This window comes from Dama dama, chromosome 4 (assembly GCF_033118175.1).
Source record: "Dama dama isolate Ldn47 chromosome 4, ASM3311817v1, whole genome shotgun sequence".
Lineage (NCBI taxonomy): Eukaryota > Metazoa > Chordata > Mammalia > Artiodactyla > Cervidae > Dama > Dama dama.
This window is the reverse complement of record NC_083684.1, coordinates 8,990,802-9,100,749: the sequence shown is the minus strand read 5'-3', so window position 1 is coordinate 9,100,749 and position 109,948 is coordinate 8,990,802. Positions and strand designations below refer to the sequence as shown.

General features: G+C 42.8%; 2 protein-coding genes and 1 non-coding gene across 3 annotated transcripts; 1 reads left to right on the top strand and 2 right to left on the bottom strand.

The window, feature by feature from the left end:
* Nucleotides 1-4,670: 4,670 nt before the first annotated feature.
* LOC133053091 (craniofacial development protein 1) lies at nucleotides 4,671-107,024 on the top strand. Its single transcript, XM_061137913.1, has 7 exons — nucleotides 4,671-4,862; nucleotides 9,279-9,396; nucleotides 11,340-11,559; nucleotides 11,872-11,996; nucleotides 24,202-24,321; nucleotides 94,578-94,736; nucleotides 106,729-107,024. Exons 1-7 carry the CDS (start codon nucleotides 4,799-4,801, stop codon nucleotides 106,817-106,819), a joined length of 897 nt encoding a protein of 298 aa, XP_060993896.1. The 5' UTR covers nucleotides 4,671-4,798; the 3' UTR covers nucleotides 106,820-107,024.
* LOC133055381 (U6 spliceosomal RNA) lies at nucleotides 58,743-58,849 on the bottom strand. Its single transcript, XR_009692657.1, has one exon. It is a non-coding gene; the product is annotated as a U6 spliceosomal RNA (small nuclear RNA).
* Nucleotides 76,855-77,306, bottom strand: LOC133049923 (ubiquitin-like protein FUBI). The gene has a single exon (XM_061133968.1). The coding sequence runs from the start codon at nucleotides 77,304-77,306 to the stop codon at nucleotides 76,899-76,901; it is 408 nt and encodes a 135-aa protein (XP_060989951.1). The 3' UTR covers nucleotides 76,855-76,898.
* Nucleotides 107,025-109,948: the final 2,924 nt, after the last annotated feature.

The window sequence follows — 109,948 nt, the reverse complement described above, 5'->3', positions numbered from 1 at the left end:
AATGGTCAGCTCCCAAATATTGGATCTCAATTTTACATCTGTTTTTCTTCTGTTCTCACATAAGAAAGATTTATTGAAATGGGTCATAGACTTTAAGAACTAAAGCTATAAAACTTAGAAGAATACAGGAATAAGTTTTGTCATCTTGGGTTAGGCAAAGGTACATGAGATACAACCCCCAACACACGAGGGACATTAGAAACCAGGTAGACACTTCATAAAAATTAAAAATTTTTATGCTTAAAAGGATACCATTAATGTGAAAAGACCCCCACAGAATAGGATTACTGCCTCCCAGAGGTGCAGTATAATTTAAATTTTTTAATCTGAGAGAATGAGAAGCATTACATATGGTAGTACTTGCATATGTATTAGCTTGAAGGAAACGTAGTGGATGATGTTTGATTTCTAGAATACAGCTTATCCTTGTAATTATGTCTGTAAGATCACCATACACACACAGTTGACAAAAATACAGGGTTGAGTTCCTGTATGTTTCTGAGAACCTATAGGTTTTTGTCAACTGATGAGTACATAACCTTGTTTTACCTGTGTTTCTGTCCAAAGATACACTTTAATATATCATTTTTATAAATAATGATATATAGTACTTATAATGAAACAATTATTTCAATGAGTATTACTGTTATGAAAAACAGTGAGATTGTGTACCTTAATTCTCCCCTAAGTCATACATAAACACATATTAGTCTGTATAGTCATGCATATAAAGTCCTGGGAAGTGAAAAATTCAGCATTTAAAGTTTTATAAAAGCATTACCTAATATTTTCCTATTGATGGAGCTACAGGCTGTACAGTGATGCAGTGCACACTGTGGTCAAACCTCTCCACCTTGGCTTACCCCACAAAACCAAGGGACAGGTTGGTGGAGCTCATTCTGCAGATGAAGAAGAGGGTTGCAGGTTGACATCTGTCAGTTCAACCTCAGAAGTTTGGCTTCACCACTTGTGGGTGGAGTTGGCACTTTTCCCTCCTAAACTGGCTCCAGAAACTGGATTAGCCCTGTCTGCTTGGTTTTTGCCTCAAATCTTTAGAGCATCTCGGCATAGGTGGCAAAGGCATAGGAAGTTAAGCGCTTAAATTTGAGGCTTTGATCAAGTATTTGCTCACACTCTTCCATGTCACTGATAATTTTTCTTTAAGGCTGAGTTTTTAGCCTGCTGTAACAGGTACAGTTTCGAGACTCAGGCTGTCATCACTATCATCATCACCTTGTTTTGCCATCTTGGCCAGTCTTTGTTGGTGGGTTCTATTGCTTTCTGTGACATAATTTCCTCCACGTCTTACCTCATGTCATCCAAGTCTTCTCCACTTATTTGTCATGTGATATGGATTATGCTTTTGACACTCTTCTTTATACCTTCTGCAACACGTTCAGAGCCTTGGAAATTTTTCACACAGTCTGGTCAAATATTTTTCCAAGTTATTGATAGTTGTCTGCTTGATATTGTTCCAGGCTGTGCCAACATAATCACATTGCGTATAGAGACTGACTTCCAGTAGTCCATCCTAGTAGTTTCCTTATTGGTGTTGAGAGCCTCAAAAGCCTTGCTATAGAGCTCCATAGTATAATGTGCCTTGAATACTTACCCTTGATCCAAGGGCACGCAACCAAGATCGGTACAGTAAAGGACAGAAATGGTATGGACCTAACAGAAGCAGAAGATATTAAGAGGTGGCAACAATACACAGAACTATACAAAAAAGATCATGACCCAGATAACCACGATGGTGTTATCATTCACCTGGAGCCAGACATCCTGAAATGCAAAATCAAGTGGGCCTTAGGAAGCATCACTATGAACAAAGCTAGTGGAGGTGATGGAATTCCAGTTGAGCTATGAAAGTGCTATGGAAAGATGATGCTGTGAAAGGGCTGCACTCAATATGCTAGCAAATTTGGAAAACTCAGCAGTGGCCACAGGACTGGAAAAGGTCAGTTTTCATTCCAACCTCCAAGAAAAGCAGTGCCAAAGAATGTCCAAACTACTGCACAATTGCACTCATCTCACTCGCTAGCAAAGTAATGCTCAAGATTCTCCAAGCTAGGCTTCAACAGTACGTGAACATCTTCCAGATGTTCAAGCTGGATTTACAAAAGGCAGAAGAAGCAGAGATCAAATTGCCAACAACTGTTGGATCATCGAAAAAGCAAGAGAGTGCCAGAAAAACATCGACTTCTGCTTTACTGACTATGCCAAAGCCTTGGACTGTGGGGATCACAACAAACTGGAAAATTCTTCAAGAGATGGGAATACTAGACCACCTGACCTGCCTCCTGAGAAATCTGTATGCAGGTCAGGAAGCAACAGTTAGAACTGGACATGGAACAACGGACTGGTTCCAGATAGGGAAAGAAGTACATTAAGGCTGTATATTGTCACCCTGCTTATTTAACATATGCAGAGTACATCATGAAAAATGCTGGGCTGGAATTAAGATTGGCGGGAGAACCATCAATAACCTCAGATATGCAGATAACAGCACCCTTATGGCAGAAAGCAAAGAAGAACTAAAGAGCCTCTTGATGAAAGTGAAAGAGGAGAGTGAAAAAGCTGGCCTAAAACTCAACATTCAGGAAAGATCATGGCATCTGGTCCCATCACTTCACGGCAAATAGATGGGGAAACAATGGAAACTGAGAGACTATTTTTGGGGGCTCCAAAATTACTGCAGATGGTGACTGCAGCCAAGAAATTAAAAGACACTTGCTCCTTGGAAGAAAAGTTATGACTAACCTAGACAGCATATTAAAAAGCACAGACATTACTTTGCCAACAAAGGTCCGTCTAGTCAAGGCCATGGTTTTCCCAGTACTCATGTATGGATGTGAGAGTTGGACTATAAAGAAAGCTGAGCACCAAAGAATTGATGCTTTTGAACTATGGTGTTGGAGAAGACTCTTGAGAGTCCCTTGGACTGCAAGAGATCCAACCAGTGAATCCTAAAGGAAATCAGTCCTGAATATTCATTGGAAGGACTGATGCTGAAGCTGAAGCTCCAATACTTTGGCCACCTGATGCAAAGAGCTGACTCATTGGAAAAGACCCTGATGCTGGGAAAGATTGAAGGCGCGAGGAGAAGGGGACAACAAAGGATGAAATGGTTGGATGGCATCACGGAATGGATGGACATGAGTTTGAGTAAGCCCTGGGTGTTGGTGATGGACAGGGAAGTCTTGCATGCTGCAATCCATGGGGTTGCAAAGAGTTGGACATGACTGAGTGAGTGAACTCTGATACAAGGGCTGGATGAGAGAGGTAGTATTTGTGGGCATGAAAATAACTTGTACCTTGGCATGGAGATTTTTGAGTGTCCTACAGCAGTGGAGTGGGGCATTATGCAAAATTAACAAAGTCCTGAAGGCAAAGTTTCTGCCCTGGAGATATTCAACTTCTGGTATTGAAACAGCTGTGGAACCAATCAGAGGTCATCCAGGGTTTTTTATTCCACTTCCAAGGGACTTTTATCTAAGATATGGTTCATGGTTTTCCCTCTAAGTAACTGAACTTGAAGCTCTAAACCAGTAGGGGTTTGCACTTAAAGTCGACCTTAGCATTGGTGCACAAAAGTAAGGTTTCATATTCCTGGAGCATTGGAGGCCATTCGCGTTATATAGGTTCTTTTGCCAACGTCCCTGTAAAATAAGCCAGTTTCATAAACATTGAAAACCTGCTCTTTCATATACCCCTCTTCCTGTATAACAATTAGCAAGTATTGGTTGAGTTCTTCCACAGCTTCCAGATCTGCAAAACTTGCCTCACGTGCAAGGTTAACACTACTGATACCACGCTGACTTTTGAAATGTGCAAGCCTTCCAGCACTAGCGGAGAGGTTCTTTGGCTTTTAGCTTCACAACAATGCTGTCCACGAGATTTTTCTTTTTTTTTTAATCAGTTGTCATCTCATGAATCCACAAACTGAGCCGCTTTTCCATCTATTCCATAGCTTCCTCACGCACTATGGATGTCACTTGAGCACTTTACGGAGCAGCTTCACATACGGATCAGCGAACTTCCTTTCATTTTTCTTGATGTACCGGATAGTTGATTGAATAACATTGAACCCAGGGCCAACAGCACTACAACTCATGCCTGAATGAAGGTTATCTAACACACGTATTTTTCTCCATAAGGCACATCACAGCCTTCTTGCGCTTATGAACATTAGGCAGCACCCCAGCACTACGCTCAGGGTCGTTTTAAACAGCGAAATCTCTAAGAGCCCAAAGATGAAAAACCGCGGCAAGTAATAGACTGCGAATACGACACTTATTTACACTTCTAGAGCTGAAGTAATACAGTGGATCATATGCCTCCAATCTCGACGACCCACCAGTGGTGAACTCAAAATTTTCACTCTCTGCTCATGTCCGCAAGTAAACCCAGAAAGCGCCGAAAACATTGATTTTTGGGGTGACATTAAGTTTTCACAAGTAAGCGAGTTCAAAAACGTCAACTACTGAACAAAGATCGGCCGTCTTCCCACGGGCAAACAAAGTTTTGCTTCAAGCACACATCCTCTCAGGCGAAGCGGCGGAGTTCTGAAGACTACTCGTCCCAGCATGCCTCGGCTCAGCAGCGAGCTCGCGTCTGCAAGCCCGAGGCTCTGGTCCGGAAGTGTCGCACTGGGAGCGCGTAGCACGCGTTGCGCATGCTCCACTCTGCGGGGTCCGCCCCAGCCACCGCCTCCTGTCTCGCACCACTACGCTCTATTCCTAGAGCTTTGCCTTTGGGCACAGCTGCGTCGCCCCTGTAGACCCTGCGCGGTAGCGACATGGAGGAATTCGACTCTGAAGACTTCTCCACCTCCGAGGAGGACGAGGACTACGTGCCCTCGGGTGAGAGACTCCGCCTGAGGCGAGAGGCGACTCGCCCCGCCCAGCGGCTCACGTGAGGCGCGCTTTGCCCGTCGTGCATGGGCCCCGTGGCCCGGCAGCGCTCGCCTCAGGCGGCCCCGCCCCGCGCCCTCGCCGGCCGGCCGGCTCCGCGCGTCCCGCGTGGCCCTGGTTGCGTCCGCCGCGGCGTTTTGCGCAGCGGCTCCTGGTGGCCTGGATTGGACCGCCCGCCCCCCCCGCGGGAGGGCGGGAACCTGCAAGTGAACTCAGACGCTGCCGGTGGTTGGGCATCGCGTTTTCTCACCCCCCTGAACTCTTCTGAAAGGCAGACCTTGCGTCCCCAGGGAGTTACTAACTGGCATGTCCCACATATAACCTTTTCACTTTCTGTCCTCAAGTGATCTGGTTGTTAAAAAGTTAACATAATGATGCCCTTTACTTCTTAGCAAAGATTGCACTCATTGCTGCCTTTTCAGACCTTAGTTTTAAAGTTTATGAATAGGCTTCTAAAACCGATTCGGGCTAAAATGTCACGCAGACCTAACTCGTCCGCCATCCTGCGCTTTCCACAGGCTCCCCCATCTCATTAGATGTATCTGCTGGAACAATCGCTCAGGTAAAAGCAAAACCGAAAAACCCGTCGGAGTTGACCTTATTCTCACTCTTTTGATCCTTATGATCATTCAGTTCGTTTGAGTCCACGTGGAAGATTCATTTCTAATCACTCCCTCAGCAGTCTCGCTCTTACTGAGGTTCCTTTATCACTAAGACTCTCCATAGCTTCCCAACTGGGTTACCAGGTTCCATTCTTTTTTTTTCCAGGTTCCATTCTTATCCACCAACATTGGTCTTCTGATATTGGTCAGTGTGATTATTTGAAAACTAGTTTTCAGATTAATCAAAAGTACCGTTTGAGTGTTAGTCTCTCAGTTGTGTCTGCTGGTTTGCGACCCCATGGATTTTAACCCACCAGGCTCCTATGTCCTTGGAATTCCCCAGACAGGAATTCTGAAGTAGGTTGCCATTCCCTTCTCCAGGGTATCAAACCGGGTCTCCTGCTTTGCAGGCAGATTCTTTACCGTCTGAGCCCCGCCCCCTCGCCATGAAGCTAAAAAGGTGGCATAGGTATGCTTAAAAATAGTCCAGTATTTCTGAAATACTTATTTTCAATCTGAACCTTTTCCATCACCTATCATCCCTGTCAGTTCTCTCTAGAAGAAACTGCTTTCTTCTTTTAAAATTTGGTATTTCCATTGTTTGTTGACTTAACTGATCCATGTTAGGTCTTCCTTTAATACCCTCTTGAGTCTTCTCACTGCCAAAACAGACTTTTTCAACTTCAAACCTTTCCCAAATCCCCAGCCTGCCAATGTTCCTATGTCTAATTTGGGTTAGGGTGGTATTGTTTCCTTTTTTTGTAATGACTTTGTGGACACCTGGTTCTTGGCTGAACCATGTGGTATATACAGTTATTGCTTTTCCTAAACTAGGTTTCTCTGGAGTGAATAATTGCCATTTTGTTGTTGCTTAGTCATCTGTATACTTAATACTGATTTGATCCTTAACTCTCAAAATTGTCTGAATCATCTTCCAAGACATTTTGATATATTAAATAATCATTCATTTTTTTGAAGTCCCTCTTTGTCTTCTGATCTGCTCGGATTTGACTTGACTTTACCATTTTTAAACTTAAAATCTTCCGGCCAGACCACCACTCTGGATGTTCCTTTTGTCTCCCTTTTCTTTTGGATTCTTTGTTTCTTGGGTCCTGTGATGTCTTCATTCTTGGTTTGTTCCACCAAAATGAGAATAAATCCTCAAATAGCTTCTTGAAGAAAGATGGATGATAGAAACTTTTTTTGTGTGAGACCATGACTATCTAAAAATAAGCAGGTGACCCTCAGGCATGATTAATAGTTTGGCATGGAGTTCTGTATTCTATAATAGTTTTCTATCTGAATTTTGAAGGTATTTCTCCATTATTTTAAGAAGTCTCTTGTTGCTAGTTTTTACTCATTTACATAAAATTTGTTTGTCTCTGGAAGCTGATAGAATCTTGTCTTCGTTCCTGATATTTTCTGATATTTCACAGTGATATACTGTACCTTAGTATGAGTCTGTTTTCATCCATTGGTCTTGGCCTTATGGAACTTTTTAAATTTGAGAAGGGGAGTTTTCTCCATTTTATTTTTTTGGAATCATTATTTGTATATTTACTCTTACGTTGGGCTTCCCTGGTGGCTCGGCTGGTAAAGAATCTGCCTGCAATGTGGGAGACCTGGGTTCGATCCCTGGGATGGGAAGATCCCCTGGAGAAGGGAAAGGCTACCCACTCCAGTATTCTGGCCTGGAGAATTCCATGAACTGTATAGTCAGTGGGGTCGCAAAGAGTTGGACTCGACTGAGCAACTTTCACTTCTCACTCTTATGTTGCACTTTATGGACTGGCACTCTCTTTTCTTCCATTTTGATCCTCTGTTTTCTAACTCTGATTTTTTTTTCTTTATGTGAATATTTCAGTATTTTAACATCAACCTCTTCTATTGAGTATTTTTCTTTTTACATATTTTTTCTATGTTTTATGGCTTTTATTAACACAAATACAATGTGTACACAAGCTGTCTGTGTGTTTTCTTCTCTGTGTGGCCTGGAATTGGTGACTTGGATGGCCCCGTTGGCTGCTCTTTCCACCATGACACTGGATTTCTTATAGGTGTTGGGTGCAGTCTCAGCACAGTAAGATTTGTTGCACATCAGCAGTACTTCAGGCTCCTTGACATTGTAGACCAGGAACTTCCGAAGCCATGATGTGGCATGTGCTTTATTTTCTTGTTGTCTTCATCACCAGTATTGGGCATCAAGATGTGACCCTTGAATATTTTTAATTTTTAGTAACTCTTGTTGTTGTTTGAAAACTTTTAAATAGCATCATGTTCTTGTTTTGTGAGTGCAAGTATCTTATTACTATATGGATATTAATTATAAAAGTTTTTTTCCCTAGTTTTGTTTCCTTTGAATTCCTTTCTGTTTTCAGTCTTGCCTTTGATATTAGAGACTTTCCTCAGTTGTTTGGCAGTCCTAGTTCATTATGCATTAAACCTTTAATAATTAAGTGGATCTGGAGTAATATTCAAAATACCACTCTTTGTAATGGCTCCAAACCAAATATCCATCAACACGGGAATGGGTAAATAAATTGTGGTATAGTCATATAATGAAATAATATTTAGGGATGACAGTGAAGAAGCTATACCTCCATGCAAAGGGAAATGAAAGAGTTAGTTGCTCAGTCGTGTCTGACTCTTTGCGACCCCATGTACTCTAGCCTCCATCCTTGGAATTCTCCAGGCAAGGTGACTTACAAACAAAGTGTTGAGTGAAAGAAGCTGGATGCAAGAGTTCATATTGTAGGCGTCTGCTTAAGGCTCAAAAACAGATAAAACTAATCTATTTCGTTAGACTTCAGGATAATGGTTCTCTGTGGGATGTGGGATGTGGTTCTCTAGTGTGATTGCAATAGGGCACAAGGGGCTTCTGCAATGCTGTTCATGTTCTGCTTCTTCAGTTGGGTCTAGTTATACAGGAGTGTTCAGTTTGCACAATTTCAGCAACTTGTGCATTAGCTTGTGTGGTTTTTGGTATGTTATACAGAGGATGAGATGGCTGGATGGCATCACCGACTCGATGGACATGAATTTAAGTAAACTCCGGGAGTTGGTGATGGGCAGGGAGGCCTGGTGTGCTGCGATTCATGGGGTCGCAAAGAGTCAGACACGACTGAGTGACTGAATTGAACTGAACTGAACTGAACTTGCAATAAAGCTTATGTGAAATAAAAAAGAAAAAAATTGGTTGAATCTCTGTGTGTACAGAATCTGTTGACTGGTACCCACAGAAAGTGGTCAGACTAGTCATCCAAGGAGCACTTTTGTTGGGGACCCTGAATGTCAGTGTCTGAAGATGGGAAATGGACATATTTGTTTTTCTGTCTAACTTGAAGTTTTTAAGCCTCTTTCTAAACCTCTTTTATTGATAAGAGAAGATCCTTTGGCTTACTTTTGAAAGATATCCATGATGAGGTAAAAACATCGTTTCTTCTTTAAAAAGTGACAGTAATAGATTGAATTTCTGTTCATTCAGCATATAGTTCTAAAGACATGCCGATCCATGTCCTCATGGTGGATGGAGCATAGCAGAAATTGCAAATATAAGTAGAGTGAGTTAATGAACTCTCGTGGAGGCCTGGAGTAGGGGAACTTATCCTAGTCTTCAGGAACAGGGAGGACAGCTAGCCCTCAGAAAATATGTTAGTCTGGTGAAGAACAAAGGAAAGTACTAGTTTTTCATAATGAAAATGTGTCATCTTCATGTGAAAACCTTTATTCCTGTCTGTCTGACCACCGTGTTATGTTATTTCAGGTGGAGAGTATAGTGAAGATGATATAAATGAATTAGTGAAGGAAGATGAAGTGGATGGTGAAGAGGAGACACAGAAAACCAAAGGGACAAAAAGAAAGGCTGAGAGCGTTCTGGCCAGGTGATGCTGCCCTCAAGGCCCTTAGAAGTCAGAGGCTGTTGACACAGCCATCCAGATTGCTGGCATTGGTCTGATGACAGATTTCTTGCTGCCAGTCTCTAACCTTTTTCTCATTGAGGGAAATATTTGGTGACATTTTAGGATTAAATTCTTATTCTCTGGTAAGCTTTAATAATTTTTGAACTTTAATAAAAAAAATTAATAGGTAATATGTGCACCTGATTTAAAATGCAAAACTGGGGTATCCCCTGGTGGTCCAGGGGGTTAGGACTCCATGCATCCAGTGTCAGGGCCTGATTCAGTCCCTGGTTGGGGAACTGAGATTCTACAAGCTGTGTGGTTTGCCAAAAAGAGAAAAGAAAAGCTCAATTACTAGAAAAAATATGTATCCCATTCCTATTTCTTGTTGCTTTGTCTCAGAAGAATTACATTGCCAGAAATAATTCTCTGTGCATGCATGTTCAGTCGCTAAGTCGTGTCCAGCTCCTCGCAGTTGCATGGACTTTAGTCCGCTAGGCTCTTCTGTCTGTGGAGTTTTCCAGGCAAAAATACTGGCGTGGGTTTGCCATTTCCTCCTCCAGGGGAATCTTTATCGACCCAGTGATTGAATTCCAGTCTTCTGTGTCTCTTGCACTGGCAGGTGATTCTTTACCACCGAGCCACCTGGGAAGCCCCTCATTCTGTATATGTATAAGTATGTATTTTGTATTTCCTACTTTTTAAAATTTTTGGCCACACAACTTGTGGGATCTTAGTTCCCTGACCAGGGACTGGATTCATGCTCCCTGCAGTAGAAGCGGGGTGTCCTAACCAGTGACCAGTAGAGAATACCCTGTACCTCCTACTCTAAAAAACGTATGACTAGTAGCGTAGTCTGTGTATCTTTTGTCATTTTCCTTATTTCATACCTTGGAGATGATGCTGCAGCAGTACATTTAGTTGTACCTTTTTCTTTTTGGTAACTGCATTGTGTTGCATTATATGGATAGACTCTACTCTATTTAAACATTCCTTGAGAGACCTTTAGATTGTCCTTATCTTTACTACAGCAAATAAGACTGCAATGAATATTCTTTGTCTTTGTACCCTTGTATATTTATAAATCAGGTCACGGAGAAGTAGAATTGTTTGACCCAGGGTTGTAGGTGGTAAAAAATATATATATATTGGTATAGGCAAATTACCTTCTCTAAGCCTGGTACTAAATTGCACTCCCAACAAAAAAGTATGAAAGTTCTCACAAGTTACTTAACTCAGATAAGGGAGTCTTTCAACAGAAGTCTTTTATTCTCTTTGATTGGTGTTTCTGTCTTCCTGGGCATTGAAGCAAAAAGCAGATTGTAGAAGAATTTTGAGTATTAGATGATTCACTTGAAGTCAGAATAGTCTTAGGAAACAATTTGCTCTTTTAAGTCTTGGCTCAATTCTTTTGTCCTTGAGTTTTTCTGTATTCCAGCTTTCATATCTTCAGAAAGTTGGAAGAAGCATGGATTCTCCACTCCCCACTCTCAGAACTCTAGGAAGAAACATTGTGAATAAATCTGAGGGTCTCTTCACTTTCTCTTTTCCAAATGGAGTGACTTTTAAAAGTATCTGGCATATGTATGTTCTTAGAGCCCTCTTTTTGATTGAGGTGATTTTCGGTGTTTTCTTGGTGAGAATAGCTAGTCCTAATTCAGAAGTAGAAGAGTATATTCTGATTCTAAGTGTTTTTGGAAAATGGTAACTCTAAGAGCTCCGTTCTTTTTTTCTTCCACAAAATCTCAGCTTAACCTCTCCCACTCACCATGTCATATGGTGAGGTAAGTAGTCCTTTAAATCAGTCGTCCCGATTTAAAAGTTTTCTGAAGTTTCCAACATGTTTGGAATTCAGGAAGGAATAACTGAAATTGTTTTGCCTGTTTGTCTTATCTTCCTTCTTCCTTCCTACTGTTGGTGGCTAGGAAGAGAAAACAAGGTGGCCTCTCACTAGAAGAAGAGGATGAAGAGGATGCCAACGAGGAATCTGGAGGAAGTAGTAGTGAGGAGGAAGATGGAGCAACAGGGCAGGAAAAAGGCAATGAGTCAGAGGATGCCAGGAAAAAGAAGGAGGATGAACTATGGGCCAGCTTCCTGAATGATGTAGGCCCGAAATCAAAAGTGCCCCCAAGTACACATGTTAAAGTAAGTTAACAGGTGAACAGGATGAATGCTTCTCGGAAATTTCCAGGATAGATTTTTTTAAATTTGCAAACTGAGATTTGAGGCTTACAGCAGAAATCTGATTAGCTGCTTTTTAATAGTAACTCTAGTAAGTGAAAAGCAAAGCATTCCCTGTGGGAGAAAACATAAGTGTTTCTAATCATATCAATTTTAAGTGAGTATTTAAGTGTTTAGAGATGAAACACATGTTAAGACTAGCCAGAAACAATATATTTGGGTGGATCTTTTAGTTTTTATCCTAATATGAAACTTATTACACTTCTTTTTTCATAGACAGGAGAGGAGACTGAAGAGACAAGTTCAAGTCATTTGGTCAAAGCAGAAAAGCTAGAGAAACCTCAAGAAACAGAAAAAGTTAAAATTACAAAGGTGTTTGATTTTGCTGGTGAAGAAGTCAGGTAAGATGACATTCACAAACTTCAAACTTCGTTCTTTTTTTTTTTCTCCAAAGGTAGTTCTTTTTAAAAGGAACATTTTTCTTTTGATAAATATTTTATTTATTTTTTTGCTGCGCTGGGTCTTCGTTGCTACACGTGAGTTTTCTCTTGTGTGGTGCTCGGGCTCCTCATCGTGGCATCTCTGGTTGCAGAGCACGGGCCCTAGAGTGCAGGCTCATTAGTTGTGATGCATAGGCTTCGCTGCCCCTAGGCATGTGGAATCTTTCTAGATCAGGGATCAGACCGGTGTCCCTTGCATTGCACAGTGATTGTTAACCTCTGGACTACCAGGGAGGCAAGCCCCTAAAAAGGAATATGATGTTTCTAAATGATGTTAGACATCTGTCCTCTTTCCAACCTATCTTAATATTTTGGATGAGTTATATTTGAACTCAAGGAAAACAGTGGCTCCATTAATCATCAGGGAACATGAGAAGTCCTTTCCCATATGATAATGTAGTTTTGGGGTAGTATGAAACGGTTGGCTGAACAGAAACAACAAAATTGTAAGAGTTAACTCTCTGTTTCCACTTACTCGTTGCCATTCTTTGTGTCTAGCTCTTTCTCCTTTAATTACTTTCCCTAACTTTGAAGTATAAGTCCCAATAAAACATTTGAAATCAGGTGACAGTTGAAAGTATTAAGAGAGAAGTTTGATTCTGATTCTGTTTCCTCATCTCAATATTACTTTTTTCAGTTGATTCATAGATTTGTTACTAGTTTAGAAAAACAGTACAGGCTTAATACTCTGGTTGTTTTGGATGAGAGCCACATGCCTAGAATTTCTTCTTTCCCATTTTTAAAAAATTATAATATGAAAACAGTGGATTTGTAACTTAGAGCTAGAGGAGAACAAATGAAATGCCTGCCAATCAGTAATGTTATTTTCCTTAAAGTTGATGTTCTTAAAAACAATTAATATCTAATTTCCAACAGTTGTTTCATCTAGTGAAAATGTATCTTGGAAAAAGTTTTGGCATTGTTTTATAAATGATGTGAAGGAAAACTATTACTGTTTTTTTGTTGGTGGTGGTCTTGGCTCTTTTTTTATTGGAATACAGTTGATTCACAATGTTGTGTTACTTTCTACTACGAAGTAAGTTACACATATATATATTTCCTGGAGAAGGGCAAGGCAGCCCTATCCATTATTTTGACCTGGAGCATCCCATGGACCAGACGATCCTGGCAGGCTGCAGTCCATGGGGTCACAGAGTCAGATGTGACTGAAGCGACAGAGTACTCAGCACACATGCATAGATATTTCCACTCTTTTTGTGTTATTTTTTTTCCTTCTCCCTTTTTCTTCTCAAAAATTTTACACTTACAGAAGTGTTCTAAGAATAGTATTACAATGAATATGCCTGTCATACTGATTCACCTGTAAATGTTTTGCCTCTTTCTCCACCATCTGTATCTGTATTTCTCTCTTTTGGTTTTGGCTGAACCTTTTAAGAATTGTAGGTCTCATGACACTTCACTCTTAAATACTTCATTCCTGTTTCCTAAGAACAAAGATATTTTCCATGGTGACTCAATGTAACTCTCACATCCAGTAGATTTCACATTAATAAAAATTATTCTCTCAACTTGCTCTAGTGAAGGATCCTGATTTTAAATGTTCTGCCTGCTGCAGACCAATACTTTCATAAAACACAACAAAAGGAATTATTAGAAAAGTATGTTAAAAAGATAGAAAATGCAAGCTCACACTTTTAACAATAAGATTTAACATGCAGATATAAAGCTACATTTCAATATATACAATCAAAATGAACATAAATAAGAAAAGGAAAAGAGTTATACAACTATACTCTTTTTTTTTTCCCCTTGGCTGTACCCCGAAAAAACTTGTGAGATCTCAGTTCCCGGACAAGGGGTCGAAACCCCGACCTCGGTGCCGAAAGCGCTGAGTCCTAACCGCTGGACCACCAGGGAATTCCCAGTAACTCTACATGTTGGTCATTGAAAGTGAGAGTGTAAGTGATTGATAAAAGGAATCCACTTTAATTCTATAATTGAAACAAGAAACTAAGAGTAGAGTATCAGTTCCTAATACTTAACATCTAGACACATACTTTGAAAAAGTACTGTTTATATTAATTTTTCTAGTTTTTAATGTGTCAATATGGCTTATTTCTTTCTTGTTAATTATCTAGTCTAAGTGGGATTGGTGACAGCCCTACTCCTAGAGGATAATGTATTTGTAAATTACTGTTTCTGTGTTGGTGTTCTTCCTTGTCTTCTTTTTAATTTTTTAAAAAATAATATTCATCATAATGAAATCCATCTCAAAAGGCTGTATTGTATCTCTTTTAAATTTATTTTTCTAATAATTTCTTTTGATTGTCTTTTACAATAATCCTGTTCTGCAACACGTTGAAAATTTTATGTCAAGGTCCTTCACTGCAGATAATTTAAATAATAATCTGCAATAATGTAAAATTAATGGAGAGGGACGTGTGAATTTTAATGCAGTCTCATTAAGTTCAGGATTTTCATTTTTACTTTTTCCAAACAAAGTCATTAATAACTTTTTTTCTTGCAGTTTTATTGAGGAAATAATTTATATACAGCACTATATAAGTTTAAAGCATAGAGAGTAATGATTTGATTTAGGTTCATCATGAAATGATTAGTAATAACTGTGTTTTCCAATTTCACCTTCCATGCTTCATCAGTAGTCAGTTCCAGTAGTTTATCCTGTCAAGTTATAATTAAATTTAAGTTATATTTCAATGGGAAAAAGGAATTCTGGATGCATGAATTCTCTATGTGTGGATTTTTTTTTTTAACGGAAAGTACAATTCAAAACATGTTAATTTGTAGGAACTGTTCTTCAGGCTTTTATTTTTCACTTTTGCTCTTATTATTTATTTGCTTCCGAAAAATATATTCAGTCTCATCCTTGTGTGAAAGTACTGAGGTTGTTGAAAACACCAAACTGGGAATTCCCTGACGGTCAAGTGGTTAGGACTCTGTTTTCACTGCTGAGGGTCCAGGTTCAATTTCTGGTCAAGAAACTTAAGATCCTTCAAAGTTCCTGCCACAGCCCCCCAACCCTCAAACAAAACAAAACAAAGCCTAAAAAAAACACTGACCAAAGCAGACAGATAAGCATGTTTTACTATCTCATTGAGATCTTCAGAACTGGGGACCATATGGTTAATGTTTCTCTTTTGGAAGCACTACATTTCTCTGTAGTTCATCATTCTTACGGCACTTTCTTCATAACCACTGTACCTCAGCATACATGATAATATATCCACATTTATGATCAGCTTTCAGTTTATCAAATATACTTTTAAATTTAATGCATTAGCTTTATATGATTCACAGGTTTTCCTACTGTGCTCAGAATAGTGGGGTTTTTTGTTTTTGTTTTGTAGTAAGATTTTTCTCAGCAAAGGAAGCAGTATGTTGATTTATGTTCTAGCACAGACTCCTTAATCTAAACTGTTTCCCTGTCCTGCAGCTGTGTCATTGGAACTTAACTCTTCCAAACACTTACACTTCGAATCCTGTCCATTGTCATGTGATCCTACTTTTATTTTAAAAGATCACTGTCAGTTAATGTTAACAAGAAACTGATTTTTAAAAAAAAAAACCTTTTAATATCACCCTCATGTTTAAATCACAAATATTAAAATAATTTTCATATCAGCAGTAATTTGTCATTCTTCAAATTGCATTGAAGAAACACTTAGCTAACTTTGTCATAGTTTATCATAAGCCAGATCCCGAATACTTCAAGCCATGGTGTCATTGGAAAGTTAAACTTGAACTACCTTCCTTGTCACAGATTCACCGAGATTTCCAAGCAAGCATCACTGATGTGGTCTTTTACTAATATCCTGGGGATGATTTATTCTGTTTAGTTCCGCAACTGAAAGTACTTCTTTCTCAAAAGGCCACAATGCCAATGAATGGAATTTTGCATCTGTTTCTATTGACTTTTGAATTCAGTAGTGTTTCTTTCAAATAATTCTTTTGATTTTGTGCTTATTTCTTCATGTTTTATATGTAAATTCTGCAGAAGTTTTTGTGAATTTGTTACTTTAATAGCTAAAACATCTCTGCAAAGAACTCACTGTGGTTTTAGCCCTGTGTAATCGAAAACCAAGCCCAGTGTGTGAGGGCTCATAGAGTAAAATCAGCTTCACCTCAGTTGCCCTTCATTTCTTTGAAGTCACTTCTGTTATCATCATGTGGTTTATTACTTGTTGCATTCAGGAAAGATATTTTTAAAAAAAGAGTGTTTTTTTGCAGAGACATACAGTGTGGGTTTTTTTTTTTGCCATCAGCAATTTAGGATTAAAAAATAATAACAATTTTACTTTCTTAGTATTAACATATAAATTTTAAAGTCATATGATTTAAAAAATGATTATAAAAATAACAATTTGTAAAGAGAAATGGTTGCATTTTATCACATTTTGGGGTTTTAATTGGGAAAATAACCCTAAACTTTCTCACTGTAGTATGGTCTAACTGCACATGACTAATACAGTAATATCACATGTGAGTACTTTGCAATAATTGGTATATGTTCTGTTTAATGCTGTGAGTTCATCATTCGTATCTTGAATATTGTGACATTATCAAATTTCTAGGCGAGTTTTTAAATACTCAAAATTTTTGTACCTATCTTTTGTTAGACCAGTAGCAGGTAGTTTGCAGCTCACATTTTTGGTAGCTCTATGTACAATTCTAGTCAGATCTTTCCATAGTTATTTCAAAATGTTCTTAATATCTGTATTTCTTGTCCAGTCCAAAATCTAGTCCAGGATTACCCCATGCATGTGGTGTTAAGAGCTCATCTGTGTGGCAGAATGTCTCTCAGTTTCGGTTGTTGCATTGTTTCCTCATGGTTAGCTTCATGTTAATCACTTTAGACAAAAATACTGCACTGATGATTTGTTCTCCTCAGCGCATCGTATCATTACCAGCCAGCACTGGTGCTGATGAGTTAGATCGCTTAGGCGATATCTGTTGGGATTCTCCATTACAAAGACAGTCTTTTCCCTTATAATCCATTTCGGGATCCATTAAATAAATCCTGATGATGTGAATTAAGAATGTGTTTTGCTGCCAGAAATCACACTGGGAACTATTGAGTTGTCCAACAGAGAGAGTAGTATACAACACTAAAGGTGAACCTCTAATGGTTTGGAAAAAATACAGAAAGAATTTAATATATCATTAGGAATATAGGTTTTAAATTTTTGGAAATCTTTCTTGGTTTGCATTATTTCCCACATATCATACAGGATATCTGAGAAAGATTTATTATAACTCTACCATTGACTTGACAGAGTAAGAGAAGCTGGTGAATAACTGTTGTTATGAAAAATCATTAAATTTCCTAATCAAATTAAATTTTGTGAATTTATTAATACTTATAAATATAGCTGGCACAAATTTTCTTAAAAAAGTTTTTTTCCCATTTCATCTTTTAAGCAAATGCATCATGATTTTAAATACTGGATGAGTATCCAGGGAGCCTGCTGTTTCTGTCATTTGTCAGAAGAGGGCAGCCCAGTATCTATCAAAGAAACAAATATGAATAAGGGAACACTTTTTTTTCCAATAAATATACACACTCACATATATATATATTTTATATTCAAAGGTAGTATATATGCTTATTTGTCTAAACATATATATTGCAGAGACATATAACATGCTAAGGAAAAGTTCTCTGGGATTTTTTCTTTCTAAACAAAAATTCTGATAATAATTGGCATGTTGGCAGCATTTTTTTTAAACTTAAAGTATTTATAGCTAAATTTATGTATTATAAGGAACATTATGTAAGAATTTGGAGGGCCTGAATTTTAATTGATGTAAACTTGGTAAATGGATTTGAGCTTATCTTTTAATTTCCTGATGTCATTATTCTGCTCTTTCTGTCTTTGTATCAATTAAGAGCATTCCTACATCTTAAAAAAATGAGAAAGAACTATAATGACTGGGAAGAATTTATAAGTATAAGCATAAGGTAGTGTTAGCAAAGATTAATGTTTTAGTTTTTTTCTTAATATGTTTTAAATGCTAAATTTTGAGTTTTTACCATTTTGTTTCAGTTTTTCTCCATTTGAAAAATGTGTAGCTCATTAACATTGGGGAATGAGGAAAAGTAGTCATTTTTTTTTTTACCCTTCCTTATCATATAACCAGCTGAGCCAGTTAGCTCAGACTTTCCTAAATGATTCACCTTTTGGAAGAGGCCAGTCATGGAAAGTTTCTGCTAAATAAAGACTTTTCAGGAAGTTCTGATTAAGTGAAAATGAAGTTAAGATGGAATTTCTGCTGATAGCACTTGAATTAACTGTTGCTAATGGTGGGCCTTTTCCTGACAGGGATCCCTCTTGTGTATTAGAAGTGGTCTATAATTTAACTGTTCTCTTACTTGAAGATATTTTGATAGCTTCCCCCGCCCTTCTTTTTTTTTTCTGGCTGCCCCCATGGATCACGGGCTCTTAGTTTCTCAGACAGGGACTGAACTCAGGCCTTGACAGTGAGAGCACTGAATACTAACCGCTGGACCCCCAGGGAATTCCTGTGAATCTCTTCTCATTGCTTGTTAAAACTGTTCTTCTAGACATAGCCTCAGTGTACAGTATTCTGCTTGTTATTCCTTTGTGTCCTTTACCAGCGTCCCTGAGAGAAATATTCCAGTTAATAGAACTTTTTTCCCTAGTGAATATGAATAAGACTTTGACAGTAATAATTTTTTTTTTTTTTTTACTCAGAGGATTATACAGTTTCACAGTACAGTATTCTGTAGCTCAGGTATGGTGTGTGTGGTTTTTTTTTTTTTTTTTTTCATTTATTTTTATTAGTTGGAGGCTAATTACTTTACAATATTGTAGTGGGTTTTGTCATACATTGACATGAATCAGCCATGGTTTTACACATATTCCCCATCCCGATCCCCCCTCCCACCTCCCTCTCTACCCGCTCCCTCTGGGTCTTCCCAGTGCACCAGGCCCGAGCACTTGTCTCATGCACCCAACCTGGGCTGGTGATCTGTTTCACCCTAGATAACATACATGTTTTGATGCTGTTCTCTCGAAACATCCCACCCTCGCCTTCTCCCACAGAGTCCAAAAGTCTGTTCTGTACATCGACAGTAATAAATTTATAGAGATTCTTTTTCCTTATACTTTTTCCCCCACAGCTTATCCTTTTTTCTTTGCTTGCTTTATGGCACTTACCGTATATCATATTTTGTTATGACTTGTTTTCATGATTGGCTGTCCCAATGGACTGTGAGCCAGTCACGGCAGAGACCATGTTACATCTTTTTCTCTGTCTCACATGTAACACAGTGCCTGCATCTAGGTTGCTTTTTTAGATAATGTCCACTCAATTGTCTTAGATTGCTGGCAGAAACATATTGTTCATATTGTGGTAAAATAAGAAAACAAAGCATACTTTACATAAAGGCTTTTACTTTCCCTGTAATTTGGGGGCACATGATTTGTATCTTCTCAAATCACTAGCCTTCTGAGCTTTAATAATGCTGTGCCTTGATGTCGAACTTTTTACATTGTGGGGTCATGAGAGTTCCCTGGCAGCCTAGTGGTTAGGATTTGAGGCTGTCCCTGCTGTGTCCTGCATTCGATCTCTAGACGGGGAACGAAGGTCCTGTAAGGTGGCTGGTGTGGTCAAAATATTTATTTTAAATAAAGAAATAAAGTAGATTGCTGGGTCAGATGTTCTTCGGAGCAGCCATTTTATGGAAACTTATCCTTCTAGGAAATTTTTCTTTTTGTTGATAACCTCCCATATTTTCTCTTATTCTGAAATTCCTATCAGTTAAATTGATGTAATAGTAAGGCTAGACTTGGCTATGCTGGGGTAACAAATAAACCCAGGATGTCAGTAGCATAACACATGTTTGTTTCTTACTGGTGCGAAGTCCAGTACAGGTTAGGTAGCAACTCCATCTAATAACACATCCATGCAAACACACAGGAAACACATAACCTTCGGGGTTGCTGTGGCACGGGAAATCTGAGTAGATACATTTTCATTTAATTTGTCTGTTTTGAGAATGAGTCTTGAAACTTCAGCCCTGCCCTTTGAGTCTAGAACTTTGGTGGTTTCTCATCTTTCTGCCAAATAATGGATTCTGCTGGATTGGTTGCGGTCAGTAACCTGTGGTACCTGGTGGAGAAGGGAATCTGGGACCTGGGTGCTCCTGATATAAACATTCAGTTGGTTTTAACCCCACTCCCCTCCTCCACCTTCAGAGAATCCTGGTATCTCAATTTCCTTAGCCTTTGTAGGATATGGCTTGTTTATTGACCATTCCACATGGCTACAGCTTGAGAGAGCAGACCAAAGACCTCAATCAAGTGTTAACTTGTCTGTTTGCTTTCTATCTTCAAAAATTTAATTGATATCTTTCTCTTATTATACCTGTTCTTATCTTTTGTGTAGTTCTGCTTTGGTAAATTTATTACAACTATTTGGTAGGATTTTGGTAGGAAGTAGAAAGTAAAGCATGTGTTCAGACCAGCATTTCCAAGCGAAAGATTTCACTTCTCTTCATGAACCATCTTAGGTCTCCCCAGATTCTGCCCAGGGCAAGGAGATTTAAAGCAACTTTCCAGGCCAGTATTCTTGGACTCTGCAAGTCTAAGGTTTAGACATAAGTTTATTTTATTTTTTTTCTATTGCAGTGTAAGGAATCACCCCAAAACTTAGCCACTTAAGACCATTGTTTTATTATAATTTCTCTTCATTGTGGGGTGGCCGGGCTCAGCTGGATGGTTTTTGTGCAGAGCCTGTCTTGCAGTTGTACTTAGTGGCTGGGTCTGGGATCATCTTGATAGTTTATTTACTTCCTTGTCTGGTGTCTGGGCCAGGAAGACTCAAACACTTGGGGTCTGGAACAGGCTCCTTAGATATCTCTCTCTCCCTGTGGTATTCCCGTGTGTTCTCTCCAGCATGGTGGCTTCAAGGCAGACAGGCTTTTTATGTGGTAACGTGATGTTTTAGAGGTGTATTCTGAGAGAGAGAGCCACCTGAAAGCTCTGTATCGCTTTTCTCAGCAAGTCTTAGAACTGCCCTTTCCCCTGAACCTCGTGAGCTGATGCAGACACAAAAGCCCACTCAGTTCCACACTTGATCTTAGCCAAAAGGCTGAGGAGCGATACCCACTCAGTTCCAAGGTGGGGTGATACCCTCTCTTTTCACTGGAGTAGTGTCAGTTCTGGACAGCATGGGAGCTAGGAAATTTATGGCAACCATATTTGGAAAGTAGAGTTAAAAGATTCTCTCTAGCATTGCTGCTTAATCTCTGGATGAGAAAAAGTAACTTAACTCCTTAGATATCAGTGTTCTTACTCATGAATTGTAAATGTGTTAGCTGTTGGTCCAGGAATGCTACCGACCATCCCCCCAAAAGCGGTGTGCAATAATACCCATTTATTTGTTACACATGTGTTTCTCGGTGTCTGGAGTTCACTTCATCTAGGCTGGTGTCCAAGCTGCTGATTGGGTTGAGACTTTCAGCATGTGTCTTTACGCTGTCTTAGACCAGCAACTCCTTGAGGCATATTCTTATGGCTAAAGGGAGGAATTCAAGGGACAAGTGAAAATGCACAAATATATTTAAAGCTTCTTTTCTTCTCAAATCAGTGAACATCTCATTGACCATTGAAGTCATACATCCAAGCTCATCATCTGTGGAGTTTGGGGAATATCTTCTTGGTCAACAGGGAAGGAGTGTTTATTTAGGGGATGATGGTCTAATCTATCATATAGATTCTCCCTCTGTTTTTGACTCTTGACGTATCATGGAGAGATTTTCTTAGGACAGCAGTTGTTATTCAGTTGCTGAATTGAGTCTGATTCTTTTAGACCTCATGAACTATAGCACTCCATGCTTCTCTGTCCCCCGCCATCTCCTGGAGTTTGCTCATATTCATGTCCATTGAGTTGGTGATACTGTTTAAATATCTCATCCTCTGTTGCCCAGTTTTCCTCCTGCCTTCAATCTCTTCCAGCATCAAGGTCTTTTCCAGTGAGTCAGCTCTCTGCATCATGTGGCTAAAGTTTTGGAGCTTCAGCATCAGTCCTTCCAGTGAATATTCATGGTTGACTTCCTTTTGGATTGACTGGTTTGATCTCCTTGCAGTCCAGGGGGCTCTGAAGAGTTTTCTCCAGTATCACAGTTCGAAAGCAGTAATTCTTCTGCACTCAGCCTTCTTAATGAACCAGCTCTCACATCCGTACATGACTATTGGGAAAACCATATGCCTCACTTATACGGATGTTTGTTGGCAAAGTGATGGCTCTGCTTTTGTCCAGGTTTGTCATAGCTTTCTTTCCAAGAAGCAAGCAACTTTTAATTTCATGGCTGCAGTCACCATCTGCAGTGATTTTGGAGCCCAAGAAGATAAAATCTGTCATTGCTTCCACTTTTTCCCTTTCCATTTCCCATGAAGGTATGGGACTAGATACCATGGTCTTAGTTTTCTTAATGTTGAGTTTCAAGCCAGCTTTTTCACTGTACTCTTTCATCCTCATCAAGAGGCTCTTTAGTTCCTCTTCATTTTCCCCCATTAGGGTGGTATCATCTTCATAACTGAGGTTGCTGATATTTCTCCTATCAGTCTTGATTCTCACTTGTGATTCATCCAGCCTGGCATTTCACATGGTGAGATGTGAATTTCACATTTCCCTGGTGGCTCAGATGGTAAAGGATCCGTCTCCAATGTGGGAGACCTGGATTTGATCCCTGGGTTGGGAAGATCCCCTGGAGGAGGGCATGGCAACCCAGTCCAATATTCTTGCCTGGAGAATCCCCACGGATAGAGGAGCCTGGCGGGCAACGTGGGTTGCAAAGGGTCAGACACGACTGAGCACATACACACACTCTGTATATGAGTTAAATAAGCAGGATGATGGTATACAGCTGTGATGTACTCCTTTCCCAGTTTTGAACCAATCCGTTGTTCCATGTTCTAACTGTTGCTTCTTGACCTGCATACAGGTTTCTCAGGAGACAGGTAAGGTGATCTGGTATTCCCGTCTGATAATTTTCCAGTTTGTTGTGATCCACACAGTTGGAGAATGTGAGATCTTTTAGCTGTGTCACGTGGGATCCAGTTCCCTGCCCAGGGATCAAGGTTGAGCCCCCTGCATTGGGAGCATGGAGCCCTAGCCACTGGACCACCAGGGAAGTCCCAACGATTCTTACATGTAAAACTCTCTTTTTGTGCTACTTGTGATGGTGAAATAGTACCAGGTGCAGGAGTAGATAGTTCTTAATATAAAAATTTGGTTCTAGTCCCAAGAAGCCTAGAAGGAAAAAGAAAATTCTGTTCTTTGCAAATCTGGAATATAGGATTTGTCTGTCATTATTGTGAATGACCTGTTCGAACACTCAGAATAACACCATAATCTTGGACCCTCAGACAGACAGATTGGAGTTAAACAAAATTCCTCAGACATTTTTATTCACTTGGGAAACCCAAGGCAGACATAAGGCATTTCCCCTCTTTATCAGAAATTTCTGGCATCAAATTCATATCTTCATTTGATCCTTTAGGACTCAGTTTTATTGAGGCCAGTTTTCTCAGATTTGAAATTGGACAGGGTTCCCAGTCGGGTAGCTTTCTTCACTCCTAAATCATTATCTGTGTAGCTAGTTTTAAGGAATTTTGTTTCATCTTTGGGTTGTTTAAGGTATAGAACTGGAGCCTTCTCTAGAGTGTTCCCAATTGTTTATACTGTTACTTTTCTCCTTGAAACAATGCCAGTGTGTTTCTCCCAACTACTCCACCTCCCTGTTCCCACTTTGACTTAAGCGTGAGCACTAATGTGCACGTGAGGCGCAGTGGGAAAGCCCTTCCAGTCTTCACTTCGGTGATCTCACATGGGCTGTGATTGAGGGTGACGGTCTTGTGACAGAAGTAATGGAGGGGGTTTGAGAGACATCAGACTTCCATCTGCTGTTGTTTCATTGTTAAATTAATAAAGGCTAATGTCTGTCTAGAACTGTTGCAGTAAATTTTAACCATAACGCTCAGCAGCCAGAATTTACAGAGAACCCAGTAGTTTTTTCCTTGGTTCTTTATGCCTTTTTCTTAGATTTTGTTTCTCTCCTTTTCTTCTGCTTGTAAACTTGGTGTGTCTTTCCTTACAGGGTGATTAAGGAAGTGGATGCCACATCTAAAGAAGCCAAATCCTTCTTCAAGCAAAACGAGAAAGAAAAACCCCAGTCTAACATTCCTTCATCTGTGCCGTCACTTCCTGCCGGGTCAGGGTGAGTAGTCTTGTCTGAGGCCGAGGTGTACCTGGCACATTGGAGAAGCTATTTTCACAACAAGGGCGCCCTTACCTATAGCTCTCATGGCTCCTTTCCTGGGAGAAGGAATTCCACTGCAGTTCTGTCTTTGCTGAAATACCTGCCAAAATGGAGGATGCAGGCTTCTTGTTTGATTCTGAGCAAAGTCCTGGTTTACAGTGTTGGCCACAGAGCTGAACATATAGTAGACTTCACATTTTAAAAATGATTTTTGAATATAAATATCAGCAGTTCATCATAACTTGTAATAAAGATTTGAGTTGAATACTTCCTTCCACCCCAAGGATCTCCTAGGAACAAAAAAAGGTCAAGGGTGACTTACAAATAATTTTATTAGCACATTGTCAAGAACTTAACAGTTTTTCTCCCCTCATACTTTCCATAGTACATGAGTTATTTTGAGCTGAAGACTAGAATTCTTTCCTTGGAAGAAGGAAAAATTTCTTCTTAATCTACATGTAGGAAGTAAAGCCAACAGTTAAGTAGGAGGAGTCAGGGCATTCGCCTCGAGAGAGGTGAACATGGGCCACTCACTCCCATCACAGCACTGATCACCTGACTCCTGAGCAGAGCTCTCTCTTCTTGAGGTGTTTGGGGTGGAACAAGTCACCTATAGTTGATTTGCTGACCTTTCAGTTTGTTGCTTCATCCTTTCCCCCTAAAACGGTGAAGTTTTGTTTTGTGTTTTTTTTTTTTTTGTGAAGGCTGAGATAAAAATAGGAGGCTCTAAGCTAAAGCAACATGCTTTTAGCTTTCTAGTTATTATGTTGTCTGAGAGGGATTTTCTGCAGACCAGTGACTTTCAGACATTATTGATTGCCACTCACAATAAGAAATATATCTTATGTTATGACTTAAGTGAAGTGAAAGTCGCTTAGTCGTGTCCGACTCTTTGCGACCCCATGGACTGTAGCCTACCAGGCTCCTCTGTCCATGGTATTTTCCAGGCCAGAATACTGGAGTGGAGTTCTCTTCTGCATTCCCTTCTCCAGTGAATCTTCCCAACCCAGGTATCGAACCCTGGTCTCCCTCATTGCAGGCAGGTTCTTTACCGTCTGAGCTACCAGGGAATCCCTACATTGTGACTTAGTCTACCCATAAATATAGGTATGTATGGTGACTTCTATTTTATGTCTATTATTATGTGTAGTATATGTTTTTTGAAAGAGTGTTATGACCCATTGAATCAATTTCACAATCTCTTACAACCTGTATTTAACTAATACTGCTGTAGACTACATATAGAATTAGCCTTCTGCAGGCATGTCTCTGGGTTAACAGGCTTGTATCTGGTATTATTAAACAATGCCTCTTGCATTTATTGAAAGTGTTACTGTGAAACTTACTGTGGATTAAGTGCTGGATAGAAGTAAAGTCAGAATTTCTTCTGCCTTAGATTTCTAGCCTAGTTAGTTTCAAGTAGCAAAATTTTTATTTCTAGCTTCCTTGGGTGTTTCTTAAAATAGAGATTCTACTTGGAAACAGTGTTTCAGAAAATACTGTTCCATAATTCTGAAGGTAACCGGAGGAGGGAGAAGTGGCATCTTGGCAAGGTCACCTTGTTTAAGTCACTGAGTCAGTCATGAAAATCTCACTGTATTCTGTATTCACGCCTTTCTTTCTTAGAAAGAGCTACTAGCCTTTCAGAGATAAGAAATCTGCTATGTTTTAGTGGGAACCAGAAGGAAACAGATGGCATCCTCAAATTAGGACACCTCTAGGAGATTTTGAGAAGTCACAATGTAATAAAAGACTACACAGATAGTGTGAGTGCGGTATCCCTGGGATTAGTAATAATGAGGCTCCGTCACCACCCCTCGACCTGAGGGGCACGGCAGGGAGTAGCCTGTGGCAGTGAGGATAAGGAGGACCTCCTGTCGGGAGCTGAGAGCTGCGCTTGCGCGATGGATCATCCAGGGGGATAAATAACCAAATATCCCATTCCTCCCTCCGTCCTTTCTCTGCTGGGGACTCCGTTGGCCACTGAGGCTCATGAAAGAAAAAATTATCCTCTACTTGTTAAAATGCAAGGAAGATTTATTCAGGATTATTGCAGTAGGTATTAACAACTGTCACACTAAGGGGAGAAAGATCAGGCTTGACTTTTTAATTTTTAGTTTTTTTGGTGTCCGTTGCGTTACGATGTTGTGTTAGTTTTTGCTGTACGGCAGAGCGAGTCAGTTACGGTATCCATGCCTCCCTCTCTTTTGGGTTTGCTGCCTGCTAGGTCACCACAGAGCGCTGAGCAGAGCGCCTTGTGCTGGAGAGAAGGTTCTCATTATTCCCTGTCTCATGCACAGTGTCACAGTGTAAACATGTCAGTCCCCGTCTCCCAGGTCGTCCTGTCCCCCACCTTCCCCTGGGTATCCATGCCTTTGTTCTCTGCATCTGAGTCTATCTATGCTCTGTAAGTAAGATCATCTATACCAGTTTTTCAGATTTCACACATATGTGTTAATATACGGTATTTGTTTTTCTGACTTAACTTCACTGTGTATGACAGTCTCTAGGTCCATAAACATCTCTACAAAGGACTTGGTTTCATTTTTCTTTTTCTGCCTGAGTAATGTTCCATTGTATAGATGTACCCCATTTTCTTTATCCATTCCTCTATTGACAGACATGTAGGTTGTTTCCATGTCCTGGCTATTGTAAATAATGCCGCAGTGAACAATTGGGGTGCATGTGTCTTTCTGAATTATGGTTTTCTCTGGGTGTATGCTCAGTGGTGGGATTGCTGGGTCACATAGTAGGTCTGTTTTTAGTTTGTTAAGAAAGCTGTATGCTGTTCTCCATAGTGGCTGTATCAGTTTACATTCCTACCAACAGTGCAAGGCGGTTCCCTTTTCTCCACACTCTCCAGCATTTATTGTCTGTCGATTTTGTGATGATGACCATTCTGACTCGTGTGTACCTCATTATAGTTTTCAGGCTTAACTTTGAATACAGCAAAGAGAGCTGGGGATTTATGGCCAGGGAGCAGAATTAGGGGTGGGAGGATGGTCTGTGGATGGACCAGTGCTGAGCGGAGACATCAGAGGTGAGAAGATTCTGGCTCAACTGACCCAACAGGGTTCTTGTTGAAGGCGGGCCAAGGACTTATACATCAAAGGCAGGAAATAAGGAAATTGTTCATACTGAGCGTGGTCAGCTATCAAGGGTGGGCGATTCTGTTTAACCTGATTTAGCAGAATTCTTGCTAAAGTTGAGCTCTGCAAGCCCAACAAGGAGGGGGGCCGAGTTTGAGACCTCATGGAGAAGAGGTTTCAAAGGAGCCTGACTAAAGTTGGATCAAGAAGAGAGTCTGTTGTCAATACACCCATATGGGACAGCATCTGGGGCAAGGAGCAGCATGGAGATGGACACAGGGGCATCCAGATGGGTCAGCCAGTGTGTCCTTCAGCAGATTAAAGAACTCACTGCTTCGTGACAGCGTAAAGTGGAACTTGAGCTTCTTTGAAAGCTATAATGAAACATAACAAGATTACAAGGATATGTCTGGCTGAGTAAAAAAGTCCTCACAGTTTGTACATGAAAACAGGGACACATTTCATTAATGATACATGGACTTTTACTTTCTCAATAAATCCCAGAAGATGACCTTCAAGATTGAGATGATCATTCTTCTGAGATTTCTCTTGAAAAATGTCCACAGTGGTGGTAGTTTGCTTGGGAAAAGACAGGGTCAAAAGGAATCCCGTTGCTCTGAGGTGTCTAGCGGCGTTTTATCAGTGCAGACGTCAGTGTGTGCTGCGGGCTGCACACACACGGCATGGAGCGTCTTCAGGAGAAGCGTCTACAGGAGATAGCAGATGGATTGAATGAGATTTATTTAACGCAGGAAAGTATTTTTTCAGCGTTGGAATTGTTTCAGTTAATAGAGGTTGCCCAGCAGAAACACTTTGTTTGTTTATTTCTCTCCTCTCTAAACAGATTTAAGCAATACAGGAAAACCAGAGCAGGAGAGTAAAACATCCTGTCCCACATCCTTTGCTAGAATCATAGGAGCAAACGTTTGTAACTGAAAATGCATTTCCTCCACATGTTTAAAATAGTACACTGCTTTGGCTTAAAAAATCCAAAGTTTATGCTTCGGGGATAGAGTAAACCAAACATCCAGTTTTCACTGGAGGCAGGAATCAGAGACGACAGTTAACTCTACGGTTGGTAGAAGAAGCACCATACTCATCCTACTGTGTCTGAATTCTCCTAGTCCTGTCACTCTAAGCGCTCTATCCACTTCTCACCCTCCACTCCCCTCCAGCCCTGTCGACCAGTTGGATCCAGCTTCTGTCAGTGTTTGTGGGTGTTTGGCTGGTACATTCACTGCTTGTCTTCAACCCAGCACTTACTACTTATTTTATTCCAACAGTGGGCAGCCGTTAGTCCCATTCGAGTTTATGATCCCAGCCAGAGGCATTAACTGGTTTGGTTAAGGGCTTACTGTTTTAGATTCCTCTTTATAGACTGAGAATGATCTAAAGCAGTGAAACATAAGGGTTCAAGACATCATTTTCCTGTGTAATTTTGTGTTGTCATCTAGATCTGTTGAGGAAGGAGAAAAAGCTTCATTGTTGAGTCTCAGACATCATCATGGGTGGTGTGAGGTTAGCACTGTTTGCCTCCAAAATAGAAGAGAGGATTCCTCACAGTGTCACACTGCTGGTTGAAGACCTGTTGGTATTGAGTGTATTTGAGTTGTCCATCCCCAGGACCTTCACTTCATACAACAGAGTCTGTCTGAGCCATTGATCTCTCCCAAACTCCTTGGACATGAGTTAAAAAAACCTTGTTGACTTTTAAGTTTCAATATATAGTCTTTGATAGAGATCATTGAGCATTTCACTTCAAGCAACAAAAATCAAACATAGCCACAGTACTGGGTTGGAAAAGTTTCTAATTTTTTATTTTAATCTCATTATTAATCATTCAGACTTCTGATGTATGTTGATTTATTTTTTAGGCCATTTTACTTTTAAAGTAGTTACAGTCACATTGAAAGGGGCATCTCAAAGCTAGATACAATTATATTTCAAGTTTTTTGCCTGACAGTGAAGAAAGGACTTCCAAATTATTCACAGAAAATATATTTATATTAATAGCAAAAAAAAAAAAAAGACAGGCTACCTCAGAAATGTGACTTTCCCTCCAGGTTTGATGCTCACTGCCTGATCAGGTGGCATGCGCTGGTGGGCCTGTGAGTAGATATACATGATAAGGTTACTGAATGCCAGAGAAGGGCCATTCCCGGAAGAAGATAATCAGCTTATTTCAAAAGAATAAATATCATGAGTAAGTGCTTATTGGTAATTATTATAATTAAGATCATTTGAAGAAAGTGGGCATTCTAGACATGACCTGTGATATCTTTCAGATTCGTTTTTAAGAGAACAAGTTGTGCAGCACTTCCCCCAAAATGCTGTCTCTCTCCATTTTTATACACCTCTCTCTTCCCCACCACCAGGAAACCACTAATCTATCTCTGTCTAGATTTGCCTGTTGGACATTTCATGTAAATGGAATCATACTGCATTTCTTGTTTTGTGTCTGACTTCTTTGACTAGCATGACGTGTTTCGGTTTTTTGGCTGCACCGTGTAGCACGTGGGATCTTAGTTCCCTATCCAGGGATGGAACCCGTGCCCCCTGCTTCGGGAGCTTGGAGTCTTAACCACTGGACCACCAGGGAAATCCCTAAGCGTAATGTTTTTCAGGCCCATTCTTGTGTCTCTACTTCATTCCTTTTTATGGCCAAATAATATTCCATTGTATGACTGTACCTCTTTTTGTCTGTTCATTAGTTGATGGACATAGGATTGTTTGCTCTTTTTGACCGTTACAAATAATACTTCTCTAAACATTCATGTTCAGGAGACCTGGGTTTGGTCCCTGGATTGGGAAGATCCCCTGGAGGAGGGCATGGCAACCCACTCCAGTATTCTTGCCTGGAGAGTCCCCATGGACAGAGGAGCCTGGTGGGCTACAGTCCCTGGGGTCACAAAGAGTCAGACACGACTGAGTGACTAAGCACACACAAACATTGATGTACAGGTTTTTGTAGGGGTATGTGTGTGAACCTGGGTATGAAATTGCTGGGCCATGTGGTAAGTTGGACACATTCTTGGATAGGACAAGGAGCCATAAGAGGAGAATTCATGTGTTACCAGGAGATTCCTTCCACCGTGATTTTTTTAGAGCATGTGTAGTTCTGTATATAAGCTCTGCTGTAGGAAAAAGAGATCGGTGGGAAGCTGTAATGTCTAGTAACATTATAAAAGAAATGGCTAGATAAAAGATAAGGCAATTTCCTTTTGTCATAGTTCATGTTGGATGTAAGGAGAGAGGTTAAGACTTTTGGTTTGTTCCCACAGCCAGCCCTAAGCTTTCTACTTAGTGACATTTCCTGTTTGATGATAATTTGGGGTTTTACTTCAGTTGACTCAGGGCTGGCCCTGCGCTTATTTTATTACTGTTTGTAAGTAGATGTTCAGGACTTTCTCATTAACATTTGAATGTGACTTTGTTGCTCTTAGCGGATGTGGTTCTGCCAGTAGGAGGTGTTCAGGAACGTGTTGTGAGAGAGAGATTCTGGTGCCACATGACTTGAGACCATTGGTGCTTGGTAAGTGGGGCTCCGGGGTGCTGAATATCCTGTAGTGGAATTTTCTTTTCCAAAATGCCAGTAGTGTCCCCTTCGTGACACAGTTTTAGGGAGCTGGGATCCTTCACTTTCCGGTTTGAGACTCCTCCAGGGTAGACATTCACAAACCGACAGTTGATGAATCAGATCTGTCCTTGGATGTTTTATTTGACCAGTATTTAAAAATCAGGAGAGGGTGGCATAACACTTTGGATTATTGGCTTTTTTTCAGAAATAAGTTGTGCCCCTGTACCACCCACCCCCCCCCCCCCCCCCTTTCCTGACAGCAGGAAGGAACTGGAGCAGAGCTGAGGGGTTGTGCCCATTCCCATTCATGCTCCTCAGTTTTGCTGCCTGCCTGGTTCCTGTAGTCAAATGATTCTCACATGCTTGAACCCCCGTGTTCCTCTTCAATGGTCAAGTTAATTACCTTTTGGAGCCAACTTGTTCTCTAGATTAAGTATCAGGCTTACTGTCTTTTCAGATTGTAGGTTAAATGTTTATCTGCTTTAAAAGAATAAGTGGTTTCTGTTTATTGATAGTTTACCAGATTTAAGATACAGTGCTAAATGTACATGTATTATTCCATTTACTCCCGATGGACACTTGAAGACATAGGTGCTAACTTTGTGCCCGTTTCACAGATCAGGAAACTGAAACTCAGGGAGGTGCTCTTAATTTGTTACAAGTGCATAGTTGATGGATGGTGAAGCCTGGATTCCAGTCTAGTTCTACTTGAGACCAAAGCCTGAGCTCTCAGCCACTGTGCCTTATAACCACTCTTTCTTACTTTCCTAATTGACTTTTTTTGTTAAAAGTATCTCTTCAGCTTTATAACTGATGAAAGCCTCTTTGAAAGCTATTCTGTGTTTTGTTGTTTTTGAAGGGAGTGGGATGACTGATCCCGCTTCCTTTGTAAGCCTTTTCCCGGTTAACCGTGACTAGTCTGGGCTTCCTGTGTTACATTTTACTCTCAGCCTTGTCTCATGAAACTGAAGGAGCTAGCATATTTTAAAAATGAGTTCCAGGTTTGTTTAGAAAGCAGAGATACCACTTTGCCAACAAAGGTCTGTATGGGAAAGGCTATGGTTTTTCCAGTAGTCATGTATAGTTGGGATGTGAGAGTTGGACCATAAAGAAGGCTGAGCGCTGAAGAATTGATACTTTCAAATTGTGATACTGGAGAAGCCTCTTAAGAGTCCCTTGGACAGCAAGGAGATCAAACCAGTCAATCCTAAAGGAAATCAACCCTGAATATTCATTGGAAGGACTGATGCTGAAGCTCCAATACTTCAGGGTTACCTAATGGGAAGAGCTGACTCGTTGGAAAAGAGGCTGATGCTGGAAAAGATTAAGTGCAGGAGGAGAAGGGGGCAACAGAGGATGAGATGGTTGGATGGCATCACCAACTCAATGGGCATGAGTTTGAGCAAGCTCCAGGAGATCTTGAAGGACAGGGAAGTCTGGCGTGCCGCAGTCCATGGGGTCGCAGAGTCGGGTGTGACTTGGCACCTAAACAGCAGCAGCAACGGACTCCTCCTGAGGCCTGAACTCTGCATTGCAGAACGCTTATGTGAGGACCCCCACCCAGCTGCCAGGGCACCCGAGTAGGAGATATCCTTGTCGACTTGTTTTAAGGTCGTTTGTTCTTGCAACCATTTGTTCCAGAATAGGACTATCTAGAAACAGCTTTTAAGAGGAAATGATTGATTCTATCAGCCTCACTGGTACTGCTGTTACTTTACTTATCAGCTCCAGAATGCTCCTTTTTGTTGGGGCAAGAAAACCCTGTACCGACTTTTCACCTTCATGTTCTTCAATGGATGCTTATATTCTGCTTCATTTGGTATTAGCTTATTCTTAAATTTTTTTTTAGGTATATTCTACAGGTGTTGCAGGTATAGGGTAAGTGGATTTGAAATTGAAATTAATTCTTTTAAGATTTCCCCATGAATACTTGGAATATTCTGAATTTATTACAGGTGATCTCACCTCATGCACATTCTTGATTTGAAGAGATTGTTCCAGGCCAAGCTAGTAACTGAAAGAATTATGAATGGAGAGATTAATGATATTCCTTTCACCCCACCCTTCACTTTTTTGGGGAGACTTTTTGACATTTGGATCAAGTAATTCATGCATCTAAATGAGAACCCAAACATAGAAAAGCTGCAAAGTAAGGACATTTTTCCTTTGTAGTCACTCGGATGGGATTGAATGCCTCCAGCAAATACTGTGCCTCTAGAAAATGTCCCTTTTGGTTTCCCAGGTTGCCCAGAGTTGAACAAATTCTAGTGATCTTAGAAAGTCCTATCAAGGAGTTGCTTTATTACACAGAGCAACCTCCTTTTTAAAAACTTTGCCTTTACCCTTGAGTTAAAGTGGCAACAAGTCTAAGAGCCAGGTACCTTTATGTGTTATAAAATTTAAAGTTTTTATTTTTCTGTTTTCCTATACCCTTGATTGTGCCAAGTTTCTCTTGGTGTGAAATAGGAGTCAGGAAGATGCGTTGGGTGCTTCTTGGCGTGTCGGGAAGCGTAGAAAGGGTAGGTAGCTGCGGTTACGACTCTCGTGAAGCCCAGTTGGTGTGATGGTAGGAAGTTGATTTGGAAAAGATACAGAGAGGCCTTCATTTAAGGAGGAGAATTGTGATGCAGTAGGGGTGAAGCGGAAATATTTTGGTTATAACATGGATTTATTTATTTTAGTAGCTTTTTGTGCTTTAGCCTCTTTAAGTATGCACTAGAGGGCAGAGTTCCCCTGAAAAGATAGCTTGTCTTTTCACAGGAGAAGCAAACATTCCTAAAAAGATCGGGTATATGTGTACACTTTTCTCTAATGATATGAGATTATTCTCTTGGTATGAAATATTTTTATGTTTTATATATAGTTTCTACATTTTTATTTTATTAGAGAATTTGTTTTGTTTTCAATTTTACCATTGTGCTTAGAAAGTGGAAAATGATTTTTCCTCTCTTGAGTTCTTTCATTCCCAGTCCCAGAGGCTAATCGTTTTAGCCAGTTATCAGCTATATTCCAATCATTCCCTATATAATGCTAATATATTATAATATATGTACATTAAAACAAAAATGGACTTACTCTTTCTTCATTAATCTGCAACTTGTATTTTTTAACAATCTTATTTTGGGCATCTTTTCAGGTCCAGTATAAACATCTACACTTTTTTATGCCTGCATGATACTCTGTTGTGTGAATATTCTATAATTTGAATAACCAACCATTCCCTTATTGGTGAATAAGTCAGTTTTCCAGATTTTGCACTTAGGAATAGTTCTGTAGTTATCCTTGTAAATACATTTTTTTTTAAAAATGTTCTCATGCTATTATTTCTGGAAGACAGATTTCTTATAAGTGGAATTGCTGAGTCAAATGTGTGCACCTTAAATCCTTATAGATGCTGCCAAATAGGCAACAACAGTTTGAAATCTCCATTGTTATATGAGTTGAAGGGCACATTTCTGCACATCATTACTTTACTAGTATCCAAAGGTTTCTCCACAGTCATGTTAACTGATTCCTCTTAACCTGCTGGTTTGTATTATGGCTTAAAATTCTATCTCCTTTGAAAACTGTTAACAGAAACAGGCTCCCCCCCCCCCCCCCCGCCAGAATTAAACTAGTGCTACATTTTGGTGCATTCGTCAAATGTTAGAGAAAGAATAAATTAAGATTTTGGTGTCACCTATAGATTGTCTCCATGTCATATCAAATCATCAAAGTTAATTAATTCTCAGTCATTTAAGAGTTCAGATAAAAATCTGAGTTTTATGAACGCTGAGAGCAGTTGTAAGCCAATTTAGGGACTGTAGTATATTATAGATTCTTTAAAATGCTATGTGTTACTTCTCTCTTTACATGTCCTTAGTGGTGGAGGTCACTATTCCCAAATGTTTTCATGTCAGTGAAGAATGTCATTTGTCCTAGGAGCTTAGCAGCCAGTGATTCTTACATTCTGATCATGTTGTGATACAGGCATCTTGCTGATGTTTGGTGGGAGGTTATGATTATATATAAAGATGCATATTTGGTGAATATTTTTATTTGGATTGGGGAGTTGTTCTTATGAGAGAGGCTGAGTAGCTTTGTTCTCGTTATTTTGGTCAGAGATTGAAAATCAGGCTGATGTGAGGTCCAGCACTTAACTGTAGTCAGTTACTAGCCCTGGATTCTTGCCAAAACCCTGTTATCTGAGGGAACCTATGATAAATTTCATTCAAAATAATTTAAAATTTCTAACCTAGGCTAGTATTTCTGTATCATTAAGAAAATAGGAGATTCTGAATAAGTGTTAATCTTTAGATATACTAATAGTAATTCTGGATGCTTATGACCATAAAAAAAGGTCACAGCCTTTTGAAAGTTAGACTGCCCTTGAATTTGAAATGCTTACAATTTCAGTAGCTGCTTATTTGAGAATGAGCAAGAGCAATCCACACTTTGCATTGGCTTTTGCTTTAAACTGGGATCATATAGCCCCAGCTGCTTGCGAGATGGTGAACTGTAGCAGGTAGGAACCAAAAGAGAAGATTTTCTCTATAGTCAGAGCATGACATGTCTTATTTGACGTGAGAATTAGAAAGATCCAAAGGATCCCGTGTATAAAACACTCTTGATCTTGAACTCTTGTCTCATGTAACTAGTTTCAAAGAAAAGATTTGAGGGGAGTTTCCTTTAGAGCATTAACCACAGGCATCATGTCTGCTGCCCAGCTGTGTTTCTGTATATGCTGTGGGTTCATGAAATCCTAGTTTTTGAAAGCATTTCAGAAAGTCATTCTGATTTAGTTTACATTGGACCTCTCTGGTCCTCAATTTCTCAGTCTTGTTGTGGTGAAGCCAGCTTTCTTATTGGGCCAACTTGGACAATCAGCTATATGTTTTACGGTATCATAGAAGAATGAGCCAGGTAGAATTTCAGCACAAAGCCTTAGCTTTTGAAGTATCTGTCTTTATGAAACTGGAGTTATATATGTATTTTTTAAAGCTCCTTTGAAATAGGACTTTGGTCAGCACCAAAATGAAAGTGAAGGATCAGTGCTTCTCAGATGTAGTAGGGAAAGTTTGGATAAAGGCTTTTGTTTTCCTTACATTTATCAGTCCCTAGGGGAATTGATTGGCAGCGGAAAATGGAACACATCTCCTTTCTCCCAGTGTGGTATGTCATCTGCTTTCCACTGCCACCTTTTCTGTGTTTGTGTAGCGCTTTCTCAGGATTCAAAGGCCTCTTCTTTTTATGCATTTAACACTGTCATGCGTGTACTCCGACAGCTTTGACCATCTCTTCAGTGCTGGTAGTTCTCTGTCCGTCCAGTACTGCTTTTCTCCTGAGCTCCAGACCCATGTTTCTCATTGCTTGCTACAAGTTTATTCTGAATCCTCTTGACACCACAGTGGTCCAACATTTAATTCATTTTCTCTAAATTCTTCCATTTTACAGTACTGGAGAAATGGAGCCTGGGAAGCTAAGTAGCTTCTCAAAGAGAGCTTCTAAACTGAAGCTTCTTTCTAACCCATTTTTCTTACATGCTGGGTCACACTGCTTGTCTGTCTCTGGAGAGAGAATATACCACCGTTTCCTCAATCACTCATCCCAGCCTCAGTGCTGTCTTCAATTCTTTCCTTTCTTTTTCCTACCCTCCCCCTACCCCCAACTGCCCAATCCATTAAGTCCTTTTAATTCCACCTTCAGAATGTTCTGAATATTCGTTTATATTCTTTCCCTCTCTCTCTCCCTGCCTTCTGTTTATATTTCATCTTCACTGACATTGCCTCTTTTCTGGGTCTGTCTTTCTTTTTTATCTGTCTTGTAATTGAAATATTTTCTGAAGTCTTTGAATAGCTTGGACTATTATAATTGGTTCCTAAATTCACTTAAAAGACTGCAGTCTTTCTTCCTATATCCACCCTGGATGCCATTGCTGGAATGAGAGATTTGGGGCAATGATTCAGTTTAGATCCTATCACTTGCTCAAAAATGTGATTCTTTTTGCCTACTATTCAGTTCAAATTCTTTAGCCTAATATTAGTGAATGGATTTTAGTTCCAGCAAATCACACTTATTTTCTGTTACCCTATTTGACAGCCAGAGAAGGGTCCTTCCCTTTGCCCCATATTTTCCTCCGTCAGCTTATTCAGACTCCCTGTCCCCACCCCTAGGTGCCCTCATCTCTTCCCATCTGTGAGGATCCTGCCCATATTCCAAGCCTAGCTCTGCCCTCTCACACTCTGTCCTGATACAGACCCTCTCTCTTTATACTCCCGTCCCACTAATGGCCCTTTAAATATTTGACCATGAAGTATAGTTATTTTATTCCTCCTTATTCATGCCTTGAAGAGAATAAAACTCTTTAAGATATTTTCTTTGACGTTGAATTTCTGTGGTTTCAATACAGTGTGGATGGTACGGATTTAGTTTTGTTTCTTAAATCTGAGAATTCATGCCTTTTGAAAGTTCTGAAAATTTCTCAGGCATTATCTCTTTGAATATTATCTGTTTGCATTTTATCATCACCTTTTAGAATGCCTGTATGTCAGACTTTTCATTTTGTTCTCCACATCACTTCACTTCTTTAGTATTTTTCACCTCACTATTTCTCCGAGTTGCCTTCTGGCTGTTTCCGGTGTCCCAGTTCTTTACTTTTTCATCAGCTATGTCTAATCTATCTTAACTTGTTCACTGAGTTTCATTTCAATAAGTGTGTTTTCTTTTTATTTTTAGAATTTTTATTTGATTTGTTTGCAAATCTGCTTGTTCTTTTTCTCATAGGATCATATAGTTTTGAGGTTTTCTTTTATATTCATCATCATTTTATGTGTGCTTCCTTTGTAGTTTCTGTCTGATTGTTCTTTTATCAGAAGTTCTTAGAGTTATAAAGCTGTCTTTATTTCACTTGTTGTCTTTTATAGTGGATTATGTGCCTTTGTGTTTAGTATTCTTTATCATCTTTACTAAGGTTTTGTCTGTTGCGTGATCTCATATAACCTAGTGAAATTATATTTCTCTAAAGTGAGATGAATTCTCCACTCGGTGCCCTGGCTTTTTATGTTTTCTTTTCTTTTTTTTTGCTTTGAAGTTTCTGGAACACTCAGCTATCATAACTGGAGTAATTATGAACCTCAGCTCTGTGTGATAACAGGCCCCGGGTTCCAGTGCTCAGGAGATACTTTTTTCCCCCTTTTCCCTACTGTCCAAGCAGAGAGCAGCTTTCTTGTTTGCTCCATAGGCTGTTAAGTGAACTTTTCCTAGTCTATCCTTTCCCTGAAGATACATAGTTTCTGTTTTATTTGAGACTTTAGTTCTAGCCTTCCACCTTTTATAAGTCCGAGACTAGTCCTGTTATCATGTGGATAGCAAAACCCAGGGCGGAAGTTATTAAAACTTCTTCCCACCCCATTCAGCTCCTTGTAGAGCCAGTGTATCAGCTTATATTCTACCACTGTGGTTTTCAGTTCCTTCTTTGATCCTGGCACCCTGGGGGTTTCCCTTTTCTCTCTTGTGATTTAACTATGCATTGAAAATAGTATTTGCTCTTTTGGTATATTTAAATCTAGTGTTTATTGGAAAATGTTTAGGTTATATTAAACATTAATCTTGCCTGACCTGGAAGTTCATTGTGAGCTCTCTAAGGGCAGATACCCTGTATTGCTTTTTTATTTATTTATTTGTATTACTTTTTAAAAAAAAGTTTCCCTGCAGCTAGTACGAAGTTGGTCATTACAATTGGCGAATTTGAAGTTACTCAAAGGAAATACTTCTGACCACTCTGAGCATAGGAAGAAATACCCAGTAACCTTTGAAAACACATTTGATGACTTTCTTTCATATCAGATATAAACTGATTCTTCTCCTATTCAAACCCTATTGATTTTCACCATTAAAATACTGTATATCTTAAATATCTGTTGTTTTCCTTCTCTTTTTGAGCTATTTACATTGCTCCCTTTGTTGGTTTTCCTTGTTCTCTTCAGAAACAAAATATCTGGGACTATTTTTTGTTACATTTTCTAAAGCATCCATGAATTTTCCTCATATCCATATCAGTCTTATTTGTTACCTTTCCGCGCCCCCGCACCCAGCTCCATGTTAATATCTGTTTTGAAAATCTTTACCACCAGGTATTGTGGATCTTCTTTTTGTCTGTCTGGTGCCTCACCCCCTCAGAAATCTGCAAGACATTTCATAAATGCCACGCTTCATGGGAGGCAAGGAGCCCAATATTCAAAACCATTGATTTCCCAGTGCTCTTTGTAGCTAGTTTTCAGTCAGGAACCTGGGCTTCTTGAGTCAGATACCTGCCCAGGACTTTCAGTCCAGGCCTAGTGAGGCAGAGGCGGGGAACTCGGAAGATCTTCCTGGGCCCAGGTAGGGGCCGCGGCTGCGGTGTGTGTGGGACCCCTGACAGCAGCCTCAGTCTAGGTCTGTGCTGTGATCTGGGGGCATTGTTTCCAGCTTCTGGACTTGCTTCTTAAATCCTCCTGGATTTTGATGAGTAACCCAGTATCTTTTTTTTTTTAATTAAACTTTCTATTTTGAGAGATTGTAGACTCACATGCAGTTTGTAAAATAACAGCATTCTTGAATCCTTGACCCAGCTTCCCTCTATTGTAACATCTTACAGTATCACAAATAAAGTGACAGATAGTCGTGTATAGGTTTTGTGTGGTTGCTAAGTGTGTGTATTTGTGGGGTGTTTAGTTTTGTTTCTGTCACGCCGTGTGTCTTGCTGGCTCTTAGATCCCTGACCAGGGATTGAATCCGGGCTACAGCAGTGCGTGTGCTGAGTCCTAAGCCCTGAACTGCCAGGGAATTCACATAAGTGTGTTATTTTTGTGTGAACAGGTTTTCTATTGTACTGTAACAAATTACCATAAATGCTGCTACTTACAAAGCACAAATTTATTGTCTTACAATTTTGTAGACTAGAAGCCCAACACCATGGTTTCACCATGCTAAAATCAAAGCAGATCTGTGTTCCTAGTGATTGTAGTACTACCACAGGCTTCATTTTCTTGCTGTCAGATCTGGGCCTTCCCAGCGTCCAGAGACCACCTGCTTTCCTTGACTCGAGGCACCTTCTGTTTTCAAAGCCAGTACCAGCTGGTTGATTCCCTCTCAAGCTAGGAATGTGTGTTCCTCCTTTCATCTCATCTCTAACCTAGCTGGGAAAGGTTCTCTGCTTATAAGGACTTCTTTGACTAGATTGGGCCCACATTGATAATCCACACAGGATTATCTCCACTGTCTCAAGGACCATACCCTTAATCACATCTGCAGAGTCCCTTTTGCCATGGAAGGTAAGGTAACTAAATCAGATTCCAGGAGGGTAGGGAGTGAATATCTTTCAGGGAGAGGGGCCATTATTATTCTCACCACAATTAAAATTTCATTTCTCAGAGGTAAATGCTCTGAGAGGGAGTCAATTACTGAGTCATATGGTAGTTGAGAGTGAAACTACCATGTAGGAGGAGAGTGAAAAAGTTGGTTTGAAATTCAATATTCAAAAAATGAAGATCATGGTGTCCAGTCCCATCACTTCCTGGCAAATAGATGGGGAAACAATGGAAACAGTGAGAGGCTTTTATATTTGGGGGCTCCCAAATCACTGCAGTTGGTGACTGCAGCCATGAAATTAAAAGATGCTTGCTCCTTGGAAGAAAAGCCATGACCAACCTAGACAGCATATTAAAAAGCAGAGACATTGCTTTGCCAACAAAAGTTTGTCTAGTCAAAGCTATGGTTTTTCCAGTAGTCATGTATGGATGTGAGAGTTGGACTATAAAGAAAGCTGAGCACCGAAGAATTGATGCTTTTGAACTGTGGTGTTGGAGAAGACTCTTGAGAGTCCCTTTGACTGCAAGGAGATCCAACCAGTCAGTCCTAAAGGAAATCAGTCCTGAATATTCACTGGGAGGACTTAAGCTGAAGCTCCAATCCTTTGCCACCTGATGCAAAGAACTGACTCATTGGAAAAGACCCTGATGCTGGGAAAGATTGAGGGCGCGAGGAGAAGGGAACGACAGAGGATGAGATGGTTGGATGGCATCACCGACTCAATGGACATGAGTTTGAGTCAACTCCGGGAGTTGGTGATGGACAGGGAGGCCTGGCGTGCTGCAGTCCATGGGGTCACAAAGAATCGGACACAACTGAGCGACTGAACTAAACTGATGGTAGTTGAATGTATACTTTTATAAGAAACTGTCCAACTTTTCCAAAGGGGCTGCACCATTTTACATTCCCACCAGTAGTGTGTAAGGGATTCAGTTTCTCTGCATTCTGACCAACATTTGGCGTGGTCATTATTGTTTATTTTAGCCACTCCAGTAGGTGTGTAGTGGTACTTCATTATGATTTTAATTTATATTTCTCTAATGGCATATAAATATATTTCCCTAAGGTGTTAAATACTTTTTCATGTGCTCTTTTGCCATCTATATATCCTCTTTGGTGAAATGACTGTTCATGTCTTTTGCCCATTTTCTAACTGGATTGTTTAAATTTCTTACTGCTGAGTTTTAAGAGTTGTCTATAAATTCTAGATATTTGTCTTTTATCAGATATTGTTTGCAGATCCTTTCTTCCAATGTATAGCTGTCTTATCCTTTTAAGAAGATTTTTTCACAGGGCATATGTTTTTTATTTTGATGAAGTCCAGTTTATCAGTTTCTCCTTTTATGGATTTTCTTTTGGGTGTCAAGTCTAAGAATTCTTTGCCTAGTCCTAGATCCCACAGATTTTTCTTTGATTTTTTTTTTTAATGTTTTACATTTAATTTCATGAACTGTTTTGAGTTATTTTTTGCATAAGGCGTGTGATTTAGGTCAAGGATGATTTTTTAAATTTTTGTTTCATTTTATTTATTTTTTGCCTGTGCCATCTTTGTGGCATTTGTTGAAAGGGCTGTCTTTGAATTGCTTTTGCCCTTTTGTCAAAAAATAATTCAGCTTATTTGTGTAGTTCTGTCTATTTCTGGCTTCTCTGTTCCATTCACATGTGTGTGTCCCACAGTCTTGATTACTGATCTATAAAATAAATCTTGCGATCTGGTCGTTTGATTCCTCCCACTTCATTATTTCAATTCAGAAGTATTTTTAAAAACCCCTTCTAGTTTTTTTGCCTTTCCAAATAAATTTTAAAATAATTTTGTCGGTGTCTAGAAAAACTCTAGGATTTTGATAGGAACTGTGTTAAACTTTGTTATGGACTGAATTTTGTTCCTCCCTCCCCTCTTAAAAATTTGTATTTTGAGGCTTTAACCCCCAGTGTGACTGTATTTTGGGATAAGGTATTAAGAGAGTAAATAATGTTAAATGAGGTTATAAGGGTGGGTCCTCATCCCATGGGATCAGTCTCCTTATAAGAAGAGGAAGAGACACCAGACCTCTCTCTGCAAATATTAACAGAGAAGGGGTCATGTGAAGACACAGCAAGAAGGTATTTGTTTGCCAACCAGAGAGGTCTTACCTTGATCTTGGATTTCCAGCCTCCAGAACTATGAGGAAATGCATTTCTATTATTTAAGCCACTAGTCTATGGTATGCTGCTATGGGGCAGCCCAAGCAGACTAATATAAACCTATAAGTCAGTCCAGAGGGTATTGATATCTTTATTATATTGAGTCTTCCAATCCATGAACTTTGTATGTGTCTCCATTTATTTTTATTAGCATTTTGCAGTTTTAAACATGTAAGTCCTATATATATAATTTGTTAGAGTTATGCCTAATATTTCATTTTCTTTTGAATGATTATAAATGGCATTGTATTTTTAAATTAATCTTTGTCTTAGCATTTTTCTATCCTGCAGTCTATTTTGTCAGATATCAGTATAGCCACTCCAGCTCTCTCTCTTTTTTAAAATTGACTTTATTTTATTTTTTTCAATTTGTTCGCATCACACGGGTTGCAGGATCTTAGTTCCCCCAACCAGGGATTGAACCTGTGCCCTTGGCAATGAAACTGCAGAGTCCTAACCACTGGACTGCCACGGTTTCCCTCTTATTGTATTTTTAATTTTAGTGTTGACATGTTCATTGCTAGTATGTGGAAATATAATTGATATTAACTTAACTCACATATTCTAGGATTTTTAAAAATAGACTCCTTGGGGTTTTTACATAGTTAATCTTGCAAATAGGGACAATTTTATCCCTTGTTCTGTCTCTCTTCCCTTTTCCTTTTCTTGCCTTAGTACTCTGGCTCAGACTTACAGCACTGTATTGGATAAGAGCAGTGAGAGCAGACATCCTTGCTTTGTTCCCAGTGTTAGGGAGAAACAGTAAGTCTTTCACTATAATGTGTAAGCTGTACATGTAAAAACTGTGCACTGTAATGTAAAAAGCCGTAGGCTTTTTGTGTTGTAGATGCTTTCAATCAAGTTGAAAAAGTACCCCTTCTGTTACTGATTTTTTTCAGGATTTTTGTCATAAGTAGGTGTTAAATTTTGTCAGTTGCTTTTTTTGTATAGATTGATATAGTCAAGTGATTTATTTTCCTTTAGCCTGTTAATATGAATTATGATGATTTTTTTTGAGCATTGCTGTGATGCAGTTGACGTACCATATAATTCACGCCCTTAAAGTGTACACATCAGTGGTTTTTAGTATAGTCACAGAGTTTTGCAAACATCACCATGACCAATTTGAGATAATTTTCATCTCCCCCACAAGAACTCCTGCACCCATTAGCTGTCACTTCCCATTTCCTCCCACCCCACCTATTCCTTTCACTTCCAACCTAGGCAGCCACCAGTCTGTTTCTTTCTCTATGAGTTTGCCTATTCTGAACATTTCATATAAATGGAATGTATAATACATGATCTTTTGTCTCTGGCTTTTTCACGTAGCATACTGTTTTTAAGGTTCATTCACATTGTAGAACATTTCATTTCTTCTTATCATGTCTGACTCTGTGACCCCATGGACTGGTAGCCCGCCAGACTCCTCTGCCATGGGGATTCTGCAGGCCAGAATACTGGAGTGGGTTGCCATGCTCTCCTCCAGGGTATCTTCCCAACCCAGGGATCAAACCCAGGTCTCCTGCATTGCAGGTGGATTCTTTACCATCTGAGCCACCAGGGAAGCCATATAATAGCCCATTGTATGGCTATCTGTTATTAGTTGGTGGACATTCAAGTCAGTTTCCACTTTTTGACTATTATGAATAAGATTGTAAGTATTTGTATACAAGATTTTCTGTGGACATGTGTTTTCATTTCTCTTGGGAGTGGAAGGGAGTGGGGTCATATGGTAACTGTGTTTAACTCTTTGAGGAGCTTGCAGACCGTTTTCCAAAGAAACATTTCCACAAATGTACTACTTTTCCACATCCTCATCAGTACTGTTACTATCCCTCTTTTTGGTCATAACTATCTTTGGGGATGTGAAGTGCCATCTTACTGTAATTTTGATTTGGAATTCCCCGGTGGCTTATGATATTGATCATGTTCATGTGCTAATTAGCCATTTGTGTATCTTTTTTGGAGACAGTCTATTCAGATCTGCTCCTCATTTTTAATTGGATTGTTTTTCTATTATTGAGTTGTAAGAGTTCTTTATATATTCTGAATACATGTCCCCTGCAGTAGAAGTGCAGTCTTCACCACTGGACTGCCAGGAAAGTCCCCTTTACCTCTTCTAAATTTATTGACATTAGTTTTATGACCCTGGATGTGGTCTGGCTTGGTATATGTTCTGTGAATGCTTCAAAGCCTAATATCTCCTCCACCCCAGTATCTTTTAAGTAAAGTCCTTTTCTGTGTAAATCAGCCAGAGGCAGTGTCTGTGTCTTTATCTGGAAACTTTAAGTAATACTTGTTTCCCACTGCATCTGTTAATAGCCTTTATTGCAACACTTGCTGTACTGTCCTTTGTCAGTTTACATGTTGGTCTGTGAACTTGAGGATGTAGGTCTTGTGTCTTTTTTTTTTCTTTAATACCCATTCTGGTACATGGAAAATAATTTATAGGCATTTCTTGGATGGATGAATAAATAAATAGATTTTATTAATGATCAATATTTTTTTTTAAGTCTTAGGTAAATCTAAGGAGATTTCATTTTTTTGGCTTATATGTATGCTCCTATCAGTCTTAATCTTAAAAGCAGAATGTTTTTGGTTCCACAGCTTGTGTTCAGCAAGTGGTTGACCCCAGAAATAAACCGTAATGTCTATTCATGTGATTAGAATGACACTTCGTTTCAGTTTGATCATGTCATATTCACACATAGACATGTGGGAAGTTCCTTACTCATTCCACAGGACGTATTTCACAACTCCTGCTATTTCCTTTATTTCAGGTTGAGTTGTCCTCTTGTTGTAAAAGTGTTGTTTCTATAACAAGACATTTCACAATACACATCCTTGTACAGTGAACAAAAGCTCTGATGTGTACTTAGAAGCCTTGTTTTCTAGTCAGGAAGCACATGGTATTCCCTCAGCATTTCCTGCACTTAACTTTGAGTTTCCTTATGGATAACTCTTTGGTGGTTTTCTCCATTCAGTGTAGGTACTGGGTAGCTCAGACAGGAAAGAATCTGCTTGCAGTACAGGAGACTCAGGTTCGGTCCCTGAATCAGGAAAATCCCCTGGAAAAGGAAATAGCAACCTATTCCAGTATTTTTGCCTGGGAAATCCCATGGACCGAGGTGCCTGGTGAGGTACAGTCCAAGGAGGTCACAAAGAGTTGCGCACAACTGATCAACTAACACTTTCACTTTCCCTGGGTTAAAGTGTACGTAAAGGATTTTGTTGTATAACATACACTGTTATTGTTAAAGAGTTCAGGCTGTTGCTGGTGACTGCCATCTAAGTTGTGTGCAGTAAATGGAGTAGATATAGGAGATGTTACAGAGACCTGAGCTAAACATTCTGCCACTTGGCATGATATTCTAGTTATTGCTAAGGCAATTTGGGGTGACTTCCTCTCTGTTGCTTTCGGGGAGCTTTTGGGGATTTTCTAACAGTTTTTACTGAAAGGAAAAAAAATAGAACTGAGTGAGCTGGGTATGGCCAGTGGGAAAAGACTTCTTGAATGATTCCTCTGATTTTCAGTTAAGAGCATATTTAATGGCTTCATGTTTCTCCTCCTTTGAAACTAAATTGACTAGATTGTACTTGAACACAGGAAGATCTTTCTGTATCTTCTCTCATACTTAGTTTTTCTCTTCTTTGCCATCTTTTTTTTCTTTTTTTGTTACTTCAGCTAGATACCTTGTTAATAGCTATATATTGAGAATATGCTAGAAAGGGGTGAGATATAAATAAGGCAAGATTGTAGAGAGATAAGGATATCATTTTAGTTGTGGTTAGTATCCTTTCATTACATTTCATGTAAACTCAAGAATGGTGGAGAGCATTTTAGCGACAGTCCCCATATTCTAAGCTTCGTTATTTTCTGAGTCTTCATCTACACAGAAGATGTATTAAACAACATCTGTTGAGTGCGTTTTGGTTCCCCACAGAATTTGACTTGTATAGGATAGTTATCACAGGAGCCTTAGTGTTCAATTCATTGAGTTACAACAATTGTATATATCCATAGAGCCCCTCCTGAAATGAGGTCTGTGTGGTGTGACTCCATCTCCCCAGAAAGCTTCCTCATGCCTTTTCTCAGGTGGTTCTCTTCCCCCCTCCCCTGGCACCTTCTGCCCCAGGCAACCACTCATTACGATATGGTAGTTTTCCTCTTCCAAAGTTTGATGTATATCAGTCATATGTTGTGTAACTCTTTTGTTCGTGGCTTTTTTTACTCAGCATAATGTTTTTTAGACTCACCCATGTTACTGTGTCATATTCATTTATTTCCATTGTATGAGAATATGCCAGTTTATCCATCCTGTTGATGGGTGTCTGGGTTGTTTCCAAATCTTTTTGAAGACATGTTTTTATTTCTCTTGGGTAAATAAATACCTAGCAATAGGATTGCTAGGTCATAGGGTAGGTGTGTATTTAATGTGAAAAACAGATTGCCAAACAGTTCTCCAAAGTGAGTGCATTATTTTATATTCTTGCAAGCGTGTGTGAGAGTTCCACTTGGTCCATATCCTGGTCCACGTTTGGTTTTGTCAGTCTTTTTTTATTTTGGTGGGTGTGGGTTTTTATTTGCATTGCTCTGAAGACTAATAATAATGACATCTTTGCATGTGCTTATTGGCCATTTGTATGCCTTCTTTTGTGAAATTTGTCCTCCAGTCTCATTTTTTATTCAGTTGTTCATCAATTTGTTGAATTGTAGGACTTCTTAATATATATTCTGTATAAGTGTACTTTGTCAGATATAAATGCTATTACTATCTGTTTATGTTTTTTTAGCTCAAATTATATTTGTTATTTTTGGTTGCACTGGGTCTTTGTTGCTGTGAGTGGGCTTTCTCTAGGTGCAGACACTGGGGTGTGCAGACAGTGGGGGCTTTCTCTAGGTGCAGACAGTGGGGGCTGCTCTAGGTGCAGACAGTGGGGGCTGCTCTAGGTGTGGACAGTGGGGGCTGCTCTAGGTGTGGACAGTGGGGGCTGCTCTCTAGGTGCAGACAGTGGGGGCTGCTCTAGGTGTGGACAGTGGGGGCTGCTCTCTAGGTGCAGACAGTGGGGGCTGCTCTAGGTGTGGACAGTGGGGGCTGCTCTCTAGCTGTGGACAGTGGGGGCTGCTCTCTAGGTGTGGACAGTGGGGGCTGCTCTCTAGGTGTGGACAGTGGGGGCTGCTCTAGGTGTGGACAGTGGGGGCTGCTCTCTAGGTGTGGACAGTGGGGGCTGCTCTAGGTGTGGACAGTGGGGGCTGCTCTCTAGGTGTGGACAGTGGGGGCTGCTCTAGGTGCGGACAGTGGGGGCTGCTCTTTAGGTGTGGACAGTGGGGGCTGCTCTCTAGGTGCAGACAGTGGGGGCTGCTCTCTAGGTGCAGACAGTGGGGGCTGCTCTCTAGGTGCGGACAGTGGGGGCTGCTCTCTAGGTGTGGACAGTGGGGGCTGCTCTCTAGGTGTGGACAGTGGGGGCTGCTCTAGGTGTGGACAGTGGGGGATGCTCTCTAGGTGTGGACAGTGGGGGCTGCTCTCTAGGTGTGGACAGTGGGGGCTGCTCTAGGTGTGGACAGTGGGGGCTGCTCTCTAGGTGCAGACAGTGGGGGCTGCTCTCTAGGTGCAGACAGTGGGGGCTGCTCTCTAGGTGCAGACAGTGGGGGCTGCTCTCTAGGTGTGGACAGTGGGGGCTGCTGTAGGTGCAGACAGTGCGGGCTGCTCTTTAGGTGTGAACAGTGGGGGCTGCTCTAGGTGCACACAGTGGTGTCTGCTCTCTAGGTGTGGACAGTGGGGGCTGCTCTAGGTGCGGACAGTGGGGGCTGCTCTAGGTGTGGACAGTGGGGGCTGCTCTCTAGGTGTGGACAGTGGGGGCTGCTCTAGGTGTGGACAGTGGGGGCTGCTCTCTAGGTGCAGACAGTGGGGGCTGCTCTCTAGGTGTGGACAGTGGGTGCTGCTCTCTAGGTGCAGACAGTGGGGTGTGCAGACAGTGGGGGCTTCCTCTAGGTGTGGACAGTGGGGGCTGCTCTAGGTGTGGACAGTGGGGGTTGCTCTCTAGGTGCAGACAGTGGGGGCTGCTCTCTAGGTGTGGACAGTGGGTGCTGCTCTCTAGGTGCAGACAGTGGGGTGTGCAGACAGTGGGGGCTTCCTCTAGGTGTGGACAGTGGGGGCTGCTCTAGGTGCGGGTCTCAGGCTTCTCATCACAGCAGCTCTTCTTGTAGAGCACGGGCTCCAGGGCATGAAGGCTAGTTGGGGCACATGGGCTTAGTTGCTCCACACTTTGTGGATTCTTCTCCAGCCAGGGGCTGAACCTGTGTCCGTTCATTGACAGGTGGATTCTTTACCAGTTGCCCATTATGGTGTGTGTTCGTTTTTTTTAATTCATTTATTTATTTTTGTTGTGCCGGGTCTTTGCTTTACAAGGGCTTTTTCTCTAGTTGTGGCGAGCAGGGGCTTCTCTCTGGTTGTGGTGCATGGGAGTCTCGTTGTGGTGGCTTCTGTTGTTGCAGAGCACAGGCTTTTGAGCTTGCAGGCTTCAGTAGCGCTTGGGCTCAGTAGCTGTGGCACACGGGCTTAGTTGCCCACAGCATGTGGGATCTTCCCTGACCAGAGACTGAACCCGCGTCCCCTGCATTGGCAGGCAGATTGTTAACCACTGGACCACCAGAAGTCCTATGGTATGTTCCGATGAGCAGAAATTTTAAATTTTGTTCGTTTGGTTTATTTATCTTTTTTTTTTTTTTTTTAATGGTTAGTGCTTTTTGTTTCCTAAGAAGTTTCCCTATCCTAAGGTTGAGATGGTTTTTTCTTTCTTTCCCTCATCGTTCTGGTGTGTGTGTTTAGGTTTTTTAATCTGTCTTGATTATATTTAAACAGTCACTTTTTTAAATATCATCAAAGTAAAAACAATTTAAACTGTTGCTTAAAAAGTTCAAACAGTGCAGAAAGATATAGAAAACAAAATGAAAGTTAATAATTTGTTTTTTTTTCCAGACCTCCTCTGTTCAGTACAGTCTTCATTAAGCATATTTGATGCTTAGCATTTAATGCTGAGCATTAAAATGTGACTACCCTAAATTGAGATGTGTTGTAAGTGTAAAATATGCACTAAATTTTGAACAGTTAGAAAAAAATAAGCAAACATCTCAGTTTTTGTATCCATTTCATTATTGAAGTGGTAACATTTTTAATATATTGGGTTAAATACAATAGATAATTAAAATTCACTTCACCTTTACATTCTTTAATATGGATACTATAAAGTTTTAAATTATATTTGTGACTCTTATTTGTGGTTTCCATTATATTTCAACTGAACAGCTCTATTCTAGACCTTTTCCTAAGCGTTTAGTAATCTTTATATACTTATCTGTGCTTGGGATTTTTCTGCACGTGTAACAGTTGGTTTTAGTTACATGAAGTCATCCAAACCTGTTTTCTTAAAATGTGTCATTTTTGCTTAAAAATACAAAAATATACACACTAACACATATCGTGTTGTGCATATAGATTATTTGATATTTCTCTTAGTGGCTGCCTAGTGTTCTATTTTGAATGTTCTATAATTTATAAAACCATTTCCCTATAGAGACATTTAGTTTATTTACTATTTTGCTTTCTGATAAACAGTGTGTTTTTAGAGGCTTCTTCATATTTAGAAATCTGATAAAAACAGTTTTCGTCTCAAATAGAAGTGGTTATTACAGCCAGAATGGGTGAATTGTTCCTTGGTCAAGGACAAAATGGCTTCATAACTCTAATCAAAACAGTCTTAGGAGGAGCAGACCCTTTAATAAGTGTATTTTTTCTGCTGGGGTTCAAACTGCCTCTTTTGTTCATGATCAGTTGTTACACATGATCAGTTACATAGCAAGTTTATGCTGGATAGAGGGTCACAAACGAAAAGAAGCCAGTATTCTGTGCCTGAGCTTAAGAGATTTTTTTTAATGTTCACTGTGTAAAAGTTGTTTTGAAAAGCTCTCCTGTTTCTAATTATTTTCCTTTTTGTCTAAGCAAAACATCTTTCCTTATGGTCTAAAATCTAAAATTAATAGGCAGCTGTACATTGCTTCCTTAGAGAGCTGGAAAGTCCCACTGATCTGGACCCTTTGGCAGAGTGTCAGTTGACACTTTGTCGAGACTGGTGAGCGCTCCTGGGCCCAGTCTTGAGCTTGCAGGTGGGCCTCCCGCCCAGTGTTGAGTTATTTGTGCGCAGACATAAAACACATATACATCTTTCTATTTATAATAGAGGGAAGAAAATTCTGTGATGAATATTACTGCAGGCTCCTTCTTTGGAAGTTTGAGCACGCACGTGCGCGCGCGCGCGCGCGCGCGCGCGCGCGTGTGTGTGTGTGTGTGTGTGTGTGTGTGTGTGTGTGAGTCACACAGTCATGTCCAACTCTGCAACCCCATAGCTCGCCAGGCTTCTTAGTCCATGGGGATTCTCCAGGAAAGAGTACTGGAGTGGGTTGCCATGCCCTCCTCCAGGGGATCTTCCAAACCCAGATATTGAATCTAGGTCTCCCACGTTACAGGCAGATTCTCTGCCATCTGAGCCACCTGGGAAGCCCAAGAATACTGAGTGGGTAGCCTGTCCCTTCTCTAGGGGAACTTCCCTACCCATGAATTGAGCTGGGGTCTCCTGCATTGCAGGCGGATTCTTTACCAGCTGAGCTACCTGGGAAGCCCACTTTGGAAGTAGGTAGAGTATTATCATGGCATTTTGACTTGGGCAGATCTGCCATGAAAATGCAGTTTTCAACTTGAGTTGTAGCCACTCTGTGCCACAGGGACTGGTGCGTGCCACAGGCAAAGCTCTGTATGTAGCTGGGCTCTGTCAGCTGGGTCCCTTTTTCTGGTGATTGACTCCATTCCAGTTTTCTGCCTGGTTTTGGTTGCTCTTTAGTGCCTTTAAATACTTGTTTTTCCAGTTTTACCCAGAATTTCTCATTGTTATCTGATTGTCGGAGGGTTAGTCCATAAAATCTACTCCACCATTACTGCATTATTCGATTTTAAAAATAGCTTCTCTCATTATTCTCTCACCACAAGCATATGTTTAACTTTGCCATTCAGCTTCAGCTATCATATATATATAATTACTTTCTGAAAACTCTTTATGGGCTTTGAGTAATTCCACCTACTAATACATTAAACGTTTAAGGTGCTGTAGGAAAACAACTAGCCAGTCACCATGGTGAAATTTGTGATGTGTTGAAGGCCAAATAATCCAGAGCATATTGTAGCTACAGATAAGTAACTTGGTTTCCATCTTGTTGCCAATCTACTCAGAACATACTCTAAAACCTTTACCAAAATAATGCAGTAGGTGGACCAGGGTTTAGTAGGGTTAAAAATGAACAATTGACTTACATTTTTAAAGAAATTTATTTTGACTGCACGGAGTCTTTGTTGCAGTGTGCGCGGACCTCCTCTTGCAGTACGCTGGTGTCTGGTTGCGGCATATGGGCTTAGACCAAGGCTCAGACAGGCATCCCCTGCAGTGGAAGGCAGATTCTTGGTCACTGGACCACCAGGGAAGTCCTGATATACGGGTTTATAAATGCCTAGTTTAGTGGTTCTCAAACTGGTTGGTCTTAGGACTTCTTTACATGCATACAAATTACTGAGGACCCCAAAGAGCTTTTGATATCTGTTCTTGTATTAGAAATTAAAGCTAAGAAATCATTCAGGTAGTAATGAACTCATTGAAAGTGAAAGTATCAGTCATTAAGTCATGTCTGGCTCTTGCGACGCCATGGACTGTAGACTGCCAGGTTCCTCTGTCCATGGAATTCTTTAGGCAAAAGTACTGGAGTGGGTAGCCATTCCCTTCTCTAGAATAAACTCGTTACATGTTAGTAAAAGTAGCATTTTTATGAAAAATAAATATATTTTCCAAAAAAAATTCAGAGGAATGGCCTTGTCCTACATTTTAGTTTAGTATTATCTCTAGAAAGATACTCAAGGAACTAATAACAACATTTGTCTCAGAGGAGCCAGAATTTGGTAACTAGACGATAGGAGAGGGAAGGAAGGCATATTTTCAATTTGAATTTTGTGCCTGTGCATTAATTACCATTTAAAACATGTAAATGATTTAATAAGGCCCTTATCTTTTCTTCTGGCAGAAAGGTGCTTAAAGTAATAGATTTTCAAAAATTATTTTATTTTAGATACTTAATATTTAGAGGGGAGAAGAACCTTAGGATACACCTCTTCAATAAATTCGGTTCCCACTGTCTTTCTCTCTCATAGTCCCTGATTCTTTTCTTTTGTAGAACTTACCTCAACTTGTAAGTACATAGATTTTGTTGTCTATTTTATTTTTTCACCTTTCTTCTCCCTCACTAGATGGTTAATTCCCTGAGGGCACAAATCAAATCTGTTCACTCTTCTCGGTCTAGTACTTGGTTCATAATGGTTTGTCAGTGAACATTTATTAAACAAATGAATGAGGATCTATGGGAAACTCACATCAGTTTCCCATTTGTCAATGCTGAGCAGTTCTGGACAGTTGCCAGAATACAAATATCCTGCCCAAACACCATTTCTTTGTGGATAAAAAGCTTCCTGCATTTGTTCAGCCTCCCCATAGATTGTGTATTAGATGAGCAATAAATATTTAGTAAGCAATTTGGAAGGTGAGCATCACAAGAGGAGGCCACAGAATGGGTTTGTGCTCATACTTTCATGCATGAAGCCATTTTGCTATTTTAAAGATTTCCGTCTCCATCTCATTCTTTGATTTATGTTTTTCTCTAAAGAAAATAAACATTAAAAGAAAAAAAGGCCAAATCTGACTCTAATGATAAGGTAAAGAGCATTACACCAAACATTTCTTCCTTCCTGGATGAAGATGGCCAAATGTTTCATCTGTTTCCCTGTGGTGGCTCTTTTAGTGTTCTCAGCTCATTCACCGCTGGGTCATCAGAGGCAAGCAGGTGGATTTCAAATCCACACTTTGCTCATGAGACCCTCCATTACCATAATATCTGCCACTGCCGTAGTAACAAGAGCTGGTGCTCTTACTGTAGCCACTGAGGTCCACTCCTTCGCCTCAGATTCCATGTAATATCACTATTTCTAAAAAGCTTTATTCTCTCTTCTATACAAAACAACCCTGTGGGGCAGAAGATTTATAGTCATTAGTAGGAGAGCACACAGTGAACTATATTTTCATAGTGAATTCATTCTTTTCCCATCCATGAACAGATCCTTCACTTAGGTTTGCTTAATAGATATAGGAATGAAGAGCAGAGTGTATGCTTCTGGAAGGTACCTCAGCTCATAGCTTGTGTTGGAGATCATGCCACACTTTTTTTGGAGCTATGGTGAGTATATTTTATACACCAAAAATCAGCACAACTGCTGCAACAAAATTTTTTTCTTTTGTAGTTTTATTTACCAGAAAAGTCATACAGTGGTATTAAACAATAAGCCAACAGCATGGACAGTCCTGAAGGCATTACGATATGTGAAATAAGCTTTGTGGTTTTTTTCCCCTAAATAAATGCCTTTGCCAAAATTTTTGAAAATAATAATAAGGAGGTCCTCCCTGGTGGTCCAGTGGCTAAGACTCCATGCTCCCAATGCACAGGATCCAGGTTTGATTCCTGGTTGGCAAACTAGATCCCACATGCTGCAGATGAGATTCCACATGCTACAACTGAGACCCTGTGCAGCAAATAAATAAAACTTTAAAAATAATAAGTCAGATATAGTTAATACATTAAGGAGTGAAGTAAAAAAGCTGGGCTTGTCCAGGAATATCCAGGACATAAGGGTGCTTTTCCTGGAAGGAAGGCAGGAGGTGACTCTTTAAAAAATTGGAAAGCTGTGTTTTAATTTCTGCTTTATTGACCTTTCAATAAAGGACAGTGTTGGCGTCAGCACTCCCAGAGCTGCAGCCTGACCCCACCTCTCTGCCCAGAGTGGGATGCTGCACCACAGGCTACACAGAGCCATCACAGAGGGATTTCTTTTCTGCTGCAAAGGACATTTTTGCCTTAAAGCCTGTAGGTCAGACAGGTAAAAACAGGAGAATGTAATGGTGACCCAGGACTATTTGGCTATCATCACCTAATTTGTATAGACCATACACTCCAGGAAATAGCAAGTGTCTGATGGTGGCAAAAGGACCTCTGGGAAAGAACAGCTTCATTGAATACCTGGGTTTTTCTGAGTTTCTTCATCTTATACAGATAACTTCCTGTAGTTACGGGAATTGGTCAAGACAAGCTCTTTTGCTTGTTTTTCTTAGCCGTCACTCCAGTCCGTGCCATAGCTGCACATTGCAGAATAGTAGAAGGAAAAGAGCAAAAAAATAACAAAAGTTCTGAAAACAAATACAAGGAAACCAGAGAAACCAGAGGAAACTGACATGAGAAGTTCAGAAAGAGCCCAGCCTAGTTGAAAACATGCCCGTGCCATGCGTTCAGATTTTTTTTTTCCGTGGTATATTTATGGAGGCTACAGGTACCCTGGGAGTTCTATTGTGTATTGTAAATGTTTCATTCTCCGAACTTTTCTAGTTCTTATCCCTTTCTAAGTTTTTGTAATATCTGACCGAACATTGTTTTGAGATGGAGTTTTTAGTTCCTGCTGGACTTCTTCTTGTCCCAAAGTAACAAACTCTGATAGCAATATCACTCTGGGAGGCGTTTATGGGGACCTGAATCTGTGACTTCAACCCAGAATTTCACCTATGAAAGTTCTCAGTACTGGGTGGTGGTTGGATATTGTCATTGTGCTCAGAACCGTGTATGTTTACATGTTGAGGTCATAAGCCCCACCAGTGGGAACCCAGCTTACTTGGTTTACTTATCTCTGTATCAGCAGCACCCAGAAGAATTTATGTTAGAAACAGGCACTTAATAAATATTTGTTGAATTAATGAGTGGTTTTAGGAAGGAGATTGGGGAAGGAGTGGTATATTTGAAAGGACAGCCCAAAATGCATCTTAACACTGAACAAGTTGAACATTCCCCTCCACCTTTCCTTATGCACACGTGTAGGTGTTACTCCAGGTCTGTTGTGGGAAGTGTTTTTAACCATGACCCCGTAGGAAGAAATATAATAAGACAAAATGGCACTGTTTGTGTGTAATGAGGTAAAAATATAACATTTTGTTCCATTTACTTTTATTAAAATAAAATACTGGTTGTACTCACTAAATTGACTCATGATCCATTAGATTAAAAGCAACAGTTTGAAAACTGCTCTAAGAATGACTGGGTCTAGAATGTGTTTAAATGTTAACCTAAGAAGATAATGTCAAAAAAAAAAGATAATGTCAGTTTGTTTTCGAAGTGGTTGAATCAGTCTAGCAGCAAGTGAGAGTCCCTATTGCTCCAGTCCTTGGCATTGGCAGACTTCAGTATTGCCATTTTCATGGGTGTGAAACAGTATGTCCTTGTTTACTATTAGCTTGCAACTTTTCCTATAGCTTTAATTTTCATTTCCCTATTACTTATTCAGTTACCTAATGGGGAGACAGTTGTTTACTATTAGAGTGCACTTTGATGTTTTCACCTAAATATAAAGTTCTTGGACCTTGAGGTTTTTGAAAATCCACGGAAAATTACGGACCTGCCGCCTAGAAAAATTACATGTATACTGAGAATTCTTGACTACTGTAGGACCTTCAGAGAAGAACTAGCTGGTGAAGAGTTCCCACGGACTCCCAAAAAGAGAGATGGTTAATTCTCTGTTCCACTCTAAGTCAGTTACTGTGCTGGGTGGAGGCTTCCCTCCTCCACACCACCACCACTGCCCTTCCTGAAGCTTTCTGGAAAAGTGATATGGCCCACAGCTTTGCACTGGTGGCAGAATTGGTTGCTATCTGTCAGGGGCACCAATATATATAACATCGCGTGTATAGATGGTATGCTAAAGACGAGTGACAGAGCAGAGGCTGTAAATTGAACTCAACTGAAAAAAAAACAGAAACTGAAAGCAACTAGTAAAAGACTCTGAGAATATCCAGAAGAGAGTGGACGGGTGCGTGTGTTTTCCTACATGAGATGATAGATGAACTAATTCTATTTAAGTCTGAATAGGAGAGTCTAGTAGTCTGGAGGCCCTGATGTGCTTTGGCAACTGATATGAGTTACATGGATCCCAGTTAAACACAACATTATTTGTTTGTATTATGATACAGCTAACAAGTAGATATAATTCTACATGGGTAATTGATCTCAAGGGGGAAACGGTTTATGCTTTCTTTGATCTGCCAGTACCATAGATTTCTTTTTTTTTTTTGCTCTGTTTTCCTTACAGCTTTTCTTACTCATCTAAGGCCAGAATTTAGAATTTATCCCATTACTTTGGCTCCAAGGAACTTTATTCACTACCCAGCCATGTGATTCAGCACCCAGTCAGTGGTTGACTAATTAGATACATCATTCTCTTTAGAGTCACTTCCAGCGCTCCCTGACTTCTACTCCAAAGTCACCACATCTGTGAAATAAAGCTGTTTTGTAGTATAAGGACCCTTGTATTTACTTTCAGAAGGGACATCCTTCCAGAAGTCATTTTTTATTTGATTTGGTAAGAAGTATGTGGGTACGTCACAAAACAGGTACTCCAAGCTCTATTGGGAGACCAGCATTTAAAAAGATAGAAAGTATTCAAGATTCAACCAAGTAGAAAACTAGTTGTCTCTCAGTGGATCATTTTCATCTTTCGTTGGAGTATATCCATTAGCAGTGCAAATGTGGGGTTGGATAGCACAATCAACAAACATTAAAAACTTCAGATTGTATTTATGAAACTCTGGCCCTCTTGAAATTGACCATAGTCAAGGAGACCATGAAGCACATCCCTATTGGGCCACAGGTAGTTGTTATTTTATTCTGAATTCAAAACCAGTTACTTCTAACAGTCCTGAATATGTCTCCAAATGTGCTCAGGGTTGGTATCCCTGGAGAAAAGATAGGAGAATCTGATAGAAGTTGAGCCACTTGCCTTTGTATAATGTGGAGGTGGTGATGGTCAGGGAAACTCCTTAAAGGTGCAAAGGCGTGTAAAAAAAAACAAAACAAAACTGGCTTCATGGTTTGGCAAACACAAGGTATGAAATTTGATGGTTTTGTTGTGTTTTTTTTTTTTTTGCTAAGAGTTGGGGAGGAGGTGGGCAGAATTAAATGCACAGACTGACTAAAACTTCAACACACTTGATTCACTTCATAGCATATCAGCCTCTGAAAAAGCTTAGCTATTTTGGAGCTGGTGGTGTGAATTATTCGCTGTAATAAGAGTCTGGCTTCCCGTCCCCCCCCTCCCCGCCCCCCCCCCCACCCCCCTCCTCCCCCCCGCATTGGAGAAAAGAAGCTTGTATGCATTTTACCCAGCTTGGCAGTTCTCAGACTTTTTGTTTTCAGGACCTCTTAGCACTCTTCAAAATTGTTGAGATGGTTTAAAACTGCCATTTATAGTGTAAAAAGTTAAAACTGAGAACAGCTTTAAAATATTTATTAATTCATTTTCAAATAACAATCATGAACTCTGATACATGTTAACATAATATAAATAACTATGTTTACCAAAAAAAATTAGAGTCCTGCTGTGATTTTCTCTCTTTAACGTCTGGTTTAATAGAAGATTGACTTCCCAGGTGACGCAGTGAAAAAGAACCCGCCTGCCATTGCAGGAGATGCCAGAGACACGGGTTTGATCACTAGATTGGGAAGATCCCCTGGAGAAGGAAATGGTAACCCACTCCAGTATTCTTGCCTGGGAAATTCCATGGACAGAGGAACCTGGTGGGCTGTAGTCCATGGGGTTGCAAAAAGTTGGACACAGCTAAGCACACATGCATATCTTAATAGAAGATAACTGGATTCTCAGATCTGCTGCTCCATTCAAGCTGTTTTAAAATATGTTACTTAGGTTGAATTATATGCAAAAAAGCCAATCTTATACAGATACATAGTTGGAAAAGGAAGTATTTTTTCTTTTTTTGCTTGTTTGTTGTTGTTTTTTATTATTATTATTATTATTCCATTTATTTTTATTAGTTGGAGGCTAATTACTTTACAATATTGTAGTGGTTTTTGTCATACATTGACATGAATCAGCCATGAATTTACATGTATTCCCCATCCCGATCCCCCCTCCCACCTCCCTCTCTACCCGATCCCTCTGGGTCTTCCCAATGCACCAGGCCCGAGCACTTGTCTCATGCATCCAACTTGGGCTGGTGATCTGTTTAAAAATATGGAACGCTTCACGAATTTGAGTGTCATCCTTGCGCAGGGGCCATGCTAATCTTCTCTGTATCGTTCCAATTTTAGTATATGTGCTGCCGAAGCGAGCACTCTTTTTTTTTTCCTATGTTTTTTTCTTATTAAGAAAGGAGTATTTTAATAGCTGTTTGGATCATTTTGGATATTGTTCTGTGGTACTACACCAAAATATGACTAATGATAGTTTTTTTTTCTATAAGAAAGCATTACAACTTTTTTTTGCTATAGCAAAACTGAAAAGAGCCTAAATACCCAGTAACATATGACTAATGAAATATAGTATATCTACACAATGGAATATAATGTAGCTGTTAAACCCTAAGATCAGTATGTACTTACTGGGAAAGCCTCTGAAGTACCTTATTTAAAACAAAAACTACAGAAGACTAGAAATGGCAGTTTAGTGAGGGGTAAGCCAACAGGAGCATAGCTCCTTGGCTTCAGAGCCCAGGCCTGCTACTTCTGGTTGCAGAGCACTGAAAAGCGTCTTAGATTTCTCTGTGCCTCTCCTGCTATCCTTTGCTTTGGGTGAGCTCTCCAGGTGACCCTTACATTTCTGAAACTTTTAGCTCTAAATAATGGTCTCAATCCAGCAAAAATATCCAGGACTCCCACATCCCCAAAACCTACAACAAAAGAGAGAAAAAGTTCTTTTGCCTTCGATAATTAGGAAGTCACTGGGGACCTCCACCAGGTGGTTTCAGAGGAGGAGTAAGACAGTCCAAATGCAGTGGGAGAAGGCAGGAGCTAGGGTGTGTGAGGGATGCAGCAAGTGAGGGCAGACTCTTGGAGCAACTACAAAGGGAAAAGCTAAAATAGAAGAAGGAGGTGTGAGAAGTGAGATGCTGAGGAGGTAGAAAAGGATGGGTGGAATCTTCAGCTCAAGGAGTGCATTAGTTTTGGAATAGAAGCTACCAGAGCACACGTGCGGCCCTCCCAGCTCCTCCCAGTCATCACAAGGGGGGTTAAGGCAGAAACGCAGACCGCAGCATCAACTACCAATACAGATAAAGCCCCCGAGGGGGTGAAGATTTGTACCTTCTGCACTTACCCTCCCGTTGTAAGATTCAGATTTATGCATCACAGTTAACATGTCAGCCAGCCTCTCCAGGCCCCACCGCCCTCCCCTGTCCACGTTGACGTGCCGTGAGGTGCAGCTGGTCACACCCGTGACCCATCCTGTGGCCCATATTTAGCCGTGTTTAGAACTCCGTGTCTTCATTGGTTTGTTAGTTGCCATCACAACTTTGTCTGAGTAGAGTTTTTGAGTTCTTGCAGCTCAGTGTCCGTCTATTTCCAATTGGTGTTGGCGCTAACTCAGTCTGTCTTCAAATAGTCAGGGAAGGAACGCGTTCTGTGCGAGCGCTTCTGCGAGGCGCGCTAAACGGGCTTTCTGTGCTTAGAGCTCGTGTGCTCTGGAAGCTTCTGCTCCAGAACCAGTGCCCTCCTTGAGCTCGGATCCCACCCGTCCTGTTCCACCGCCCCAGCAGTCTCACTTCTCCAGGTGCACTCCCTCCTTCTATTGCAAAAAAGACTTCTGGGCAAAAAAGACCCAGGACTTCTGAGCGGCTTTAAGAGCAGGTTTGAGTCTGGAAATCATAGATCTTGGGATCAGTGTGACTGATCTCCCCTGGAAGCCTCAGGAGCAGGATTGCAGGCAGAGCACGCGTCTTTGGGTCCTTGCTGCTGGCTGTCTCCGAGGACCTCCAGGACCCCGAGCGCCAGTGACTAGATAGATCTGCCCTTCCTCACTGTTTGCTGCAGGCAAGCTCCGGTAGGCAGCACAGCCTGTCAAATAGAGAGAATGGTACATATAACTCACCTCATAAAAAAGCAGCACCTTGATTTCCCTGTTTAAAAACATAATACAAAACATTGACGAGCTCAACAAAACATACAGTGGCTTTATGCATTAGCATCTAATTCATCAGCACACCAAATTCAGATACTTGGATTTCTTTATACACAAAGTTCTCCAGTGGTAGTTTCTTAAAGCTTAGTTGCAACGTGGAATCTGAAAACATATCAGTAAGCATTTTGTACTATTACATGAAAATCTTTGGTCTCACTTGCATTTTGAATGATTTTTTTTAACCAATATACATGATTTGTAACACCACACACTAGTCATTTTAGGCATTTGTAAAATGCTAGTTCACTGAATTACACAGAGCTAATGTTAAAAAAAAAAAAAGAGCTAATGTTCACTGATTTCATTAACAAGTTGCATTCATTAATATCACCACCAATCTCATCAGAAAGTCTTAAAGTACTGGGAGGCTGTCCAGCTCACAGTGGTAGATCCAAATTTTCCAGAATTCGAAATCTCAGAATTTTTCATTGGCAGCAGATACTGTCAGTTGTTCTCCTTCAGGTGAAAGACTTTGTTCGTTTTTCAGAAATGAGAAAATATCTACAAAGTACCCAAGGATGAGTAACCATAGCTTATCTGGAAAAGCAGATCTAGCTTGCAACTCGGTTGTACAAATACTTTTCCTAGACACCACCACTCTTGGCAGGAGTGCTTACTTCTTCTTAAAATGGAATATTAAAAAGATATCTATTAAAGAATTAAGGTTTAATAAGTTAGCCTTATTCTAATAAAACTATATTTATTTCATTACAAATGCAATTATAATTGTATATAAAATGTTTATTTCCCTTAATTTTTATGGCTTTTGGGTTTTCTTTTTTAATAAGAATAAAGTTTTTATTTTAGAATAATTTTATAGTGAACAATCTGAATAGTTTCTTTCAGAAAAGTTGCTAAAATGATACATGTATTTTTAATCCAGCTTCCCCTAATTTTAACGATTATATGACCATGGGACATTTGTCAAAATTAAGATATCAACAAGAGGACAAAACTTAACCAAATTCTAGATTATATTCCAATTTTCCCATAAGAGTTCAATCCAGAATATCCCATTACATTTAGGTAACAATATTTTCTCCACCACTTTTAAGGAAATAAATTTAAGATTTATGGAAGAGTTGCAGAGACAGAATGGAGAGTGCCATGTACCCTCCACCCAGCTTCCCCTAATGTAAACATCTTGCATGATAACAGTGTTCGTTCAAAACTAATAGACCGTCAAGGCCACAACATTTTTATACCATTAAGGGGACACTTCCCCTGCAGATATGCAGATTTGGGGAGGGCCTCCACATCTGTGAGCCTCACACTCTCATGACTTTAAGTGTGGAGTCAGGCAGACCAGGGCTTTGCACCCCACCCCAGCCATTTCCAGGAGTGTGACCTCCCTAATCTCAGCTTCCTTCTCCACAAACAGGCAGATATAATGCTTGTGACAGACACACAGCAAATTGCTGCTTTGTTCTTAAGTGAAATTGCCTTTTTTTTTTTTTTTTCTTTCTCTCTCTATTTTTTTTTAACCTTTTTGACCTGGTCATAAGGAATCCTTTTGGCAAAGTGTTGTGCTAGCGATAGAAAGAAGAAAGGAAAAGGTCTCTATTCTCAAAGGACTGAATTCCTTGTGAGGAAGAGAAGTACCCCTCCAACTATGACAAGTTATTCTTTGCTTTAATTTTATTTATTTTTGGCTGTGCTGGGTCTTCAACGATGCCCGGGCTTTTCTCCAGTTGTGGCAAGTGGGCTTAGTTGTCCCATGGCATATGGGATCCTACTTCCCCCACCAGGGATCAAACTCACATCCCTTGCATTGGAAGGTGGATTCTTTTTTTTTTTTTTTTTTCTTTATTTGCATATTGGAAGGCAGATTCTTAACCACTGGACCACCAAGAAAGTCCCTGTTAAATATTTTTCTTAGGAAAAATAGAGGTGTATGATACCAACTGAAAAATTTATGAAATCTTTGGTAAAATTAAAAATACACATATTTTTATTAGAAATTAACAAATCTAAGTAAGAGAAAGAAATATGAAGATTGCCCATGTATTAAAAAAAAAAAAAGAAACCTAAGAAATTAACATTGGTATATGATTAACTAAGCAGCAGACATTATTCAGATTTCACCAGTTTTCCCACTAATAACCCTTTTGCGTTCCAGAATCCAAACTGTGATTCCACCTTGCACTCAGTTGCCATGTCTACATAGTCTCCTCTGATCTGTGACGGTTTCCAGTCTTTGTATTTCTTGCCTTGATGCTGTTGAAGACTATTGATCGTGTATTTTGTAGAATGTTACTCATCTGAGTTTTCCTCATGATGAGGCTGGGCTTATGGAAGTTTAGAAAAACTGCCCAAGAAGTGGCATGCCCTTCTTACCACACATGATGCCAACTTATTACTAGTGATGCTAACTTTGATCATTTGGTTAAAGTGGAGTCTGCCAGGTTTCTCCACTGTAATATTTTTATTTTTTTCTCTTTACCTTTTTTTTTTAAATTGCTTTGCTCTGTCAGTTTTTCCAAGTCACTTTGGATTTGTGTTCTGTTGATATTAACAAAGGAATATTGATGCTTGTTACTGAACCTGAGCTCCCCAAATGCATTGTGGCACCAACCACTTGTTACTCTGGAAGGTTAGATGAGACCATCTGCATTTTTCTAAGGGAAGCTCAGTCACTTTTCGGGGGTGGGGTGGGGAAGTCCTGATGACTGCCTGGATTTTCAGGTCTTTATTAGGCAGCAAAATACGACCTCAGAGGAGAGGAATGGAGCAGGGTTATTTCCAGAGTCTGGATGGCATGCGACTCTCTTTCATAGGGAGTGTTGGCATTTTTTTTTTTTTTTTTGAGTGGAAGTTTTTAACAGTTATCTTAGAAGATTCAAGTATACACAGTGTAGAGCATCTAGAAATTTTGTAGTTTATTCTTATTTCCTTCATCCTATCTGTCCATCTGCTACTATGTGCAGTAGATCATTTACTCCCAGAGAATTCTGGCAAATTAGTATTCCTGGTTCTTGGGCTGTTTAATTTACATTTCACCAGGAGCTTTCAGAGCACAATCTCACCACTGTTCTGTTATTAATACTAGACGGACTAGTAAGCCCTGTGTCCAGCAGAATTTAAGCAAGGCAAATCCTCATGGAAGATGGATTATGAATGCTGAAATTTACATTTGAGCCTGTCATTCAGTATTGCTCACACTGTCATTGAGTTCTGTTATTTTCTCTTAATGAACATTTCCGCTTTCTTGGGTGGAAACCCAGAAGCCTCCAGACCTTATCGCAAGAAGGCCTTGATTGTTCCCTGGTGCAGCTTCAGTGCAGTCACTGATTACTTGGCCAGGTCTTATGGCGGCCATACACAAACTTAGGACCAAGTAACGTGTGTCTTAAAAAGATCAACAACAACAAAAAATCAGCAGTTCCCAAGATTTTAAAATTTACTCTGTCACTTTGCTTATATTCCTGCTTCCACATTAGTCTGCCTCAGACCAGTCACAGTAGGAACAGATTATTTTAATCTCCTATTACCAAGTCTCTCACAGCTTTTAGGGACATTCTTTGTAAATTATATTGTTCCCGGACTCTTCTTAAAGATCATTATTTTCGTTCAGAAATGTATTTTGAGTAGTCTTTCATTCAGCTTTCCTTTTCTTTTTTGCTTTTCTTCTCATGTGAATATATATATATATATATATATATATGTCTACTATAAAATATCTGTACGTGAGCTATAATACTGTTGATTGGTTATGAATTATATTGATGTTTTATAGGTATTTTTCTAATAGGCATTCTTCCCATGATTTTGTGGTTTAAGTCCCACTTCCTCTGTTTCCTTATTGAGGTAAATGAAATTCATGTAACATAAAATGAACCATCTTAAAGCATACGAATCAATAGTATTTAGTACAGTCTCATTTTTGTGCAGTCATCACCCTGATTCTGTTTTTACTGTTTGTGTGTAGCAGTGAAAAACTTGTATAGGCCTCCAAAGCCTTGTATATGCTGACAGGGCAGGCTTTTCATTGGCTTCAGAATTTATGCCCTAGTACTGGAGGTTAGTTAGTTAATTGTGAGTTTCATCCAACAGCCAAGCAGTTGGTCCACTGGGTTTTAAGTTACTTGGGTTTTTGCAGCACATTGTCTTACCGTAATTGTCCTACCCCTCTTATTTAAAGAGTGCTAAACTTGTTCCTGCTGCTTTAATTTGGGGATAAGGAGGAAGTTGTTTCTTACTGAGATTCTTGAAATGTCATAATTAAGCAAATGCTTTTTTTTTTTTTTTTTAACTTGTGTATATTTTACTTCTCCTCAGATGAAATATTTATTTTCATTTAGTCATACATAATACCCATTTCATGATTCTATTGAATTATTTCAGGAGCATTCAAAGTATTTCAGCATGAGCCCTGATGCTAAGCATGAACTTAACCTTCTGTTTCTTCATTTTTATCTCATTATCATAGACATATTTTTACAATAATCACAAATATGCATCAATTCTTTCTTTACCTGTGAAACTCAAAAGGCATAAGAATAAACTGTATTTCCCTTTTAATTGTTGCTTGACCAGGTTTTACATATTATTTTGCTATTTTCATATAAAAACAATGCTTTTCATCTTTTTATAATATCAATAGCATTATTTTTCTTTTCTTTTCTTTCTTTTTCTTTCTTTTTATTATTATTATTATTATTTTTTCCAGTGGGTTTTGTCATACATTGACATGAATCAGCCATGGATCCACATGCATTCCCAATCCCGATCCCCACTCCCACCTCCCCCTCCACCCGACCCCCCCGGGTCCTCCCAGCGCACCAGGCCGGAGCACCCATCCCATGCATCCCACCTGGGCCAGTGATCTGCCCCACCATAGACAGTATACATGCTGTTCTTTTGAAATATCCCACCCTCACATTCTCCCACAAAGTTCAAAAGTCTGTTCTGTATTTCTGTGTCTCTTTTTCTGTTTTGCATATAGGGTTATCGTTATCACCCTTCTAAATTCCATATATATGCGTTAGTATGCTGTAATGTTCTTTATCTTTCTGGCTTACTTCACTCTGTATAATGGGCTCCAGCTTCGTCCATCTCATTAGGACTGGTTCAAATGAATTCTTTTTAATGGCTGGGTAATATTCCATGGTGTATATGTACCACAGCTTCCTTATCCATTCATCTGCTGATGGGCATCTAGGTTGCTTCCATGTCCTGGCTATTATAAACAGTGCTGCGATGAACATTGGGGTGCACGTGTCTCTTTCAGATCTGGTTTCCTCAGTGTGTATGCCCAGAAGTGGGATTGCTGGGTCAAATGGCAGTTCTATTTCCAGTTTTTTAAGAAATCTCCACACTGTTTTCCACAGCGGCTGTACTAGTTTGCATTCCCACCAACAGTGTAAGAGGGTTCCGTTTTCTCCACACCCTCTCCAGCATTTATTGCCTGTAGACTTTTGGATAGCAGCCATCCTGACTGGCGTGTAATGGTACCTCATTGTGGTTTTGATTTGCATTTCTCTAATAATGAGTGATGTTGAGCATCTTTTCATGTGTTTGTTAGCCATCTGTATGTCTTCTTTGGAGAAATGTCTGTTTAGTTCTTTGGCCCACTTTTTGATTGGGTCATTTATTTTTCTGGAATTGAGCTGCAGGAGTTGCTTGCATATTTTTGAGATTAATCCTTTGTCTGTTTCTTCATTTGCTATTATTTTCTCCCAATCTGAGGGCTGTCTTTTCACCTTACTTATAGTTTCCTTTGTAGTGCAAAAGCTTTTAAGTTTCATTAGGTCCCATTTGTTTAGTTTTGCTTTTATTTCCAATATTCTGGGAGGTGGGTCATAGAGGATCTTGCTGTGATTTATGTCGGAGAGTGTTTTGCCTATGTTCTCCTCTAGGAGTTTTATAGTTTCTGGTCTTACATTTAGATCTTTAATCCATTTTGAGTTTATTTTTGTGTATGGTGTTAGAAAGTGTTCTAGTTTCATTCTTTTACAAGTGGTTAACCAGTTTTCCCAGCACCACTTGTTAAAGAGGTTGTCTTTTTTCCATTGTATATCCTTGCCTCCTTTGTCAAAGATAAGGTGTCCATAGGTTCGTGGATTTATCTCTGGGCTTTCTATTCTGTTCCATTGATCTATATTTCTGTCTTTGTGCCAGTACCATACTGTCTTGATGACTGTGGCTTTGTAGTAGAGTCTGAAGTCAGGCAGGTTGATTCCTCCAGTCCCATTCTTCTTTCTCAAGATTACTTTGGCTATTCGAGGTTTTTTGTATTTCCATACAAATTGTGAAATTCTTTGGTCTAGTTCTGTGAAAAATACCGTTGGTAGCTTGATAGGGATTGCATTGAATCTATAGACTGCCTTCAAACATATGGAGGCTAAATAACACGCTTCTGAATAACCAACAAATCATAGAAGAAATCAAAAAAGAAATCAAAATATGTATAGAAATGAATGAAAATGAAAACACAACAACCCAAAACCTATGGGACACTGTAAAAGCAGTGCTAAGGGGAAGGTTCATAGCATTACAGGCTTACATCAAGAAACAAGAAAAAAACCAAATAAATAACCTAACTCTACACCTAAAGCAATTAGAGAAGGAAGAAATGAAGAACCCCAGAGTTAGCAGAAGGAAAGAAATCTTAAAAATCAGGGCAGAAATAAATGCAAAAGAAACTAAAGAGACCATAGCAAAAATCAACAAAGCTAAAAGCTGGTTTTTTGAAAAAATAAACAAAATTGACAAACCATTAGCAAGACTCATTAAGAAACAAAGAGAGAAGAACCAAATTAACAAAATTAGAAATGAAAATGGAGAGATCACAACAGACAACACTGAAATACAAAGGATCATAAGAGACTACTACCAGCAGCTCTATGCCAATAAAATGGACAACTTGGATGAAATGGACAAATTCTTAGAAAAGTATAACTTTCCAAAACTGAACCAGGAAGAAATAGAAGATCTTAACAGACCCATCACAAGCAAGGAAATTGAAACTGTCATCAAAAATCTTCCAGCAAACAAAAGCCCAGGACCGGATGGCTTCACAGCTGAATTCTACCAAAAATTTAGAGAAGAGCTAACACCTATCTTACTCAAACTCTTCCAGAAAATTGCAGAAGAAGGTAAGCTTCCAAACTCATTCTATGAGGCCACCATCACCCTAATTCCAAAACCAGACAAAGATGCCACAAAAAAAGAAAACTACAGGCCAATATCACTGATGAACATAGATGCAAAAATCCTTAACAAAATTCTAGCAAACAGAATCCAACAACATATTAAAAAAATCATACACCATGACCAAGTGGGCTTTATCCCAGGAATGCAAGGATTCTTTAATATCCGCAAATCAATCAATGTAATACACCACATTAACAAATTGAAAGATAAAAACCATATGATTATCTCAATAGATGCAGAGAAAGCCTTTGACAAAATTCAACACTCATTTATGATTAAAACTCTCCAAAAAGCAGGAATAGAAGGAACATACCTCAACATAATAAAAGCTATATATGACAAACCCACAGCAAGCATCACCCTCAATGGTGAAAAATTGAAAGCATTTCCCCTGAAATCAGGAACAAGACAAGGGTGCCCACTCTCACCACTGCTATTCAACATAGTGTTGGAAGTTTTGGCCACAGCAATCAGAGCAGAAAAAGAAGTAAAAGGAATCCAGATAGGAAAAGAAGAAGTGAAACTCTCACTGTTTGCAGATGACATGATCCTCTACATAGAAAACCCTAAAGACTCTACCAGAAAATTACTAGAGCTAATCAATGAATATAGTAAAGTTGCAGGATATAAAATTAACACACAGAAATCCCTTGCATTCCTATATACTAACAATGAAAAAACAGAAAGAGAAATTAAGGAAACAATACCATTCACCATTGCAACAAAAAGAATAAAATACTTAGGAGTATATCTACCTAAAGAAACAAAGGACCTATACATAGAAAACTATAAAACACTGATGAAAGAAATCAAAGAGGACACAAACAGATGGAGAAACATACCGTGTTCATGGATTGGAAGAATTAATATTGTCAAAATGGCTATTCTACCCAAAGCAAATGCTTTTTAAAAATTCTGCAGGAAATGTCGCGTACTCGTCTGCTGCTCAGTCTATACAGTTATCAAATCATCCACCAAATTATTTCCTTTTCTTTGCCTCCTTAGGAAATTAACCATGCGTGAACTGATTTTGCATTTATTAACTGATGTAGAGTAGTACAGCAGAAAAGGGTAGGGTTAGTCAATATTAGGATATTGATCATTTTTAGCTCATCAGACCACCTTTGAGAATTCTACTTAGTGTACTAGCTAAGGCAGTTCCAAAGCTTATTGCTTAGTTTCTGTTTGGAAGCTTTTAAAACAATTGAAGTAGTGATGAAGTCATGACCTCCTTCCCAGGCTCTCCTCATGTACTCTGGGGGGGCTCATGCTTTCCTAAAGACTGTTTTATCATAGACATATATTTTCCCTAAAATTCCTGTCCATCTTGGAACAATTTCATTAGAGTTTGCTTCTCATCTACATGATGTGGTCCAGCACGTTTTTTGCTGGAGAAAGATGGAATCAACACATCAGTGTGAAGGAATTGTAGCCAGGCTGTACCCAGGCTACTTGAAGACTGCTCAAAAGTAGAATCCTCAACAAAGGAACTGCCGTGAAACAAGACAGAATGTGTGCACACAGAGAAGACTGACTATTTAGTGCTACCTTTGTTTGGTTATCTAACCAGCTAAAATGTGAAAGCGTTTTGCAGAATGTTATTTGGAAACGTTTATTATCATGCAGTAGAGTCTGAATTCAGTGTAGAGACTTTTTCTAGTTTCCAAGCCAGTCTCCCATCTTCCTAAGAACAAGCAGAAGTTGGAGCTTGTGGGGAATGCTCACTGATGGACCAGACCTTGAATCTCGTCTGTTTCCAAGGAGCTCAGCACGCGGTGTCAGGGACACCTCTGTCCTCCTCGCAGCAGACCTGCTCCCGGGGGTGGCGGGAGTGCCGTTGCCCCTCAGGCAGGGCGTCTCAGGCCCTGCTGCCCTCACCTTTGGGCTGGATAGTCCCTTGTCGTGGAGCACTGGCCTGTGCATGGTGGGCTGTTCGGCAGCTTCCCCAGCCTTTGCCCACTTGAAGCCAGTCATACCTCTTCCGTCTCCCCAAGTGATGACAACCCAGAATGTCTCCACACATTGCCAAATGTTCCCTGGGGGCAAAATTGTCCATGATTGAGAATCATTGATCTTAGGATTCTTCCAGAGGCAAGATGAGGTTCCTGACTTTAACCTAACCACCTAACCTCAAAGTAGTTTTTCTTCTTCTCCCAAATAAGAGCCTAGAGGAAGAATGCCTCTTCTGCTTTCATGTGCAGATAGAGAAACAGGCACTCTGATACACAGGAAGCAGGAGTCTGCAGGAGTCAGTCAGAAACCACTGCATATGTCTTTGACAGCCCTGGGGGTGGGAAGTGATGAGCCAGCAGTGATCTCCTTGCTACCTGCCCCTCTTGTTCTAATTAAACAAACTTTTACAGCCTTTCTGTTAACAAGTCAGCTGGTAAAGAAAACGCTCTTTTGCCAAAGCTTTTAGGAAGCAGAGACACAGCAGAGTTGTGTACACATAAGTTCCTGTTATTCTAACTTTCTCAGTGAAAACAGAAGTGCCAGCATCAATTTGTGACTACTGTGAGTAACGGTTGTTCAAAGCTCCAAGATTTTCTTCCCAACAACAACGATTAGAAAGCACCACTATTCTCTGCATTTTATAGTAAAAAATAAATTCTAATGTCAACAGAGGATTATAAAACCTCTAGTGTAGCAAACTCCACAGATTGGTACTGTTAGTGAATTTTGTGGCAGCATGCCAGCAACTGGGAACATCCTTGGTGTGGCCTGGGATATTGAGGCACTTAGAGTGCGTATTAAAGTGTTTAGCTTGAATGTGTGTGCTGTACAGGTGTTAGTGTAGTGTTAGTCACTCAGTCGTGTCCAGCTCTCTGCGACCCCATGGACTGTGGCCCACCAGGCTCCTCTGTCCATGGGATTCTCCAGGGGATCTTTCCAACCCAGGGATCGAACCCAGGTCTCCTGCACTGCAGGCAGATTCTTTATCGTCTGAGCAATGGGGAAGATCCAGAAGCCATGAGTAAAAGTTAGACCTAGGGTTTATCTCCCTATCCAGCCAGGGGGAAGCCACGCCCATAGGTAAGAGCCACATATCCAGACGGTCCCGTTTGGAGCAAACCAGTGTGACTGAGAGGTCCAGTCCCAATGAGTGCCTGGCCAGGCAAAAGGAGGACCTGAACTGGGGTTGGAAAACACAGGAATGATTGTAGTGCATATTTCTTGGGGCAAAAATCCCAGTTGTTTCCAATCATTATCATTAAGTTGTCGGCTAGCTTCTGGAGATGGCTGTATTTGTTCCCAGCATATGGGAGCATTAGATAATAGGCGTCCCTTTTTAGGAGTTAGCCATATGACCTCATCCCATATTTGATAAGTATCAGGTAGAAAACCACCAGATCTAGACCCATTTACCTTCTTATATGCAGCAAAATAGTCATTAAACCAAGTTAAAACATAATCAAAATTAAAAGTTATATTATGTCCATAGTTACATCAGTCCATCTCAGGATTGTTAGATGTCATCAGATCAAGAAGAGGAGTCACATATGATTGTTGTTGGTGAAGGTTTTTGCAGAGTGAAGAAAGTCCTTTTCTTGAAATGGAGAAACGCACCATGTTATACCTTCAATTGATGGCAGGGGGGGGGGGGAGGTCCACAGACCCAGCAATTAGACCGATTGTGGAATGCAGCGTAGGAAAGAGTCCAGGACAGGAAGGCATTGTCTTTAGGGTCAGGTGGCAGACTCAGGACTTTTGGAGTCAGCAGAAGCAGGCCCACATAGATTATCAGGCCCATCTGAAAAGTAAAAGGTGAGAGCACAGAGGATGAAGACGTAAAATGACATTGTGTAGTTTTGGCCAGGGTGCCGCTTTTTAACTTCAGTGTGGTTTCACCCAGGACAATTCCTTGCACCTTGACAGCTGTGGGAGAAGAAAGAATAATCTGGAAAGGGCCTTCCCAGAGGGGCTCGAGAGACTGGCCTCCAGACCCCAACGTCTTTATCAGGGCCTCCATGCCTGGCTCAGACAGTGGCTTGTTTGACTCAGAGGCGGGGTCAGGACTCACCTCCTGGAGTTTCCACAATGCCCCTTGAAAGGCTGAAAGCTGAGTCACATAGTTAGTTAATTCTAGGGCTTCAGGGTCTATAACAATGTCTATGTGTAAAAAGGGTCTTCCATAGATACATTCAAAGGGGGACAGTCCTTCCTTTTTAAAGGCAGTCCAAGCCCTCTTTAAAGCTATGGGTAGAACTTTAAGCCAATTGTCCTGAGGCTCTTGAGTTAATTTACGCAGATGTCTCTTAATAACGTTGTTAGCCTTTTCTACCTTTGCTGAAGATTGGGGTCTCCAGGAACAATGTAACTGATATTCTGTTCCTACAGCTTTCGACACCCCTTGAGTTACAAGTATTAGGAATTAAGGAAATGCCAGTAGAGTTTTAGAAATGAAAGAGACCACGGGAATGGACACTCAGAGAGGCTGAGGAGTGCCTGCGGCTAGGTCTTAGTTGCTCCACACTACCTCCCGAGCGGGCTGCCGGAGAAGAGCAACAAACCGAACACAGAAAGGGAGCCTTGGACGTGGTGGCAGATGCAGAACCCCAGAGGCAGGGAGAAAACACAGCAGCTTTACTTCCTCCAGAAATACTGTGGGGCTGCCTTTCCTTGGCGCTGTGGAAGGTGTGTCAGGACTGCTGGTTCAGGGCTAGGAGGGGAGGGTGAGAAATCAAGTCCTTTTTTTCTCTCCCTCTTCCCTGTTGCAACCTGCTGTTTGCAATAAGGCCACAGAAGCCTTCTCGAGTCTTAAAAGACAGAGCAACGCCGAGTGCATGGGAGCTTTACTTATAATACCCCCACTGAGAGGTTTTACTTTGGAGTTTTGCTTTAAGCTCCCTGCTAATCCAACTAGTCACATATTTTGGAGAGAAACTCCCTGTCTTCTTTTGACAGTGCAGTGATTGCTCAATTATTCATGACTGTCCTCCTCAAGGTATATGCCAGCTCAGTGTTACAGAAGAAAGCCTTCCTGAACATTAGAGCAAAACCAGTTGGGTTTCCATAGGGTTACTAATAGATTTGGGTCCATTTTGGACTGTGACCAGTAGTTCACAATTAGGAACAGCAGCCCCCAGGGAGAATTGTAGCTGATGGTATGTGGTGGCAGGTGGAGGGGCCGGCAATTACTGCTGAAACTTGCCTAATTGACAGCTATTAATATTTACATAAAAATTCATTTAAAAACTTGTGCCTCGTTGGTGAAGCCCAGTGAGGTTATGCGTAGCACCATTAGAACATAATTACCTGGGAACAAAAAAGCATTTAGAAAGTGCTCTGGGAGAAGAAGCCCCATGTTTGGCCATTGTGCCTTTGGACCAAATGTAACACCAGCCTGAGAAAAGAATAGTCATCGTGAAAATATTTTCTTTCCTTCCAAGTCAGGAAACAGACTCACAGTGGAGTCTACCTCTCCATTCTGAATTTTGAGATGTGCAGGAAACAAGCAGCCCTTACCAGTTGAGGCTTTCCTGCTGATAAATCACCCTGAGGCCACAGTGACCTGTCTTGTTAATGAGTTAATGAAGATCTTGGTCCTTGCATTGACCCTCTCCTTAGAAGCTTTCTATGGAGTTGAAACATGCCACTAATTTATGAATTAACTCTTACTTGGCAAATGAGAAACAGAAGAGGAAGAAAAGAACCTGTACTGCAGAGAAGCCGAGTCCACCAAAGCAGCCTCAATTTCTGAAAATGTTTTACTTGAACATTCACTTCACTTGCAGACAGAAATATCATTAAAAGAATTATTTTCCTCTTACTGCAGAACCTTAATAAAGCTGGTCTTGTTTTTGTCATGTTGCATTTCACCCCAAGGCAGTGATGTTTTATTGAAGGATTTCCCCACCCATTACTCTGACTAGAAACTGCTTTGAATTGAGCAACAGAAGTATTTGAGTTCTTTGTAAACATTTCAGTATAGGAGAAAGCAAAGGAGAGTTTGCTTCTATAAGTAAACGTTATGAACCCAGCATTTATTAAAGGAGGCAGATCCTCTCTTCAGCTTATTAGAGGAAAAATAGGCTCCTTTAAATTTGGTTATCTTTCAGAACCAAACATTATTTCTTCTCCCAGATTACTTTTTCTTTTAGCAGTTGATTGTTGATTATGTTCTGTCTTTTAAAGGAGTCCCCAGGGTTGTTGTAGATAGCTCTGCTATAGGATCATTTCTCAGCTTTGCAGTTCTAGAAATGTGATTTTATTAGTTGATTAGATTCTAATGAACTGTTTGATGACTCATTAGGCTGGTGTTTTACATTTGGTTTAGAAAACCAAAATGCTTGTTAATTAACTTAAAATTATTATTTCTTTGGCCAGAAGAGTTTGTCCAAATGAAGCATCCCAAATCTGGTAGCTGAGAAATCATGAAAAGCGATAGGCTTTGTAAGGAGGTAAGCAAAAAGAAGTAAATAGATCTATCGTCTTCTCCATGTACCACTTAGAGACTTCCAAGGAATCTGTCTTCTACTGTAAGGCATTTATCTGTAAGGTTCTTAGTATTGGTGGTTTGTATTTAAACACTCTCTGTCTGGTCAGTGCTAAATGGCCACTGCTAAGATGGCTCAAGATGGTGAGTTGAACACATGCCGCCACACAGGTGCCCCAGTGCGCCCCAAATTCCTAAATATGTCAGAAAGCTATATGTCTTTAACTGTTGGGAAGAAAGGATGTCCTGGATAGTCTAAAAGTTTGAGGAATTCCTGAAGGACAGAAAGCAGATGGAATCATATTAAAGGTGGAAACCAGAATCTAAAAGCTCTGCGTGTCCCACCCCCCCCCCCATCCCCCCATAATTTCTGGATTTGGCTGTGGTAAATGGAAGGAGCATTTCCACACTAAGGAGCTAGAACCTCACTTGAGCACGCACAACAGCAAACCCCAGGAAAACCAGCATCATGAGAGAGAAACTACAAACTCAAGAAATTGAAGAGCTAACATTGGAGAATCCAATTACTGTAAATAGAACCTAAGGAAGGAGACTTAAAGGGAAATGTGTTTATACCCTGCAAGGAATAAAAAGAAAATCTTTAATTCATGAAACAAGAACAGACTCTTATGGGAAAGAATGAATTGTTGCCTAGATCTTGGAAATAAAACATGATTGTTTAGCTAGAACCTCATTAAAGAGACTCCGTAGCCTAATAGATACAACTAAAAGGAATTAACAGTGAGCAGAGGAGAACTCCGAAGAATTTTCCTAGGTTTTAAAATAATTAAGAAATAGGTGGACAGAAAAGTAAATGTAACAAAAAGAGTCATTTCAGAAGTTTCAGGGTCCACAGAATATGAGTTCTGGGAGAAGAGAGGAAAAATAAACAGGGGGAGCAAATACCCAAAGACATAATGGAAGAAAGTTTCCAAAACAAGAAAATAATCCTTAGCATGAAAGGGCCCACTATAAATGTATTAAGAGGGCTTACATTTTACACATACAGTGGAAGTCTCAAAAGACTAAAGATAAGGAAAAATCCTAAAAGCTTTGAGATAGAGTAAACAGTTCAGCCCAGAATCAGGTTGGTGTATCAGAGTCTTATTGGCAGCGCTGGATGCAGGAAAACAATGAAGCAATATATTCAGAGATCTGAGAGAAAACACTGTAGGACCTCAGAGCCCATACCCAGGAAAGCTGTCCCCCAGGTACTGAGATCCAGTGAAGGCGTTTGTCAAGTTTGCAAGAACTGTTTCCTACTCATGATCCCTATTTTAGAGAATTACCAGAGGGATGCTGTCCAGGAAAATTCAAGGGGGAAACAGAAGCATTAATAAAAGGGGAAGAACACAGCAGAAAATGCTTAGGTCAGTAGTCTGGAACGTGAGCCGCTGCCTGCTGCTGACAGCACTGACCCCTGTAGACGCAGGTAAAGGCAGCTGCCCAGAGGTCCGCAGTCCAGGGTGCTCTGCCGTCTGCCGTGGATGCCCCCACGCGGCCAGGTCTCCAGTCTCTGCTCGTCTTTGAGATGCTCATCTCCCCCGGCCCCTGCCCAGCCTCTCTTACCCACCTGTACTCGGGACCCAGTGATCTCCCTTCTCTCCTCCTAGATCCTTTCACTAGGCTAATAATTAAATTGACATAGGATAGATTAATAGGAGAAAAATAAACTTAATTTTGTATGTACCAGAGTTTCATAAAATAAGAGACTCAAAGAAGTGACTGAAACGGGAAGCTTTTATACCTTTTCGACAAAGAAACCATAGATTGGTGAAGGGTTGAGCAAAGGGGTTTGGGCTCGGGGCAGTGAGTTGGTGAAGAAGTAGCACACTGTGTTTATACGGCGTTCTCAGCCCTAGACTCCCTCTCGCTGGTGATAAGGATGCCCTCAACCCCTCTGCTCCCTTTCCTGTGGGGGGTTATCACCTGCTGATGAGGGGGACAGGGAGGGTCAGACTGTCCTTTTTGTACTGGCTGTTTCTCAAGTACCTTTAATTCAGAAAAATCAAAAGGCCAAAGTGGCATATTTTGGGGTGACACATCCTGACCCCCTGCTGACTCCGCTTCCTTGATGAATAAACCCTTCACCTTGTGCCTTCACTGAAACTGGGCCAAGTGGGCCCCTGGAATCATGGCTTCCCCTGAGCAGCCTCAGGCTGGAGCTGCTTTTTCTCCTATGCTTCACAATTCCCAAGACCTGGAGGTGAAATAGATGTCTTCCTTGTACCCCATCACTGCTTCCAAATTCTTTCCTCCTCCTTCCTGAATTTGCCATTGAGGTTACTGAAAGTACTAAAGTGTACACACATCTTTATCCATTCATCTGTCAGTGGACATTTAGATCATTTGAAGCCTTTTTAAAAGAATGCCAATACATTCATAAAAAAAAAACACTGTGAAAAACCTATGACAAAGACCACGATAAACAAAGACTAATAACAAACTAGGAGAAACTCATTTGCAACTCAAATCCAAACAAGGTATAAGTTTCCCTAGTAAGAGCCTCTGCTAATCAATAAGAAATATATTTATATTAATCACCCAGTTTTTAATTTTTTTTTAAATGATTGATTGGGTTAAGTGGCTTTATTAGAGAAAGCCAAGATACAGAGGACTTAGGAGTTGGCATTAGGGCCCTTCTTATTGCCAAAGGTGGACCCAACATTGACAAAGCGCCGGTTGTACTGCATACAACTCTTGGCCCTGCCCGTCTTCTGCTGCTTCTCTTGCTTGGCCACCTTGGGAGTCTGACCTCTCACTTTCCCAGCATGGGCCAGGGAACCATGGACTTTACCTCCAGGCATGCAGCCGGCTACTTCCAGAGTGCTCAGAGCCTCCACGCCACACTGGCCCAGAATAGCCTCATCCTCTAGGGGCGTGCCAGCCAGGAGCAGGACTTGATCTTTTGGAGCGATGCCCTCCAACAAAGCTACATGAGCCTTGATTTGGGCGATTGTCTTCTGGCCAGTCACAGTGTCCTGGCCAGGAGTGTGTAGCTCCTGGGCGCGGACAAAGAGCTGCATGTTGGCAACTAGATCGCGGACACTGCTGCCGCTACTGCAAAGATGGAATCGAGAAAGAGCTCACCCAGTTTTTAAAAGGGCCAAAAAAATCCCTTAGCAGAACAGAAATGTAAATGTCTCTTACACATTAGAAAAGATGCTGAGTTTCCCTAATAAAAAGAGAAACACAAATTTGAATAACAAGGACATGCTATTTTTCACCAGATTGGCAGAGATCCCAAAGTTTGAGAACCGCGCTTTGACAAGGGTATGGCCCTCTGTGTTTGTAGTGACAACTGATTGTCATCGAGGTCTGTAAGTAGGGGCTGTCTGGTAATCTCTGGTTCTTCCATACAGTAGGATAGCATGCAGCTTGGAGAAGAAAGAGAAAGTACCCTGTGTACTGATGTGTAATGATCTCTGGAATACATAAATCAGGGAAAAAGGCCAGGGGCAGAATAGTGTAGAGGCCTACAGTCAATTCATGTGCAGGGTGGGAGGGAGTATAGACAAATATATATTGCTTGGATATGCATGAAATAGCTCTGGCAGGAAGAAGCAGATTTTTAAAATCTGACTGGCAGAGCTCTCTTTCCAGACCCCAATAAAAACTAAATATATGGAGATTTAGGTTCTCAGATAGGAAATTAGGTCCTACTGGAGAAGATAGCGAGGGGACTGACAATGATTGCACATGCAAAGACACTCTGGAAGGACACTGGGAACTGGTAACACCGGTTGCTTCAGATAAAAAGAATTTCTGGCTGGGAGGCTGGTAGGATATTATTTTTCATTGGTCCCTTTTTGATCATTTTGTATTTTGACCATATGCATAAACCAAATAAAAATTCCCCCCACCCAACCCCTAGCAGCAAGAAGTCACTGGAAAATACATACTTCATGTTCTAATAGTTCATGTCTCATTGTAAATCAAGAGACCTGAGAGTATTTGAAACCTGGCAAGGGGGCAGGTTGCAGCTTTTATAAGACAGGAAGACAACATGAAAGAGATGGCTGGCTCCAGAGGATCGCTGAATTGGTTGAGTCCCTGGAATGTGTTGATGGGGAGATTAATTGTAGGGGCAGCTGAGCCATTTCTCACCCTCCATATGCATTCCCTTAGCCCATGGGTTGACCTGCTGAATAGGAAGTTTTATTTTCTCCAGACTTTTTTTTCAATCTGGTAGGGTTTAGATTGTGCTTGGACTATATCCCATGTTTTGCTTCTTTTTTAGCTTATTCTGACAGTTTATTGGAATAATAAAAAAAAAGTGAGGGAAGAGGCTTCTTCCTATGCTTTACCTGACCATTTCTCCCTCTCTCTCCTTCGTCCTGGTGAAAACTTTCTCCACCTCCTGCACTGTTTCTAGCTGATGGTTTCTGCTTTGCAGCACCAGGCTAGGTCTACTGGCCAGTAAGCAGCCTTTTTTCTGGGGTTTGCATCCCTGGAAAGTCCAGTTAGATGTTTTTCAGAGCATTTCAGGCTTGACAAGGTTGGCTAGCCAGAGGGAATTGATTGTTGCAACAGTTTGTCCTTATTATTGTCCTCTTTCCTATTCCTTTTCACATGTGTCTGTTGTTTTAAAGGGTTTTGTTTGATTAATTAATTACAGGAAAAGGAAGATGCAAACCTTCTATAGCTGGAGTGGATCCAGTGCTTCAAGAGGAGCACCTGGATCTGTGGGAGGGGGTGGGGTCAGTGGCCTTTCCAGATGATTGTGAGTAACTGACACTGCAATATCTCTGTTCCACAGAGGCTCTTGCAGAGTATTAATGATTAATAATGTTCATGACCTCTCACAGAGTTAAATTGGTTTGTCTATGTCTCAGTCACTGAAGTAGAAAATGTGGAGGAGTGATTTCTCCGGGGGTGGGGTTGGGGGGGTGGCCAGCCCAAGCAGCAGGTGAATTAGGAGTGCAGCTTTAAAGACTTCCTTTCATCGCCTTTTTACTTTCCTCCCCCTGTTTGAAACAAACTTTCTGGTTTGATGACAGTCTCAGTGTCATTCCAGGACTTCCCTTCCCAATTCTCATTTGACGGAGGCACGTCCCGTTTTAGCCGTTTCCCATGATTTACTTTGACTCTGCAGCACAGTGTCTATCTGAAGGGGCAGCCTTCAAAGATTTTTGTCTTTCTAAAACTTAACAGCACACAAAACCTACTGAGGAATAAATGATTCTGCAAAACCTTTTCTGTTAAGTGCTGGAAGAGTGTACTAGCTTTCATCTCTTTAATCATTTCAGCAGTGCACTTAACTGGGGAAGAGATCATTTCACCAGCTTGTCCAGTGAAGAGATAGACTGATTGACTCCTCAGAAACATTCCTTTCTTTTCTTTTCCTGCTGAAAGGAACATTAAGATTTATTAACCCAGATTTGTTATCAGCTCAAAGTCATACGGAGGCATAGGGTGAAACATCCAAATGCACTCTGCATGCTCCTGATCCCATTCTGGATCCTGCTTTTCAGAGGCAACCACTTTAAACTCTTTTAGCTAGTTCTTCTGGTATTATTTTGTCCATAATTTAAACTACTGTGTTTAGTATATTGGGTGTTTTTTTTTTTTTTTCAATTTTAGACATTATTTGTTAACTTACTGTTAATCCTAGTCTTTAAGGAACACCAGCTCCTGATTTGAAAGAGAAGGAATTAATAACACTCTCGTACCGCCCCTTCCCTGAGCCCGGGTGTGGACTAGCTTTGTGTTTCCTTTCAAGTCTGTGTCTGATTTGTTGTTGTTGTTCAGTCACCCAGTCATGTCTGACTCTGCGACCCCATGGAGTGCAGCACGCCAGGCTACCCTGTCCTTCACCATCTCCCAGAGCTTGCTCAAGCTCACGTCCATTGAGTCAAGTGATGCCATCCAGCCATCTCATCCTCTGTCGTCCCGTTTTCCTCCCGCCTTCAATCTTTCCCAGCATGTTATTTGTTAGTTTGCTTTCATAGTTTGTTTTCTATGTCCCTGTCGCATTTTTTCCAACTCTCCCACAGGTCTGTGAAATCCCCGTCAATACTTTTCTTGACTGTTCGTTTCCGTACCACCCCCACCCCCAGTCCCTTCTGAAGTCTTCCATCCTTCTGCTCGGGTCTGGACTCTATTCTTGGGGCTTTCTCTGCAGCTGTTGTTCTGGGCCTGCCTTCCATCCCTGTTTGTGTGGCTCCCCTGACTCTTGGATTCCTTGTCTTACTCTTTCTGGTCCCTCATTTAATAGAGCTCATCCTCCAGTAACATCCTGAGGAAATGTTATGCAGGAGATAAATGTTTGAAACTTAGCCTGTCTGAAGATGACTTTGTTCTGTCTTTACGTTTTAGCAGTGGTTTTTCTGGATATAACATGAGGTGGGAAAGCATTTCTCTTCAGAATTGTAAGGACGTTTCTCCACAGTCAGGCTTCTAGAAGTCTCAAGCCATTTGGAAGTCTTCAATTTTTGCGTATGACCTCATTCCCCCACCCCTTTGAACGTTTTTAGGGTCTTCTATTCTCACCAGGCACCCAGACCACCAGCAGTGAGAAGAACCCACTTCTTTTTGCCTCTTTTTCTAGCTGCTCTTCCCATCTTATCCCAACCAGTGTGTCCACCAGCTCAGGTGCCACTGAACAAGAGAGAAAGCTCCTATCTGCATGATTCTCTTACCTTGACGTAGTTGGTTGTGGCAGCTGGAAGGAGCGGTCGTCTTTGCTGCAGCTCAGCTTGCTGCCGGTAGCAAACCTGTACACCTGAATAATTCTTTCTGGCAGCTTCTGACAAGAAGTTATTCAGTTGGCTGAATATTGAGTTAGCTAATTGCTCCAATTACATCCATCCAGTGTTGGTTTTAGCTTCAAGACTGGACTCAGACATTGCTTCTGGCTCATAACATAGTACAGTATACGACTTTAAAACTAGCCCCCAAGACCAAACCAACAAAAGCAGCTTTGCTCTGCAGTGATAGTGGCAAGAGAAAAAGACTCATTTGTGACCCTCATAAGTGTTTCCTTCTGTCTCCTGACCTGGTTGTTCCAGAGCTTCATTTACCACAAAATACGAAGGCTTATATCAGTTTTTTGTGTATGTGTGCAAATTCTCTTGTCACAGACCAAAAAAACAAAGGTTCATCCAGCATTCCTCTAATGCTGTCCCTGACCTGTGTTTCAATAAGGATATTTTAGCCTGTGGCCACCAGATTATGGTTTATGGCAGGGTTGTTGAGCATTCTGCAGGCTCTTATCCAGTGACACTGAGGCCAGCCTAGGACAAATTCCAGGCTCCTGACAGCCATTCAAGGAGGGATCTGCCATCTGTTGCAATGAACAAATGCCTTTCCCATGTCTAAACTGCTAATTTCTCGTGCAGAAAACCTAGCTAAGAATACGCAGCAGCTACGAGATTAGGCAACACCAAGAATTGTTACCTTAGTAGATATCCTTATTGCAATCTGTTTATAATGTACCAAGTTGATATGTTTTTTCATACACTCTTCTAACAAATGTTTATTAAAAGTGCCTGCCACGTGCCAGGCGTTGTACCAGGTGTTTGGGCTAGATGAGTGATCGAAACAGACATCAGCTCCAGCCTTTGTGGAGTTTCCACCCCAAGAGGGAGATGGACAATAAACATAATAAATAAATTATGTGATGTGTTAGAAAATGCTGAATGTTAAGAAGAAAAGAAAAATCTGAGGAGGGTAGTGGGAGCAGGACCGTGGGGTGAGGGTGAAGGTTAGAGTGTTGAACAGGATGGTAAGTGTAAGTCTCACTGAGAAGTTGAGATATGGGCACAGACTTGAGGGAGGTGAGAAAGTTAACAAGATGTTCTATTGGAAGAGGGTATCTCAGGTGGAAGGAATGGCTTGAGTCTCGGCCTTCAAAGGTGGGTGTGTACCTGCAGTGGAGTGAGTGTGGGGTTAGTCATGGAGAGCAGGTCTGAGAGGTGAGTACCTGGTCAGGTGCTGTGCCTTCTGCTAAGGTGTGGAAAGCTGCTGCAGACGAGGTCTGCTGGGCAGTTAGTGAAAGTCTGGAGTTAGGGAGCAAGGTCTGAGCTGAAAATAAGACATTTGGGAGTCAGAGGCAGTTTACTGGTATATAAGCCTTGGGACTGGATGAAATCACTCAGGAAGTGAGTGTCCATGAAGAAAAGCCGTCCAAAGATTGTGTGCTAGAAGACTCCCAGATGCCCCCACAGCAGCCAACATTAACTATCGGACAAGTCCAAATTGTGGGCCTTTCTATAGGCATGGGGACTGTTCTAGATCAAAGGAGATCAACTTTTCTTGGTTTGAAGTTTTTCAGGAGAAATTTAAAATATACTTTGCTGCCAAAGGTGAATTAGCTTCAGAAAAAGAACAAGCAACTGCTAAAGATCCATAGTTTTTCTCTAGCAGCAGCAAGGTTTTAATTTGTTTGTGGATTACAGAGAAGCATCTTTTTAAGGGCGTGAGAGGATAAAAGTAGGAACGACAAGAAGTGTTGCTTTTCTGCTCTGTGCCAGGCGTTGTGCTGCTCAACGCTTTCACATACGCTGCAGAGGTTACTCTTTGTTGACTTCCTTATCCCACCTTGTCTCCTTGGCAAATTCCTTCTTGTCCTGCACATTTCAGATACCTCCCCCTCCCTCTCTACAGCCTTCCCCAGCTCACACTGTTAGGCTCCTAAAGCACTTAGTTTTCTCATAATCTAATTAATTACTTGTTTGCATTTCTGTCTTGAGCAAATGACTTTAATGAGGCTAAGAAATTTGTGTTTCTATCTCCAGTGGCCAACAGAGTCCGGCACACCGAAGGCAGTCAAGGGCTAGGTTGATGAGTACCTCATTTAATCATCACACTCCAAGGTGCTTATCATTATCCTCAGTATACTTGGGCTTCCCTGCTGGCTCAGTCAGTAAAGAGTCTGCCTGCAGTGCGGGAGACCTGGGTTTGATCCCCTGGAGAAGGGCATGGCTACCCACTCCAGTATTCTTGCCTGGAGAATCCCCGTGGACAGAGGAGCCTGGTGGGCTACAGTCCATGGGGTCACAGAGTCAGACACGACTGAGTGACCAGGCACACACACACATTAATGAGTTATCTGAGGCTCAGATCAATTTTCTCACCCAAACGGTTTTTAGAACAAGCAAACAAACAAAAAGGTTTGAGTGGCAGGGGTAGTTTTCTGCACTGAATGCTAAGCCACTGCACCTCACTGCTTTAAAAACACAGCTCCAGAGTAGTGGTGATGTCCTCAAGACTTAGTGTATATGCAGTGCTCAGATACTCCAGTATTCCTGTCTGAAATCTAGATGCTGATTTTCGTGGCTTTTATGAAATCTATATATATATATATATGACCATCAATATATGGGGCAAGTGTTTCTTATAGTTAGCTACAACAGATACCAACTGTATAGTCTTAAACTTACGATTTAAAATTATTAGCTGGCTGGGATTTCCCTGGCAGTCCAGCGGTTAAGACTCCATGCTTCCACTGCAGGGGACCTGAGTTCAATCCCTGGTCAAGGGATGCGTAGTGTATGGCATGACAAAAAGTAATAATAATAAAAATTTTAAAAATAGTAAAATACAGATATTATTGATAGCTGGGAGAACAGGCAGATCTGTAGAGACAGAACATAGATTAGCTCCTGGCCTGGAGCTGGAGGAATGGGGGTGACTGCTAATGAATGGGTATGAGGAGGAGGAGTTGTTTTTGTTTTTGTTTTTGTTTTTTTGAGAGAATGATAAAATGTTCTAAAATTAGACTGTGATAGTGGCTGCACAACTGAATACACTGAGAACCATTGACTTGCATACTTTAAATGAGTGACTTCTTCAGTATGTGAATTGTATTGCAGTCAAGCTGTTCTTAAAAGTATTAACTGAGAATAAAAAATGATGTGTCACCAGTTTTTCCAGCATTCTTTTATCCATAGAATACAAATCAGTTCAATAGCTTAATCTTCACTTTTAGAAAACTCTTCGTGACAACTAGGTAAGTTTGGGGGAGGGGAGTTGTTTTGTGTGTTTTTGCATGAATGCCCTTTTAGTTTTAGTAATATCATTCAAATGAGACCACCAGTGTCAGTACCTCTGGCTCCAAAGCAACTTCCTTCTGGGCAGCAGGAATAGTGAACATGCTCACGCAGTCTTTGCTGAATTACCAACTGGGCCTTGCAGTGACAGGAAGGGCATCATGAAGCCACTTGCCCCCAAGGAGAGGGTCACCTGCTCTCTCAGGCTACTCCTGGCTTCAGGGCAAGGAGCCAGAGGACAGAGGCCTTGCTCTCACAGCAGCGAGAGAATGACGCCAAGTTTCCCAGGGCTAGTAATATACAAGGATGAATTGGAGAACTGTCCAGTCCACCCTTCGCATCTTTAGTTAATGATGTTTGGTTTGATTTGTTTTCATTTTCTTGAACCATCTGTGCCAGGCAGGGTTGGCCAGCTTTGTTTCAGCATACCTTTATCTCCCAGGCAGCAGTCGCTAAAGCTCCTTCTTCACACCTATTGGCCATGAATTTACCTTATGACCCATTGTGGATCGTGGTCATAAACACTCTGAGGGGATCCCAGCATGCAGAGAAACTGGATTTGTTCAAGGTTCATCCATCATTCAGCAGTGGAGCTGGATGACAGAAGCCTCATCAAACAGTCTACATTTCTGAATGAAAAAGCTTCTTCAGCAACCCCTGACTGGCAGATTAAAGAAAGAGACTCTACTTAGCCTTATCATTTTTTCTTGCCTTAGAGATGGAGGGTGGGAATTCTTTTTGGTGGTCAGTGATGCAGTGCTTAAAAATCTTCCATTTATTAAAGAGGAGCTATATTGTGGTTATACAGATTACCCAGTTGTGGTTAACATATATGAAAACCATTTCCTGAGTGCAGTGAAAACGAAAGTTTTCTGCTTTCTCTACCAGACTACATGGGAACAGATATTCCTCTTTATTGAAATCCATTGCATTGCTTTAGCGAAGTGACACCTCGGGCTCAGGCTGGAAACAGCCCCCTTCTTTTGATCACCCTTGTGCAGGTAATTGCTTCCCAGGGACTCTTTGAATCCTGGATTGTGAGGGGTGCTGTGATGATGGGAAAACTCTGGATGATGGTGTGTCCTGGCTATTTGAAGACAGGCGCTGCCCTGGGAGGGGGACAGGTTGGGGTCTGGGCCGTGTTGAGTTGCCCGTTGAGTGAGCAGGATTGCGCCTCCTGGGAGGCCAGAGAAGATCCCCTGGCCAGTGAGCGAGCGACTGACTGTGCAGCTGCCATGCGGTGAGTGCTCTGGAGTCAGGGACCCCACAGGCACGCCAGGCGCTAGAAAACAACCTGTTCACCACTCAGCTTCACCTAATGAGAGGACCGTCAGGCACACCCCTCTCCCGACAGAGCTGCGAGGTGTCAGGAATCGAGCTCTGTCCAATGTTCATATCCTTCTCATTTGCAATTTAGCATGCTTGATTAGTAGTGGTGAGAAGTTGAGGGGTGGAGGGGGAGTAATTTTGCAAAATATATGCTGGCTAACTCATGTGTGTTTCATCTGAAGCCTTGTGGTTAATGTGCCTACCCATTTCTAGGAGGGAGCACAGGCACGACTCGTTTCAGTGAGCGCTCCCTGATCTGACTGAGCATACCCCCACATCCTGAGACTCTAACCTGATCTCAGCCTGGGAGGTGGCCAAGACTTTAAAACGTACTTTATGTTGACATCCTCAGACATTTTCATGAGGAGAGAGAGACCTGCCTGAGAAAAAGCAAGCTGGAAGTCAAAGAAAGCAGAATGCTGAGGTCTGAGAAAGCACGCCAACTCCCGAGTCAGCAGTTAGCCAGAACAGCCCAGTCGGGCACATTGTCTTCCGGGCTCCACGCTTTGCTTCTCACTGGCCGCTGTCTCTGGGAGAGGTGCTCTTCTCCTGCCCGGATCGGACCAGTCAGGGTGAGCAAGGCTCCTGCCCTCAGCCCCGGCGGGTAGTCCGGAGCTGCCTGGCCTGGCTCGGTCTCAGGGAGGCCCCAGAGTGCCCCCGCAGAGGGGCTCGCTCCGCTCATCTCGCCTCTGCCCCGGGGCTGTGACTGGTTGGCGCCCATATGGAAGCAGTGTCTGGAAAACAAGCTGTGCCTGCCTCAGTTGAGCTCCCAGGGTTTGCCTAAAGAAAAATGCCATTATGAGTTTTGTTAGGAGCTGTATTTAATAATTTCTTTAAAAGTCTGTCTCAGAAATGTAAATGGTCTGTCTGTGTTGGTCAGTACATTATTCTCCCCAGCTGCGCCTGATCATGCAAATTAAAGCAACAGCAGCACCTCTGGGGAGAGGCCTCCATTCCCCCCCAGGCATAATCCTCACTCCCAGTAAACAGAACATTTCCTCCTTGGAGAGCCCCCTGGCCTGCTTCAGGCCCCAACTGCTCTAACGTGGTGGCCCTGGGTCCCGCCATGGGAATGGTGTGAGGAAGGAAGTTGCCAGAGCAGAGGCAGGAAGGGATGTGGCATTATCTCTTTCCCAGGGAATGAGATGAAACCACATGGGAGTGGGACAAAGGAGAAGGGAAACAGAAAAGTATCATTTCCTCAAGGTCTGGTGGGCAGGCCAGAGGGTTTTTCTTTGCCACTGACTTTGCACTGACTTCGCTTAACCCTCTGCACACCGGGCCTCTGACCCTTGAGAAGAGAATCCAGATATCAAGGTGAATGCTTCTGTGTTGGCCAGGGACCCTGTGCTCACCATTGGCAGTTCTAGTCTAGGACCCTGCTGATGATCATAACCCTTGGCCTTTCTCCAATTACTGCTTTTTCACTTTTTGGAGACTTTCTTACACCCAGAGGTGATGGGGCATGAATCACCCCCCCAAAAAGAAAATTTGTTTATATAGAGAGAAGGAGAGAGAGAGAAAGCAAATGTGTCAAAATGTTAATAATTGGTGAATTATAGTGAAGAGTATTTAGATAAATAGTTGTTCTCTGCTTTCACCTTTTCTGTCAGTTTGACATTTTGAAACTGGGAAGTTGAGGGGACGTTCTCAGCAGACCACATTGGCCTCCTTGTGCCGTCACATTCCATCTCGCAGAAGCAGGAGCAGACTGGGTGCTCTAGGGCTCACCCACCCGCCTGACAACGCAGGCCTTTTACATCTTCATACAGCATTTTTCTCTGCATTAAGTGTGTGAACCAAGCACTGCAAAGGCCTCATGTGCGCCAAGGATTGGCGTGGAAAAGGACCCATTCTTTCCTAATGCTTGTCTAACTTTGACCCGCCCTGAAAGGTCTGAACTAGGCAGATTAATGAAAACAAACAACAATAAAAACAAACAATTGCCTTCTGTGGCAAGGGGCCCAAGCCCACTGAGCTGGTCTCACAGAACAATGGACCGGCGGAGGACTGCTCTCCACAAAGAGGGGCATTAACTTTCTCTCGGCACATGACGCTAATCAACTGCTGCCCAGCTGCTCATTAGCTGTCCCAGAGAATAAGTCCGTTTCAGTGTTGTTTGCGAGTCCCCAGCCACAAGCTACTTGTCTCAGAAATACTTGACCTTGATCATAAGAGAGACCAGAGACTGCAGTTACAGGATTCCTACTGCTGTGAAGAGAGCTGACTGTGGAGGGATGGTGTGTCTTCTCTAGGAAGAGCTGCTCATTTAAGTAGAACCAAGTCAGCTAAAATAGTCCTCCCAGCAAGCAAAACAGTCCTGTGCTTAACAGATAGGGAAGAAACAGTTGGAAAGGGCTTTCTGTAACATAGTATTTTAGAAGAGCTTAGAATTCGGGGCTTTTGCTACCAGAATCATCACCTAGTTTTCACAGACATGCTGTAAAGATGGAGAGCAGCTGAAAACAAATCAGACAAAACTTAACTTCCCTTTACTCTTGGATTGGCATGAGATCAATAAAACTGAGTTACCAGACCATTTTCTATTTGTACAAAAACTGTGAAGCTGCTACTTGTTGCCAGCTTTTATTTCACCTTTTGCTGGTAGATGCCTTTTTTCTTTTTGTTTTTTTTGTTTGTTTGTTTTGGCTGGCAGTGTATCAATGTCAATATTTCTGGTTTTCCACTTTACTGAGCCCAGTGTCCCATAGAATACTGGCAATACAATGTTGGGAAGTGAATGGGATTTAAACTCTTTTCCTAATGTGCCACTGGCTTCCAGTCCATTTCCTTGAGTCGTCTGGTCTTGGGCTTTGGGAAGATTACTTAAGAGACTTATGCAGGTGGGGAGTGAAATTGGCCCAGGGACTGGGGCTTTACTTTTCATTCTTAGGGATTTCAGCTTAATCCAAAGAAGATCTGCAAGAGAACAAGCAGACGGCTCTCACTGGAGCAGACAGCTCTCACTGAAGAATTTCCATCATAAACCTTCCCATTTCTCGGGAAGATCCATGCCAGTCCCAGACCCTTGTGTGGCTCTCAGTCCACGGTGAGCTACGAGAAGTCCACTCCTGCTTGTAAACAGATGACAGATACTGAGGAAACTGCTTATCTCTGCCAGAAAATCTTAGTTCCAAATAATTTGCATTTTAGTGGTTAAGCAAGTTGTGAGTCGGAAGGCATAGACTTGAGCTGGGCTGTGTGTGTTGAAGTTCCAGGTAGAGGTCAGTGGAACTCCCATGCACTTGTGTTGACCTTATCCTTGCTGGTTCAGTTTTGGAGCTTCCTTTTCTTTGCTGTTGGTTAAAATGTAGTGTTAAAAACTTCTGTTATAAGAGAAAATTCATTTGTCCACTGTCAAATCCTATTAAACATGTAGTGATCACATACCATGGCAAAGCTTTGTACAGTGCTGAGTGAGCCAAGAATGAGTAAGACATGGGCCCTGTGTACAGTGAGCTCCAGGACAACAGGGAAGATAAGAATTTCCCCCCAGCCCCCAAAATCAGCAGTGAAATTGGAGTGTGGAAGGGATGGCCAAAGGTTATCTGTCCTCATCTCTAGTATCAGCAAGGTGACCAGAAGCACCGAGTACTGGACCCAAGTCTGTCTCTCACTGTGTACCTGGGCAGATTTCTTAACCTTCTTAGAGTTTAGTTAACACATCTCTAAAACAAAGCGTTTGCATTATCCGGCCTCTGAGCTGCTCCTTCTTTCATGCCCTAATAGTATTTGGTCACAATTTTTTTGTATAATCATCTCCTCCACCAGATTTTCTCTTTGAAGCCAGGAATTATGCTTTATATATTTTTGTATCAATCCCTAGTTCCAAGCACACTGTCTGATGTACAGTAATTTCTGAGTAATCTCTGTCGGATGTGTCCAATGAACGAATGTACTCTAAATTCATTCCCAAACCTCAAATTCTATTCTGTGGGACCACTGGGCGCCTGAGGCTGATTTTAAAGATCATGGGAAAGATGTTCCCACTCTTTCTTGAGAACCAGTTGCTCTGTCCTGTCATCCTTTCTATTTCTGTCTAAGAAGTTATTTTTCCAGCTCCTTTCCAGTACATCTTATAAATAAATAGCAGGATCCAGAGCTTCACTGAACATGGCCAGATAAAGCAATGCTTTTGCTATGGAACAGATCAGTTGGGTGAATCTGTGTCCATGTTCATGGGACTGGAACAAAGAAAACATGTTACTTTAATATCTTTATAACAGATTCAACAGGATGGACTTTATCATTTAGTTGCAATGAATTTTGTTAAACCTACATTTCAGGGACTAAAAAGCAGCATAAGTTCTAGCATATTATCATTGTAAACTTTGAATTCAGAAAGGAAAAAGACAACAGTCATTTTGCCCTAAACTTTTTACTTTTCTGAGATTCTGAATCTTCTTTTGTGAGGTCTTGGTTGGTGTCTAGTGTTGGGACAAGTCATTAGGCTTGGTGTGGCGGGAAGGGAATTGAGATAATTGCTGACTGATGGGGAAAGGAAAGAAAGCACAAAAGAAAAGGCTTAGTGAGAGTCTCTCTCACCAGCGTGCTGTGCACTCAGCCACACTGATGACACAGAAGCCAGCTGGTTAGAGTGACGGCCACGCTCCTCAGATGGAACTAGTGTTCACATCAAACATGCGGTCGTAAGATCAGCAGAGCAGGAGGAGGTGGTTGAAATGTCATGGATTACGTGGAAAACATCTTGGCAGCAATATTCTGGACGTGTCTGAATGTAACATTCTGGCTGCATTCTGAGGGAGCAATTGCAGGGGCCCTCCTGTGAGCTTTGGTCTCTAAAGGTGAGTGAGGGTTCTCTTGAATGTGGTTTCTCTGACACAGCTCACCCCTCTTTAGAACCAAGACTGGAAAGTCTGCAGATGGGGAAGGGGTTAAGCTGTCAGAACCAACTTCCTGGTAGTCTCTTGCCCTTATGGCTTAGGATCCAGAGCAAACTCTGATGCCTGAAGCTGCACGGGTTCCTGCTGATGGCAGAGAGGTCACCAAGGGAATCTGGAGTCTCCCCTTTGCCTGGTTGCCCAATGCCTGTGGGACGCCAGTGCTGGGTCACCGTCTCCTAGCCCAGCCGCTGTTGTGAGGGGGCCGTGCAGGGCACGGCGTGCTTTGCATTTCCCAGCAGGGCAGAGACGGCTCCCAGCCGCGGCCCAGAAGCTGACTGTCTGCTGCCTGCCTCAGCTTTCCTGAAAGCCTGATGGATGAACCTTCGCAGCGGAGGGGGGGCCAAGGTCAGAGTCGCTCTGCCTTCCTGAAGGCTGTGATGGACTGACTGCAGGACTGTGCCGCTGTAGCCCTGTTTGGAGGTGGAAAGCGAGGATGAGACCTCACACGCCAGACTCCAGGAGAGGTGCTGGAGAGTGATGAGGCGCCGCCACGTGCTTTGACTACTGCTGTAAATGTGTCGTTCACTTTGATACAGCCTCAAATAAAAGATGGCTAGTTTTACTTTTGAGGCCATCAAATTAGGAAATCATACACTGTGTTAATAATCCAGTGGAGGCAGACCTGGAAGCTTTTCCATAAAGCGTAATATAACAGGTGACATTTTGCTGATGTTTACTGGTGAACAAGGCAAAGAGGGGTTGTGACTGTTTCCCTTTTCTAACACCCTCTTCACTGCTATGTGCAAAAATCATTTTCCTTTGTTGAAAAGATGGTGTATTCTGGTAACGCCATCAGAGCTGTAGGCTAAGGGGGAGAGATGTGTACAAGGTCATGGTGTTGCCCAGATCAAATGGGGAACCCTGAGTTGCTGAGAACTGGTTGGCGAATATAAGTGGAAATTCCTCCCCTTAGAATTCCCTAATTTAGAAGTATTCCGAATACCTTTTATCCTAAAAAAGTCTAATCCTTTCCCACTAGTTGGTTCTGTGGTCCAGGTAACACTGTTGACTTTATTGAGTGTCTCCTGTTGGCAGACCTATATCCATGTGCTGGAGAGAGATTTGGAAACCCAGAACTTAAATGTCCACATCATACAGAGCCGGCACAGGGCAGGTTGTGTTTCTCCTGAGCATCTTTTTTAGATTCCCAACAAAGCAGAACCTTGGGGAAGGCTTTGAGTGCAGGTAGCTTATTTGGGAAGGCGTCTCAAGAAGCAGGAGTTGAGGGAGCGGGGCAGGTGAGGCCGGGAAGGGGAAAGCCAGTACAGGCGTGTGTGCCCGAGGCCATAGGACCCCACGTCACCGGGACTTCTGAGGGACTTCAGTGTGCCTCCCAGAGCCGCCCGCCTGAGCACAAGAGCTTGGCCACTCAGCCACCAGCTCCCCAGTCATTCCACCACAGTGCCTGTGACACGTGGACAGGGTCGGAGGAGGCCCTGTGGCCAGAAATGAGAAGCCCGTGGGTATGCGGCTTTAGCGAGGTGTCAGCAGCGGCCCTGAGCCTCCTCCGAGCTGACCCGTGTGGCCGTGGCTGAGAGCGGAGCCCCTCAGGCACGCGTTACGGACAGAAGCAGGCCTGCAGCGGGAGAGAACCAGGGCGCTGTTGATGCTCCAGCAGGAGGTGTCTGATCCAGAGAGTGCGGGAAGGGCCTGGGAGAGCCTCTTGCAGGAGGTGGTTTCCCAGCTGAGACGAGACCAGAGAGGTAAACTGCACAGTCGGGATGGTGTGGCTGGAGCTTTGGCTGCAAAGGAAGATGTCGTGAGAGAAGGTCAGGAAGAACTTCAAGAGTGAAGGCATTTAGACTTTATCGTAAGAGCAGTCGGGGTCAGGGAGGAGGTACTTAAACAGAAAGACATGTTAGGCTTCGTGTTTTAGGAAACTCACTCTAAAGACAGCATATATTAATAGCATCGATGCCAGGATGGAACAGGTGAGTGATGGGACCAGATAAAAGTCAGGGAGACAAGTGAAGAGGCTGCTGAAGTATCCAAGTGAGAGAAAATAAAACTGAGAACCAGTATAGTGCAGCAGGTGAGAAGTGGAAACATTTGAGCCGTATTAAGTTTCCTCATCCCCCTCATGCTCTGTTCCTGGTAAAATATCACCACCTGCAGTGCAGGAGACACACGTTCAATCCCTGGGTCAGGAAGATCCTCTGGAGGAGGAAATGGCAACCCACTCCAGTATTCTTGCCTGGAGAATCCCATGGACAGAGGAGCCTGGCGGCCTACAGGCTCTTCACTTGTCTTCACTTGTCTCCATGGGGTTGCAAAGAGGTGGACATCATTGAGCGACTGAGCACACACTCATGCTCTGTTCCTGGTAAAATATAGTCTGTGTGTGTGGATGGAGAGACTGTTGTAGGGACTGAGTTATCTGGAAAAGAATTAGAAAGTATGAATTGAAAACTCATTAAAAACTGGAAAATTCATAAGCAAATTGGGAACAGAGTAGCCATTAGAAGATCTCTCCAGTAAACTCCCACACTGGAGGTGAGAGCACAGTGCTCCACCCTGAGGGCCAGAAAGGCCTTGTCTCATCCTGGAGCTGCATCTGCTCTTGGTTTGAGCTTTGCTGTATCATTTAACCTCTCTACTCTTGGCTTATTTGTCCAACTCAGTGAGGACAGTGACGCCTGCCCAGCCTCTTCTGAGTTGATCTTAAGCTGACAGCATATAGTAGGGTATGACCACGACGGGGAAGCTGACATCCCCTCCACCAGTATGAAGAGAATGAGAATGTGGAGGGTAACTGTCCAGCCCCCAGAGTCTCGTGTTCACTGTGGACACTGGCCTGTCGCCTCTCTCCAGGGCAGAGGTAGTACGCCGTCCCTCCCCGGCACTGTGCTGCAGGGAGGTGGGACTTCAGAATAGTTGGTGAGTCAAGATCACCTCGAAGGTTCATCCTCCACCTCTGAGACTCAGTGCTCCTTTTTTTAGGCATTAGGGAGAATAAGATGAGAAAATGGCCATGAAAAGCACTTGGAGAATTAGCCTTCTAGACAAGTGAGAGGTACTATTATCAATGTTATCAGTGGGCCTTGTGATGTTAGCTCATAGAGTTTTTAAAGGTTTTAACTCCTGCATATCCCAGTAGAGCAGAAAATGATTTCTAATTTTCAGTATGCTGGTATATAACTTGTTTTACTTTCTGAAGAGACCAAAAGCCGTGTTCCTTCCCTAGTTCCTTCTTGTAGAACCTTCTTACTAGCTGCAGTTTGTTGTGCTTATTTGAACTCACACATTAAACATTGACTGGAAACATGCGACCTGCCAGGACTTGAACTTGGGCATGTGGGGTTTCTCCCGCCGTCCACGATAGCGTCACAGGCAAGCAGAGCACAGGCTGTACATTCCTTGCTCTCGGGGTGAGGAATGTTCTCCACGTCCTGGGAAAAACCAGGGTCCTGACTCATAGGAGTTGAAAGGAAACAATCTTAAGAGTCTTTTAAAGACATTATGGCCTCTTGCTCATCAGTGTTGGGGTCTGGCTCTCGTTGTCTTGAAAGGATTCCCTGGGGCTTCAGTGCACAGCTGACGACACTGACACAGGGTGGATGACGTTCACCCTGCACCTTTGCTCTGGGCCAGGCGCTGTCTTAAGCACTTACATAGGAGAGATGCTACTGCCCTGTGAGTATGTGTTCATTGTGTAGATTAGGAAACCAAGGCAGATGTATTGATAGTTAAATAACTTGCCTAAAGACACATGGTTCAAGTTGGAATATGAACCATGGCATGTGATTCTAAAACCAAGACTGAATCATGCTGGACTTCTCCCTCCTTGCAGGCAGAGACCTGTCTGTCATACACACCAGAGAGAGGTCATTAGGATCTCCTATCCCCAGCTTGTTATAGCGGGCAGAGGTATTAAGCAGGAAAAGCACATTAGAATTCTGGTCTCTTTACTGTGTTCTCCTCCCCAGATAGGAAGTAGTACCCTGGATGCAAACACGGCTTCCATTAAGATAAGTAGTTTGAGTCTAGGGAGGCCCATGCCAGTCAGAAAAACCACTACTCAAGAGATTAGAACTTTTACATGCTACATGTTTCATGTTTTTGCTTTCCCTAGGTTAAAAAGATCAAGTGGCATGAGCAGCCTTTTGGGGAAAATCGGAGCCAAGAAGCAGAAGATGAGCACCCTGGAGAAGTCCAAGCTGGACTGGGAGAGCTTCAAGGAGGAAGAGGGCATTGGCGAGGAGCTAGCCATCCACAACCGAGGGAAGGAGGGGTAAGAACCAGCGCATTGTGTTCCTCTGATGCCCTCGAAGCCCCGGGAGAGCTCTTTGCCCACACGCCACCCCGTGTAAGTAGGCGGGAGCTTTCCACAGTGAAATGGAAAATGTGAGTGCTCTGCTTTGCTGCTGAAGCTCTGCTCTCCTGGGCAGGTCCCTCCGGTGAGAGAAACACTGAGGTGATGGGCTGAGGGTGGGAGGGCGTGTGAGCAGGAACTCCCTGGGGAACAGGCATGGCTGCCACAGTGAATCTGCTGACGTGCGGCTCCTGTGAACTGTGTCAGCTCCTTCGTTCATATGGCCAGCTTGGCTCACCGTATCAGCCTTGGCCTCATCCGAATTATTTGGTCTTCTGAGAAGCCAGGCAAACACAGAGCTGGTAGAGTGCGTAGATGTTGTCACATTATGGTGGGACTTTTTTGTTTGGGTTATCTTGACCCACGGGGGCCTTCACCCTTGGTTTCAACCTGTGTGACACACCAGCCCTCAGACAACATCTGACCATCACGTGTACCCTCTTCCTCTTCACTTAGCAGTACAAAGAGGATGTCCATAAACTCTGCACAGGTATATCCCAGGAGAAATGGTTTTCAGTGGTTTCTTAGGAACCTCAGAAGGAGCCAAGAACAAAGGGACTGCAAAACTGGGTACATGGCTCTGAGTCCACTCCTGCCCCTTGCAGAGGCACCCATGGCCCGGCGGACGGCCCGGCGCCCCCACCCCTACAGAGAGAGAGGGGTGTGCATGGCCCAGCACCCCCCCCCAACTACAGAGAAAGAGAGGTGCGCGTGGCCCGGCGCCCCCAGCGCTCTCACCCCTACAGAGAAAGGGAGGCCAGCATGACCCAGTACCCACCCCCCCCCACTACAGAGAGAGAGAGGCGCGTGTGGCCCAGCACCACCCCCCCACCACCACCCCCCCCCCCACTACAGAGAGAGAGGCGCGCGTGGCCCTGCAGACGGCCTGGTGCCCGCCCCCCTATAAAGAAAGAGATGCGCGTGTGGCCCAGCACCTCCCCCCCCCACATTGAGAGAGAGGCGCATGTGGCCCAGCACCCCCCACCCCCCACCCCCCCCCCGCCCCGCCCCGCCCCGCCCCGACTACAGAGAGAGAGGCGCGGCATGGCCCGGCGGGCCCCCCCCCCCCCACATTGAGAGAGAGGCGCGTGTGGCCCTGCGCCCCCGCACCCCCTGCAGAGAGAGAGGCGCGTGGCCTGCCCCTGGCCCTGCGGCCCCTCGCCGCAAGCGCTTTCCTGCAGTCCCTGTGCGTCCCTGAGGCTCAGCTCCTTTGCCAGTAAACTGGGGTGATCGTGAGGTTGGTGGTCTTGATGGTCGTGAGGCTGTCGTGAGACAAAACGTGTGATCTGCTTATCATGTGTATACGTATATAGCACAGGCAGACCTCAGAGGTACTGCAGGTTCAGTTCCAGACCAACACGATGAAGCAAATAACACAATAAAGCCTTCATGCGAATTTTTTGGTTTCCCAGTGGGTATAAGTTATGTTTATACTATACTGATAGTTTGTTAAGTGTTCAGGCATTATATGTAGAACACAATGTACATACCTAATTTAAAAATACTTTACTGCTACAAAATGTTAACAATCATCTGACAATACGAAATTGCCACAGTCCTGCAGTTTGTGCAAAAACAGTATCTGCACAGTGCAGTATAGTGGAGCACAGTAAAATGGACGACACCATCCACATAGAGCCCTTTGCAGAGCACCTGTCAGTGTCACCTAAAGGTGTGTATTAAGTGGTAGTCGCTCAGGTTTATTTATAAGCTACATTCTTATAAAGAGGTGGGAGATTTGTTGGGGGGGCGGGGTCATTTTTCGAGATTAGGTTTCAAGACTATGTGAATGAATGTAGAAGCTGATCAGGATATGAAATTTTTTTTTTCTCTAATGACATTATGAGCTTGTGTAGCTACCAGGCTTCTGAGTTCGTCTGCCAGAGATGGTTGGCCACAGGACAAGGGCAGAAGTGCCAAAGCCATCCGAGGAAAGCCCACGAGAAAGCACTGGCAGGGGTTGGTGTTACCCTGAGGTCTCTGACGCACTCCCCAACCTCCCCTCTCTGATTCAGCCCAGGCAGCTCAGCCCCGCCTCTTCTGCTGTTTGCCCAGTGATCTCAGGCAGCGAAGGAACTGCCAGTGTGTGCCACACTTTACTGCTTCTCTTGAGGATTGATTATATGGGTTAGACAATGTTCTTTCTGTTAATAGAGGTCTTGTAAAAGTAAGGAGCGGTGCTGCTGAAGATAAGGGAGAGATAAGAAAATGTAGGCTGGAAGTGAAAATAAGATGATTAAAAAGGACATCTGCCCCAGGAGGGCTTTTGAGGCAATGGAAAATCACATAACTGGGTTAGGGAACAGCCAAGAGCACGGAACTTTGCCGCTCTCTGCTTTTCCCTGTCTCTGAGCCTTTCCCCCCGACCAGGCAACTCCACAGATCTGACTGTGTTTTTCCAGTGCCGGTCTCATGACTGCTGCGCTCTGCTTCGGCTCCTCTCACCTGCCCTCGCCAGTGCCCACCCCGCACCTGCACTCACTGCCTCTTCTGGCTCCTGCTGGCTGATTAAGGGCCCAGCCCCTATTCCAAGGAAGGAACTGTTGCTCTGGTTCTTAACCTTGGTTAAGCACAAGTCTCTTCTGGGTCTTTTCCCAAAGTTCACATGATAAAGACATCCCTGTACACTGCTGAATCAAGAATCAAGGGTGTGAGTGTGTGTGCATGCACACTTGTACACATACATAATGGAATACTCCTCAGCCGTAATAAATAATGAAAATTTGGACTTCCTTGGAGGTCCAGTGGATAAGAATACACCTGCCAATGCAGGGGACATGGGTTTGATCCCTGGTCCGTAAAGATCCCACATGCCACGGAGCAACTAAGAGTGTGCACCAGAGCTGCTGAGCTCACACTCTAGAGCCCAGAGCTTCAACACGGGGTTCATGCACATTTTAGGGCCCTCGGGCCATGAATGCTGAGCCCGAGTGCTGCAACTGCGGAAGCCTACACGCCTAGAGCTCGTGCTCCGCAACAAGAGAAGCCTGCAAATGAAAAGTAGCCGCTACTCGCCACAACTGGAGAAAGCTTGCATGCAGCAACCAAGACCCAGCACCGCAGCAACAGCAGCAAAGGATGAGGCTTGGCCATTTGCAACAACATGGATGGATTAGAGGGCATTATGCCTAGTGAAACGCTTAGTGAAGTAAGTCAGGGGGAGACGAGTACTGTGTGACATCACTTATATGTGGACTCTAACCTCGTGAACAAAGCATAAATAAGCTACATGGGAACACAGCCAATATTTTATAACTATATGGAGTATAACCTTTAAAAATGATGAATTACTGGGGAGTAACCCTGGGCCAGTGGTTAAGACTCTGCTTCCACAGCAGGGGAGCACCTGTTCGATCTCTGGTCAGGGGACTAAGATCCCACAAACCATGCAGCGTGGCCAAGAAATTGTGAGTTGCTGTGGAGAATCCCACGGACAGAGGAGCCCGGTGGGTTACAGTCCACAGGGTCGCAGAGTCGAACACGACTGGAGTGACTTAGCACAGCACACCTAAAACTTAAATAATGTTGTGCATCAACTGTACCTCAATTAAAAAATCACAGATACCAGTATCTTTAAATCACTCCTCATGTGCTTCTCGTGTACAGCCAGGACTGAGAATTACTAGACCCCAGCAACAAAATTCTCGAAATGAGCAAGACAGTCAGCTGCTGGGTGAGCCTTTCCAGCATCTGCGTAACTAGAGAGCCAGCTTCAGAACAGGCAAGAAGATTTCTGTGGAGAAGTGCGCCAGTGCCACAGTGTCAAAGGGCAGGGGGCACAAGCCAAACCTGAAAGGTCTGTTTGGTCAGGTCCCCCAGTTCCCTTACACACGTGCCAACGAGAGCAGAGGTCATCTGGGGAGAGTCCGCTCTGAGGGTGGAGAATCCCAGACAGTGTTACCCTGGAACAAAAGTGATCTCTGCTGGAGCTAAGAAGGGGGAAAGATCATATTTGATAACATCTCGAATAAGGTACTTGTGAATAATCATTGGCCTCTACCATAGTTATTATGAGACTGTGACCTTTTTACAGGTACCATGTTTAAATTGTTCTCACATAGAAGAATCCAGATCACAAACACATAAAATGATTACAGGTGATAAAAATATTCCTGTAATACAGTCCTGATTAAAATAAGATAGAGAAAGAGAGAGACTGAAAGCACTCAGCCATGTCCGACTCTTTGCGACACGATGGACGGTAGCCTACCACACTCCTCCGTCCATGGGATTCTCCAGGCAAGAATACTGGAGGGGGTAGCCATTTCCTTCTCCAGAGGATCTTCCCAACCCAGGGATCGAACCCGGGTCTCCCTCATTGTAGGCAGATGCTTTACCATCTGAGCCACCAGGGAAGTCCAAAATAATAGTTGAGGTTAAAAGATTATGTTGTGCTTTTTGTGTTTTGATAGTAATGCTACTTCAGTAAGCGCTATGCCATCTTTCCCCTTGTAAACCTTTGATACAATTTGAAGCTACATTGGTTAGTATTGAATTATTATTGTCCAGTCTTTTAAAAGCAATTTTGCTATCTTAAAATATTCACAAGAAGAAGCAAAGCACCTTGAGAAACAGCAGGCACAGGATCAGATTGGCAGAGAATTTAGACAATGAAGATAGCAGATACAGATTTTAGTACAGTTATGCCTGCTGTATTTAAATAAGTAAACAAACTTGAACATATTTACAAGAAGAAGAAACTATAAAAAGTGGCCCTAGAACTCCCCTCATGGTGCAGTGGTTGAGAGTCTGCCTGCCGGTGCAGGGAACACAGGTTTGACCCCTGGCCTGGGGAGGTTCCACATGCTGCAGGGCCGCGAGCCCTGTGCACCGCAGCTCCTGACCCCTGCTCAGCCTTGCCCCGCAACGAGAGAAGCCAGCACAGTGAGAGGCCCAGCCGCCGCAGCTGGAGAAGCCTCTTGTGCAGCAGCGAGCACCCCGTGCGCTGCAGTGGGACCCAGCACGGCCAGACAGAGATAAGATTCTGTTTAAGGTGGCCCTAGCAGATTGGAAAAAGACCCAGACAAAATTTCTAGAAGTGAACATTTTAATAACCATAATTAAAAGCGCAGAGGATAGATTTAATGGTAGTTAGATCATTATCTAAGAGCACACACAAACTGGAAAAGAGCCAGAAGAAATCATCCAGAATATACTTCAGAGAGACAAAAAGACAAAAAATATGAAAGAGGGAAGTGAAGCTTCCTGGAGGACAGTGTAGGAAAAGATGAAAGACACCTCTTTATAGACTTTAAAACCCAAAGAATCCGAAGATAAATAAAATAGAAATCCACACTGCAGGGTGAAACTACAGACAACCAAAGACAAAGAGAAAAGTCTTAAGAGCAGCCAGAAAAAAAGAGACTTCTCTGAAAGGAGGGGTTATACTGACAGGTAGCTTCTCAATAACAGAAATTCTAATAACATCCCCAAACTAGAAACAACTCAGATATCGATAAATAGTGTACTAGACAGATAAGATGTGATGTGTTCATGCACTGGGATACTCTTTAGCTATTGGAATGAACATGGGTAAGTTTTGGTAACATAAGAAAACAGGTTCATGCAGTATGATGCCATGTATTTTATTGATTTAATTCCATTTATACAGAGGTCAAAAATGGGCAAAAACAGTGTGTCCGTTAGGTCAGTTTGTGAAGAAGCAAGTCAGAATACACACCATGTATGTCTGTGTGAAGTTCATGGTTAGGCCATCACCAGGTCAAGAAGCACAGTGCTGCCCGCCTTCTGGAGGCACATGTGTATCTCTCACCACCACCCACATACCGGTATCCAGCACCCAAGCCCAGCCAGGTGTGAACCTGCCCACATTTCTGCTTTCAAGTTTCTCTTCCTCTGATATTACGGTCTAGTTCTGTCTGATTGTGAATCATTATAAAGCAAGCTCTCCCGGGCCAGCTTGGATTTCTCTGGGGTGCTCATCCTCTGCTTCTTGGCTTGCTTTATAAAATGATTCATCTGCCTTGCCCACTTTATACTGTGAGGGTGTGGTGGTGGTTTAGTCGCTAAGTCGTGTCTGACTTTTGTGACCCCATGGACTGCAGCGCGCCAGGCTCTTCTGTCCATGGGACTCTCCTGGCAAAAATACTGGAGTGGGTTACCATTCTCCAGGGGATCTTCCCAACCAAGAAATTGAGCCTGGGTCTCCTGCATTGCAGGCAGATTCTTTACCATCTGAGCTACGAGGGAGTTGGGTGTATGTTCTGTTTCACAATAAACTGAATTGAAATTGAATTCAACTCCGGGCCCTACTGCCAGCCTGTCGTGTGCTGTAGCCCCCGTTTCTTCATCTGTGCAGTAGAAACTCTTCAGTATCCTCACGGGTATTTTATGGGGACTAGATAATAAGTTGGGGAATGTCTGGCATGTTTACAGATAGGGTTCCCCCACCCCACCCCACCCCCCAGTCTCCCACCCTCTCTGCTTTCTCCCATCTGCCGTTACTGACCACGCCCAGCTTAGGGCCTTGCTGGGAGGCTGGGTGCTCTTTGCCTCTAAACTCCTTCCTGGTGTAGTCCTGCCAGGCCTTCGGGAACACCACGCTGTGGCCTGTACAGCCTGGAGGCACCTCCTCTCAGTCCTGGGCTTTAAGGTAGGAGGCCCTAGGCCCAAGTGCTGGGCAGCTCCTCACATGCTCTCCTCCAGGAAAGCTCACTAATTCCATGGCTTGCTCTGGACAGATACTCTTAGAAGGTATTGGTAGTGGGGAGGTGAACCAGACCCTGCGCTTGGAGCTGACTGCACATGAAGCAAAACACTACCCGAAAAGCTACCCCCCGCCTGAGCACCCCACTGAGCTGAAGAAGCCTGTAGCAGCAGTTTAGTTCACATCTCCATTTGCATGTGCAAGACGCACCTCAGACTTAGCATCCAAAACCAGGTACGGACAGCCCCCGCTTTCCAGGAGTTTGCTCTGTGCCATTTTGCTTTTACCCAAAACCTCCATGAATGCTCTCCCTTTTCTCCCTAACTGAAAGAAATCTGAAGAGGTTTCATTTTCACCAAAAAGGTAGTTGCTTCTTCACGCCATGTCAGCTAAGAGAGGTGTCATAGGAACACTCTACTTTCAGATAGCAGGGGAAACCTGGGCTTCCTTTCTTTCCATAAACAGCCTCCTTCCTCAGACTTTGCAGAAAATGATTCCATCCCCATCCACTCAACTGATGAAAGAAAACCCTCGAAGTCAGTCCTGAAAGTGCAATAGAAAATTCTCGTGTGAAGTGTGTTTCGGCCCTTCCCAGCTGCTCGCAGTCCGGTACCAGCCACAGGCGTCTGCATTTGTACCTCTGTTCTCCTCCACGTCACAGCCAAAGTGATTTTTTGAACATGCAAACCATTTTCCCTGCTCTCCCTGCTGAAAGCCCTTCAGTAGCACTTAGGTCAGCGTTCACCTCCTCCCCAGGTGTTCCACGCCCTCCCTGAGCTGTCCACTGCCCACCTGTTACTCTTCTGCCTGCCTGCGGCTGCCCAGCTCTGCTCCGCTCCTCAGCGCCTCCCCAGTTCCTCCTCCGTGCTGGGCTCTTGTTGGTCACTCGGGTGCCGCTCTCTACTCCCCAGCGTAGCCCACCGTAGAAACCTCCATCACATCTCTCTGATCCTCACACTGTCATGTGGTACGGCATCGTGCTGTTTCATGTGCAGTAACTCCGAGGGCAGGGTCTGGCTCACCTCCCCACCACCAGTGCCTCTAAGAGTGTGCCCAGAGCAGGTGCTGAGCCTTGTGCTGTCTGGATGTCCATTCTGCTAGCTGTCAGGCACCCGTGGTTTTGTTTGGAACCTAGGAGGACTAGAATTAACCCCCTAGAAAAGAAGGGCATGGCATGTCGGAATGAGATCTCCCCTCAGGCATCTTTTTCAGTCAGCAAGGTTGGTTAAAATGCCTGTACCAAAGAGGTCAGCTGAACAGCAAAGAATTGCTGCTTTTCCTCTGAGCCCCGCACTCCAGAACTCAGTCCAGTATTTCAAGATCCGTGTGGCCCTCAGGCCTCTAGCATTGCTTCCCTCGATTCCTGCAACCGCTCTTACTAGATTCCCTGGCGGTATCCACTGTCAGCGGCACGTCTCTCCTGCACTGCTGAGGCGGAGGCCGGCAGGCTTAGAAGAGGGATCAATGCACAGAGGAGAGGAAGCCAGGCATGGTCTTGGCTGCTCCTGGCAATCAAACTGAAGGTCGTGGAGCGTGATGATTGGAAACCAGGTGTGTTTGTGATTTGGAGAGACCACAGAAAATAATTTTCTTTCTTCAAAGAGCCTATCTCCATGACCCCCAAGAGTCACAGCTTTGAGGTGAGATGCGAGGAGAGCAGTGGGGAAGAAGCCTAATTACAGTCAGCGCCCTCCCGCTCTGGCCCCCGAGGCACGCTTGAGTCCTCTCCCTCGGCCTCGTGCGATGTCCACGTCGGGCAGACTGCTGCTTTCACGCGCGGGTCTCAGAACTGCAAAGTCCGCCGCTCGTCACACCCACCACAGAGCTCTGTTCGAGCCTCAGGGCCTGTATCGCCTGTTGCTTTCTGGTGTTGATCCACTTTCCTTCCCAGGTTTGTGCTGTGCAGAACTCCTGCAGGCTCTGCCGGGGGCAGAGTGATAACCAGCCACGGGAGGTCCTCGTGTGCCGCTTCAGACTCCCTGCAGCTGTCTGTGCTCTTTCTCCACTCTTCACCCCCAATTTTTAGCCGCTCCACCCGGCATGTGGGATCTTAATTCCCCAACCAGGGATGAAACCTGCGTCCCCCATGATGGAAGGGCAGTGTCTTAACCACTGGACTGCCAGGGAAGTCCCTACTCTTTCTTTTCCTAACCGTAGGTCTGGAGGCCTCTTGTGGATGGTTGTGACCGTGTGGCAGAGCTTTTTTGTCTTCTTCCATTTTTCCTTCCCTCCTCAGTGGCCTGGATCTCAAGGAAATTGGTGGCAGAAAAGTGATTTGGGTTGAAAAATCAAAAAGATAACCAAGCCTATTGTGTCTAACCTGGTTCTGAAAGGAAAGGCTCAGCACATCCCTTGGGTTTTGGTGCTGTTAGCGTACTTTGTGAGTGACAGTGAAGAGCTGCAGCCTCTTAACCGGGCTCCATAGGAAATGGTGGCAGGAAGGGATGTCCCCACCTCCGCCTCCCAGTAGACAGGGCTGAACCAGGCTGGTTCCCAGGAGTGCTGGGCACAGACCCAAAAAGAACCTTTGCACTTGTCAGCTGGTGGTTCTCCTTGGAGACTGTGACCTGCTTCCGGGGCCTGAAAACTTCCTGAGGCTCAGGTTAGATAGGTCATCCGCTCGGGCCACCTTGCAGAGCCAGCCTTCCCCGCAAGCCCTTCCTCTTTCTGGAGCCCTTGGTCTCTTGGTCCCTGTTCCAGCTGTCCCGGGTTCTGAGGCTTGGGAGTGATAGTCATGTCAGAAATGGGAAGCAAGAAGCCCACAATGCTCATAGTCATTTCTGGTTTTATTGTTTACAGAGTACTTCTCATGGTTTCACTGTATTGTCAGAGAGGTGTTGTAATTTTTACTCGTGTTTTCCAGCGAAGAAAAATGAACTATCCTGCCCACAGTCACACACACAGTTAATGCTGGAACGACCCTCATCCTTGGCACCTTTTTTATCTCGGGGAGGCGGGGAGGGACTTGTCCAATAGAACTTTGGTTTCTGGTCCGCTCTTGGCAGCAAGCCAAAGCCATCACAAGGCTCCTGTTAGCAGCTGCAGGTGCTATAAATGGGGGAGTGAAGTCGCCAGACCTGCCGGGATGGCCTTTGTCTGGGTTGCCCTTGAGAATTCAGTTGCCTTCTGCACATGCGCCCCCTCTGCTGCTGGAGGCGTTCCCTCAACCCGAACTCTTCCTGCACCTGCCTGTTTCGCACCCAGCCTGGCCTTGCTCTTGATGGTTTCAAGGTCAGCTGGACCCGACACAGCTTCCGGGAACCTGCGAGGCCATTATTTATATGCTCGCTGAGCATCTTAATTTAAGTGTCACTTCCTCTACTTTAAAGGAAAGTCAAAGAGGAAAAACCGCAAATGCTCAAAGCCGCCTGCTTCCTATTATGTCCCCAGGCCGTGCTCTCAGGTGACCCTGGCTGGTAGCTCTCCTGAAACATGCCCTGAAGTCTTCTCAACCACAGCCCCCCCACCTCTCTTCTATGGAAACCCTAGGGGCAGTTAAGCGCGCTGCTGTCAAAACTCTGACCCCCACTGTGGTCTTGAGCCAGGGCCCCTGAGCTGGTGTGTGGAGGGGCACAGTTGTGGGGCGACACCGCCCATCGGTCAGTTCTGGCTCAGGGCCCCACTGGGGGCGTTGCGGGGCCTCTGTGGGGGACGGAGGAGGAGCTTGTTCTGTGTGTGTCCACTTCCCGCCACCGTCTCTCCTGCTTGCTCACTTTATCAAAAAGGGTCCTCTGCCCCCGGCATGGCTTCGCCGTCTGCCAGGAATCTGAAGCTGTGATCTGTATTTCACTGGCTAAATCTGACAGCCTGACCCTGAGGGCTCACGTCGAGCTTACAGACAGGCCTTGCCCTTGTGTTTCCAGCCATTCCGGCCCCTCCATGGCGATTTTGACTCAGCTGCCGAGTTCCTGATCCTGGACTGGGTTGTTGTCACAGATGCTGGTAACATGCACCAGAGAGCTCACTGCTCCTCTTGAGTTGATGGTCCTCAGAGCCCTGACTCTAGAAGCTGGCTTCCCGAAATGATGGTGGCCACTCTCACTGCCATTTTATGGAGCACCTGCTCTGTGCTAGGCGTTGTATGTACACTATTTCATTTAATCCCCGCCGCAGGCCTTCAGAGTAGGGGTGATTATCTTTTTTTCTTTTTTCTGGCAGATTAAGAAAGAATTAGCCAGGTTAGAAGGCTTATTGAGAGACAGCCAGCAAGTCACAGGGTCAGGATTCGGCCCGAGCTGCCACCCCGTCTGTAGTGAGGCACAGGATTAGTGGCCACCAGCCTGCAGGATAACGGGGAGAGGGGGCTGCCCTTCGCAGGGTGAGCTCAGCCGAGGAACACGGGGTCCTGAAGCCGGTAACGTGCTCCCCACAGACGAAATGACCTTGTAGTCACAGATGCACATTTTCCGCAGTGCAGCAAAGGAAAGATTAGCGCACAGATTCAATTATGTCTCCCATTTTCGGTGGCAGTTTTGCTCTCAGTAGATTACTTGGCAGAGAGCCCCTCCCCCCAAGGCAAATGGCAGCGCACTTTATGGCCAGAAGGTGCGTGAAAATGGAGCTGTATCTCACTCCCCACAGTGCCTGCCAGCTTCAGCCTGGGGCTTCCCTCCCACCGTGCCCGTCAGGCCGAAGCAGGCGAGGGGCAGGCCACCCGCCTTGAGGGGAGCCTGAGTACATGAGCCCTGGGCGCAGAGGCACTTGACCTCATTCCCTTGGAGGAATTTAGGGAAGCTTTCTCTGTCATCCTCACGGAAGGCCCCTGGCCCCAGGTGGGTGGAGGACACCGGAGAGGAGGGATGGGTGAGGGGAAGGAAGGGCCGCCAGCAGGTAGGTGCCCGGACAGTGAGCACTCGCCACTGTCAGCTGCTGTGTGACCAGGTCAGGCTCGAACCCGCGCCTGACTGAGCCCTGATTTCCTTTAAACCTGGTTACACAATCACGTTTTCCTGCCCCCAGCTGCTAATGGACTTCCCCTTGATAAGTTGTTGCTTTCTCTTTTTCATTTTACTTTTGTTCACCTCTGAACCAGAAAGTGCCTTGTTTAGACCAAATGAGTGGTCTGGATATTACTGAAAGAGTAGTGGCGGCCCCTCTGGGCACTGCCCGTGGTCACCTGCCTGCATTTGCTGTCACCCACTGAGCCCCGGGCCGGGTGGGCCCTTCCCCCCGGGGAGAGGGGGTGCTGCCGGGGAGGTGTTTTCTCTTACTCATCTGCTGACCGGCATCTTCATTTTCTTCCAGGTACATTGAACGAAAAGCTTTTCTAGACCGAGTGGATCACAGGCAGTTTGAAATCGAGCGAGATCTCAGGCTGAGCAAAATGAAGCCCTGATGTGATGAGGAGCCCCCGGCAGCTCAGTCCTCTCTACAGCGTGAGCTTCTTGTGTGTCTGCGAGATGTTTCCTGTTTCTCATCGACTGTCTCCCAGCAAGGTCCTTTTTTCTACATTGAATTTCTTCTTTGTATCTTGATCTCACATGATTTCTTTTGTTTAGTTTGTCCTTTCAAAAATAAAAATTTAAAAAAAAAGTACAAGTTGATCCTGTGAGAGGCTGGTGAGGATGACGCCACTTGCCGTCCCTGTGTTCTGCTGCAAAGTCTAGGAGGCCGAGCCCATTCCTCAGGCCTGTCTCGGCCGCTATGGAGAAGGGCGCGCGGCCCGCTCGCCGTGGGCCCGAGAGCAGGGGCTGTCTGAGACGGGGCCCGCTGTGCTGGTGCGACGCCGGGCCCCGCGCTTCTGTCCTGACTAGGACTGCTCCTCGCTGATACAGTGTAAGGATGTAAAATAAGGATATGCCGTCACTGAATTAGAGATCTTTTTTTTCCTTCAGCCATTCTCCTCTCCTTTAAAGTCAACTTCCCATGTGTTCTCACCTCAGTAATTCTTTGATTGGGGGTTTGTCAAAGAAAACCCCAAAGGACTATTTTTTTTTTTTTCAACTCTTTAGAAGATTTAAATTCCAAACTTCATATTAATAAAGTAGTAAACCTCACAACCTGCCTCTGGGGGCGGGCGGGCGGACATCCTGAGTAACATGGATGGGGTTAAGGGGTAGTAGGGCTCCAGAGACTGGAATTCAGATCCTGCCCGTACACCTACCAGCCCTGTGACCTTGAGCACAACTCAGCTTTCTGAACCTCACAGGGTGGAGGTGAGCTAGTGACACGTGCAGGGAACATGCGCAGGTCTCCCCCTCCCGTTCTCTGATACACAGGCAGACGCTCACGCAGCCAAGACGAGACTGTCAGCCCTGCGTGGTCGTGAGGTCCTGACCCTCGTTACTCACTGAGGCCAGGCTGGGTGACGGGGCTGACTGAGGTGTGTGCATCTTCGATACAGAATCATCTCTTCCATCAGAGTCTTGTTTGAACTGTAGCCAGCAATTTTTAAGAACAGGTGGATAACAGTTTATCTAGCTCTTCACGTCCATGGTTAGTGAAAACTGATCTGCCTAACTCCCAAGGGAAATAACATCCCTTTCCAGGAGTCGGGAACTGCCAAGGAAAATGTCTGCAGGAAGTGGGGAGCCTGAGTCAGCGCTGGGAGGCAGCTCGACAGTCCTTTGCCAGGCACCGGGCACCGCCCTTGACCGTGGCGGGGACGACCGAGGAAGGCGGCCAAGGACACTTCCTGGCCTGTCTGGAGTCCAGAAAATCCCTGAGAGCTGAGTTTCCTGGCCTCGCTCTGGCCATCAGTCTTCTCCTAGTCCCAGATGAACACATTCGATTTCCAGGACTTCAAGTACTTTCCCGTTACTGAAAAAAACCTGCCCTACAACGGCATAACGTCAAAGAAGAAAAACAGGCTTCTTTATGCGTTCTGTTCACCTATTTCCCAAGGAACACAGTGCTCTAATTAGGAACTCTGCATAAAGTCCCGGGGGGAAAGGGCAGCGTTGAGAACTAAGTCTTGATTGAGCTGTGCGCCGTCGGAGCTGAGCAGAGAGAACCCGACAAACCCCAGGGCCTAAGGTCACGAGAACTGACCGGGCCAGCAGGCTGGTGGCTGGTGTCACAGGAGGATCTGGAAGACCTCCAGGAAAGGAGTGGCACCACGATGCTGCCGGCAGCCAGGAGGCACCAGGCAGGCCAGGGGACGGGGTCTCAGGTGCCGTGCCACCTCTTGGCCTCAGCAGGACAGAGCAGGTGTGTGTGGCGTGGGTCTCGGGCGCAGTTTTCTTCTGCCATTTAACTGGAATTGCTGAGGCATGTTGGGTAGGAGCCTGTGACTTTTTCTTCTTTTTTCATTACTAAAAAGGAGTTGGTGTAAGATGGTGAACTCCAGGGGAAGCATTCAGAAGCTCTCAGTTTCATCAACAAAGGACAGACTGGTCCCATGTGCCTGATGCTTTCTCCCACTTTTCCTGACCAGGAGAGGAAACTCGCCTGAGGTCAGACTATGAAACTGACAGTGATTGCATGCACCTGGTAGGCCTGGAGGGCAGGGGGCAGGCAAGATGGAGCAGCCTCTTCTCACCTGCTGGATCCGACTCCCCGCTGGAGGGTTCACGTCGGAAAGGAAAGACTGGAGTGCGAGGGGACAGAAGAGCCAAAGATAGACACTTAGACTTGAGAACAGTGACAGCTGGCACACTCTGGTGCCAGAAGTATGCCAAAGGCGTGGGCACACGGGCTTCAGCTTCCAGTCCTCGGTGCCCCGGGGCAGCATCGGAACCTCTGCAGGGGAGAGTGTGCGCCACGGTGCAGGCCGGGTCGCCCTCTCCTCTTCAGGATGCTGCCTGCTTTCAGCGAGCGGGGGCAGGAGGGGCTGGTGCCCAGGTGACTTAAATCTTAAATGCCATCCCAGTGCACCTCCTTCCCTGGGGTACCAGTGTGCCCGGGGTTCCTACTTTGACAGGAAAAATCTTACCCTCAGAGTGTTTTGGTTTTTTTATGCAGCCTTTTTGTTTTTTTATACCGTCTCACGGCAACTTAGATCCAACAGGACTACTCCCAGATGCAGTCTTTGTACATAGGCAAGTTGACCACAAGGAGGAGAGTGGGCTGTAGAAGTCCAGAAGATTCTGCCCTGGTTCCCTGCAGCCTGGAATGGCCCAACCCACAGAGACCCTCCTTCCCAGGGCTCCTCTCCAGGGTCAGCCTGTGAGCTTTCATTACTGTGCCCTCCGAAAGCTGATGGGGTGCCGGATCTCTGCTCAAGTAAGGGACAAGGTGGCTGTGTTGGGGAAGGAAGGAGGGAAACTAACCTAACAGGAGGAGCACGCAGACAGTGGGTTTGGTTCCCTGCGATTCAGGGTGAATCCCTCCCTCTGCGTCTTAGATTTCCTTGTCTTCAAAACGTTTTCTGAGAATGCTTAATAATCCTGCTCTGCCAACCTCACAGCGTTTTATTAAATGAAATACACTATCCAAGTGTTAAGTTACTCTAATTAAATTGCACACTTGGCTCCCAGGTCCCCAAGACAGCCAAGCTTCTGTGAGTATAAATTAGCACCCCCTT

Excerpts from the sequence above, each read along its gene's own strand:
- LOC133053091 (XM_061137913.1), top strand. The coding sequence starts at position 4,799 with ATGGAGGAATTCGACTCTGAAGACTTCTCCACCTCCGAGGAGGACGAG. Across the intron at positions 11,997-24,201 it reads TTTGCTGGTGAAGAAGTCAG|GGTGATTAAGGAAGTGGATG; the intron begins GTAAGATGACAT and ends CTTTCCTTACAG. Across the intron at positions 24,322-94,577 it reads TCACTTCCTGCCGGGTCAGG|GTTAAAAAGATCAAGTGGCA; the intron begins GTGAGTAGTCTT and ends TGCTTTCCCTAG.
- LOC133049923 (XM_061133968.1), bottom strand. The coding sequence starts at position 77,306 with ATGCAGCTCTTTGTCCGCGCCCAGGAGCTACACACTCCTGGCCAGGAC.